Source organism: Lactuca serriola, chromosome 5 (genome assembly GCF_051521515.1).
Source record: "Lactuca serriola cultivar US96UC23 chromosome 5, Lser_US96UC23_V15, whole genome shotgun sequence".
Classification (NCBI taxonomy): Eukaryota; Viridiplantae; Streptophyta; class Magnoliopsida; order Asterales; family Asteraceae; genus Lactuca; species Lactuca serriola.
The window spans coordinates 144,758,987-144,903,165 of NC_136412.1; the positions used below are offsets into that span (position 1 = coordinate 144,758,987).

Genomic DNA, 144,179 nt, shown 5'->3' on the forward strand with positions numbered 1-144,179 from the left:
TTAATAAATGAACGAAGGTGAACACAAATTATCGTTCGTTTAGTTAAATGAACGAACATAAATAATGATCTTGTTCGTTCAATTATGTTCGTGAACGTCCGTTTATATTGTTCGTTTACAATTGTTTATCTTCGTTCATATATATTCTTTTATTGTTCATATATATGGTTAACTGTATTTGATTACATTACCATATTATATGTTTATCTATGTTCATATATGTTTGAATTATGTCGGTTTATCTTTGTTCATTTATGTTCGGTTAGCATGTTCACGAACATAAACGACCAAACATGAAAAATGAAAATTTTTAAACGAACGAACATGAACAACAAAACTTGTTCGTTTATCAGTTCCTGTTCGTCCATTTGTTCGGCTAACTTAAACGAACAAATATGAACAAGCATCATTTGTGTTCGTTCGGTTTGTTTACAGTCCTAATTAAACTACTTAGTTCCTTAGTTGTTATTTGTCCGACCAATAAAAAAAATCTGACTCTAATTAGATATGTTTGAAAACAAGCTTTTAGATTTATTTATTTTTTTCAAAAGCTCAAATAAAAAAAACGGTTTTGTTTGGATGTATCGCTTAAAACTTTTATTTTATAACAAAAACTTGATTAAAGTAATTTGATTAAAGTAATTTTCGAGACGTTGCATGAATTTTTAAGTTTTAAATTTTATGTTTTTATAGTGTATTATATGTAATATCCCAAAATATATGGTTGTTTAAAAGTAATAAAAATAGATAAAGTTTACGAGATACTGTACAACATAGTTAAAAAATACAATTTGATTAAAAGGGTATTTTCTTTGTATGAAAGATAATTATTTAATGCAAAATGTAATGCAAAAAGATTCAAGTTTACATGAAGGCCCTCTATGACACAATAACGTGTTAGCATATAATGTGCTAGCATATGCAGACAATATATTTGCACTATAATGGGTTAATGGATATGAAAGCACTATGTTTAATGGGATTGGTGCACATGAAGGCCTAAGTCATACATTAATAGTTAGTTCATTCATTACCTTATAACTCTAGATTTAGGCATGGTATGTAGTAGCTTTCTATAAGAAAGTTGTGGTAGACATGACAATGTATTCATAGATAAAAAAAAAAAATAACTAACCCGATCGAGTTCATATGAGCAACATCTGAACGTACAAAGTTGAAAAAAAAGCTATGCAAAGTTGTTAGGAAAAATTTAATATTTCCAGTGCTTCATGCTTGGAACCTTATGACTCAAGATTAGGAACAAATGAAATGCATCCCTATAAATAAATATAGTTATAGCCAACATGGAAAAAATAATTACTATAACTCAAGTAGTAACAACTCTCACTTAATTAGATGTGTGAGGACACGTGAATAGGCAATATGGCCTTAAACTTTTACACCACATAGATCTCTCTCTCCTCTATGTCTGGACATGTGGGTCGCAGTCATCTGAGTTTGTTTGACCATCAATTCAAGTTTATTTCGAATCAGTTTTGTGGTATCTTCACCTAGAAACTCTCTTTAGAGTTACGAATGTGAGTCTTGGTGTATTTAATATGCATGGATGATTTTAAGAGAAAACCAACGTGCTTTTGGCATATAACTCAATAACTCAAGGCAAGAAACAATTATCTTCCTTTTGTATGGATTTAATTTGGGAATCTTAGGGTGAGCCCATGCCCCATGAAGCCATGAGTATAACAAACATGTTATTACTTGTTATTAACGTCTTTTAGAGAATAATTACCATGATATGAATATCGTACAAGTACGTCAATGCATAACATGAAAAGCACAACTTGCTTAATCTTGAATTATGAAGTCTTCGGTATAAATATGGGAGAATTAACAAGTCACTAGCAATAATTAGCGTGTATATGGTTATGATTAAATGTAATAAGGAAAAGTACAAATATACATTCTTAGAAAATGGTTGATATTTCATAATTTAATCGAACTATTAATCTTGATATACCACCCCGTTTTACGATATGTTATTATTTCTGCCTTTTTAATTTTTTTAAATTTTATAAATATAGGAAACAATTTATAAACTTAGTAAGAGGGTTATATATACCAAAATGAGAGTTGGGGACTTAAATGTCAAAATTTAGCAAAAAGGGGTCAATAGGTTTTAGCTTCACAACTAGGGGCTTAAATGGAGAAGTTTTAGATTGATTTGAAAGGGGGATTAGGGCCGAAATTAAGTAGCCATATGAAGGGATCGACCCTTGTATTCTAGCCACACAACACAAATTCCAAAATCCTAGTTTCCGCCTTTCTTGTGTGGACTGTACCATTGAGATTGACAACAAGAAAGAGAGATACATAGTCGAAGGCTGTATGAGAGAGAAGAGGAAGTTTTTCAGGAACTTTGCTCAATTTCTTGGTAAGCCATTATCTTACTCACATTTCTAATAATTGGAATCTGTATAAGTTGAACCCAAATTTTATAGAGATTTGACTCTTACTTAACTATTGACCATAAAAGATAAAATGGTTATTAATGAGAATTTAGTGAGAAAATGAAGTTGAAACTTCATGAAAATGGTCAAGATGAGTTTAAGTCACATAAAGGATGTAAGACAAGTAATTTCAAGAGAAAAAATATATGAGAAGATGCGTGTTGACCAAAAGGGTAAAATGAGTATTTTATGTTTTTTTTGACCAAGTCAATGACTTAATAGATTAAGACCCATATTAAGTAAGTTGGAAATGACATCCGCCTATGGTTGCTATCTACATCCCCGATAGGCATAACTTTATAGTCTTTTTCACGATGTCCGATGAAGCGTCGTGGTGATAAAATTTCAAGTCATATTATTCGGTTATAAGGAATCATTGTAACGAACGAGTGTTTCCTTAGGAAATTATTGGCGATAGCCTATGACTTATATTCTGATAAGGTTTGTCCTCAAACCTATAAATAAAAATATTATTATTAACTACATTATTGATTAGCTACTTACGGGAGAGGTGATTAGTTTGAAATATCTCTGGAGTTGCTGGATTTCAAAACGACTATATGCTAAAATGGTCCTTCCTCCAACACTTATCACATGGCCGAGCCTTATTTGGTAGTCTAGAAGTACAGAACAAACATGATAGTCCCCAATCCAGAACATTTTAAGTACATGTTTCAACAACATCAAATAGAATAATCAATTATCTTGACTAAACCAGTGTACATATGTCAATCCACAACTAAACATAGACTGATTACATATGTTTAATTATGGTTGGACCAATGAACCAACTGAATTTAGATTCAGTAATTGATAAACTAAGGAGCATATATTGTAGGGTTTTGAGCATTATAACACTCCTATGGTGTACATGCAACCCTAGAAATCTTGGATCTATGTTTTCTCTATGATAACCTATCTAGCATATATGGGGAACTTTGAACATAAAAGTCAGTAAGAAATACATACCTTGTAGTAGTTAGGATTCCTTGAAAACCTTGTGAGTTGAGCACCTCAAGTGTGATGCCTCAAATGTCTCACACAACACCAAATGCACTTGGAATAACTTAGAGAGAAATGAAGAACACTTAGAAATCGGCTAGCCCTCACTTGTATATCTTAGTGGCCGATTTTGGTGAACAAAGTGTTACTTATATAGTGTATTACAATTAGGGTTAAACTATGTAAACCCTAATTGTCATGACTTTTCATTTCCATGATCCATGGGTTCTATAAATACCATGGATCATCCATGGAGCATCTTATGGGTTTTAGCCCAACTTGATAATCTATGAAGCATTAGCCCAATATATAAGTATCGATGATTAACACAATCAACCCATATATTTAATTAGTCTCCTTTTGATCAGTTAATTAATTCCAAATTCATTCTTGATCAATACTAATTAAATAATATTATTAGTATATTAGAACTTATAATATATTAATAAACCTTAAGTGTTATTTCTCTCATTTTAGTCTATTCAAATGCATGATGCCATGCAACCCAAATGGGTCATGTCAAACCGGGTCAAGTATATTCTAGAAATAGTTATGGACTTAGACACCTTATCCAATATATATATATATATATATATATATATATATATATATATATATATATATATATATATATCATCGAACCCAAGAGAAAAGTATAACATACATAAAGAGTATCAAAAGTAAATTCGTAGAACAAGTGAGACAACCCGATATTTCGACTCTATGTAATGACCTAAAAAGTCAAGTATTGTAACTACTTTTGAAATAATGAAATTAACTTCAAAAATAAAATGTGCAAAAGTCTCTATAGGGATATCTATTATGCTAGATAATGTGTCAAGGTTTATAGAAATCCTAAGAACACTAAAATCCGAGTTATAACGAAGAAGTTATGACCATTCTAAGATTTCCAACAAAACCAGCAACACCGATTAATCGAAAAACGCGAAGTTTCAATACAATGGTTTTTAGCCTTAAGTATTTAAATTAAAGTTGAAGATAACATTAAACCGTGAGCGTACATAAAAAGAACGTCCAAATCTGACTTCGTATGTGGAAGTAATGATTTTTCCAAGATCCGGTGTGGGCCAGACGTGTTATGGTCGTCGTGAGGCTAGACACTATAAGAGAGTCTGCCCTAAGGCAAGGAATGCTGGCGGCACGGGACGAGTGCTGGCAATAGGGTAGAACGAAGCGATAGCTGATCCCACGGTGGTTACGGGTACGTTTCTCCTCAATAACGTTTATGCATGCATACTCTTTGATTGTGGTGTGGAGAGGAGTTTCGTGAGTCATAAATTCAAGCACGTACTAAAACAGAACCCTAAAACACTCAATAAGATATTTACAGTAGAAATGGCAAACGGTAGAACAGAAAGCTCGAACAATATGTACATAGGCTGCACACTAACTCTAAACGAACACTCATTTTAAAACGATCTAATGCCGATCACTATAAAGATCTTTGATGTCATCATCGATATGGATTGGTTAAGCCTACACCATGCCGATATACTTTGTCACGAAAGGGCCGTTCGCCTAAATCTAACAAACGGCAAAACTCTTATCATTTATGGTGACAAACCTGGTACCAATTTACAAATCATCTCTTGCGTTAAAGCCCAAAAATACCTACGTAAAGATTACCATGCCTTCTTAGCCCACGTGGTAGATAAGGAAAAAGAAACAAAAGGCATCAGAGACATTCCAGTAGTCTGCGATTTTTCCCGATGTCTTCCCTGAAGATCTTCCCGGAGTTCCACCAGAACGTCAAGTCGAGTTCAGAATCGACTTAATTCCCGAAGCTACACTAGTAGCTAAGTTGCCATACCATCTAGCACCGTCAGAGATGCAGGAGTTATCCAGCCAACTAAACGAACTACTCAACAAAGGGTTCATCAGGGCGAGCTTCTCACCTTGGGGAGCACCAGTCTTATTTGTAAAGAAGAAGGATGAATCTTTTCGTATGTGCATCGACTGTCGAGAACTTAACAAGCGCACTATCAAGAACCGATACCCACTACCACGCATTGATGACTTGTTCGACCAACTCCAAGTAGCGAGTTATTTCTCAAAGATCGACTTAAGATCCGGGTACCACCAACTACGAGTCTTGGAAGGAGATGTTCCCAAAACAGATTTTCGAACTCGTTATGGTCACTACGAGTTTGTAGTGATGCCCTTTGGATTACCCAACACACCAGCGGTGTTCATGGACTTAATGAACCGGGTTTGTCATTCGTTCCTAGACAAGTTTGTGATCGTATTCATAGATGACATACTCATTTATTCGAAGACTAAAGAGGATCACGGTCAACACCTCCGACAAGTCTTGGAAACGTTTAGAAAAGAGAAGCTATACGCAAAATTCTCAAAGTGCGAATTTTGAATTCGGAAGGTAGATTTCCTAGGTCTCGTGGTTAGCAAAGACGGAATACACGTGGACTCTTCCAAAATCAAAGCAATCGAGAACTGGTCAGCTCCAAGAACCCCAACAGAAATTCGACAATTCTTGGGCCTTGCTGGCTACTACCGAAGGTTCATACAGAACTTCTCGAAGATTGCGAAACCACTTACCACCCTGACCCAAAAGGGTGTTACTTTCGATTGGAAAGAAAGACAAGGCGTTGCATTCCAAACACTGAAGCAAGCTCTATGCAGCGCACCTATATTGTCCTTGCCAGAAGGAACAGAAGACTTCGTGGTCTACTGTGATGCATCTAATCAAGGTCTTGGATGCGTACTAATGCAACGATGTAAGGTCATCGCTTACGCCTCAAGGAAACTCAAGACGCACGAGGTCAACTACACTACCCACGATATTGAAATAGGAGCAGTCGTTTTCGCGCTAAAGATCTAGAGACACTATCTTTATGGCACGAAATGCACGATCTTCACTGATCATAAGAGCCCTCAGCACATTCTCAACGAAAAAGAACTCAACATGAGGCAGAGACGATCGGTTGAAATACTTAATGACTACGAATGCGAGATTCGCTATCACTCGGGAAAAGTGAATGTAGTAGCTGATGCTCTTAGTCGAAAAGAATACTTAGGTCGCCGTGTGAATCCTTAAGCATGACGATCCATTCACATATGTCCACACAAATCAAGGAATCTCAGAGGGAGGCCTCAAAAATAGAGAACGTGGAAGGTGAAGCCCTAAGAGGAATGGACAAAAATCTTGAAGTCGAGGGTGACGGAGTTCGTTACTTCATGGATCGGATCTGGACACCGAAGTTTGGTGGATTTAGAGTCGTGGTCATGAACGAGGCTCATAAGATTCGATACTCCGTGCATCTAGGTTCGGATAAGATGTATCTGGACCTCAAGAAACTGTATTGGTGGCCGAACATGAAAGCAGAGATCGCTACCTATGTGGGCAAGTGTCTGACTTGCGCCAAAGTCAAGGTAGAATACCAGAAACCATCAGGATTACTACAACAACCCGAAATACCCGAGTGGAAGTGGAAACGGATAACCATGGATTTCATAACCAAATTACCCAAGACAACAGGTGGGCTAGACACCATCTGGGTAATTGTCGACAGGTTAACAAAATCCGCACACTTCCTACCCATTAAGGAAACCGATAAGATGGAGAAGCTAACTCGAACTTATATCCGAGAGATTGTACGACTGCATGGTGTACCAATATCCATTATCTCCGACCGAGATAGTAGGTTTACCTCGCGATTTTGGAAATCGTTACAAAAATCCCTAGGAACGAGGCTCGACATGAGTACTACTTACCAACCACAAACCGACGGTCAAAGTGAGAGGACCATGCAAACCCTAGAAGATATGCTAAGAGCTTGTGTAATCAATTTTGGTAAAGCATGGGATACCCATTTACCACTAATTGAATTTTCGTACAACAATAGCTATCACTCCAGCATTAAAGTTGCTCCATTTGAAGCCATCTACGGACGGAAGTGCAGATAGCCTCTATGCTAGACTGAAGTAGGTGACACACAACTAGCCAAGGGACAAGTACCCGACAACACTCTCACTGGCCCGGAAATCATAAGAGAGACAACCGAGAAGATTGTACAAATTCGGGAACGACTAAAAGCTTCATGAAACAGACAAAAGAGTTATGCAGACAAAAGACGGAAACCCTTGGAATTTCAGGTCGGGGACCGAGTGCTATTAAAGGTCTCGCCCTGGAAAGGGTTAATACGTTTCGAAAAACGTGGGAAACTAAACCCAAGGTATATCGGACCATTCGAGATCCTCGCAAGGATCGGCCCGGTAGCCTACAAGCTTCGCCTACCGTAGGAACTCGATAACGTATACCCTACCTTTCATATGTAAAACTTGAAGAAATGTTTGTCTGATGAGACCCTCGTCGTCCCTTTAGAAGAGATCAAAATCAATGAGAGTCTCCACTTTATAGAAGAATCGATTGAAATCATGGATATGGAAATTAAAAGAACATAACAAAGTCGCATCCCCATCGTGAAGGTCCGCTGGAATGCAAAGCGAGGACCTGAATACACCTGGGAACACGAATATCAGATGAAACACAAGTGCCCACATCTTTTTCCCTAATCCACAAGTGTTTTTCTTACATTAAATTTCGAAACGAAATTCCCTCTAATGGGGGGATGATGTGACAACCCGATATTTCGACTCTATGTAATGACCTAAAAAGTCAAGTATTGTAACTACTTTTGAAATAATGAAATTAACTTCGAAAATAAAATGTGCAAGTCTCAATAGGGATATCTATTATGCTATATAATGTGTCAAGGTTTATAGAAATCCTAAGAACACTAAAATCCGAGTTATAACGAAGAAGTTATGACCATTCTAAGATTTCTGACAAAACTGGCAACACCAATTAAACGAAAAACACAAAGTTTCAATACAATGGTTTTTAGCCTTAAGTATCTAAATGAAAGTTGCAGATAACATTAAACAGTGAGCGTACATAAAAAGAACGTCCAAATCTGACTTCATATGAGGAAGTAACGATTTTTCCAAGATCCGAATATAGCAGTAGACATCTAAAAACTTGAATTAGAGATAGAGTGACTTTTGGCCGAAACAACCTAAATGAGAATTGAAGGTCTCAACAATAGTAGCACAACGGTGAAAAGTCTGACGAAAATGGACATCAGATGAAGAAGTTATGGATTTTTAATGGACTTTTTGTGTCCCGGCCCGTTAAAAATAGATAATTAAAAATAAAGTGAAAATTTGCCAATGAAGTCTAAACGAGAGTTTAGAGCATATTTTTAGCTACGCGTGCATATAAAGAACGCCGAAAACGGAGCTCGTACGCGAAAGTTACGGATTTTACAACTTCGGGGTCCAAAACCTGAGGCTATCAGGTCTGCCACGACGTAGCACAGTTTGCCGTGACCCGGCAAGTGACTGAGGGCGTCCAATCAATGGAAGAGGATAAGACTTTCTCACCACGACGTGGCCAACCCCTTTCCACAACGTGGCACCAAAAAAAGAACCCTATAAATAGAACTCTTGGGGTGTCGGGTTTAGGTGCTCCATTCTTCCATCTCTCGTGCTGAAACTTTGCGGTTAAGCTCCCGAAGCCCTCCTGAAGCCCCAGTTTTCACACTCAAGTTCAAAAGGAAGGTTCTACACTCCCTAGGCTCCCGAGATTCCCGAGAATCCCGAGAAAATCGACTTTCACAAGCCGAAGTTTTTCTCGATTTTCATCTCACTTTCTCCAATCAATCAAGTGAGTTCATACCCCTATAAACTACACTTTCAAATGTTTATCAATGATTTTTATACACTTTTAAGGGGGGAGGGGGAATATAAGTAAACACATGGTTATTATCATTTGTAACATAAAGTTTCACTATATACCCTTTTTTATCAAGTGAATCATATGTGATTCATAACTACTACATGGGAACTTTTGTATGCAATATATATTCACGATAACATCTTGTCTTTTGGAAATAAAACATGTATATATATATATATATATATATATATATATATATATATATATATATATATGCGAATCAAACCCTTTATTTATACTTTAAGTATATGTGATCATTTATGCCACTTTAAATGTTATACTTTACATAACAAGTGAGCATTACACTAAGATTTACTATACGAACGAAACACACACTTTGAATAACTATAATAGGTATAGTTTACGAGGAAATCATGAACATTTACATACTAGAAACACTATATCAAAGAAATACTTTCATATACAAGAACAAATGGACATTTTCATACGTAAATATGTTTTTATTGAGTTTTGTGAGACATTTCACGTACTTTCGAGTATGCGTTTTAAGTCCTGTATTATATACCATAATCCCTTGTAGGGGGAGCGTGATACTTGTGTATAGATCTATACGGGATTGACAATCTCGCACCTAAGCTGTTAGCTACAGCTAGGCCGGCAGGCCTGGGGTGACAAACGTCATAACATTCCAACGCCTGAAGAACGTTGTTACAGGCAGTCTGGGTCATTAGTATTGTTATAAAACTCACATGGAGTATTAAGAACTCATTGATTTACAGGGTTATCAAATGCCTTAGTGATTTTATACTTACACAAATCTACTACTCTAGGCATGAAAAAAAACACGATTGCATTTCAGTTTTGGAACTTTTAAACTACCACACACTTATGAACGGATATTGGATTTCTAAAAGCAATCCTTCAAAACAGTCGAGTCTTTGTAGAAGACTACTTTTATACTAGTAGGAAATATTGGATTTTCTAGGAGTTTTTCGAACATCTACAAACAAATTTCATTTGATTTTATTCAAACAGTGACATTAAATACTTATGAACTCACCAGCCTAAATGCTGATCTACTCTTTCAAATCTACTTGAATTTCTCAGGGATTCAGTAATATAGGTAAACTTCAGCTTTTGCAGAAGGGATGCTTAGGCGTCTAAACAAATCTTTTGACAACATATTGTAATTGATATTTTGGAACATGTAATACCTACAAATGATGTAACCTTTTCAATTATATATATGTTGGTTGTGTTTACTTTCTTTACTATGTATTCAACTGTTTCGATACTACATGAAGTCATCCGCCCTTGAACGATTCTACCGTTCTGGTTTGGGGTGTGACAACAAGTATCAAGATACAATAAAACTATCAAATCAAACCCTCCTCATCACGCCCATCATCACCATCGTCGTCATCACCCGCATACTCATCCTCCTCATCCTTATTGTTGTCAACATCACCAACATCACACTATTGTATGCCTGACGGGAAGCACTAGGGTATGGTCATGAAAAATATGGAAAATTCATACCATGAAACTACATGATCCTGGTGAGAGATACCATGATCTACTTTGAGCTAGTATGATGGTCTGATACTCCTGCTAATGAATATCCATCCGCTGAGACAAGTTGTGGTAGCCTACCCCAGGCTCAGGATCCTGTCGAGCAGCCTCGCATGCGCGCCTAGGTCTCTATCACCTCATGAAAGTAGGCTCAGGAATAGGCTCTAAATCTACCTCTATCAAAGGCGAAACGATATGATCCTCAATACCTGATTGTCTCCCTATACTTCTTTTAGTATCTTCCCTAAATCAGTCACACCCAATTCCCTGATAGGACATTGAACTATCTTGCTGGTATCGATCACATAAGAATGAGCCAAATTGGTAACCCAATAACCCCCACAGATCCAGCTCTTCTCCATAGATCCTATAACCAAAGTAGACAAGTATAAATCAAGAGTATAAGGGAGGTTGAGGCGAACCTCAAGTCGAATCAAGCACTACATCAAGAAAAGGTCACCCGAGGGAACCTTTTTACACTCCTCGTGGTGATAGGTAGTGGAAGCAATGAGGCGATAGATCATCCTGAAGATATGATATCTAAAAGAACTCTCTTTGGCCGACCTAGAGACATAAATGCCCCTAGTGTGAGTCTAGACTTGCAGCTGATTATACTGCTGTTGTGGAGAAAGGATGCAACTGTCTAGATAGGAAATAAAATGAGGACTAACAACCTCCTGCTCAGTATAAATCCCTGGTCGCCATACCAACTATTCAGTGCTACAGAAGCGAGATACTCCACCCAAACGAAAGGTAAAAACAAACGGATCTATCCAGAACACCGGCCACCTAGCAATGCAAAACAATAGTAAAGAGCTCTCAGCAGAGCTCATTATATATGACCTCCTGGGTCCTGAAGATCCGACGCCACCCCTGGAAAGTAAAATGCCCAAGACCGTTATCATTACTACAGATCCGAGTAAGGTACGTCTCTAGACGTGCAGACAATCCAAGATTGTCAGCAGTCGGCCATACAAGGGCCAGAGGAATACATAACTGGTTGGACAGTAGTGCGGTCAATCGGTAAACGAAGAAGCTCCGGTCCTCGGCAGACATATCAACTGGAAACTGCAGAAATGGATGACATGGCCAGTTAGTCGGTAACTAACTGACCTTCTGATGATGTGATCGGGTCATAACCTCAGAAAAATAGGGAAACATAGTTAGAACTAGATAGGAAACCCCGCTTCGCGGGGGTTGGATTCGGCACTAATGAGAAGAAAACCGACGGGATCCTCAATATATCGTTGGTGACTTGATGACCATTGTTCATATTGGTATCAAAATGTAAGTATGTTGCTATTATGGATAAGAAATATAGTTACAAAAAGTTGAATTTGAATCAGTTGTATAAGAATTAAAAGTCTCATCATATGTTACAAAACCAATAATACACTCGGTGATCCCGAAATGACCAATTTAACCCTAATTACTTTCCTGCCATCATCACGTCCCATCCTAGTTACTGAAATGACCAAATTCTCTCTTAAACTCCATGTTAAAGCAACACAACCATCTGTCCATAGTACGTGTCAAAAAACTTGTACACCTCATCAAAAAAAGAAAAAAAAACTAAAGTACGTTGCCAATATCAACAAACCAAAATACGTTTATTTCATTCGCCTTTGTATAAAGGTTTTCTCTTCTCAGAAAACACATTCAACCCTTCTAACCTATCATCTGTGACCAATATTTCTTCATATCATTCTTCTTCCAATAAATCAGACCCGATCTCCATTTCTAAACCATGGCTAATTACTCTTTTAGCCATCCGTATAGCCACATGACCCTAATAACATCATCTTACATCTTACATCTTACATCTTACATCTTACATCTTACATCATAATATTATATTATAAAAAAAACATTTCATATAATATTAATAAACATACCTTTTGATTTATATCACGTGAAATTTCAAGCGCCTTTAAGTAAGCATCACCCGTAGGAGCACGGTAATTAATGAGACCTACATGAAATTATTCTATGATTTGTACTTTATTTTTTCTACCCATAATAACAATGTGCTTATATTTATTTGGTTATCAGTATGGGCATTTTAATTTATATGTTACATATTTTTCATATTAGTATATAAATATACAAATAAAATACCAAATGAAAATGCTTCTTTGGGTGTGATCTGTCGGCCTGTAAAAATAAGTTATTTGGCTATTGAGCTTCCAATTAACCTAGGAAGCCTCTGTGTCCCTCCAGCCTTGTAAAAAATATATAAAAATATGACAACCATTTTTTTTATAAAAAAGTATATATTTGTTCTTATATTACCGGTTTCTGGTAAGCCTAGTTTGGCATCTTCTCCTGATGACATCAAATTATTAGAAAATGAAACTTATGTAAAAAAAATCATAAATAATTATTGCGAGCCTTTGATCTAGAAAACACATATATGTATATCCGTCTCTGACCGTTGGATGGTCTCTAGCAGCTTATATCAGGTATGGAATGTAGTGACTTTGTTACAGAAATACATAACATTGTTCTGAAATACTTATGATCTCTTACAGAAGTGCTAGTATCAAATTTTGATGAAAAACTACTAAAACTAATTGAAACAAATGAGGCGCAATAAACTTTAAAGAGCGAAGATGAAAGTCATGAAATCAGATTCGTGACTACTAATCAACAAAGTCCCAAATGAAAGAGAGAAGTGATGAGTAAAAACTTCATGAATATTTATATTAGATTATTATCCATATAAAAAGATACATTAAGTTGACTTGAGATCAATCTAGTCCATACTTTAATTATCAATGATAATGTACATATCAATGATAGTTTCAGCAAAATTTAATCTCACTTAAATCTAACAATTGAAAGACTAAAATTAAGACAAATTTTATGAAATCAGAAGAGGAAACTAGCCTGGTCTATTGGTCATTATGTAAGGAAGCAGATAAAACCAGTCAATACCATTTCATAAATTGCAAAACAAAATAATGACATCAATATTGTATTTAAATGAAAACTTCATCAGACGAACGCAACTACTATGTTCGCTAGTCGTAAAAATGAGGTCATCCAAGCACAACATTGTAGATCAATGAAACGACCTGTAAATTGTAAACAATCACACTACAATCATATGAATTAGGTCTTCAAGGCGGCAAAATCAAATTTTTTCAGAACAAAAAATCAAAATAAAGTTTAAACACAAAAAGAAACAAAGAGATTCGTAGAAGCACTGATGATTTACCCTTTGAAGATGATGATGGTTCTGACTAAGCGGAGGTTAGGGTTCTGAGATCTGAAGGTCTAACATATATTTCTCTAGAAAGAATCAGCTCGAACTCGGGATCGGCTCGAACTCGAGCTCAAAGAATTATGTCCAAAAATCTCAAATACACACAAAATTAGACAGTTTGTTGTTCATCTACCTCAACATCATAAATCATAATCTGTGGAAATATAATGAAAATGTTTAAAAAAAAGTTCCTATGTTATTCGAGTATTTTTGTAATGACTGTAATATAAGTAACAACAGTCGGCCAAATCTGTGGACGGGCCGGTTCATTAGTCTTCAATGTCTTAAGCGAGATAATAAAATAATGCCCTTATATTTATGTCAAACGATAAGAAAACGCATATTATTTTTTCTATGACAAAAGTGAAAATAATTTTATTGTAAAATAACACATAGATATAAACAAAGACATACAAAGCCATGTAAAATGATGCTCGAATGCATTCTATAAATAAATTGTCCATCAAAATCATATTCCTAACCATTTGACACAGTGGAGGCATAATTTGTTTTTATTCATCATCAAGATAAAAAAAATCATGAAACGAAAATCCATAAACAGATTCATAATGTGATCTATTGATCTTGATGCCTCTAGATAAGCCTCTTTCCCCTTTAGTGGATTTTCTCTTTGGTGGATTCTTTCCGTTGGTCAATCTTTTTTCATTGTATAAAAGATGAAAGGAATGTTTTTTGTGGCACTCTAAAAATTCATTCGACGTAGGTTAAGTCATAATTTCCTTTTTACTCATTTAGTAGTCTCCACATGTGCCTTCTGGTGCATAGAAATAGAACCTTGAATATGGTGATGCTAATAAAAAATGAAAACAAAAGGTTATTTTAATATTTGTAATTGATATTATGAAGTGAGATCCTCTTATAGAAATGAGAATCATAATGGTGCAAGAAGCATTATAATCTTCATTAAATAGCAAAAAAAGAGTTCTGGAATTTAGTGAAATAAATTTTAAATAGACAAACCTCCTGATAGCCACAAAGTGGTAGCAACACTAAAAACAAATCACACACCTTCTATCTCGATGTGTGAAGATGAAAAGTCAAATGAGGCAACGAACAGGTTATAAAAGTCTACACAAAATGCATCAGATAATTACTTCTTTAACAATATCAACACCAAAGTTTTTCCACTTTTCAGTAATTGAAGCAAATTCATTGCTGTCGTAAAACATTTCTTACAGGTGAAGAAAAAAAAATTGAAATTATTTTGAAATTGTAATGAGTTCATACTGTGATAATTATGAACCAAAGAGAATACTAATGTTGGTGTTAGAACATACCATATTTGTATTTTACAATTAATAAATTTCTAAATTTTACAAACAAAATCCCTTACTCGTCTATTAGAAATCAAAATCAATGAAAGTAAGATAATGAATTATTAAAAAATTAAAACAACAGAAGCCCTAAATTCTCTAGAGCATCATTATCTCAATAGGAACATGAAATCTATCGGGAGACGATATTAGAAAACGAGACCTCGTCTTTTACATCTTAAACGTTCATTGTCGCTAAACTGGTAATTTCTCATATTGTATCATTAATCTTCCAAAAACCCAATCCATTATCAAAACCAACATGTAAGGAGATAATATTTTAGCAAGAAACAATAGAGAACAGAAAGATATCAAACGAATTAACTGCTATCAAATTTCAAAATCAAATCAAATACAAAGCTTCAACTAACCCAGATGTGCTGGATTTTAGTTCACATCTCAATAATAATTCATACAATGAAACTTTATAGGTTGAAGACAATAAAAATCGAATCGATTGCTCAAATTTATAGGGTGTATTTGAGATTTCGGTTCATACCTTAGCTTTAATTTTCTTCACAAATCATAAACATGAGCAAAAGGTCCTCTCCATTAGACTTGAAGATGGTCCGCTTCAATCGGTAGAGGTGAATGTCGATGTAGATGGGCAACAACGAAAGCAGACGAAATTTCATGATTTAATTAGCAACCTGTGTTATGAAGAAAGAGATTGGTAAAGGAAAGGCAGTGTAGCATGTGGCAAACTGCGGTGCAAATTCCATAAAAACCCACCTTTTAACGAATCATAAACTCAAAGTAAATCACGAAAGTTGAACGTATCAAACCTGATTGATGGAAGAAAAACGTTTGCTAAAAAAGGGGAGGAGGTGGAGGAAATCGAACGATCTGAACTGAATGGTGTGGTGACTGGATCCGACGATAGTGATGGTTCTGAGGGGCGTCACAATTGGAAGTGGGAGGAGTGAAATGGTAGATGCTAGATTTTTTCCATTCGAAGATAGACAGAGGAAAGATAGGTGGTGGGGGTAAAGATTACAGAAATTGGAATATCATTGGCTGAGAGAAACGGTGAAGCAAAGGCACAAAACACGTGTACATTAAAATATAGACAATGATATATATATATATATATATATATATATATATATATATATATATATATATATATATATATATATATATATATATATATAGAGGACCCAATTTGCCAAAACCTTAGGATGTTTGCTGTAGCTAAGGGAGGATAATTTTAATATATATAATTAAGATAAACAAGTAAAAGTATTGCAAAATAACAGAAAATTTGCTCAAGCACATCAAGAATTGTGCCACGCGTAGGATGAAGTTATCCAACGTGCATTGAAGATGTTTATCGTGTCTCAAGAACATGAAAAAAATTCGGTTCCAAAAATCCCAAATTCGTCCAAATTGCAATGTAGAATCTATTAGGGAATGTTAGGCGAAAAGTAGACAAGTAAAATACAACATCAATTTGGTAAAAAAACAACATGAATTGATGAATTGAACTAAACCCTAGGTTTTACCCCAAAACTGAAAAATCCTAAATTCAGGCTAACTAATTAAATAAGAAAAGAACTATCAAGGTTTAGTAATCGATGATTAAACTAGGTATATGATCAATCAATTTTGAATATATCAACAAAGATTCATAAGAGCTCAAAAACCCAAAAAACTGAGAACCTATGGATCAAGATACTCAAAATGGGTGTGAAGGTTTAGTGTAAATAGTATCTTAGAAGTAGAGAGATGAGAAACCGAAGAATCAAAGCTCGAAAATGACAAACGTGCGGCATGCTTATCGCGTATGGGACCAGGTGAGTGTGGGGACCAGTCAAAATTGTTGGAATAAAAGTCAAATAAAGCAAAACATTGTTATTATCATACATACTTATAAAGGTAGCATTTTTTCTTGAATCTCATGCATTTGAAACCTCCATTCTTTTTTCCTTTCACCATATTAATTTGAAACTCCCATGACTTTTCAATTTCTTTATAATAATAATTATAATTTGGTAATTAGGTTAAATAAATATCAAATCTAAAGTGTATTCATATATAAACTAAATTGCAATATTAAAATAATATCTTTAATTCTACTTAAAAAATTATGTTTTTTAACTTCTAACATATTATAGTTAATTTATTAATTTTAATATATTGTTGGATGTAAACCATTATCATTTTAAAGGTATAATTTTTGAACAATTTGTATAAAATACTTAAATTATTAATTAAAATATAACATTATAGGCTCAACATAAATATAAATTTTATTTAAGTTAAACAACACAAAGATTATTTTATAAATAGTTAAAAGTGATAAATTATAATGTCTTTCTAATAATGATTGTAAGTTGGTTAATAAGGCTAAATAAATATCAAACCTAAAGTGTAATCACAAATAGACTAAATTTCAGTTTTAAAATAATATCTTTACTTCTATTTATAAAGTTATGTCTTTAAATTTTAACATATTATACTTAATTTATTAGATTTAAAATGTTGTTGTTGTAAACCTTTATCAGTTTAAAACTATAATTTTTGAACAGTTTGGACAAAATACTTAAATTGTTAATTTAAATATAACATTACAGTGTCAACTTAAATATAAATTTCAGTTCCACTAAAAAAATCAAATAATATTTTGTAAATAATTAAAGGTGATAAATTATAGTGATAAATGAAAAAACTAAATTGTAATATCAGTTTAACTAAAATATTTCCTAAATATATTTATATAATCGTTAAATTTTTTAAATAAGTAGCTTAAAATAAATTATAATAACAATAGTTAAAAATAACTCTATATAAATGATTATATTGTTACCTTTAAAATGAAAAACTAATGTTTGATGTTTTAAATAATTATAATGATAGAAATTAAAACATTAAGCAAATAAATTTTAAAAAATAAGTTAAAAATAACAACTATAAATAATATTAAACCATATATAATATTTAATTTTATTGATGTGTAACTCACGAATAAAAGTCATTCAAACGATTGAGATTATGACGTTATACTAGATTTATATATTATCATATCAAAATAATCAATATATTTTTTCAAATTAATATACGAATTATATATCAAATTTAACAACAACGTTAGTGTTATATTTTAAAACATATATATTTCTAAAGACTTCAATTATATAGGTGTTTATGCGCATTACAATATCAACTCAAATATAAATTTCAGTTCCATTTAAAAAAACTAAAGAATATTTTGTAAACAGTTAAAAATGATAAATTATAGTGATAAAAGCAAAAACTAAATTGTAATCTCAATTTAACTAAAATATTTCTTCAATATATTTTTATAATCATTAAAAGTTTCCAAATAAGTAGCTTAAAATAACTTACAATAACAATAGTTAAAAACAACTCTATATAAATGATTATATTATTAGTTTTAAAATAAAAAAACAATTTTTGATGTTTTAAATAATTATAATGATAGAAATTAAAACATTAAGCAAATAAATTTTATAAAATTATTTAACAATAAAAACAACTATAAATAACATCAAATTGTATATTATATTTAATTTTATTCATGTGTAACTAGCGGGTAGAAGTTATTCAAACGATTGAGATTATGAAAGTATAATATATGTATATATTATCATATAATTCAAAATAATCAATATATTATATCAATTTAGTATATACAAATTATTATATCAAATTTAACAACGATGTTATTGTTATATTTAAAAAATCATATATTTGTAAAGACTTCAACTATATAGGTGTTTCTGCGCAACGCGCGGGCATTCGCCTAGTGTATTAATATGATGAAGGTACATGAGGCACATACGACATGCCTGGTGTATAGAAGCCAATTTTCAAAAATCAACACTTTTTACCCCAATTTTTATTTTACCTATCACTTTTGCACCATAAGATATTAAAAAGAGTATTAAGCTCAGAAGTCATGTGCGAAAGGAATAAAGTGATGTTATTCTCTTAAATGGTAAGTAATCTCATTTAATGACAATCACACTATCCAGGAAAAGCATAGGCCATTAAGAAGACAGGTTGCTATCAAATTAGGTAGTTAAAAACCATAACATGTGCTAACAACAAAAGTAGCAAGAATAATGCATTCCCAAAAACACATCAGAGATTTAAAATTTTAAATTATATCTATGAAATCTACATGGAAGAAATGACAAGTAATATTCCATTATAGGACGACAAAACAACTACATTAGCCTAAGTAGATCCAATCACCATCAAGTCAATGATTGAACGTAAAGTCTTAGATGCTCTACAAAATTTTAGAGATGCTAATTAGGAAAGGAATATCAACCAAAGGGATAAAGAAGGTACGTAGATAAAAAACACATATAAAGAGTTTGTCAATAGCCAACCAAGAACCATCTATGTAGACGAAGGAGTAAATGGATTGATCCACTAGAGAAAGGAAATGGAATGAAAATGGGCCAAGGACTGTAGAGTGAAGCTTACAACCAGGACATTTATGGGTATTACACTTATCTGGTGGAATGCTCAGGTCAAAAACATAGGTGTAGACGCAACCTATGCAATTTCATAGGAGGAATTGAAGAAACTGGTGATAAGGGAACTATGTTCTAGGGAAGACATGACCCACGTGGAATAGGAATTCCATTACCTAACTACAAGGAACCATATTTTTTTAACCTATAGCATACACTTTCACGACCTAGCCACAATATGTCCAGAATTAATCGGCTCAGAAAGCAAGAAGATCGAAACATATATCAAAGGGCTAGCTACATAGATTCAAAGGATGATAGAAATGGCACAACCCAACACTTACCAAGAGGATAAACGATTAACCTTTAATCTATAGGAACCATTGACCAGATTGAAATACTTTACAAAGAATAAGAAAAGAGTCAAGGATTTCAGAAAGAAGTGGAAAGAAGGTCCCAAAGGAAAATCCAGTCAATCTTCATAGAAGAAAGACAACAAGAAGTCTCGAGAAAGATCGTCGATTGTACCAAAAGAATATTTAGGGAGCCTTCCCAAGTGTGACAATTGGATCTATCACCATTAGGGTGAATGTAGAGAAATAGTTTATGACAGCTGCAGTAAAAAAGGGTAAACCACAAGGTCTTGCTATAACATGCCAATAATAACGAGTAAAAAATTTCATTTAGTTAAATGAAAACCATTCATTCATTTGTTCTAAAAGACAATCAGAGTAAAATTATTCCCTAAATATCAAAGAAAATCGTAAAAACTCAATGCAGAATAAATCTCCAGGGGATACAGTGCGATCAAGTCAGGTCCTTCCTTCGGAAACCAAAAGTACCTGAAAAACATAAAGCTTATTGAGTTCCCAAAAATACCACACACCAAACATAAAAGATCAAATCTATGTTGGGTCTATTTCACCCCTTTCGGTATCTTTTAACCGGTATTGGGTTTATTTTATCCCCATTCGATATATTTCAATCAGTATTATGTCTATCTCACCCCTTCGGTATCTCTCAACCGGTACTGGGTCTATTTCACCTCCTCAATATCTTTCAACTAGTATTGGGTCTATTTCACCCCTACAGCTGATCATATAATCATATTAACAGGACTCACAAATACAACAAGAACATCCATGCATAATAGTAAGTGTCACGAAGACCACTACTATCCTACAACATAATCTAGTGGGCCGATATTGGTGCGTTAGACCAAAAATACAGTGAGGAAACTCACATGAACTATTCAAAAGAAGTCATATAGCTATATCAACCACAAAATAGCCAATGCAAACTTCCTTACACCAAACTGAAACCAAACCATAGACAAATACCTAATTCTATCCAAGTTTGACCAAAAGTCAAACTGGTCGAAAAGCTAATGGTCAAAGGAAGGTAAAATTGTTAATCAGCAGCCTCTATGTCGTGGTCCTCATTGGCCCCGTCGTGGGCACTAAATGCCAAAACAGTCGAAGGTTCTCCAGTTGCCATGTTGTTACAGCATAAGGCCACATCGTGTAGACTAGTCTTAACAACTCGAACCAGCTTAATCCGTTTTCTTTCGATTTTAAGAGCTCCAAAGCTCAGATCTAGCAAATTTCAAGGTCTTAATGGATAAAATTTCCAGCTTTATCCCTTGAGCCATCCCAGTAAGCCAAAACTCCTAACCTTAAGTCCTTAATAACACCATGAGGTATGAGTTACCGCATTAAGTTCTTAATCGAACAAGACACCCCAACAAAGTTTCAAGAAGACCTTTATACCCAACATACACCATAAAAATATGTGTTTTATGGACATGCATGTCCAATGCATGTCTCACCCAAAAATAGGTCAAATCCAAGGAAGATAAATGCTAAAACCTAAACACGAGGTCAAAACACCATGGACCACATGATCTGAAACATATATCCAAAAATAGACCTCAAGGATCCATAAAGTTTCCAACTTTTAGGAATCCATTCCTTCATACTGTCACAAACATGAAGAAAATGGACAAGAGTCCTAAATCTAGAAGCAGAAACCAAAAAGCTAGAAACGTGAAAACTCACAAGGTTCCAGAATACGCACAAGATGATGATGATGATGATGTTGATGTTACTTGCTGAATTAATGAACCCAAACACCTTCTTCTCCTTCTTCAAGGCACCAAGAATGCTAAAATGGACCAAAACTATTTAAAGGAGGCTAGGGTTTTAAGTTAGAGGGTTGGAGGCTGAAGAGGATACCTTAATCCTCTAGAAATGTTGTTTAAATATGGGAAGGAACCCAAAATTTATGGGCTTGGGCTAAAATAATTGCCACACTATGGCCACCCATTGCTATGTTGTGACATTCATTAAAACATTCGATCTATTTCTTCTATGCCATGTCAAGTGCATCCTTGCGCCACGTCGTGATGTCATATTTTTTTCCCAATAACTCTATCTTTGGTCCATGATAAATATTAAGCTAAACCAACTTGGAACACATCTATTACAACTCTCCCCCACTTCAATTAGATTTCTCGTCGTCGAGATCATTCCTTATAACTTACTTTTCCATGCCATATGACCGCCTACCAACACTACTAATGAAACCCCAACTCAACAGAAACCCAAAATCATAACGAAGTACAGCCTTAGCATTCCGCCCTCAGACAAGAAAAGGAAATCCAATTGCTCGACCTGAAAATTGCAAAAACCTAAACCATTTTTGATTTTCAGATAAACAGAACCATATCTGCCCACAACCATAATGACTCCACACTGCAACCCGAACTGAAACAAACCCATTTGACCCAGAATCATCTCATTGTTACAAACAAAGCGGTACCCCTAACCACTTGTGATTGATGGCATCGTCACACTTGAATATGAAGAAAAATCTTAACACAAGACTCAACCCTTGTGGAAAACCAAAATAAAAGTCACATTCTGATAGCCAAACATCTGCATTTAGATCTAAACCAAGACCTTCCTTGTCCCGTACTAACCTACCCCATGACCGATGCACCAAATTTCCAGTTGCTTGCCGAAGTCGGTGACCTCACACAGGACCGACCACAAGACTCCAATCAAAAGTCTAACAAAAAAAGTTACTCATAACAAGAATTCGGGAGACCAGTCGGAACCCTATAAGCCAACAAACAACCTAGTTCTTGGAAACACTCAACTGCAACAACTACCTCTTTCTCCACAGCTACAAAATCCAAATCATAGTGATAACTACTCAAAGAAGGAAGCATTTCAAAAGCTAAAACTAAAAACCTAACTCCATAATTAAAATCCCTAAAACTAGGAACCCATCTGTCTAAACTCCAGAAACCATACCCTAAGTCTGATGGTCATCCATTTGACATACCTACCCTTAGTCTCTGACTAGGAACACCACCGAACAATAAAGGAAAAATACCCAACACATCTCGATCGTGAATTTATCCAATACAAATCCGAAAATTATGCCCAAGTACCTTAGATACACGCTTCACTTCCTTACAAGTTATCACCAACCTGCTACTCCCACGAGCATAAATATGGCCAATCCAAGAATCTCACATTGCATGCAAATCCCTCATCAGCTTAGTAATACATTCACTTGAAAAATCACTCGAGACATTTACAACGAACTTCATGACCCAAGATCTCAAAACTGATACCCAACATTGGTAACCAAATGCCTAATAAACCGCCCAGAAGCAAATAAGGTTCACTATGAAAACATTTAGCAAGAGACTTCTAATGCTCAATTAATGCTCTCATTAACCTTTTACTGTCCACATGATCTAAACTAGTTGGTTACTAAGTCTCTCGAATCCCAACAATGCACTAACAACCAAATATGACAAGTTGAATGACGATCTGAGACCTAAGCATCTCAATCGAATGAGTATCAGGTCCCACCCACAAGATTCATACAACCAATGGTCCATGATACATCGTGATACCCCCTAACCACTAGAATGGTTAGCTCATAATCCTATACCGATATTGTCGTCATTCCATTACAGTCCTGAAGATGCACGACCAGCACCCTAGGGCCTAAAGGTACTCAACCATCCATCCACCAACTTGCAAGAGCCCAATCAATATACTTCTCAAGACTAACCAAGAAGAACACAAGCCATACCTTTTTGTAACACACAATTCCTTTCGCTGTACATGCTTCTACCAACACAAAATATAATGAAAACATGGTCGCACACAACCAACAAATGAGACATGAGGTTGTACTCTTGCTCCAATTCAAAAGCTACTAACCAAATAAGAACCATACCAATAATTTTGGACCAAGTGTTCTTATACTATCTTACTCAGTCCACATATACCCCTAATTGAGAAACCTAACCGACCCTGGATCTACTACATTCTTCTTCCTCACAACCTTACCCAAAGGGTGAGGTACCAGTAGATCTAACCAAAATGATGAACCTTAACCGCTAACAGAACATCCTCATGAATGGATTGAACAACGTTTGTCACACCCCTAGCCAAGGCGGCAGAATATGTCTGGCTATGCGACTAAGTTCATGCATCATAGATAAACTTAATATATAGCACAAATACAACAAAATATCATTTATATTCCATCCTGATGTTTGAATACAAGGTTCTTACAGATAATAGTAAAATATATGAATTGCCTTAAACATGTAGGTAGACATAATAAAAAGTAATAAACTAACTTGCCTGAGATCCCTGATTATCCGTCGTCTGAATTTGCTTGATTACTGATTTCCTGAGAATACATGTATTTTAAAAGTAAACACAAGGTTGGTGAGAGTCATAGGTTTTCTTCTTAACCGCAGTATAATACTTTCAAAAAGTTCAAAAAATATTATTCTTTGTAAGTATTACCATACTCAAAAATAGTTTGAAAATAACCAAGTCCATGATTTATGAAAAGTGATTGTTTTTAGTTAATGTTTTTAGTGTGTCCTATAATCGAGCTACTTGACTAATTTACCCCTACAATGGTTCAGTGGACGTTGTAGTAACGATTGATAGACACTTATCACCTTCTTCGATTGATCAGTTGAGACTGTATCTAGAAGACGTAGGTGGGGATGTCAACCCTATATATATCTATACATATGTATCTCGCTCTGTAAATTAACGGTTATTGTAGTTGGGTATGCTGAGTGATTAAACTTTGCTAACGAATAATGTATAGTAAAAACCCGTTAACTAATGTAGTTGAAGAAGCTCTCAGCCTAAGACTATTTAGGCAATATGAATTTGTATAGAAGTTAAGCATGTATAGTAAAAACCCGTTAACTAATGGGGTTTGGGCAAGGCTTGCAGGCAAGGTAAGGAATCGGATTTCTTGTCCTCTTGGAGCATGGGTGGGCCTCACATAGGGTTATACCTCAATTAATTGCTTAAAACACACAATATAGGTTGTATCGGGATCCGTGCATCGAGAATTTTTTTCGAGAATATCGTTGGATAGAATTTAATTAAAGGATTCCGGAACATAAAAGGTATTAATTTTTGGAGTTACTGATCTTCGGGAAATTGCGTTCGAATTTTCATGTCGTAACAGCTCACGGTCTCCGCTTTCGCGAATTTTGTAAATATATTCGAAAAAATTATTTCATGTGTGGAATTAAATAATAGACTATATTATGAGTCCCAACGCTCTCAGAAATCCCATCAGCAAAGCGTAATTGCCTTAGTAGATTAAAACAATTCAGGCAGAACAGGTAAACTCGGTATTATGCTGGTTTATTTTCTTAAAACAGTCGTATCTTTTGCATACAAACTTCGTTTTGGAGGCTCTTTATATTTCGGAAATAGGGTAACCTATACTATAATATTTTAATATTTTCTTTGCTCAAAACTACTTAATACAAAATTTCAGTTTTCTGATGCATTAATCAATGTTGCAGTTTGAGCGGGTTGATTCAGTTGACACATTACACATTTGGAAGTAAGGTAACATTTAACATCAAATAAACTCATTTATTTTCATTTAGATGCACTAAAACTGAATGAGTTAAATTACAAACAGTTGTACGGTAGTTTCATCGTTCGTAGTCTGAGCCTTGAATTCCGGAATGTCACATTACCTCCCCATTAAGGGAATTTCATCCCGAAATTATTATGTTCTAGGCTACTTTGTGTTGTTATTAAGACATTCCGTTAGTGGAGGGAGCATCACTGAACATGTGTGGATACTCTGTTTCATTTAATCCTTGCATTCCCAAGTAAACTTCGGCCCTTTATTAGAGTTCCATCGGACTTTTCCTATAGGATGCGACTTTGCTTGAGGTAATTTGAGCTTAAAAGCCACCAGACCAAACCTTGCCATGGTTTCAAAAGGTCTAATGTAATGGAGGTTTAGCTTTCGTCATTTTCCAAATCTAATGATGCCCTTCTATGGAGCTGCCACTTTAATCTTTGTAGGATCGACATGAATTCCTTTAATGCTGACCACATGACCGAGGAAATTAACTTCGTTAATCCAAAACTCACATTTAAAAAACTTTGCATAAAGTTTCTCGTTTCTTATCAGCTCCAGAATTAAATGCAAGTGTTGGCCATGTTCTTCCTTGGTTCATGAGTATATTAATATATCGATGATGAATATCATCACAAATCTATCCAAGTTGGGTTTACACACCCGGCTCATAGGGTCCATGAATACAACTAGTGCGTCGGCCAATCCAAATGGCATAACTAGAAACTTGCAGTGACTATATCTAGTTTGGAATGCCGTCTTTGGAATATCTACTTCTCGAACTCCAAGTTGATAGTACTTTGTCCTTAGGTTGATCTTCGAGTAGTAGCAAAATTCTTGTAGTTGGTCGAACGGGCCATCAATCCTCGGGAGTGGATATCGGTCCTTCATGATGAGCTTGTTCAACTCTTAATAAACGATGCACATCTAGAACAATCGATTCTTCTTTTTGAAAAATAAAAGAGGAGCTCTCCATGGAGAGAAGCTTGGTCGGTTAAAGCCTTTTTCGATAAGTTCTTGAAGTTGACGGGATCGTTCTTGCATTTCTGATGGATCCAGACGGTAATGAAATCGGGACATTGGTGCTGTACTCGGCATTAGGTCGGTTCTGAATTCAACCTGTCTGACTGGAGGTACTCCAGGTATATCTTCTAAAAATATATCAGGGTAGTCGCACACTTGCGGTATGTCTTTGATTTCCTTACCCTTGTCTTGCATATTCACCATGTGGACCAAGAAGGCATAGCATCTCTTCTGCAAATACTTCCTTGCCTTCATGCAAGTGATGACTCTTCGCTTCTTTCCAGCCTTGTCTTTGTAACATAAAAGGGCTTCTTCGTTTTTTACAGGTAGTCGAACAACATTTTCGTATCGTTAAACCTCCGTTCGATGTGGTGATAACCAATCCATTTTGATGATCACATTGAGCTTCCAATATTCATAGGAATTAGGTCAGCGTAAGAGACGTGGTTATTCAGGGTGAGAAGACAATTGTTAGGTATATCTAAAGTGTTTTTTAATTGAGTTGATTGCGATTTCTATTCTGTAAGTTTTACTAAGTTTTTGGGATTTAGGTTTTATCGTGTTTATGGTCAATAAAGCTTATATAATTTATCAATATCAAATCATATGGAAACATAAATATTGTTGATTTGAAGCATACCAGTAACTACTTGGTTCCTGACGAGCATCTTCAGCATTGATCACAAGTTCTCTTCCATGGCCACCATGATTTTTTATTTTCGGGCAATCCTTCCTAAAATACCCTGGTTGATTGCATTAGAAGCTGTTACAGCTTCCTCCGGCCGCACTGGTTGGTGTTGTAATGGCTAGGGTCTTTCTGCAATACCTCGAGACATGACCTCTCCGGTTACAGATGTTGTAGATTATCTCCCTGCAATTTACAACGTGGTGTAAATTGCATTTGGTATAATGGGGTAAAGTCCATGAGTAGGACTTGGATGGAGTGAGAGTGTTTGAGTCATGGACAGTCACATGTTCTGATTTACGCTTAAGGATTTTGAAGTTCCCTTTGGACTCCTCGTAGTACTTCTGTTTCTTACCCTTTGCGTGGTTCTGCTCTGTCTGTTGGATTGTGGTACTCGGACGAAGATATTGTTCAGTCAAATGATAGGCCAATTTTTTAGCACTTTCAAAGGTAGTGGGTCTGAATGCAGCAACCAGAACATGAACTGGGGGAGTTAGCCCCCAAATATACCTTTCTGTCTTTTTGTATTTTGAGTATACTATACTGAGGCAGAGGTTGGCAAGGTAGTTAAATCAGGAGGTGTAAGCACTCACCTATGACTCTTCCATAGAAAGGTTCAACAATTCTTTTTCAATGGCCTGAATTTCTTGTTGAGTGTATACTCCTCAATCATCATGTATTTTAGGGCTTCCCAAGAAATGGGACAGGTTGCATCAATTTCTAAAGACTTGGTATACATATTTCACCAACTCAGGGTGGAGTCCATTGGCATACAAGAGGCATACTTAACATGCCAGTGATTAGCACAAGAGCTGGTACGGAACACTACCTCCATCAACTCTATCCAATAGGATAGACCAATGACTCCTTTCATACAGAAGAAGGATGGAGGCGAGTAGGCTAAGATATCCTTGTATGAACAGGATATGTGGATGTTTTTGTCAAAGACTGGAATACCGTCATTATTGCCACTGTTCACGGAAGATTCGTTATGGACAGCCTCATACGTAACTAAGGCTGTGGAAATCCCTTGTGCAATCATGGTTTGCATTAGTGTTGAGTCCATTCGAAATGTTGGGTGAACTCGCAAATTTCTTCGAACTCCTTTATCCTAAACGTTTAAGAAAAAGACATACTTAAATTATTTATACTACTTAATCATAAATAAGCATGTAGGAATTATATTGCATTAAAGAGTATTAATATACTTTGTTCTTAGAATCCCACAGATTTCCAAATTTTAGAGTGAGATTGATTCTTGAAATCCTACCAATTTCCAAGTGATGAGGGAAATGTGATTGATTCGGAATTCCTCCAGATTTCCAAATAATTGGGAGGGAATTAGAAGTCCGTATGATTTGAAAAAATAGAGAATTGAAATCTTTGTCATGTTTGGAAGAGAGGATTTTAGAAGCTATTGAACGATCGACTGAAAACCTACGGTTTTCTATGCTATGCGGGTAGCAGAGTTATCGGTTCTTCGGATTTTGGCGAACTAGGAAAATCCGAATGTTATCCCATATTTTAATTATTTTTATATTATTCGTACACATTTTTGGGTTGAAATAAGGTTTCTAAGGTACTAGTTATCTGCAGAAAATTTTGAGAACATTCTTTAATCTCTAAAACTTTAAACCGCTGTAGTCTGTCAAACTCCTTGCTTAAGGTTGGTTGTGCACTGGCCTGGTCATAAATAACATAGGCATGCGTTCGCGGTTTAATTGTGGTAGCGATTATGTACGATACCAAACTTTAATTGAGGCATCTAACCTTAAGGGTTGAGTTGGTAGTTTTAGTTGAAAGGATGTTTATGATGGGTTTTGAGCATTCTAACACTCCTGTGGTGTACATGCAACCCTAGAAACCTTGTATCTATGTTTTCTCTCAGATACATGCAAATAATAATTTTCCAAGGTATACTTCCTAGCTAGCATGTTATGGGGTACTTGAATCAAAAGCACTAGTAGAATTACATACCTTTTAGTAGTGGTTGATTGCTTGGAGTTTGAGCGCCTAGCACCAATAATGTGGATGCCTAAAATGGTAGTCACAAATCACCACAAACTATGGAAACTTGAGAGAGTAGTGGAACACTTCAAGAAATCGGCCACCCTTTTGTTCTCACACAAACTAGTTCCATTTCAAGTGCCAAGGACCCCTTTATATAGTGTGGTGAATTAGGGTTGCATTCATGTAAACCCTAATACCCATGACCTTTAATTTCCATGAGATCCATGGGTTAAATCTCCATGGAATATCCATGGACTTTCCATGCAAGCCTACCCCATTCTAAATAACCATTAGTTCACATTATATAAATACAAGAGCCCACATTTAATTAATCACCTTTTGATCACCAAATTAATTATATTAATTCTATGTCAATTCTAATTAAATATTATGATTCATATTAATATATTAGAACTTATAATATATTAATAAATCATAAACTTACTATTCTCAAAAGATTATCCATAAATTGTTCGGATGAAGTGCAACCCAAATGGACCATGTCGGGTCGGGTCAAGTATATCTCAAATATAGTTATGGACTGATACACCTTATCCAATAGTCTCCTACTTGGATAAGTCTAATAACTATAGTTGCAAGCATGACTTCAGGAACCAACCAAAAATCATAGCTCTTAAGACTTTGTTGAACTATGAAGCGCCATGTTAGATAAGAGATCATATAATCTTCTATTCTGGGTATCAGCCGAACAAATACATGGAACAATGTCGTAATTATTGTTTAGCAGTATGTTTCCCAATTTCCGATTTGCTTAACATAAAACTTAATCGAACACAACAATTTAGTTCTGACCGGCCCCGATACATAGGTCAAAATAGAATCATTGCGGGGCCCAGATATCGCTTCTAATCCAAGAAGGAATAGATAAACATCGACTCGTATGCTTGTTCTACTACTTGTTGAATTATACATAAAGGTACGTTTTATGACATCAAGTTACTGATGCGTTTTCATACTATCAATGCTTAAGCAACTCATAGGCAACAATTCATATCTCTAGGTTTGAAGACGTATATGATATTACCGTCTCACGAGCACACGAGATAAATTCCATGAAGTGATACAAGTGGGCGTGGGTTGAATCCAATACTCAGAACTTATGAGCACTCATGAGTGTTGTAGCAACTCTTGCTATGTCCAACATCTTAGACATCTACAAGCCAACTCATGACAGTCTTGATTCATATCTACTTCCAACATATGACTGACTGTGGAGAATTTGAATAATAAGGAATACCATAACATAATTATTTTTGAAGTCAAAATATGCAAAAATGAAATAATAGTAAACGATTGACAGAAGATAGCAACACTTTACTCATAAATAAACAACAACTTTTATTCATCATCAAATGTCAATTAAACTTTACAAATTTCAAAAAACTATCTACTCTGTAAAACTAATATCATCCTTTAGCCCAATGCATCTCGAATGCTGTAGATGCCTAACCCTAGTCAATCCGTTTGTGAGGGGATCTGCTGGGTTCTCCTCTGACGATATCCTCTTTGCTTCGAGGAGTCTTTCTTCTATCTTGTGTCTTTTGAAGTGATATTTTCTGTAAATATGTCTGGATCTACCATGATCTCTTGGTTCCTTGGCTAAAGCAACCGCACTATTACTGTCACATAAAATCTCCATAGGCTCCTTTATAGCTGGTACAACTCCAAGGTCTCCGATGAAGTTCCTCAACCATATCGCCTCCTTCGCCGCTTCACTCGCTGCTATATACTCTGATTCACAGGTGAAATCAGCTATTGTATCCTGTTTGGAACTTTTGCAAGTAACTGCTCCTCCATTCATGGTAAATACCCAGCCTGAGTGAGAGTGGAAATTTTCCTTATCAGTTTGAAAGCTATCATCACTATACCCCACAACTCTCAAGACATCACTCCCACCAAAAGTAAGAATCCAATCCTTAGTCTGTCGTAGGTACTTGAGAATGTTCTTTACTGCACTCGAGTGAGCCTTGCTAGGATTCCCGAGATATCGGCTGACCATGCTCAAAGCAAAAGCCACATCTAGGCGAGTACAAGTCATAGCATACATGGTCGAGCCAGCAGCGGAAGCATATGTTAATCAACTCATCTCAGCTATCTAATCCTCTGTACTCGGGCTCTGAGCCTTGCTCAGTTTTGCATTATGCTGGATCGGTAAGTCACCTTTATTGGAATTTTGCATGTTGAACCTTTTCAACACTTTGTCCACATAGGTGCTTTGACTAAGTCCAATTAGTCTTTTACTCCTTTCTCTCAATATCCTTATCCTTAGGATATATGCAGCTTCTCCACGATCCTTTATAGCGAAGCACTTCCTAATCGATGACTTAACCTATTGCAAAGTTGGGATGTCATTTCCCATGAGTAGTATGTCATCCACATACAGTACCAAAAAGCTAAATATACTCGCACTAGCTCTGACATACTCACAAGATTCATCTTCGCTTCTCGAAAATCCAAACTCTTTGACCTTCTCATCAAAACAAAGATTCAAGCTGCGAGATGCTTGTTTCAATCCATAAATGCATTTGTCAAGCTTGCACATTGTATCAGGATACTCTGTACTAAAAAAAACCCTCTGGCTGAATCATGTAAACATCCTCATCAAACATTCCATTAAGGAAAGTGGTTTTGGCATCCATTTGCCATATTTCATAATCATGAAATGCAACAATGACTAGCATAACCCTAATAGGCTTAAACTTTGCCACTGGTGAGAAGGTTTCATCATAATCAACTCCCTGAGTTTGAGTGAATCCTTTCGCAACCATTCGCGCCTTATAAGTGTACACTTTGCCATCCATGTCGGTCTTCTTCTTGAAGATCCATTTGCACCCCACCGTCTTACGACCCGATACATTGTCAACTAAGTTCCAAACTTGTTTATCATACATGGACTGAATCTTGTTTTCCATAGCCTCTTTCCATTTAGCAGACTCAGGGCCTGCCATGGCTTCCCTATAGCTGATAAATGTATCACCTTCCTCAGTAATATGGAAACCATAGTAATGCTCACGTGCATTCCTAACTCTCATGGAACGCATCAGAGGTACAGACTCGTTAGTTGGATCAACGGGAGTTTCCTCCTCAGGTTGATTGCTAGGAATTGAGGTTCCTTCACCAATTGACTCTTGAATTTCTTCAAGGTCAATTTGCCTCCCATTGTTTCCTTGGCTTATGAATTCTCTCTCGCGAAAGACCCCTCTCCTTGCTACATAGACCATATTATCACTGGGTCTGTAGAAGAGGTAACCAAAGGATTTTTGTGGGTAGCCGATGAAAATACACCTCTCACTTTGAGGTTTGAGCTTATCGTGAATCTCACGCCTCAAGAAAGCCTGGCAACCCAAAATCTTGATGTGTTCAAAATTGGGAACTTTCCCAGTCCACCTCTCGTGAGGTGTTTTGGAAACCTTTTTAATAGGGACTATATTAAGGATATGGGCAACAGTCTCTAAGGCATACCCCCATAATGAGATTGGTAACGAAGCTCGACTCATCATGGAACGACCCATGTCCAACAAGTTCCGATTGTGCCTCTCAGCCACACCATTCAGCTGTGGTGTTCTAGGAGGTGTCAATTGTGAAATAATTCCATATTCCTTAAGATAGTCAAGGAACTCGATACGAAGATACTCACCACCCCGATCGGATCGGAGCATCTTCATCGTCCTACCCAACTGATTCTCCACTTCTTGTTTAAACACTTTGAATTTCTCAAAGGTTTCTGACTTATGCTTGATTAAGTATACATAACCATATCTATTATAATCATCAGTAAAAGTCACATAGAAGTGGTTAGCATCCCTTGTGGTGGTTCTGAAGGCTCCACACACGTCAGTATGTATGAGGTCCAACAAACCCTTACCCCTGGCACAAGTACCAGTGAAGGGTGATTTTTTCATTTTCCAAAGCAAACAAGATTGACAACTATCATCCAACTTTAGGTCAAATGACTCCAAGATTCCATCCTTTTGGAGTTAGCCTATGCGTTTCTTGCTTACATGCCCAAGACAACAATGCCATAATGATGCTTTATACAAGTTAGTGGAAGAATCAATACACAACACATTATTTACTAGCTTATCTACAACCGACACAATTTCATATACACCATCAGAAGGTAATGCTTTAAAATAAAGAACATTATTAAAGAAAGCATTTATACCACCACATTCATTATCAAAAGAAAAGGTAAACCCTTGTTTGTACAAACCATAAAAGGAAATAATATTTCTCGCCATTTCAGACGAGTAACAACATTTATTCAAATCTAACACTAACTCACTACTCGACAACAAAGAATAAAATTCAATCATGGTGATAGGTGAAGCTTTCTTATTCCCCATGATCAAGTTTATCTTCCCATGCTCCACATTCTAACTTCTTCTTAGTCTTTGTAAATCAGAACATATATGAATACCACAACCGGTATCAAGGACCCAATAATTAGAATGGGGTGATTTATTAAACAATATAGTGTAAATACCTGCATGGTTGGGTTTCACTTTCCCATCCTTAACATCTTGCAGGTACTTTGGGCAGTTTCACTTCCAGTGTGACTTTTCGTGGCAATAGAAGCATTCAGCCTCTTTAGGGTTGGCAGAAGGAGTGGAAGAACCTTTATTGGTTCCACTTGAAGAGGAGTCATCAAGGAATTTTCCCTTGGTGCCCTTCGAAGGGCTCTTCCTCTTCTTTCCTTTGCCTTGCCTGATTGCCAAGACAGGGGCCCCAATAGGAGTAAGAGTTGTAACAACCGATTTACCACTAAGACCACTTTCGGCAGTCTTCAAGAGTCCTTCAAGTTTGTTGAGTGTAACTTCCTCCTTGTTGATGTGGTATGTCCTTCAGAATTTATTTAAACAAGAAGGTATGGAGTGCAAAATGATGTCAATTGCCAACTCCTCGGGGAAGTTCTCATTTTGCTTCAGCAAACGGTCCACATACCTTTGTATTGTTGGAAGACATCTAAAAAGGAAAGACAAGTTTAGATTAGATATAAAGATAGTCCTTAATAAGATACCCAAATGTAATATTAAGTCTAGGACCCAACACAATATTTTATAACTTAGAAGAGGCATGCCGTAATCCAAGCTATAAAATACTTGAAGGTAGGTGAATGACGATTCACCAATTTCCACCATGAAAAAACAAAATAAATTATTAGGTTTTAATTAGTTTTGAAATTCCTATATTCTTTGAGATTCATTGAACTTTTCAATGGCATGTTTTAATCTTGAGTGTGCCCTTCAAGTTTTGTGACTGGGGTGCCGAGGATCACAAGACAAGGTGTGAAGTAACCATGCAAATTACTTGGTACTCTTAATGTTTATCACCTAATCGATGTGCCGGTTAACTACACGTGCTCCACAGATCTATGATAAACCTTAAGCCAACCTTTTCCTACCTTGTTAAGTGCAGGTTAGTGTACAGGTTAATCATACACGCTCCACTAACGACTAAAGCAAAGTGCAAAGTGTAATTTCATGGGTTAGCACCTTATTCACGTTTTCCTAAAGTAACTAAGATTAGGAATTTATAAGAACGTTTAGTTACTTTACAATCACCATACTTTTAATGATAATTAAAGTTGCTGTCCTATCCGTTCGGCTAACGACCCTCCACCAGTGAAGGAAGCGGTGGGTGAGAGTGGACACCCATTAAGATGCCATTTTATAGACAACGACCTTATACCCCCTTATAGACCGGCTTCATGAATAAGGCCTACTAACGGTAAAACGACTTGTTCTTATACACATATATATTATTAACTTACAATTTTATAAAGTATAAGGGTTGAATTTTAACTTTTAAAATTCTAGGGGTTGGAACTAAAGTTTTTCTAAAATGTGTGAGACTTTACATGTTCCAAAACTTGAGGGCAAGTTTTGTAACTTTCAAAACTTTTCAACTTCATAACTTATGAGTTAATGATTTGTTAAAATGAAGACTCTTCGTTTTCATGTAACTTATGTTTTTGTTAATGAACTTTAAAAGAATGACTTTTTGGTAATCCATAACTTGAGGACAAATTATGGATTCCATTAAAACACATCAAGATCAAGAATTAAACTAACAAACTAATTGCAAATAATTCCTATGATCTTCTAAACTCATAAGTTGATGAACATTCATATCAACTATTTCAAGAATCATAAATAATACATACAAAACTTGAAATTTTGATAATAGCCAATGTAAATGGATTAGCATAACCATTACACCATCTAAAACAAGTTTTATTGACCAAAACAGTTTTAGGGTAAATTTTCTAGTCCATTTCCAACAGCAAAACTCGAAAATCTGCATTCAGGGCCTCCTACTCATCGAGTGCATGAACCTACTCGATGAATAGGATGAATTAACACATGGACTCGTCGAGTCCCCCATGGACTCGGCGAGTTCACTCAGCAAATAGCATATTGTTGATTTTTTGCAACAAGTTTGCATCAAGTATCAAGAAAACAAGCATAGACTCTGATACCACTGATGGGTTTTGAGCATTCTAACACTCCTATGGGTGTACATGCAACCCTAGAACCATTAGATCTATGTTTTTTTTAAGATACATGAAAATAATAATTTTCCAAGGTTTACTTCCTGAGTAGCATGTTATGGTGTACTTGAATCATAAAACACTAGTAGAATTACATACCTTTTAGTAGTGGTTGATTGCTTGGAGGTTGAGAGCCTAGCACCAATAATGTGGATGCCTTAAATGGAAGTCACAAATCACCACAAACTTTGGAAACTTGAGAGAGTAGTAGAACACTTCTAGAAATCGGCCACCCTTTTGTTCTCACACAAACTAGTTCCATTTCAAGTGTCAATGACTCCTTTATATATTTTGGTGGATTAGGGTTCCATTCATGTAAACCCTAATACCCATGACCTTTCATTTCCATGAGATCCATGGGTTAAAGCTTCATGGTCTATCCACAGACTTTCCATGCAAGCCTAACCCATTCTAAATAAGCAATAGCCCACACTATATAAATACAAGAGCCCATATTAAATTAGTCACCTTTTGATCACCAAATTAATTAAATTAATTCTAGATCAATACTAATTAAATATTATGATTTCATATTAATATAGTAGAACTTGAGATATATTAATAAATCCTAAACTTACTATTCTCAAAAGATTATCCATAAATTGTTCGGGTGTAGTGCAACCCAAATGGACCATGTCGGGTCGGGTCAAGTATAAAAACAAATATAGTTATGGACTTAGACACCTTATCCAACAATTTAGAATTTTTATTAAGTGTTCTCATCGTATAGAGGTCAGAGTATATATAAAATTTTATATATTTTGGTTGGTGGGGTTTGTATTATTATTCTTTTTTTTTTTGTACTTCTTAACTACCGATCACAGACAGGGGCTAGACATGAAGCACCAGAAGGATGACCATTTTGACAATTAAACACTTTTGAAATCCCACAATCCTATGCGGCCCTTCATACCAAATTTCCCATACCGTAAGTAGTCGAGAAGTAGTTTATGATTAATAATACTCTTATTAGAAGCTAGTTGCTATAGTTGTGTTCCTCTTTCGAGGATACAAGTTCTCTATAGCTAATTTAGCTCTGATACCAATCTGTTACACCCCCAATCGAGGCAGGAGATTATTATGGGCTGTGAGACTAAGTTCATGGATCACAGATAAACTGAATACATAGCACAAGTACAACAAAATAACATTTTATTCCATCATGATGTTTGAATACATGGTTCTTACAGATAATAATATAATATATGAATTATGTTAAATAGGTAGGCAGACATAATAAAAACTATTAAACTAAATTGCCTAACATCCCAGATTATCCATCGTCTGAATTTGCCTAGTTACTGATTTCCTGAGAATACATGTATTTTAAAAGTCTACACAAGGTTGCTGAGAGTCACAGGTTTTCTGCTTAACCATAGTATAATACTTTAAAAAAGTTCAAAAAGTATTTTTTTTTGTAAGTGTAACCATACTGAAATATAGTATGAAAATAACCAAATCCTTGATTTGTTAAAACTGAGTGTTTTTAGTTAATGTTTATAGTGAGTCCTATAACCAAACTACTTTGCTGGATTTACCCCCTACAATGCTTCATTGGACGTTGTAGTAATGATTGATGGAAACTTATCACCTGCTTCAATTGATTAGTCGAGACTATAGCTAGCAGCCGCAGGTGGGGATGTCAACTCCATATAGATATATACATATGTATCCCATTCTGAAGATTAACGGTTATAGTAGTTTGGGTATGATAAGTGATTAAACTTAGATAATGAATAATGTCTCAATAAAAAGCCCTTAACTAAGGTAGTTGAAAAAGCCCTCAACGAAAAACTATTTAGGAAATATGAATTTGTATAGAAGTTAAGCATGTATCGTGGTTGTCATATATACTTCGCTAGATGACTAGATCATCTTAAAACACCGAGGCCTCTCATCATTTTATCACACATCGTCTATTACATCTACCCATGTTTTACCCAACACATTTTGTAGATATAAAATACATATACAGTTTAAATCATTTAAAACATGTATAAAAACCGTTCATCCGGCATAGATAGCAAGTATATAGACAATATGCACACTTAACATGTAATTTATATAAAATACTTCATATCTATGTGTAAGATGAAAGTTATTATGCACTCACAACATGTAGTTTATATTAAATACTTGATATATATGTGTGTGTAAGATGAAAGTAACTATGCACTCACTTGTTAAAGTGACAAATCGAAATTCGAGCAACGCTTCGTTTGCTAACAATATGATTTCCTTCGACAAAACCTAGTATTATTACCACTAGATTTTAGTCTAATATTTATTGTGACTAATTGTTAGTTTAGATTCGTCATTAACTCATAGTCTACTTCATGATCTATTAAGTAAGGAAAAACTAGGTAGGATCATATCGGAGGTAGGGTCCGTTTGGTATACGAAGTACACTGTTTGGAAATCCCACTTTAAACACCTCACTAAATCACAGCCTAGACATCACTCCTGTAAGTAGATCGATCAGTATAACGAATTTGAATCACTAATAAATCTTATTTATAGGTTCATAATAACAATATTATATTTATATATAAGCTATACTTAAAGTATAATAGGCATATCTCAATTACAATGTGTTTTTATTAAAATGCTGACTTTGCTGGAGCAGCCTTTTCGAGCCGAAAAGCTCTTCTTCTCGGAGCCGTCGAGCGCTCTGGGGCTTTCTTCTAGCGCTAGGGGAGTTCCCTAGGGCTTGGGGGGGGGGGGAGGTTTAGAGAAAGAGTAGACACAAGAAATAATGGAAAATTTGTGAAGAATTAAGGCTGGAAGGGGTTGTATTTATAGGGTGAAATATGGCTCATGTAGATGCCACATGTCACCATCTGGTGGCAAGCCTTGGAGAGAAAGCAATGACCAGGATGGTGCCACGTCACCCATTTTCGCAAGCACACTTCCGACTTCTAAAATCATCAACTTTCGCATACGAGCTCCATTCTTGACGTTCTTTATATCCACGCGTAGGCAAATATAAAATCTACAATTTTCATTTTGACTCCATCAGCTAATTTTTGACCGATCTTAAATTTAACAATAGGATGAGATTATACTATTAAATGACCGTGTAAAATTCCTAATTTCTTCATACGAACTCCATTTTCATATGTATTTTTATCATTGACTTCCTATTAATGAGATCTTCAAATCTCATTTGGGTTGCATTGGCCAAAAACCACTCGATCTAAAATTCGAGTTTCGGGTTGTGCACAGCTAAGTCAAATCTTAGAAAAATCATAACTTCCTCACACGAAGTCAGATTTGGGTGTTCTTTTTGTGTACGCTCTCTGTTTAACGTATATTACAACTTTTGTTTATATTGACAAGGCTAAAAAGTCTTTTATCGTATATTCATTATTTATGTTTCTCGGTGCTATGCCGGTTTTGCCGTAAAACTTCGATAGATCATAACTTTTTCGTTATAACTCGGATTTTGGCGTTCTTTATATTCCTGGAATCTTTTTTTCGACAACTACAACTTTATGTATAGATATCTGGTATATCTCACACTTTAATTTTGACGCTTATTTTTATCTTTTATTTATTATAATTTTATAATTAATTATAAAGCACATAAATTCACATAATTTACATAATACTCAAATTATTCATCTTTATTATTTCAAAATGAGTTACATTGGTTGACGTAGACTATTACATCATCTACTAATACATAGCCCAGAAACACGGGTGTTACAATTATCTCCCCCTTAGGATGATCCCGTCCTAGAATCATGTGTCAATAAACAAATGTGGGTATCGAGTCATCATGTCACTTTCTGTTTCCCAGGTGAGATTCGGACCATTCGAATGTTTCCAATGAACTAGCACTAAATCGACCATGTTGCGTCATAACTTCTTTGTCTTACGGTTAACGATTGCCACGGCCTCTTCGATTAGTCTCTTATTCTCATCCATTCTTAATTCTGAGATTGGAATTATGTCGAGAACTTCTCTTATGAACTTCCTCAAATAACACACATGGAAGGTATTATGAATACCATCTAGTTCTTCGGGTAATTCGAGTTTGTAAGCTTGGTTCCAAATCTTTTGAAGAACTTTCAATGGGCCAATAAACCTTTGACTCAACTTTCCTTATTTCCCGAATTTTATAAGTCCCTTCCATGGTGAAACTTTAAGTAGAACAAAATCTCCAACTTCGAATGTCATCTGTCGTCTTTTCTTATCAGCATAACTCTTCTAACGATCCTGAGCTGCTAACATCCTTTCCCTGATCACCTTTATTTTCTCAGCAGTCTCATTGACTATCTCGGGTCCCATAAACTGCTTTTCACCAGCCTCAAGCCAACAAGACGGCGTTCGACACTTCTGTCTGTACAAAGCTTGATGAGGTGCTATCTTGATGCTCAGGTGGAAGCTATTGTTGTAGGAAAATTATATCAGAGGTAAGTGCTCATCCCAATTAACTTCGAAATCTAGGGTACATGCTCTCAGCATATCTTCCAGTGTTTGAACCGTTCTTTCGCTCTGGCCATCAGTCTGCAGATGGTAAGCTGTACTCAAACACAACTTTGTACCCAATTCCTCTTGTAGACTTCTCTAGAACCTTGACGTGAAACGACTATCATGATTTGATACAATTGTAAGAGGAACATCGTGAAGTCTTACTACCTCCTTCACGTAAGCATTTGTGAGCTAATGCATAGACCACCTCTCGTTGGCTGCTATAAATTATGCACTCTTAGTGAAACAATCCATGACCACCCAAATCATGTGGTGACCGTACTTCGTCCTGGGCAATTTAGTCACAAAGTCCATGGTGATGACTTCTCATTTACCCATGGGTACAGGTAAAGGTTCTAAACTCCCAAACGGTTTCTGATGTTGTGCCTTAACTCTCGCACATGTCACACACTGGGCCACATACTTCACTACATTGAGCTTCATCTTCGGCCACCATTATTAGGGTTTTAGGTCCCTATACATTTTTGTGCTGCTGGGATGAATCGAGTATATGGTCTTGTGAGCTTCTTCCATCAGAAGATCTCTTATTCCTCCCGGCTTAGGTACCTAAATTTTTTCTTGGAATACCTTTAATCCTTGACTGTTTGTAACGAACACTAACGTTTTGCCCAAAAGTTCTTCCTTTCGGTTATTCTTCTCTGAAGCTTCTTCTTGAGCTTTCCTGATACTTTCCACAATCATCGAGACAACTTCTATTCTCAACGCTCTTGGCCTTTTTCTTTCAAGATTGAGTTTTCGACTTAGAGCATCGACAATGATATTCGCTTTACCGTGGGCGTAAAGTATCTCGCAGTCGTAGTTCTTGAGTAATTCCAGACAAGGTCATTGCCTCATATTCAATTCCTTTTGATTAAAGAGATACTGGAGACTCTTATGAACAGTAAAAAGTTTGCACTTCGTGCGATAGAGATAATGCCTCCATATCTTTAGGGAAAATACTATCATTGCCAACTCCAAATAATGAGTGTGGTAGTTCTTCTCGTGCCCCTTCAATTGTTGAGACGCGTATGCTATCACCTTTTCTCTTTGAGTTAGAACACATCCTAAACCGACTCCTAACACATCGCTATACATTGTGAGGTCTTCAACTCCATCGGTAGAGAAAGAATCGGTGCTTCACACAACTTCTTCTTCAGCTTCTCGAATGCTTCTTTGTGCATCTCATTACATGTATAAGTAGCTCCTTTTTGGGTTAAAGTTGTTAATGCAGCAGTTATCAAGGAAAAGCCTTGGATAAACCATCAGCAGTATCCAGCTAATACCAGAAAGCTTCGAATCTCCGTGGGACTTTTTGGTCGTTCCCACTTCATCACAGCTTCGATCTTTTTTGGGTCAACCATTATTCCCTCTTGGTTAACCACATGACCCAAGAATTGGACTTCTTGGATCCAAAAATCACATTTGGACAACTTTGCATACAATTTCTCCTTTTTCAGGACTTCTAACACTTCTCGTAGATGCTTGTCATGCTCCTCCTGGCTTCTTGAGTAAACCAGAATGTCATCTATGAACACTATAACATATTTAATGAGGAATGGTTTACAAACCCTATTCATCAAATCCATGAACGCTGCTAGAGCATTGGTTAGTCCAAATGACATAACCAAGAACTCGTAGTGTCCATATTTTGTTCTGAATGTAGTCTTCTTGATATCCTGCTCTCTCACCTTCAGCTGATGATATCCTGACCTAAGATCAATCTTTTAGAGATAGATCGAACCTTGAAGCTGATCAAATAGGCCATCAATCCTTGGGAAAGGGTACTTGTTCTTTACCGTTACCTTGTTCAAATCTCTGTAATCTATGCACACTCTCATGCTTCCATCTTTCTTCTTCACGAATAACACCAGAGCTCCCCAGGGTGATGAACTAGGTCAAATGAAACCGTTGTCCAACAGCTCCTGAAGTTGCGTCATGAGTTCATTCATATGCGTTGGTGCTAATCGGTATGGTGCTTTTGCTATTGGTTTCGTTCCTGGTAACAAGTTTATCCAAAACTCCACTTCTCTATCAGGCGGTAATCCGGGAAGATTTTTGGGAAAGACTTCCGGATAATCACATACGACCGGTATATTCTTCATCTCATTCTTTTCCTTTTTAGCATTTATCACAAATGCCAAATATGATGCACATCCTTTGGACAATAATTTTATGGCTTTCATCAGGGACATGATTCCTGAATTTACTCTGCGTTTGTCCCCATACACCATAAATGACTCTTTTCCAGGTGGGTTTACTCTTACTATCTTCTTTCAGCATAATATCTCGGCATTGTTGGCGCTAAGCCAATCCAATACCAAAACGATGTCAAAACCGTTCAACTCTATGGGCAACAATTCTTTGTGGAATTCGTTTCGGTTTAAGTCGACGACGATGTTTTTAATATGATTACTAACAGGTACGAATTTGCCACTAGCAACTTCCACAATTAGGGCATTATTAAGTTTTTCTTTAGGTAATGCTAATTTCCCTCCAAATTTATGTGACACAAAGGAGTATTGCTCCCGAATCAAACAATATAGTTGCCTCCTTCGTAGCCTCAAGCGTCATCTAGAAGGCTCTCACCTTTGGCTTTGGTGGAATGTTGGGCCTTGCCGCCTCTTTCTTCTTCAGGCAATCCTTTGTAATGTGCCCTTCTTCATGACACTCGTAGGACACCCTTTTCCTGGTGGTACACTCCTTGGTGTAATGCCCCGTCATCCCACACTTGTAGCAGGTCACTTCCTCGCTACATTTCAATGAGTGTTTCTCTTTGCACTTCTCGCACAACTTCGCTTCGTTTAATCTTCCTCCAAACTTCTTTGAATTGAACTTTCTCTTCTTATTGGGCTTAGCATACCCCTCAAATTTCATCTTTTCTCCATCCTCAATCTTGCTAGCAACTCTTCCCTTGATCATCTCCTCCACAGACTTGGCAGCGTAGATAGCTGCCTCTAGAGTAAGTGCCTTACGTACCTGCACTGCATACTCCTATGGAAGTCCCTTCGCATACTTGTCAATTTTTTTAGTTCATCTGGGACAAGACGTAAGGCAAACTCCATCTTCTATGTGAAGTTGTTGGTGTACTCATCAATAGACATGCTTCATTTCTTCAGGGTTAGGAATGGGTTTTCTAGATCTAGCAGGTTTTGGGCCAAGCAATACTTACATTTGAACTGCACCAAAACTCTGCCCATGTCAGTTGCAGGGGCTCATTGGGGCTTAAAGTATTCCCCGGAGTGTTCCACCAACGAATCGGGCCTCCTCTGAACTGGCGCACTACAAATTTGGTCAGTAGTTTGTTTATGCAACCACACGTCATAAAAGCCAACTCCATCTCTAAGATCCAATCCATAAATCCAATTGAATCTTCCTTCCCGGTGAAGGTTTATGGCTTGCATGTTAGAAAATTTTTGTACTTTCATCCGTTCCTCTCGACTCCGTCATCTTGATTGTTACTTCTAATCACGCCGGATCAGCTTGACAACCTGTCCTGCTATAGTTACCCTCCTTAGACTGCCCTTCATTCAACTCGGGTGGTTCAACTGCCATAGTAGGTTCCTCTAAATTTTGTTGGAGCAATCGCCATGTCTCTTCCATCCGACGATCCAACATCATTTGGATCATCGCTTGTACTCCGGCCATTATGATTAGCTCTAGAGCATCTACTGTAACATTTTAAAAATTCAAACCAATTTAAAATTTTTAAAACATTTCAAACAATTAAAAATCATTACAACTTTTTTCTCAAAGTGTATAATATCAGAGTTTTCCTAGGGAAATAGGTAAAGCAAGAGGAGCTGTACGATCACGCCTTTGCCTTCCCGCGGTCATCAGAAGTACCTCAAAACAAAATCAACAACTGTAAGCCCGAAGCTTAGTGAGTTTCCCCAAAATACCAACGCCATACAAAATGAGCCATGAGTCTGACTGGACTGACTCCCGGTCCTCAGCCTATCTGGACTGCTCTCCGAGCCATCGGCACGTCTAGACCCCCCCTCGGGGCCTTCAGCCTATCTGGACCTCTCGTTGGGCCTTCGGCCTGACTAGATTTGCCCTGCCCGGGCCTACAGTCTACCCGGTCTGCCTGGGGTGTCTTGGCACTACAACACACAACAGGACCTACCACAACCCTTCCCCATACCAATAAACATGTGCACATAAATATCATATGCTAGTATGCAATAGCAAAGAGTCATACATATATAACTGATCTCTAGCATAGACACCATCCTACCACCAGGATCTAAATCAAACAAATTACTAGCATAACAACCATCCTAAAACAGGATTTAATATAACATAGCAACCATCCTAAACCAAGATGTAATCCGACATAGCAACCATACTAAACCAGGATGTAATCTAACATAGCAACCATCCTAAACTGGGATGTAATCTAACATAGTAACCATCCTAAAACAGGATGTAATCTAACATAGAAACCATCCTAACCAGGATATAATCTAACATAGCAGCAATCCTAAACCAGGATGTAAATCATAAAGGGTCGGCCATGGTGCCGTAGACCCTGTTGATATAGTGAGGAGAACTCACCGGTAATTGCCGACTGAAGAGATAAGACCAAGCTGCTCTGACCACTGATGTGACAACCCGAAATTTATACCGTCATTTTAACCTCTTTTTCCGTTAATAAAAAACTCGCTTTATTAAATTGTCCATTAAACTTTTGGACTAGGTTGATTAAATAGGGACTTTATTATGACTTCGTAAGGGTTGGAACAAAATAGAAACACCCTCAATATTCCCTTGAAAAATTTTAGTTACAACCAAGCCAAATTATGACCATTTAATCGGGTGCGACCAAAAGCCCCGTTTAACGTCAGTATCGGGTAGATTTACACCGAGCCACCAACTCAAACCCCTATATAAGGGTGAGTGGACTCCATTTGAGATTTTTCACTCTCTCTCTACAACTTGCTTTCGATCCAAAAACTTCCATTTCGAGCTCCAAAATCGTAGGTAATCTATCCTAACTTGTTGTGTAGCTTATTTAGCATGCAAATTCATGTTTAAGACATCCAAAAGTGACCAAATCATGTGTTTACGGCCCAAGAAAACTCTTGGACCGTGAACACCCATAAGTGGCGTTTTGAAGCCCCAAAACCCCTCTAAATTACTCCTAGGGATTAGATATGACTTGTGGACTTACACCTTCAAACTTGGAACACTAAAACCTTGCATTTTAGAGAGTAAACTTGAGTTTATGGCCCAAGAACACTCTTGGACTGTAAACCCCTCTTCAAGGGCCGTGAACACCTTTTAAGGTGTGAGAATTGCCCTCAAACACCTCCTATGACTTGGGTAAATGTCTAGAATCAACCACAAATGAATTAGGGGCTTTGAACATCATTTAAACCAAGGACTTAGGAGTTTACGAACGTAAACCCCCCTAGGATATGGTCCATGGGTCGTAAACTCCATAAAATGGTCATATGATGCCCTAACACCCCTTATGACTTGTATAATTGATTAGTAACAAGTATGAGCAATCAAAACACAAAAGGAAGGGGCTAGTAAGAGTTTACGGCCATAAACTCTATGTTTACTGCCGTAAACTCCCATGAATGGTCTATTTGAGGCTTTAAACCCTTCATAAGCCCTAGATTTGAGCCTAGCTTAATTCCACTAGTGAGATAAGACCTTAAATCATCCAAGAGCACACCACCGATGAGTTTACGGTCGTAAACTCATGGGGATATGGTCTTAGGGCCGTAAACTATATAAAGAGTTTACCCTTGAAGAATAAACTCGTTAACTAGAACATACACTCCCTTATTTGCAACCCAATAGCCTCCTAGCACTTGACCAAAGTGTTTTCCCCACATTAGGATGCTTATATGTGTTTAATTAGTATTATAATTACTAACTATATGTAAAGAAGTGTCATCATATGTTAATAGGTCACTAAGTGTGTTCAAGTCTTTACTTGACACCGAGCACCTAACCGGCACCTCCACCCGATCCACTTACAACAAGTGAGTTCATACCCCTGAATTAACCTTTTAAATGTTTTTACATGCTTTTATGTGTGGGGGGGGAATACATGTTAAAACATGCTAGGTTTCATATCAATTATATGTGATTAATAACCCGCATGCACAAGGATTTATCACACTTTCAGCTGTTTTACCAAGTATAATACTATAGATGGTTTTCCAAAACATCTTTACTTGTTTAAATCTTTTCTCAAATTATATCTCGTGTTGTATGTTTTACTTCTAAACCAGTTACAACAGTGTTTTAAACAAAGATTTTCTTTACTTATATGGTGTTATCAAATTATATTTAAAACGTGTTTATGAACGGTTTTCAAACCTTGTTTTACATAACGATATCAAGTCATAAATTCTTATTTTTAAAGGCTTTCCAAAGGTTTTATCAAAGTTTTCTTCTATACTTCTAGGCTTCTACTTTGTGAAATGCATGCCTGTACTTGTATAGTTATATAAATAATGTTTAAAAGACTTAGGAAGGCTAGTTCGCCCTATTTCATTTTCCTTGTTGGGATGTGGTCTGGTGGTTATCGGATATCCGTCCAAAGGTCGTTTAAACATTAGTTATATATCATGTATACACTTTCAGACAAAAACGTTTACATCGACCAGTTCATTTCCCTTGGGTAGCAAGGGCATACTTCCATTCATCATTCATAGATCAGGGACACTAGTAACTATTATAGGAATAGTTAGGAGGTTCTATATACTCTTTCTAGTACGAGAATTCCAAAGGATTCACTTCATTCGCGAGTCTATATCATTTCTCCAGCACCTCTAATAGAGTTCAGAATACGGGATGCATCTTTAGGACACGGATTTCCCCGTTGTCAAGTTGGTAACCAGAGTCTCCTGGAGGGAGAGCGGGCATTGTGTGTATAGATCTATACGGGACTGACTCTCCCTCACCCTGAATGCTAGCTATAGTCCACGGCGTACCAAGCCAAGGGATGACAAAGGTCACATTTATTCCGATGCTTACAGGGAGTCAACTACTCTAGTGTCAATCAATATGGTTACGAGTATCTCCATGTTTACCTTATAATTCATGGCCTTAAGGTAACGAGAATTAACACTGTATTTATGAAACAACACTCTTAGAATTACTCTTTGTTTTAGACCTTGCTAGCTGTATCGTTCATTTGATATTGTATGGGGTCTGTGTTTCTTTGTTTTAGACATTGCTAGTTGTATCTTCATTTGATATTGTTTGGGGTCTGTGTTTCTTTGTTTTAGACCTTGCTAGCTGTATCGTTCATTTCATACTATCTGGGGTCTGCGTTTCTTTGTTTTAGACCTTGCTAGCCGTATCATACATTTGATACCGTCTGGGGTATGTGTTTCCTTTTGTTAGACTAAGTCAGGCGTATCACTCATTCGATACTCTCCTGGAGTCTATGATTTCTTTTGCCATAGTCAGCATTATTTTCTATTGAGGCATATGTTATTTTCCCCTAGTATTTTTACTAGTGATATTCTTCTACTTTCTTTAATGTCAACTACCGTATTTTGGTAATGATAGTGTTTCAGGGAAAAATTCTCTTTAAATCATAACACTGTCGAGTGTTGGTAGAAGACTGCTTTTAATTAGAAAATATAGGATTTTCTGGAAAGGACGCTGATACACCGTAGATTCTAAACTACTACTTTTTATAAAGTTATTTTGTATAAAACGCTTACTTACACAAATGACACTAAATAGTTATGAACTCACCAGCATTTATAAAAAATGCTGATACTCGCTTTCAAAACAACTTGTATTCTCAGGTCAGCAATAGACAGGTACACCCGGGAGCTTTTGTGAAGTCAGCCTAGAACCAAGCTGCGTCTATACTAGTTTCTGTATTACTTTGAAGTCTTTATAAAATGTAACTTATGTAAAACTATTACTATTAACGCAATGGTTGTTGTACTTTGATTACTATACTGCATATGTTGTGATACTTGACATGACGTCATCCACCCCAGAACGTTTCCGCCGTTCCAGTTTTAGGGTGTGACAGATTGGTATCAGAGCATTGTTTATAGTGAGCTCAGTATATTAATTCATAAAAGATATACAGCCTATAAATATATAGGGACAAAACATTATGACCAATAATTTTACTTTATAATATAACCATATATTACCAAAGTATAAGAACATCCAAATCTAAACACTCGAACACAAGTATAACAAGAAGAACAAGAATAAAAGTCTCCGGATGTTGAGCATTACCATCAAACCCGGGTAGTTATGTAATCGTAAGCTGGAATAAATGTAAGATGATCAACTACATTTATTCGAGATGCGATGAATGTGTGCTTGGGAGTGATAGTGGTGTTGCAACAGGTCTGAAACATACCAAATAGGAATGATAAAGCCAAACATAAAGTTTAAAATACTACGGGAGTATTTTGGAATACTAAAAGACTCACATTAATCCCAAAATCATATTCAGAAGTTAAGAATCAAACATGAAATTAAAATACCATAGGGGTATTTTAGGATCCATGGATAACCTTGTGTGAAAAACTAAAAAGATCCCTTATTGATATACCTATGATTACGAAGGGTACACTTCCAAGGTTATATATAATAAGGATCCCATAGACTGAGAATGTGTGGTTTCGCTCTATTTCCTTTTCCTCGTTCGGATGTGGACATAGAGTAGTATCACATATTCGAAGGCCTATCGGATCTAGGTTATATATAATTTGTGTACCTTATGTAATTTTAGCAGGACTCGATATAGATCACTCAGTGAAATGTTAATAATCTCTTAGGATTCTTTAGACATTTCCATTCTCGCACGAACCTTATAGAAAAACCTAACCACTTCAGTGTTCGACAGAAGAGTTGATTCAGACCCAGAAGAGGTTCATTGAGAAGATTTCCAGTTCGGAAATAAATGAAGTAGGACGAGACTATTGAACCACCAAGTGCCTATACCTTTTTAGGGACATCGGTGGGAAATTCGCCTGAACTTCTGAGATTTCCAGTCATCCATCATGAAGTGATGACACTCAGAGTCAGGATCGGAAGTAAGGCGGAATAGAAATTCAATATGTCTTCACAAGAAAAGAACCCTAGGTAACTATCCGAAGAAAACCAACGCCGGTCCCAGTCAAGGATATGAGGTAGACAGAGGGAGCCAGTACATGGAACCCGAGAAGTGTCTTTTCTTCGTATTCGTCACACTAATACACCCATAAAATAATACAATTTAGTGAGTTAGTGATTACACTACTCACACCATGTGTTAGGTAAATCGCCTTTTCCCGTCGCAAGTATTACGATTAGATCGGATCTCAAAACCTTGATTGAGCCTTTTCTTCTACGATTTCGTTCCGAACTTCCCTCAAATCTTTCCAAAGCCGGAGAGCAAACCTTTCCAGCATAAAGATAACCTAGTAGGAACGACTTCCATCTCATGTCTTTCCGATACTTTTACTCATACCTTGAATACCCGGACTACATCATAGGGATGTAGGTCGACACTCAGACATCAGCAACCAACCTCTGTGTACCCAGCCACCCAAGAACCTCAACTAAATCCACTGATGAGAAAGTTCAAGAACGAGGAGGGAAGTACCTTGGCTCAAGGACCTTCCGAAGAGCAACGAGGTGAGACAGTCAATACCCCTGTCAGCCCTTCCATCCCGACTTCAAGAAGACCATACCTAGGAAACCTTCCCCACTCCAGCAAGTGTAGCTACCATCATCATTGTATCTGTCGAGAACTCTTTTGTGCTAGGTGCAACATGAAGGAGCATACCGCTCGCATCTGCAGAACCCCGGTTGAGTTTATTACATCAACCACCAATGTGACGACCAATCCAGTATGCCATCTATGTGGTGAGATTGGGCACCAAAAGCGAGATTGCCCAACTGAAAGAAACGACAAGGGAACAGGAGGAGTCTAACTCTAATGCCTAAGAAGAAACATCAAGAAAACCCAGTAGGATTTTTGGTACGTCTCTCAATCCTAGATAACTAACCGGAAACATTAAAAGACTAATTCTAAATGTAATTACTCCCCCGTTAAGGCGAAAGTCGCTGCACTGTTATAAAATTTAAAATTTCATCAGGTAAAGCTATTATGGCTCGATATATACGTTAAAGCCATGTATAATTAAGATGGATAGACCTAGAGTGAGTGATGCCGCCTCATTTCCTGTTCCTTGTTTGGTTGTGGATTTAGGGCGGAGTCGCTCAGTCAACAGTCCTCCCCACCTTAATTATAGATGACTAGTATATGTTAGGCGATTATAGAAAGGCCTTGTGAGAATCCATTCATGAAAGGTACACTATTCCGAAACACTCAGGACCCTCTATAGTTCCGCGTCCACTCTATCGGTCCCAGTATCCGCGATAGTGATACACGGGACGAAACCCGAGATGCCTAGAGCTAGTGTGCCCGTTTAGCACATGGCCCTATCGACCCTCATTCCATGTCATGTCGATGTATGCCAACTTCGACGCCCCTAACAATCATGGTTCGACTTAGTGCAACCATGTGTAAATCCCTAGTGCTGTGAAAAAAGAACTTTCACCGTAGCCGTTTCGGCAAATAAAGGTTCTTCCGAACCTAAAAATAATAAAAAATAATGCGCTCCGTCAGTCGTCACTCTTATTTCAAACCTTCCGATGTACCCAAGAGAAGGGTACCGCGCACTGTTAACCAACCCCTTCATAGACAGATAGAAACCAAAGCGAAGGACACTACAGGCATTCCAGAAGACGATAACCACCCGAAACCTACTCCGTAGAACCCCAGAAGGACCCCTCGCACCTCACAATCAGGTTCGTGAATAAAGAGGATAGAACTCATGGGAATGACTACTATAACAAAGTATATGCATAAGGGTGGTATATAATTGATATAAAAAAGATTTAAGATGTGTGCTTCCTCCCTACTCTCTGTTCCTTGTTGGGTTGTGGGTCTGGGGTGGAGTCGCACAACTGAACATCCTGCCGACCTCAATTATATACGGCTTGCATACACCAAGTATTAGTGGTTAAGACAAATATGAGCTCTACCACGAACCTCATAGAAAAACCCTTCATCCTATCCCATAAAATAGGAGCTAGAGTTAAGAGAAACACTGTGGGTTGAGCTACTATAACGACCACAAATCCGAAATTGCTGTCATCCCGGTTAAGCCAACATAGTAGCTAACACCCTCTGTTGGTAAGGAAATCTATGTCGTAAGAGTCAAGGACAATGAGTACGGCCATCCATTCACGCTTAATCCCCCGAATTAAGCATCTCAGCGGATATCCTGGAAATCCGGAAGCTGCGATAAGTTAAACTTTGAGAAGAGTGGATGAGGATATTAGAAGTTCCGAGTGACGAAACCCTATACTTCTAGACTTAACCTAAATCAAGAAAACTCAGAACCCCCGGAAGAGTAGTTGTAGAAGATGCTCGCACTACCCAGACACTTTGTCCACCCTGTTACCGACGAGTAGTGCCCAGGACACTCCGCCTCCTCACGTGGAAGAAGTCACCGTCGCCCTGTAGACGATAGACTACATTCTCCGAAGTGAATACTAGAATGCCAAGAACCACAGGATAGCCTCCGCAGCCAAGACTAATTGAATAAAGTACGACAATGGGTAGCGTTAAGCCTTATAACCTAGATCTCGAAGAGATTATAGACTTGACACTAGTCTAGGTGTTAGTCGATGGGTTATACTAGAACACACACTTTTCTGCAACTAAAAATAAACCGACACCTTGGATATTAGGGCATGTATTAGAGATTCATTAAGACTAGTAGGTGTTCCAAGAATGCTATCTCTCGCAGAGATGGTAGAACCACCTCCCAAGATGGTCCAACACTTCAGAAAATCTCTAAGGATTGAGTTAGCCCTCAGCAGAGCTTGCTGTCTATGAAACATCAAGGCAAGTAAGAGCATGATCCTTTCCCGTTAGGAATCATATTGTGAAAGCGCTAACTAGACGATAATGTAAAGTTTAAAAAATTTCTATGAACTCGTCTGGTGAAACCCTATCTCCCCGACCCTGAGAGTTTCTGTTAGAAACATCTCATGAATCAGAAGTGCAGGTTCATTTCGCACAAGATTGAGATAACCACCCTGCAGCAAACAGATACCCGTAGACATCCAATCCATCCAATGATCCAGAAAACCTCTGAAAGCCAATCGACAAGAAACACGAATCCAAGGATAACCCGAGCTTTCTAAGAACCAACCTGAAGGACTACACTCCCAGTAGGAGAGAATGTTTGGAACTTCAGAATGGCGATCACGCCAGTGCTGATCTCGCCATAGAAGTACACTATGTTCTAAGTACTGAAAAGCTCTACCCTTCCGAGAGCTTAGGACCATCCGAGATTCTTTACAAAATTGGTCCAACCCTTGTCAAACCACAACTACCTTCGGAAATTCCATCAGTTTCACCCCAAATCAAATCCACTTCTTAGACTTGAAAAGTGTTTGCTCGACATCACTCTTTGTACCCCACTCATCTTGATAGAAACCATTAGGAACCCTAACTTCGTAGACGCACCTGTAGGAATCGCTAACTGAACGAAACGAAATCTGCATCCCGTAAGTGAAGATTGTTAGAACGCCAAGCAAAGGCCAGAGCTCACTTGGGTGTGCGAGGACCAACCGAATAGGAAGTACCCTCATACATCTACCCGATTGTTGATGCCTACTTCTTTGTCTAAATGCTAATTTCGGGAAGAAATTCCCTTTAATGGGGGGATGATGTTACAACCCGAAATTTATTCTGTCATTTTAACCTCTTTTTCCGTTAATAAAAAACTAGCTTTATTAAATTGTCTGTTAACCTTTTGGACTAGGTTAATTAAGTAGGGACTTTATTATGACTTCGTAAGGGTTGGAACAAATTAGAAACACCCTCAATATTCCCTTGAAAAATTTTAGTTACAACCAAGTCAAATTACGACCATTTAATCGGGTGCGACCAAAAGCCCCGTTTAACGTCAGTATCGGGTAGATTTCCACCAAGCCACAAACTTAAACCCCTATATAAGGGTGAGTGGACTCCATTTGAGATTTTTCACTCTCTCTCTACAACTTGCTTTTGATCCAAAAACGTCCATTTCGAGCTCCAAAATCGTAGGTAATCTATCCTAATTTGTTGTGTAGCTTATTTAGCATGCAAATTCGTGTTTAAGACATATAAAAGTGACCAAATCGTGTGTTTATGGCCCAAGAACACTTTTGAACCATGAACACCCATAAGTGGGGTTTTGAAGCCCCAAAACCCCTCTAAATTACTCCTAGGGCTTAGATATGACTTGTAGACTTACACCTTCAAGCTTGGAACACTGAAACCTTGCATTTTGGAGAGTAAACTTGAGTTTACGGCCCAAGAACACTCTTGGACCGTAAACCCCTCTTAAAGGGCCGTGAACACATTTTAAGATGTTAGAATTGCCCTCAAACACCTCCTATGACTTGGGTAAAAGTCTAGAATCAACCACAAATGAAGTAGGGGATTTGAACATCATTTAAACCAAGGACTTTGGAGTTTACGGCCGTAAACCCCACTAGGATATGGTCCATGGGCCGTAAACTCCATAAAATGGTCATAAGATGCCCCTAACACCCTTATGACTTGTATAATTGATTAGAAACAAGTATGAACAATCCAAACACAAAAGGAAGCGGCTAGTAAGAGTTTATTGCCGTAAACTCTATGTTTACTGCCGTAAACTCCCATGAATGGTATATTTGAGGCCTTAAACCCTTCATAAGCCCTAGATTTGAGCCTAGCTTAGTTCCACTAGTGAGATGAGACCTTAAGTCATCCAAGAGCACACCACCCATGAGTTTACGGCCGTAAACTCATGGGTATATGGTCTTAGGGCCGTAAACTCTATAAAGAGTTTACTCTTGAAGAGTAAACTCCTTAACTAGGCCATACACTCCCTTATTTGCAAACCGATAGCCTCCTAGCACTTGAGCAAAGTGTTTTCCGCTCATTACGATGCTTATACGTGTTTAATTAGTATTATAATTACTAATTGTATGTAAACATATGTCATCATATGTTAATAGGTCACTAAGTGTGTTCAAGTCTTTACTTGACACCGAGCACCCAACCGACACCTCCACCCGATCCACTTAAAACAGGTGAGTTTATACCCCTGAATTAACCTTATAAATGTTTTTACATGCTTTTTTGTAGGGGGGGGAATACATGTTAAAACAAGCTAGTTATCATATCAATTATATGTGATTAATAACCCGCATGCACAAGGATTTCTCACACTTTCAGCTGTTTTACCAAGTATAATACTATAGATGGTTTTCCAAAACGTATTTACTTGTTTAAATCTTTTCTCAAATTATATCTCGTGTTGTATGCTTTACTTCTAAACCAGTTACCACAATGTTTTAAAGAAAGGTTTTCTTTACTTATATGGTGTTATCAAATTGTATTCAAAACGTGTTTATGAACGGTTTTCAAACCTTATTTTACATAACGATATCAAGTCATAAATTCTTATTTTTAAAGGTTTTCCAAAGGTTTTATCAATGTTTTCTTCTATACTTCTAGGCTTCTACTTTGTTAAATGCATGCCTGCATTTGTATAGTTATATAAATAATGTTTAAAAGACTTAGGAAGGCTAGTTCGCCTTATTTCCTTTTCCTTGTTGGGATGTGGTCTGGTGGTTATCGGATATCCGTCTGAAGGTCGTTTAAACATTAGTTATATATCATGTATACACTTATAGACAAAAATGTTTACATCGACCAGTTCATTTCCCTTGGGTAGCAAGGGCATACTTCCATTCATCATTCATAGATCAGAGACACTAGTAACTATTATTGGAATAGTTAGGAGGTTCTATTTACTCTTTCTAGTACGAGAATTCCAAAGGATTTAGTTCATTCGCGAGTCTATATCATTTCTCCAGCGCCTCTAATAGAGTTCAGAATACGAGATGCATCTTCAGGACACGGATTTCCCCGTTGTCAAGTTGGTAACCAGAGTCTCCTGGAGGGAGAGCGGGCATTGTGTGTATAGATCTATATGGGACTGACACTCCAGCACCCTGACTGCTAGCTACAGTCCACGGCCTACCAAGACATGGGGTGACAAATGTCACATTTATTCCGACGCTTACAGGGCGTCAAGTACTCTATTGTCAATCAGTGTGGTTACGAGTATCTCCATGTTTACCTTATAATTCATGGCCTTAAGGTAACGAGAATTAACACTGTATTTATGAAACAAAACTCTTAGGATTACTCTTTCTTTTAGACCTTGCTAGCTGTATCATTCATTTGATACTGTCTGGGGTCTGTGTTTCTTTGTTTTAGACCTTGCTAGTTGTATCGTTCATTTGATACTGTCTGGGGTCTGTGTTTCCTTGTTTTAGACCTTGCTAGTTCTATCGTTCATTTGGTAATGTCTAGGGTTTGTGTTTCTTTGTTTTATACCTTGCTAGCCTTATCATACATTTGATACCGTCTGGGGTCTGTGTTTCCTTTTGTTAGTCTGAGTCAGGTGTATCATTCATTTGATACTCTCCTGGAGTCTATGATTTCTTTTGCCTTAGTCAGCAGTATTTTCTGCTGAGGCATATGTTATTTTCCCCTAGTATTTTTACTAGTGATATTCTTCTACTTTCTTTAAAGTCAAATACCGTATTTTGGTAATGATAGTATTTCAGGGAAAATTTCTCTTTAAATCATAACAATGTCGTGTCTTGGTAGAAGACTGCTTTTAATTAGAAAATATAGGATTTTCTGGAAAGGTCGCTAATACACCGTAGATTCTAAACTACTACTTTTTATAAAGTTATTTTGAATAAAATGCTTACTTACACAGATGACACTAAATACTTATGAACTCACCAGCATTTATAAAAAATGCTAATACTCGCTTTCAAAATAACTTGTATTCTCAGGTCAGCAATAGACAGGTACACCCGTGAGCTTTTGTGAAGTCAGCCTAGAACAGAGGTGCATCTATACTAGTTTTTGTATTACTTTGATGTCTTTATAAAATGTAACTTATGTAAAACTATTACTACTAACGCAATGGTTGTTGTACTTTGATTACTATACTGCATATGTTGTGATACTTGACATGACGTCATCCACCCCAGAACGTTTTCGCCGTTCCAGTTTTGGGGTGTGACAACTAACACGAACTTCACCATAGAACACCACCAAAGAACCAATTCCAAAATTACCAAAATACCCTTGGAAGTCAAACTTGTCAACGCTTTTTCAAAGTCAAAGTCCTCAGTCGAAGCCAACCTTCCTGGTTGATTCTACTCGCCGAGTCAACCCATCGACTCGTCGAGTTCCCGTACTTAGAAACTCCTATAACACGACTCAACTCGCCGAGTCGCCCCAAGACTTGTTGATTCCAACGATCTACGAGTCTCATCCTGTTCAACTCAGAGAGTTGTCCCTCGACTCACCGATTCGTGGCTTAACCAAAGGAGGTTAGGGTTCCACGAACAGATTCGCCGAGTCGAAGAACAGACTCGCCGAGTCCAAGGCAATCTTCAACAGAGTCAACGAGTTGTTCTTCCAACTCGCCGAGTCCATGCACATGTTCATACAACTCGTCGAGTACACCCATGTGACGCGTCGAGTGTCTCCAGTTCTCAATCCATACAGTGGCTTTTTGAGCCATGCAGGGGCACAAATCCACAAATCCACTCTTCTATAGTCTGACCCTCACATAAAGTGGCAAACTTTACGTGAAACCAAGGAGATATAGGCCCAATGCACTCTAGGGCTTGGGTTTAAGACAAATGGGCTTCACCAATAATTCTTTGACATAATCTTTATGACATTTTGGACCATCACAAGCCTAGACCTGAAGTAGCAACCTCAGATGTATGCCTCTAACTCGAAACAGTTCTCAATCATACCAAAAATGCCCCAAATCTCAAATGACAATAGATCTAGATATAAAAGATCCCAAGCAACAGTTTATTACCTCCAATATATGCTCGAACTGAAGTAGATCCCGGATCTACACCACTCCTTTGCAACAAGCCTCTCGATCTTCAAGCCCCTTTCCAAGATTTTCACCTCCAAAGCTCTATTCTCTCTATTAATGGAGGCTCACTCGATTCTAGGGTTTCTGGATCTCAAATGGGTAGCAAATAGGCCGAGGGTGGGTTATAATATGCTTTCTATAGGGCACAACCCCTGGGATTAAGGTTTTCTCTCTTCAACACCAATTCGTCGAGTCCAAGCCGCTGAATCGGCGAGTTGGCCACTTAAACCTGCGATAAATCCCGCTCCGACTCGGCGAGTAAGCATGCCTACTCGTCAAGTCCCTTTCCTTAATTTACAGTTTAAGTCCGTCAATAGCACCTCTGGAATTTGGAGTGTTACATCTACTACAATCGGTATTTGCTCAATCACTGGGGGATAATTCCTATTTTCATTCGCGTTCCCGACTCAACTTCGGGTTCTTGCCATTTTGATCTATACACCGAATAGGGTGAATTTAGATCTTTCTTTTTGATGGATGTAAAAATCATCCTTATCACTCCAAAACTTTTACATGTTAGTTCTAATATCGTAGTCGTACGTTTAGAATCCTGAACACATAAGATTTCCAGATCCGGTCAGCAACGGACCATAGATCCAAACAAATAAAATCATATAGCACATAAAAGCATTTTAGGCATCTTTCCTAAAATAAACTAGTGCTTGTGTCTAAAATATACTAGACACTCATCTCACAATCATCGCTTAGCATTCTAAGTTTAAGTCTAGAAATCCTACAAATTCCTAATTCACTTAAACTAATGCTCTGATACCAATTGTGACATCCCCATTTTTATGGCTAGAAAAGACCGATTTTGTTTATGCTTGTTTAAAAACCAGAGTAACATTTTAAAGAAAAGTGCTGCAGAATTTGTTCCCAAAAGAAAATATGATAAAGATTTATCAAAGCTTTTCCGAGGACATGTATTTCATTAAAAGCCTCGGGATGTAATGTTTGATGCATATCAAAAGCATAAACAGTACAATATAAACCTTACTACATTATTTCATATTTACACGCCTATAATTCGTAATCCCTCATCCCAACATCATATCTATGCTCGTGTGCCACTACCTGTAATACAAGAAATTGAGTGAGTCTGGCTTGGGAGCATGGTGAGCACATAGGGTTTTCAACCCACAATAAATTAATTTATTAACTTTCTCAAATCAAGCAAACTCGATTACCCGTTCCCATTATCCTAAATTTACGTCCCTAAAACATCTAACACAAGGGACCTAGTCTAAGGTCTTTCATCGGGGTGACAGTGTTGCTTTGGGGGTTCTGTAGAAATTTATGTCAAATAAGGCAACCATGTGGGGGATGGAGTACTGCTGGTGACCACTAAGTTCAAATAAACACCTACAACTTGCGAGCCTGCTAGCGTTCCACTAGACAGTCTAGAATAGTCCGTAGTTATCATTTATACTCCACTAGATGACTGGATCATCTTAAAACATCAAGGCTCTCATCATTTTATCACACATCGTCTATTACGTCTACCCATGTTTTACCCAACACATTTTGTAAATATAAAATACATATACAGTTTAAATCATTTAAAAAATGTATATCAATCGTTCATCTAACATAGATAGAATGTATACAAACAATATGTACACTTAGCACGTAATTTATATAAACAACTTCATATCTACGGGTATGATGAAAGTAACTATGCACTCACAACATGTAATTTATATTAAATACTTCATATCTATGTGTAAGATGAAAGTAGCTATGCACTCACTTGTTAAAGTGACATATCAAAATTTGAGCAACGCTTACGAAACCTAGTATTATTACCACTACATTTTAGTCTAATATTTATTGCGACTAATTATTAGTCTAGATTTGTCATTAACTCAGAGTCTACTTCATTATCTATCAAGTAAGGAACAGCCAGGTAGGATCATATCGGAAGTAGGGTCCATTTGGTCTACGAAGTACACTGTTTGGAAATCCCACTTTAAACGCCTCATTAAATCACAATGTTGACATCATTCCCATAAGTGGATCAATCAGTATAACGACTTTGAATCACTGATAAATCTTATTTAAAGGTTCATAATAACGATATTATATTTATATATAAGCTATATTTAAAGTATGGTAGACGTATCTCACTTATGGCGGGTTTTTATTAAAAATCGAGCTTCGCTGGAGCAGCATTTCCGTGGCGAAAAACTCTTCTTCTCGGAGCCATCGAGCGCTCCGGGTCTTTCTTCTAGGGCTTGGGGGGGGGGGGGGGGGGGAGGTTTAGAGAAAGAGTAGAGAGAAGAAAGAATGGGAAATTTGTGAAGAAATAATGGTGGAAGGGTTTGTATTTATAGGGTGAAATATGGCTTATCTTGGTGCCACATGTCACCATCTTATGGCAAGCCTTGGGGAGAAAGCAATGGTCAGGATTGTGTCACGTCACCCATTTTTGCATAGCACGCTTCCGAATTCTAAAATTCACAACTTTCACATACGAGCTCCGTTTTTGACATTCTTTATATCCACGCGTAGGTAAAAATAAAATCTACAATTTTCATTTTGACTCCATCGGCTAATTCTCGACCGATCTTAAATTTAACAGTAGGATGAGATTATATTGTTAAAGGACCATGTAAAATTCGTAATTTCTTCATATGGACTCCGTTTTCGTATGTATTTTTATCTTCAAGTTCCTATTAATGAGACCTTAAACTCTTATTTAGGTCGTATTGGCCTAAAACCACTTGATCTAAAATTCAAGTTTCGGGTTGTGCACTGCTAAGCCAAATCTTAGAAAAATCATAACTTCCTCACACGAAGTCAGATTTGGGTGTTCTTTTGATGCATGCTCTCGGTTTAATGTATACTACAAATTTTTTTTAGATTTCTAAGGCTAAAAAGTCTTCGATTGTAAATTGACTATTTACGTTTCTCGGTGCCATACCGGTTTTGCCGTAAAACTTCGACAGATCATAACTTTTTCGTTATAACTCGGATTTTGGCGTTCTTTATATACCCAAAATCTTTTTTCTCGACCACTACAACTTTATGTATAAATATCGGGTTTATCTTACGCTTTATTTTTTATGGTTATTTTTATCCTTTATTTATTATACTTTTATAATTAAGTATAAAACACATAAATTCACATAATAGTCAAATAATTCATCTTTATTATTTCAAAATGAGTTACATTGGTTGACATAGACTATTACATCATCTACAAATGCTTAGCCTAGAAACACGAGCATTACAAGTGACATTTATGAAAATTGGTGGTTATATTTCTATTATAAGCAATGTTAAATATGTATTTGATTCTTAATTATATCGTTTGTTGAAATGTGATTATCAACCAAGTGAAAAGGAATTCTCATCACCCAAGTTTCGATTGGATAGTAACTTGGAGTCATACAATTTGAATTGTGTGATGTATAAGAATCTTGATCGTTGGAAGATTATGACTAATTCATTGATCACATGTTTATGTGAAGTCAAGTGAACGACTAAAGGATATAGTGCACATTGATCTGGACTATTTAGTTCCACCACAAAGAACGATAACTCTATTCATCATGGTTTACCGATGTTTCAGTGAACATGGTTGTTTTTATAATATTAAGTAGAATTCTAACGCTTTGAAAAGTTTTCAAAGTGTAATAGAATGAATAAGAAGAATTTATTAGGCAGAGAGATGAAGTTTTCTCCAATCTGAAAGAAAGGAGAGTACTTTAGTATCATATTTTATGATCATCTTATTGATTGTGGAACTATGTCACAATTGATCCTCAAAGGACATCTTAGTGCATTTTTATGACTAAGAAGAGGAATCAAATATTGTTGAAATGGTTTAATCGAGAGATGAGTCATACTTTGTTTCTAATCAAGTTTTAGAGTCATACTATATTAACTAGAAATCGTATCTTGAAGCTTATTTCAAACTAAGTAGGTTTGTAACACCTCATGAAATGTGGAGTAATATTGTTTTCTTACCCTGGCACATTTGGAATTGGTAGTTGTGATGTTTTGGTTAACACCTCATGAAGTGTTTTTCTTGTCGAAATCCACACTATCTTTTGATTATTTGTTTTTTCTTGTTGAGGAATGTTCCTTAACGGTAAAACTTATATGTCAAGAGGTTAGTGGGATTCTTATTTATCTTAAATAGTTTGAAGCATCAATTGAGAACAAACCTTTTAGTTATCACTAGCATACGACATAAGGTTGATAACCTATCGTGTTAAGTTGAGAAATTCTTGTTCATGTGCATTTTCCAGTTGAGTTGGGAATTCTTATGAGTTATATGGTACTCATTCGACTTCAAAAGCACATTGGTCAGTGATACAACATTTGTTAATATGGGTGAGCTGCTTAAGAACTTTGAAACATTGGTAGGCCCTTGTGCTACCAGAGGGAAAGAAATTAAGAACAACCAAGTCCAGTGCATGAAAGGAAAAACCTAGATTTGATTTTAGTTTTGTCCTGAACCTTATCATTTGATTGTAGGTTGGAAATGATAAATTCGTATGGAGAGGAACACATACACCATAAAATCTAAGTGGCAAAAGGTTTCACTCTAATTCATGAAAATTATTATGAGGAAACACTTTCGATAGTAGATTTTAAATCTGATTAATATCATTATTGTTTGCATTTGTAATAATCGGGTTCTCAAATTCGCAATATGATTACGACATCCCTGTTCATATTTCACATTGTGAGACATGGCAAGAAATAGTTTGAACTTTCATGACTTATAGCTATAAGTTCTAAAATGGTTTAAACATACACATATTTTATCTAATGAAATGTGTATAAGCTTGAGAAGTCTAAATGAAGACATATCAAAGCATAACGTATCAAAAATCTGCACTTTAGTAAGAAAGTCAGTAGTATTGATTTCTATAAGTCCAAGTGATTTTCAAATACATGTCAACGCTAGTGGGAGCATAATTGTTATACTAATGGGAGCATCTTTGTTATGTTGAGTGTTGCAGGTTGGCAATACTAGTTGTAGGAAGAAAAGATTTTAAATTTGCAAATTGCAAAGTTTGTGAATTGTTTTGCTATAAAAGGATTTAGGGGAGAAGACAATCGTACTTCACTTCAGATCTAAAAGTTTAGATTGAAGGATTTTAATGGAAATTAGTGATGAACATATATGAATACCGTATTGAAGTGATTCAACATAGGAAATCCGATATATGGAAATATTATAGCAAGAGACTGATCAAGTATCAAGTCTTTATGTAAGACATTAAGTATCAAATTCTATATGCTTCAAATATAGGATTGATTACATATGATATAATGTTCACTTGTTCTGATTTTTCCAAATGCCTAGGGCATTGTGAGGGAAAAGGGACTAGAACAGGATATGACTAAAGTTGTTAAACAACTATCAAGAATAGTCTGAGGTTTACCCGAAGATTCGTTGCTTGTAGACAGTTACAAGTATAAATTTGGAAGGACCATAGTGACATTTTTTAAATTGAGATAAATTTTTTTTTAACAATTGATAGTCATGTGGGAATATGGAAATGTTTCCATAATGGGAGTTGATAAATTTGAATCTACATGTGAGTTAGAAACCTTAATGCAAGGAAGGTGTTCAAGGAGTTACCTTTAATTTGATACTTAATTACCATGAAATTGTTTAAGTAACAAAGTACTAATGGAGAATTTTGTGACATCATTTGCTAAGTCTCGGTGACCTTGACGCGACGTCATCACAAAAGGATATTCCATGCAAGGTTAGACTCTAACACATTTATTCGTGACATGAATTTGGAATTCTTACACTTGTAATAAGGATTTGGAATTATGATATGGGCATCAATGGAATTATGTCTTATTGATCTGTTCACAAAGGAAGGACCATAGAGAAACATAGTATGCATGTTTAGAACATGGCATGACTAATGTTTAATTTAAGTATTTAGTTGATTAATCGAAACATTATATAATTAAGAAATTCTAATTAATATGGTGATTAAATAATAAGTGTTTTATTTATGTTCAATAGTTTTGAGACTATAGTTAAATAGGTTATTATTGTGTTTCACATTGCATGTTTTCATTCCCGAATAATTGAATTATTCAAACATGTATAGTCGATCACACTTTTAGAAGTAATTAGTGAATTAAGACTCTCATGAATTGAATTGTAGATTGTCTATGGGGATTAGATATAGCAATAGGTTTTGCTGCAATGTTCATGAGTACTTGGAAATGGGGATTTTGAGTATTAGATAAACCCATGCTTAGAGAATTACTTCATGGATTTTATCATGAGTAATTTTGAAAAGAAAATATATTATATTCCTGAAATGGAGATATATGGCTTATTGTTTACGAGTCATTTGTGCATTTATAATGCATAAATGCATAGTAACTTGATGTTATAAAACATATTGTTGTGCGTGATTTGATGAGTGAATCGTATAAACATATGAGTATAATTTTATTCGTTCCTTTTTCCCTAAACCAGAAAAAGGGATATATGTGGGCCCCTCGATGATTTGAGGGTAACATCTAAGGCACTTGGCCAGGGCTGGACTAAATTGATGTGTTCAATTGGTAGTCTGATTTCAGTCGTCATAAATCAGAAATCAGGAAACAAATCTTTGACAGAGAGTATGATTATAATCCATGTCTCATGTCAATACGATATCTTATAGAATGGAAGAATATTTGATCACTTATTTAAGGACATGTCACTGACTGGATCAGAGTTCGACAGCGGATTTTGGTAGCTACAATTTGCTAGTCAATTTAGTAGTGATACCGACAGTTATAGTTATTAGACTTATCTAAGTGGGAGACTATTGGATTAGATGTCTAAGTCTATAACTATAATCAGTATATACTTGAATTGATAATAGCATAGTCCTTTTGGGTTGCCTTCAAACCTGATAATTGAAAAGGATAACTTTTGGACAGAGAATAATGATTTATTAGTTTCTTGCTTGTTTAATAAATTAACTAGAAATCAAAATAAATGATTTATTAATGTATTATGGAAATAATATATTAATTATAAATCATATTGTTTAATTAATATTTAATAATAAATTAATTTGGAATTAATTTTTGGATTAAAGGAATTAATTAAAATGTATTGACTAAAGGTGACAACTATAACGCCCGTAGATCCGGGCTAGTCAATTTAGAGACAATAAGCGTCGAAAATGACTTTTCAGAAAAAGATTATTTATAATATATAGTCTTAACCAAGTTGTAGAATATGTCTCAAGGTTTCTGTACATATAAAGAACGCCGAAATCCGAGTTATAACGAAGAAGTTATGGCCCGTCGAAGTTTTACGGCAAAACCGGCACGACACCGGGAAACGTAAATAGTAAATTTATGATGGAGTGACTTCTAGCATTAGCAATATAATCAAAAGTTGTAGTATATGTTAAACCGAGAACATACAAAAAAAGAATGCCCAAATCTGACTTTGTATGAGGAAGTTATGAATTTTCTAAGATTTGGTCTAGTAGTGCACGACCTAAAACTCGAATTTTAGTTCGAGCGGTTTTTGGCTTATGCGACCTAAATGAGAGTTGAAGATATCATTAATAGGAACTCAATGGTAAAAAGATAGACGAAAACGGAGTCCGTATGAAGAAGATACGAATTCTTCACGGTCATTTAACAGTCTAAACGCCTCCTACTATTAAATTTGAGATCGGTCGAGAATTAGCCAATGGAGTCTAAATGAAAGTTGTAGATCTTGATTTTACCTACGTGTTGAAAAAAAGAACGTCGAAAACGGAGCTCGTATGCGAGAGTTACGATTTTTCTAAGTTTGAAGGCTGATACACGATATTGGGTGACGTGGCGCGATCACAGCCATTGCTTTCTCTCCATGGAAAGCCATCAGATGATGACATGTGCCACCAACTCGGAGAGTAGGTCCTCCTACTCGGCGAGTCGTTCAGGATTTCACACTATAAATAGATGTGTCGGGTTCCATTCATTTTCACACCTTTCCTCTTCCACTTTCTCTCTCTAAACTCTCTCTCTAGCTCCTCTTAAGCCCCCTAAAGCCTAGGTAAATCCCCTACCACCCGAAGGAAGCCCCAAGGCTCCCGGAGTCCCGAGAAAAGAGCCTCTCGGCTTGGGAACGCTGCTCCAGCGAAGCCCGGTTTTGCAAAAAACCGACTGTTTCGTCAAGGGATAATTGTTTTAAGACTAACGAAGTGTTGTCCGTGTGCCGAGTCACCACCTTCCCAGGTGAGTGCATAGTTACTTTCAGATTACACATAGATATGAAGTATTTTATATAAATTACGTGCTATGTGTGCATATTATCTGAATACTTGCTATCTATGCTGGATGAACGATTTTATACACGTTTTAAATGATTTAAACTGTATATGTATTTCATATCTACGAAAATGTTGGGGTAAGACTGTTGGATTAGTGTCTAAGGCTGTAACTATATTTGGTAAGTAGTTGACCCGGTTGTGCATGGTCCTTTTGGGTTGCCTTCACCATAGCAACTTCACAGGATGATTTGTTAAGAGAGAAGAGATATTATTGTTAATATATTATGAGAATAATATATTAAAGGAATAATAATATTATTTGATTAATATAAGTCATATATTAATTGAGAATTAATTTGGTGAATTAAAGAGATTAACTGAATAAAGGGGCATAAACTGTCAAATGTGTGATAGTTGTGTTTAGGGCTATGAATCCTTATGGATATGGGAAGCAACGATTTTAAGAATATGGATATCTTAAAAATCGTCCAAGGCCTTATCTAGAAGGATATTTGGATTGCTTTGAGGCTAAGTTATCCAATTAGGGTTTAAGGTGAAACCCTAGGAGCTCATAGTATAAATAGACCCTTAGGGTTGGAGAAATCGGCCACACTATCTTTGAAGAAACCCTAGAGCCGATTTCTCTCCTTTCTCTCTCTCAAATCATCTTCTTGCTAGTTGGTGTTTGTAAGCCATTAGAGGAGTGACAATTGTGAATCTAAGCTCCAAGAAGAAAAAGTATCAAGCAAGTAATCCAAGGTATTGTTCTAGATCCTAATTCATATGATTAGAATCAATTGCTTACATTAGATCTAGGATTGAAAGTCTTGGATACAATGCATGTTCAATTAGAGAAAGCTAGATCCAAGAAATTAGGGTTTGCATTTGCACATAGGAAAGTTGTTGTGGCTTAAACCCATCAGTGGTATCAGAGCTTTGATTGATTTCTATTGAATTGATGCATTGCTTGATAGCTTGTTACTTAAAAAATTCGATTTTGTGTTTATGTCTGATGAACTCGGCGAGTTCCACTGTGGACTCGGCGACTAGCTTCAACTCGGCGAGTTCAGGCGTCAGAAAGAGGGAGTTTCGGGATTTCTTGTTGTTTTACTTGAGGAAACTTACCTTTACTGCTTTGGGTCATTAAAATCCGATTTTAAACATATATATGAGTATATTCTTGACCAAACAAAAGATAATTACCAATTAGTTGAATAATAATTTCCTTATATGATAGTAATTGATTATTTGAATTGAATTGGTGGATTGTCTTGCAAGTAATACTAAATAAGATCAAACTGAGATAATCTAATTAGTTGATTCATATTATTTGCTATTTGAGACTTATGTTTTGAAAAGTTTAAAACTCGTCCTCAAGTTTTGAAATTTAAGTTTTGTAATTAAAAGTCTAATTTGAATAATTTAAATTTCAAACCCTAGAATTTTACAAGTATAAAATTCAACACTATACTAATATATTATTACAAGCTTAATATATATATATATATATATATATATATATATATATATGGATGATTAAAGATACTAGCCTTACCGTTAGTAGGCCTCATTCATGAAGTCAGTCTATAAGGTGGGTATAAGGTTGCTGCCTATAAAATGGCGCTTAATGGGTGTACACTCACACCCACCGCTTGCTTGACTGGTGGAAGGTCGTTAGTGGAGCAATCCTATAATGAATATATTTAAAGTAACTAAACTATTTTATAGAATTCCCAATCTTAGTTACTTTAGGAAAAGTGAATTGATGCAATCCCATGAAATTACACTTTGCACCCTTGTTTAGATGTTAGTGGAGCGTGTGTGGTTAACCGGCACACTAATTGGCTCTAAGCAAAGGTGGCAAAGGGTGATTCATTCTTTGTCATAGTTCGGTGGAGCGTGTGTGGTTTACCGGCACATCGAATAGGTGATTGTAACAATGAAGGCACCATGTAGATTTGCATGGTTATTCACACCCGCTTTGTGATCCTCGGTATCCCATTCACAAACTAGAGGGGCATATCGAGATTTAAACATGTCATTGAAAAGTTCAATGAATCTCAAAGAATCTAGGAATTCTCAATACATTTAAAACTTAAGCTTATGTTTTTCATGGTGAAGAATTAGTGAATCGTCATTCACTTACCTCCAAATTATTTGCATCTTGGATCACGGTATCCCTTTTCTAATGTGGAAATAATGTTGTTGGGTCCTAGCCCTAAATTTCTATTTTGGGTGTTAATTAAGGACTTAACTCTAATCAACTTTGTTGATTCCTATTTGTAGATGTCTAATGCAAACAACGCTGCTGCTAGCTCATTCATGCTAATGAGCCTTTGTCAAAAAGTGACTTTCGATGGATCGAACTTTAGCAAATGGATAAGATACATTCGCAAGATCGCGCGTTATGAGAACAACGAGTATGTTCTCGATGAGAAGCTCGAGAAGATCAATCCAGAAATAGCTACTCCCAAAGAAAAGGCTGTGTTTGAGACACATGAGCGTGATGCAGCGAAAGTCCATTGCATCATGATAGCCACAATGAACTCCGAATTCCAAAAGTCCTATGAGGACATGTATCCTTATGAGATGCATCTAGACTTGATGGAGAGATATCACCAAAGCGCAAGGCAAGAGCGCTATGAGATCATAACGAATATGATCACTGCTAAAATAGGAAGTGGAGAGTCTCTAACCGTGCACTTGCAAAAGATGCAAAGGTATGTCGATCGTCTTCGCAAGTTGAATGTCAACTTTGGGGAAGATTTGGCTATCGACATTGTTCTTCACTCCTTGCCCTAATTCTACAATCAATTTAGGATGACCTACCACATGAACAAGGAAGAGGTCACCCTAAGCAAACTCCAAGGGTTCCTAAGGACTGTTGAGAGCATCCTAAAGGACAAGTCTGTTGCACCAACTCCCAATCCATCCGCTGCTCCTGTTTTGGCTATTGGGCAGGGAAGGGGCAAGAAGAGGAAAGCTTCTTCGAAGAACCACCGCAAGGGAAAGTCCCAAGATGGTTCCTCTTCAAGTGGGACCAAGGTTGATCCTGCTAAGCCCTACCCTAACCTAAAAGAGGTAGAGTGCCATCATTGCCACAAAATAGGGCATTCGAAGAGAAGCTGCCTGGAATATCTGCAAGCCATCAAGGATGGGAAGATCAAGCCATCTTTTGCAGGTATATACATAATTAAATCAAATGATTCATCCAATGCTATTTCTTGGGTTTTTGATACAGGGTGTGGTTACCACATTTGTTCTGATTTGCAGGGACTAGGAAGAAATAGGGATGTGGAGCTTGGAAGAGTAAATCTAATCATGGGGAATAGAAGATCGTTGCCTGTTACCAAGATTGGAGTGTATTCTTTAGTACTTAGTAATGGATTGAATTTAGATTTAAATAATTGTTGCTACTCGCCAGATATGGCAAGAAACATCATTTCTTTTCATGGTTTATTTAAAGAAGGATTTAGATATTCGTTTAATAATGAGAATGGTTTGATTTATGCTTATCTAAATAGTGTTTTATATTTTGAAGCAATGCCTTGTAATGGAATTTATGAAACTGTTATGGTTGTAGATATCCTAGGAATTGATGTGTTGTGTATGGATTCTTCCAATAGTATAGATAGAGCATCCTTGTGGCATTGTCGTCTTGGACATGTCAACAAGAAGCGCATAGCCAAACTCTGAAAGGATGGAGTGTTGGAGTCATTTGACCTTAGGGAAGATGACACGTGCGAATCTTGTTTACTTGGAAAGATGAACAAGTCACCCTTCACTGACACTTGTGACAGGGGTGAGGGTTTATTGGATCTCATACACACCGACGTGTGTGGGCCCTTTAGATCCCCCACAAAGGATGGGAACCGCTTCTACGTGACTTTCACCGATGATTATAGTAGATATGGGTATATTTACTTAATCAAGCACAAGTCATAAACGTTTGAAAAGCTCATAGAATTCAAACATGAAGTGGAGAATCAATTGGGCAGGAAAATCAAGATGCTTCAATCTGATTGGGGAGGAGAGTACCTAAGTCTTGAATTCCACGGTTATCTCAAGGAATGCGGAATAGTTTCGCAATTGACGCCACCTAGGACACCGGAGTTGAATGGTGTAGCAGAAAGGCGTAATCGAACCCTGTTAGACGTGGTTCATTCAATGATGATTCGTGCTTCACTACCTATCTCATTCTGGTGGTATGCCTGTGACAACCCGAAGTTCGTTCCGCTATTTGTAACCCTTTCCGTTAATAAATTCGTCGTTTTCAAATTCGTTTCCGTTTACGTTATTAAATTAAGTCATTAACTTCAAGCTAGACTTTATGACTTAATGGATGTACAAACGCGTTTAGAACTCATAATAACACCCCATTTTAGTAATCGGAAAATTTTTAGAATCGACCATATCGAGTTATGAAAACTTTATCGGGTGTGACCAAAAGCATCGTATAACGTCAGTATCAGGTAGAATTCGACCGTGTCCCGAACTTAGATCATAGTTAAAGCCTAAAATACTTCTTTTGAAGCTTTTGCACTCTGTCACTACTCTCTCTCTCTTTAACCTCTCTCCTCAAATCCAATCTAAGAGTCCAAAATCATCAAATTAAGGCTCCAAATCATTAAGGTAACAACCCTAACTACTAGTATAACATGTTTAGCCTTCAATTTGGAGTTCAAATCATGATTTAGGACCAAAAACATGTGTTTATGGCCCTGGAACATTCTTGGGCCATGAGCACATAAAAGTGGGGTTTTTGAGCCTTAAAACCCTTTCAAACCATCATTAGAGCTTAGATATGGCTTATAGACTTATGGGATTGGACTTAGAACACCTTAAACTCATCATTAGAGGAGTAAACATGAGTTTACTGCCCAAGAACATGCTTGGGCCGTAAACACCCATTCATGGGTAGTAAACTCCTTCTAAGGTGTTTAATTGCCACTTACACAACTCCTAAGCTTTGAACTAAAATCTAGAAGCAACCACAAACGAATTAGAAGCCTTAAACTTGATAAAAACCCTTCCTTTAGGAGTTCATGGCCATAAACCCCCCAAGAATGGGTTCCTGGGCCGTAAACTCCTATAAATGGGATAAATGGTGCCCTAAATTCACCCTTTGTTATTGACTTAGCTCCACCAAAACACTTTGTGAATGGGTACATAAGAGTTTACGGCTGTAAACTCGTAGTTTAATGTTGTAAACTCCTCAAATGGTCCTTTAAATGCCCAAAAATATTTTCCCATGCCTTGAAACCAAACCTAGAATTACCCCTCAATTTATTCAAGGCCATTTAGCACTATAAAACACCCCACCATGAGTTTACGGCCGTAAACTCATGGGGAGTGGGTCTTTAGGGCCAAAAACTCTTGTATGAGTTTACTCTTGAAGAGTAACCTCCATATCCAAGCTATATGTGTCCATAGATATCACCCGGGTCCCTCCAAACACTTGTAATGAAGTGTTTTCGCGACTAGAAGTGTATATCCTCAACTAATTAATAATTCAAAGCCTACTTGGATACAAATATTTATCTTTTCATAATACATAGGAATCTTGTGCGTTGGCAAGCCCCGAACTGACGTTAAGGATACAAACCGACGCGGTCCTCAACCGGTGAGTTCATACCCCTACCATTTTTAAATGTTTTTCAATGTTTTCAAGGGGGGGGGGGGGGAATACAAGCAAAAGTACAAGAACATCTTGCACTTAAATTCTTTATTTCATTTGAATGGTTTCATAATCCGTACACTTTTAAGAATTGAAAACATATTAACAAACTGTTTGACTTGTAGAGTTGCTTTTCAAACCAGTTTCAATTCTTATTATATAGTGTTATACTTTATACTCCGCAATTGATTGTTTACACATTCATTGTTAGAAATCATAGAACTTTTGTGTTGTCCTTAATAAAACACCCCTAGATACGAGTGTGAAGGGCAGGTATCATTAGAACTTAGTCAGTCTTAGATAGTACTCCCCTTAGATATGAGAGTAAAGAGTAATCTTAAGATTGGAGACACGTCCTTTGTAACACTTCCCCTAGATACGAGAGTGGAGGACTATCGTTGTAACCAGAATCTCTGGAAGGGAGAGCGTGACTTGAGTGTATAGATTTATACGGGACTGACTATCCCGCACCTGGCTGCTAGGTATAGCCGAACTGAAAGGTTCAAGGGTGACAAAAGTCATAAAAAGATATTGGCTCTGATCCGAGTCATATCTAGTCTGGAGTATAGTTAAGAAACTCGCAATCAAGATTATGAAAGCTTTAAACTTATTTATTAGTGTTATATACCTGTTAAAACTAATGCACATTTAAAGGCAATCAAACTTTCAGGAAACCTCACACACACACTTTAAGTATGGTAGATACTTGTATGGTAGATACTTGTACGTTACTTTCAGATTCGATAATACTTCACAAACATTTGAGGAAAATATGGGATTTTCTTGGGATAACAGTTGTTCATAAACAGAATCGTGTAACAAAACAGATAACTAAACATTACTTTTAAGAAAATATGGGATTTTCTTGGATAACCACTTTTTCAGAAACAAAAGAAAATCTTGTTCATTTTTACAAAGCAAACCGCTTATGAACTCACCAGCTTTATGCTTATTTTCAAACTGCTTGTATTCTCAGGTCCATATTAGACTGGTACCCATTGATCATTTTGGCGAAGACGGAGTACGTAGAAGACACGTCTTTACTTTTGTTCATATGATATGTATATCTATAACTCACGTAAGTCTTGTTTTCAGACAATGTAAATGAATCTATGTAATGTAAAGTTTTGTGTTTACTATGCTTACTATGTACATTGGTTGCGATATTCATGACGTCCTCCGCCCCGGAACGTTTCCGCCTTGGGTTTCGGGGTGTGACAGATTGGTATCAGAACCCTTGTTTATAGTGAAGTAGTATACCAAACCTTACATGGTATAAGACTATAAATACTAAGGGGCCTAAGTGCTCTGAACTAAAAGTATACTTTAAAATATAAGTATTTTCAAAAAGTATATAAGTATACCTAACCGTCGAGATTCGTAACTACAAGTAGAACAAAACATAAGTAAATGGGTGTTGTACGCTGCGGTTAAACCTAGGCAGTTATGTAGTCATGTCTAGGATCAATATAGCCTAGCAAACTATATTCATTCGAGACATGGACAACATGTGCTTGGGAGTGACGGTGGTATGCAGCATGCCTAAAACTTACCCAATACCAAAACTATGAGCCGTCGCTGCAACGAATCATGAAATACTATGGGAGTACTTCTCAAGCCAAATCCGTTATAGAAATTCTCATTTCAGCGTTGTTCCTCAATCATTCACTTAGCAATAGTTAATCTGCTTTGATCACTCTTTCTTGCTTTATTGCTTAATAGAATACCATATATCTGTCTTAATGAGATATCCCCTGTTCCATATCTCTTGATTCAATTAAGAGGACTTATGATCCTCTCTTTCCTGATCTTTTTAGATCAAGATGCCTCCAAGAAAGAGACCCAGCTCAAAGAACAACAACAATCCTCCTCCGCCACCACCTCCTCCCCAATTTGATCCTGTAGTACTCCAGGCAGCTGTTATTGCCGCGGTGGCAGCTGCCATGTCCCAAAGGAACCCCGGTGGTTCAAAAGGTGGTCCCCAACCCCAAAACCAAGAAGGCAGTTAGAGACACCGAAAAGAGGGTTCCTATAAAGATTTCATGAATGCAAAACCCACGCCCTTTGATGGCACTGGAGGTGTCATTTCCTTCACCCAATGGTTCGAGAAAATTGAATCTATCTTTGAAATTTGTGTCTGTTCAGAATCTAATAAGGTGAAGTTCGCCACCTGCACCTTCATCGACAAAGCACTAACTTGGTGGAATGGCCGAGTCAAATCCCTAACTTTACGTGTAGCCAACACCATGGGTTGGGAAGCCATGAGGGAACTTCTGCTGGCTGAGTACTGCCCTCAGGGCGAAATGCAGAAATTAGAGCATGAACTCTGGAACCTGAAGATGAAGGGTTCCAATATTGCCGCTTACACTTCCAGGTTTGATGACTTGGCGCTACTCTGCCCGGGAATGGTTACCCCGGAGAGTAAGAAGATAGAGAGATTCATCTGGGAGCTGACCCAGCCAACAAAAGGAAACGTCTTAGCTACAAGGCCGGATACATACGACAGCGCTAAATGCTTAGCACAAATCTTAATCGACCATAGTGATGACCTTGAGGAAGCAGCTACCACTCTTGAGCCGACAGAGAGGAGTGGCGAGAAAAGAAAATTTGGGAAGAAGAAGAAAATTCAGACATCGCAGGAGTCTTCGAAGAGGCAGCAAACTGTGGCAGTTCACGCTGCTACTACCCCTGCAGTTGTTTCTGTTGTTGGATCCTCAGCTCGAAAACCTACCAGTAGGTATGCTGGAAACCTCCCTAGTTGTGACAAGGGCAACTATCATCACCTCACTTCCAGTCCATGTCTAGAGTTGTTTTGCAACAGTTGAGGCAAAAAGGGTCACACTGCGAAAAACTGCGAGACACCAACTTAATCAACCAATCAAGATTCCGGAGCGGGCATTGGTCAGGCCTGCTATGGTTGCGGAGAAGTCGGGAATTTTAAGCGAAATTTCCCCAAGGCAGCAACGACTGGCAACACTGGAAGAGTTCTAGCAATAGGACGAGAGGAGACATCCGTTGATCCCACCGTCGCCCCAGGTATATTCCTCCTCAACAACTCTTACGCCTGCAATGCTTTTCGATTCTAGTGATAAAAGAAAAATCTGTTAACTATTCATCCAGACATCTTCTTAATCTTAGCCCTCCAGTAGTAATTGAAACATTCACCATCGAGAAGAATAATAGTGGGAAAGAAAACTTTATCGATACATCCATAGGTTGTACCCTTACTCTGAACGACCATCCTTCATCCATTGATCTTATTTCAATTTCCATAAATAGTTTCGATGTTATCTGTGGCTTGGACTGGTTGAGTACCAATCGTGCTGATACCCTTGCATTGAAAAATCCATCCGTCCCAATCTCCTCTCTGATCAGACCCTCATAATCTATGGCGATAAATTCGATTCGAACCTTCGTATCATTTTGTGCATCAAAACTCAAGAGTTTTCCCCGAAAGGAGTGCCATGCATTCCTAGCCCATGTGATCCGTGGGAAAAAGGAAGTTAGAGACCTCGAGAACGTCCCCGAAGTCTGTGACTTTCCTGATGTATTTCCTGTATAGCTTCCGGGAATTCTTTCCGAACATCAGGTTGAATTTCGCATCGACCTAATTCCTGGAACTACCTCAGTAGCCAAATCTCTGTGCTCAGCTCCAGTTGAAATGCAGGAGTTATCCAGTCAACTTGATGAGTTGACCATCAAAACCGATATCCTCTTTCCACGAATAGATGACCTTTTCGATCCACTTCAAAGAATCAGCCACTTCTCAGAGATAAGATTTAGGTCAAGGTACCATCAGCTGCAATCCATGAGAGTGATGTTCCGTAGACAGTATGCCGGACTCGATATGATCACTATAAGTTCGTAGTGATACTCATCGGTCAAACCATTTTCCTTGGTCATGTAGTAGACGATGAAGACATACATGTGGGATCCTCCTAAGATCAAAGCAATAGAGAATTAGTCGGCACCGAAGGTACCCATAGAAACCCGTTAATTCTTCGGTCTCGCTGGCTACTATTGCAGGTTCATCCAGAATTTTTCCTGAATCGCCAAAAACCTAACCATTCTGACATAGAAAGATGTACCCTCTCGTTGAAGGTCTTACTCTGCAAAGACAAGGTCCGCCTTGGAAAGCGCGGAAAACTTAACTCGTGGTACATTAGACCCTTCGAAATCCTCGTTAGGATCGATTCCATAACCTTCAAACTCCGACGACCTTCAGAACTTAGCAGCATCCATCCGATATTTCATGTTTTTATTCATAAGAAGTGCCTACCTGACAAAACCCTAGTAATCCCATTGATGAGATCAAAATCATCAGAAGTCTGAACCCTATGGAAGAACCAATTGAAATCATAGATCGAGAGGTTAAATGTACAAACAAGCCGTATTCCCGATAAGTGAAGGATTCCCTGGATTGCCACGCAAGGACCCGAGTTCACTTAAGGGCTTGACGATCCGATGAAAAAGAAGTATACATATCTCTTCCAAAATCCATGAGTCGTATCTAAAGTTTGAATTTCGGGACGAAATTCCCTCTAACGGGGGATAATGTAACAACCCGAAGTTCGTTCCGCTATTTGTAACCCTTTCCGTTAACAAATTCGTCGTTTTCAAATTCGTTTCCGTTTACGTTATTAAATTTAGTCATTAACTTCGAGCTTGCTTTTATGACTTAATGGGTGTCCAAACGCGTTTAGAACTCATAATAACACCCCATTTTAGTAATCGGAAAAAGTTTAGAATCGACCATATCGAGTTATGACAACTTTATCCGGTGTGACCAAAAGCATCGTATAACGTCAGTATTGGGTAGAATTCCACCGTGTCCCAAACTTAGATCATATTTAAAGCCCAAAATACTTCATTTGAAGCTTTTGAACTCTCTCACTACTCTCTCTCTAACCTCTTTCCTCAAATCCAATCTAAGAGTCCAAAATCATCAAATTAAGGCTCCAAATCATTAAGGTAACTACCCTAACTCCTAGTATAACATCTTTATCCTTCAATTTCGAGTTCAAATCATGATTTATGACCAAAAACATGTGTTTACGGCCGTAGAACATTCTTGGGCCGTGAACACATAAAAGTGGGGTTTTTGAGCCTTAAAACCCTTCCAAACCATCATTGGAGCTTAGATATGGCTTATAGACTTATGGGATTGGACTTAGAACACCTTAAACTCATCATTAGAGGAGTAAACATGAGTTTACTGCCCAAGAACATGCTTGGGCCGTAAACACCCATTCATGGGTAGTTAACTCCTTCTAAGGTGTTAAATGGCCACTTACACACCTCCTAAGCTTTGAACTAAAATCTAGAAGCAACCACGAACAAATTAGAAGCCTTAAACTTGATGAAAACCCTTCCTTTAGGAGTTCACGGCTGTAAACCCACCAAGAATAGGTTCCTAGGCCGTAAACTCCAATAAATGGGTTAAATCGTGCCCTAAATTCACCCTTTGGCTTGTAAAATGACTTTGAATCATATGTGATTGACTTAGCTCCACCAAAACACTTTGTGAATGGATACATAATAGTTTACGGCTGTAAACTCATGTTTTACTGCCGTAAACTCCTTAAATGGTCATTTAAATGCCCAAAATATTTTCCCATGCCTTGAAACCAAAGCTAGAATAACCCCTCAATTTATTCAAGGCCATTTAGCACTCTAGAACACCCCACCATGAGTTTCCGGCCGTAAACTCATGGGGAGTGGGTCTTTAGGGCCAAAAACTCTTGTATGAGTTTACTCCATAGATATCACCCGGGTCCCTCCAAACACTTGTAATGAAGTGTTTTCGCGACTAGAAGTGTATATCCTCAACTAATTAATAATTCAAAGCCTAATTGGATACACATGTGTATCTTTTCATAATACATAGGAATCTTGTGCGTTTGCAAGCCCCGAACTGACGTTTAGGATACAAACCGACGTGTTCCTCAATCGGTGAGTTCATTCCCCTACCCTTTTTCAATGTTTTTCACTGTTTTCAGTGGGGAAATAGAAGCAAAAGTACAAGAACATCTTGTACTTAAATTCTTTATTTCATTTGAATGGTTTCATAATCCGTACACTTTTAAGAATTGAAAACACATTAACAAACTGTTTGACTTGTAGAGTTGCTTTTCAAACCAATTTCAATTCTTATTATATAGTGTTATACTTTATACTCCGCAATTGATTGTTTACACATTCATTGTTAGAAATCATAGAACTTTTGTGTTGTCCTTAATAAAACACCCCTAGATACGAGTGTGAAGGACAGGTATCATTAGAACTTAGTTAGTCTTAGATATTACTCCCCCTAGATACGAGAGTAAAGAGTAATCTTAACATTTGAGACACGTCCTTTGTAACACTTCCCCAAGATACGAGAGTGGAGGACTATCCCTGTAACCAGAATCTCCAGAAGGGAGAGCGTGACTTGAGTGTATAGACCTATACGGGACTGACTATCCCGCACCTGGCTGCTAGCTACAGCCGAACCGAAAGGTTCAAGAGTGACAAAAGTCATAAAAAGATACTGGCCCCGATATGAGTCATATCTAGTCTGAAGTATGGTTAAGGAACTCGCAATCAAGATTATGAAATGCGTTAAACTTATTTATTAGTTTTATATACATGTTAAAACTAATGTACATTTAAAGGCAATCAAACTTTCAGGAAACTTCACACACACACTTTAAGTATGGTAGATACTTGTACATACTTTCAGATTCGATAATACTTCACAAACATTTAGGAAAATATGGGATTTTCCTGGGATAACAGTTGTTCATAAACATAATCGTGTAACAAAACAGATAACTAAACATTAATTTTAAGAAAATATGGGATTTTCTTGGATAACCACTTTTTCAGAAAACAAAAGGAAATCTTGTTCATATTTACAAAACAAACCACTTATGAACTCACCAGCTTTATGCTGATTTTTAAACTGCTTGTATTCTCAGGGCCATATTAGACAGGTACCCAGCGATCATTTTAGCGAAGACGGAGTACGTAGAAGACACGTCTTTACTTTTGTTCATATGCTGTGTATATGTATAACTCACGTAACTCTTGTTTTCAGACAATGTAAATGAATCTATGTAATGTAAAGTTTTGTGTTTACTATGCTTACTATGTACATTGGTTGCGATATTCATGATGTCCTCCGCCCCGTAACGTTTTCGCCCTGGGTTTCGTGGTGTGACAATGCCTTAGAGACTCCCGCCCATATCCTTAACCGAGTCCCTATAAAGAAGGTTGCCAAAACACCTCACGAGATGTGGACTGGGAAAGCTCCCTCGTTAGCACATATCAAGGTTTGAGGTTGTGATTTTTTCGTAAGACGAAAGACTCACGACAAGCTCGAACCTCGTAGTGAGCGATGTATTTTCATCAGCTACCCGCTGAAATCCTTAGGATATATCTTCTATAGACCGAGTGGCAATGTTGTCTTCGTTGCGAGGAGAGGGGTTTTCCAAGAGTGAGAACTCATAAGCCAAGGAGACAGTGGGAGGCAAATCGATCTTGAAGAGATTCAAGAGTGGTGCGATGAAGGAACCTCTAACGCTGGCGCTCAACCCGAGGAGGAAACTTCGGTTGAACCGATTGACGAGTCCTTACCTCTTACACGTTCCGAAAGAGTTAGAGTTCAACCCCAGTTTTATGGTTTTCATAATACTACCGAAGGGGACACATATATTAGTGATGGTAAACTAATAAATCTAGATGAACCTAATAACTATAAGGAAGCCATGGCAGGCCCAGAGTCTGTAAAATGGAAAGTGGCAATGTTGTCTTCGTTGCGAGGAGAGGGGTTTTCCAAGAGTGAGAACTCATAAGCCAAGGAGACAGTGGGAGGCAAATCGATCTTGAAGAGATTCAAGAGTGGTACGATGAAGGAACCTCTAACGCTGGCGCTCAACCCGAGGAGGAAACTTCGGTTGAACCGATTGACGAGTCCTTACCTCTTACACGTTCCGAAAGAGTTAGAGTTCAACCCCAGTTTTATGGTTTTCATAATACTACCGAAGGGGACACATATATTAGTGATGGTAAACTAATAAATCTAGATGAACCTAATAGCTATAAGGAAGCCATGGCAGGCCCAGAGTCTGTAAAATGGAAAGCGGCAATGGACAGCGAGATTCAGTCCATGTATGACAACCAAGTTTGGAATTTGGTTGACAATGTGCCCGGACGTAAGACGGTTGGGTGCAAATAATTCTTCAAGAAGAAGACCGACATGGATGGGAATGTGCACACGTATAAGGCACGACTGGTGGCGAAGGGCTTTACTAAAACTCCCGGAGTTGACTATGATGAGACCTTCTCACCAGTTGCTAAGATAAAATCTATTAGGGTGATGCTAGCCATTGCTGCATTTCATGATTATGAGATATGGCAGATGGATGTCAAGACCGCTTTCCTTAATGGGAAGTTGGCTGAGGATGTTTACATAGCTCAGCCAGAGGGTTTCGTTGATCCGAAGCATCCCAATAGAGTGTGCAAGCTTGAGAAGTCCATTTATGGACTTAAGCAAGCGTCTCGCAGATGGAATCTTTGCTTCGATGAGAAAGTCAAAGAGTTTGGATTTGTACGAAGTGAAGATGAATCATGTGTATATGTCAAGGCCAGTGGGAGTATAGTTAGCTTCCTCGTTTTGTATGTCGATGACATACTACTCATAGGAAACGACGTCCCTACTTTCCAGGAGGTTAAATCCTGGCTCGGGAAGTGCTTCGCTATGAAGGACCTCGAAGAGGCTTCCTATATTTTGGGAATAAGGATAGTGAGAGAACGAAGTAAGAGACTAATAGGATTTAGTCAGAATACTTACTTAGATAAAGTACTAAAACGTGTTAGTATGGAAAACTCGAAGAAGGGAGAACTACCGATACAAAGTAATGACAAGTTGAGTAAGACTCAAAGTCCGAGTACTGAAGTCGAGATAGCTGAGATGAGCCGAGTACCTTACACTTCCGTAGTTGGCTCGATCATGTACGCTATGACTTGTACTCGCCCTGTTGTGGCCTTTGCTTTGAGCATGGTCAATAGATATCAAGGGAACCCGGGCAAAGCACATTAGATTGCGGTCAAGAATATACTTAAGTACCTTCGGAGGACCAATGAATGGTTCTTAGTTCTCGGAGGGAGTGATAACTTAAAGGTGCGAGGGTATAGTGACGCCAGTTTCCAGACCGACAGGGACAACTACCGTTCGCAGTTGGGCTGGGTCTTTACCCTTAATGGAGGAGTAGTGACCAGGAAAAGTTCCAAACAAGAAACCGTAGCTGATTCCACGTGCGAATCAGAGTACATTGCGGCGAGCGAAGCATCAAAGGAGGCGATGTGGTTGAAGAACTTCATTGGTGATATTAGAGTTGTACCTACCATAAAGGAGCCTATGTAAATTTTCTGTGATAACGAAGGAGCTTGCCTTGACCAAGGAACCGAGGGATCATGGTAGATCTCGACATATCGACATAAAATATCACTTTATTAGACATCGAGTAGAAGAAGGACACCTCGTAGTAAAGAGGGTATTGTAAGAGGATAACCCAGCAGATCCGCTTACGAAGGGACTGAGCAGGGTTAGGCATTTGCAGAACGCTAGGAGCATTGGGTTGAAAGATGATATTAGTTTAGATTAGATAGTTTTGGAAACATGTAATAGATAAATGTAATTGACATTTGATGATTAAATAAAGGAGTATTATTTATAAGTAAAGCTATTGTCGTATGTTAATTGTTTAACTATTGCTTCATTTTTCATGTTTTGACTTCCTGAATAATTGAGTTGTTAAGAATAATCGAATTATTCGGATGGTCCACAATCGTTCATATGTTGGAAGTAGGTATGAATGAAGATTGTCATGAATTGGTATGTAGATTGTATAAAAGGTATTAGACATAGAAAAGGTTTGCTGCAATGTTCATGAGTGCTTATGAACAAGTTTTGAGCATTGGAATAAACCCGTGCTTGTTGGAATCACTTTTTGGAATGAGACACAAGTGATTGCAAGACGATAACATCATATGGTCTTAAAACCAAGATATATGATTTATTGTTTATTAATTGGTTGTGCATTGATAATGCGAAACCGCATCAGTAAATTGATGACGTAAAACGCATTGTTGTGTATAATTGATTAGCAATAGTAAATGCATATAAGTCGAAGTTTATCTGTTACTTTTATCCTAAGAGGGTAAAAGCGATATCAATGCCCCTCGATGATTTGATTTGACTTATGTTCTGGGCCCGGTCAGGACTCAATTGATGTGTTCAATTAAGTTCTATGTCAAATGAATCGGAGATCAAGAAACCAATTGCTGGACAATAAGTTCCATAACATTTTCTGCATAATATCTACACAGAGGACTGTACGATCCCTTATCTAAAGGACATGATACTGATAAGATCAGATTTTGACAGCGTCTTTGAGAGCTATGATTGCTAATCGAATTGTGTTTTCATATATAGTTAGTAGACTTATCCAAGTGGGAGACTATTGGATTAGTGTCTAAGGCTGTAACTATATTTGGTAAGTACTTGACCCGATTGTGGATGGTCCTTTTGGGTTGCCTTCACCATAGCAACTTAACAAGATGATTTTTTAAGAGAGAAGAGATATTATTGTTAATACATTATGAGAATAATATATTAAAGGAATTTTATTAATATAAGTCATATATTAATTGAGAATTAATTTGGTGACTTAAAGTGATTAATTGAATAAAGGGGCATAAACTGTCAAATGTGTGATAGTTGTGTTTAGGGCTATGAATCCTTATGGATATGGGAAGGGACGATTTTAAGGATATAGATATCTTAAAAATCGTCCAAGGCCTTATCTAGAAGGATCTTTGGATTGCTTTGAGGCTAAGTTATCCAATTAGGGTTTAAGGTGAAACCCTAGCACCTCATAGTATAAATAGACCCTTAGGGTTGGAGAAATCGGCCACTCTATCTTTGAAGAAACCCTAGAGCTTATTTCTCTCCTCTCTCTCTCTCTCAAATCATCTTCTTGCTAGTTGGTGTTTGTAAGCCATTAGAGGAGTGACAATTGTGACTCTAAGCTCCAAGAAGAAAAAGTATCAAGCAAGTAATCCAAGCTATTGTTCTAGATCCTAATTCATATGATTAGAATCAATTGTTTACATTAGATCTAGTATTGAAAGTCTTGGATACAATGCATGTTCAATTAGAGAAACCTAGATCCAAGCAAGTAGGGTTTGTATGTGCACATAGGAAAGTTCTTGTGGCTCAAACCCATCAAAGACATGGGTAGATGTAATAGATGAAATATGAGTTGGATGATAAGTTGAGAGGTGAAATAGACCGTGAGGTGAGGGTGAGAGGTGGAAGATGTGAGAAGCCTTTTTCCCAAATGATGGCCCCATCATTCAGCAGAGTATGGATAACAACCACGAACTATTCTAGACAGTCCAGTGGAACACTAGCAGGCTCGCAACCTATAAGTGTTGTGAACGACGTGTTCACTGGTGTACTCTAAAACCCCATTGATATGTATTGCGAGTGGACTCTCGAAAACGATACTGTCAATAAAACTCGGTAGATGCGCCTAAAGGACTCTACCTGCAGAAGCGCCTAATAGAGAACCTCATAACCCCGGCAGATGTGCCTAAAAGGACTATTCCTGCAGTTGCGCCCCATAAAGAATTCCACAATTTTGGCAGATGCGCCTAAGCGATAGAACTAGCAGTTGTGCTTGACAGATGTGTCATTTACAACAATGGAATTTGTAAAAATTTCTTAGGATACTCCTTAGGAATGAATGAACAAGAAATAGCTAATTCTTAGGGTAGATCCTTATTAATAAAGTAGATAATGGGGATGGGTAATTGGGTTAACTGTTTGATGATTAAACTAACATGCTTTATGTGCTAAATGATTTATGATGCTAAATATGATCGGATCTATGGTCTGTTGCCGACCGGATCTGGAAATTTTATGTGCTAAGATTTCTAAACGTTTAATTATGATATTAGAAATAGCATGTAACTTTTTGGAGTAATAAGGAGGAATACGCATCTAATTCTTTCTATATATATATATTCTCATCTCGATACACCAAACGCCTGCTTTGGAGAATAGAATGTCATGATAAGGACTCATAGAGAATTGAGTAAATAGAGGAAATGAAAAGGCTTATGATAGTGAACGACACCTATCGGAAGATATCATAAGAGTGGTATCTTGCCTTTAGAATATGTAATGAAGTACGTTTGGAGCAGTACAGTACGTTCGAAGTACACCTTCGATTGGCAGGATGATGGAATGATATGCGTAATTCATGACGTTGACCCATCGTATGGCATTTCCACCGAGTTGTAGCAGAATTGATGATTGAAGATATGCATGGAAGAAGTCCTAGTAGAATCTAGGGAAAATTTTGTGATTGTTTGGACACATTTTTATGTGTTAAAAATGTTTTTGTGATAATAACTTGGAAAACTGCGAGACAATACTTGGGACGAGTATGAGTAGGTCTGAAAGGTAGTAGAGGCCTATACTACCGTAAGCACAGGACTCACACTTGGATCAGGGAAAGTCACAAGGTTACCAAGAAGCTAGTAATTGATTTTGTTTTACTCAAGTATGGTGTTACCATTGTTTCGGTAATGACTAAGAAAAATTGTTGTTATCCCGACCCTAGTGGTCATATCACATTAAGTCTGACTACGATGAGTAGGTTATGTGGTTCCGAGAACCAAGTTTGATATAGCGTCCGACTTAAACCAAACAATTGAAATCAAAGCGATCAATAGAAGTATCGCGCTCGTTGTTTAAGAAGTTGGTAGCTAGAAATGCTACATGTTAAAGTGTGATTATATCACATTAGAACATGAAGGAAGGCATAGTCTGTTTTAGAATTTAACTCTAAGAGACCTAAGTCTAAACGTGCATCACATTATGATAGGTCATAATTTGGAGTCTGGCCTAAGGTAGAGAGCAGGTGCACGATCAAGTACTGCTTACAATCAATAAGTCTAAGAGATAGCCATGAAGGAATATAGAAGTTATAATTATTACCTAGGATGAAGAGATGACATATGGAGTCATTATACGAGCCCTATTTCGTTGATGATTCTGGGACGTAATCATCCTAAGGGGGAGATAACTGTAACGCTCGTAGATCCGGGCTAGTCAATTTAGAGACAATAAGTGTTGAAAATAACTTTTCAGAAAAAGATTATTTATAATAAATAGTCTTAACCAAGTTGTAGAATATGGTTCAAGGTTTCCGTACATATAAAGAACGCCGAAATCTGAGTTATAACGAAGAAGTTATGACTCGTCGAAGTTTTATGGCAAAACAGGCACGACACCGGGAAGCATAAATAGTAAATTTACGATAGAGCGACTTTTAGCCATAGCAATATCAACAAAATTTGTAGTATATGTTAAACCGAGAACATACAAAAAAAGAACGCCCAAAGGACTCTACCGGCAGATACGCCTAAAGGACTCTACCGGCAGAAGTGCCTAATAGAGAACCTAGAAACCTATTGATATGTATTGCGAGTGGACTCTCGAAAACGATACTGTCAATAAAACCCGGCAGATACGCCTAAAGGACTCTACCGGCAGAAGTGCCTAATAGAGAACCTCATAACCCCAACAGTTGCGCCTAAAAGGATTATTCCGGCAGATGCGCCCCATAGAGAATATCACAATTTTGGCAGCTGCGCCTAAGCGACAGAACTAGCAGTTGTGATTGACAGATGTATCATTTACAACGATGGAATTTGTACCTATTCCTTAGGATACTCCTTAGGAATGAATGAACAAGAAATAACTGATTCTTAGGGTAGATCCTTATGAATAAAGAAGATAATGGGGATGGGTAATTGGGTTAACTGTTTGATGATTAAACATAATAATTGTATTATTGTGGGTTGAAAACCCTAGGTACTCACCAGGTTTCCCAACCTGACCCACTCAGTTTATTTATATCACAGGTGTCGATATGAAGTGACATTACACTGAGAGATTAAAGAGATGTAGATCACTAGTGTAAATAAATGTAAGTTCCGTTTATGCTTATGTTCCTGTATTGACAATGACATCCCAAACATTTTAAAATGAATAAAATACGTTTCTTCGAAAATGTTTTGATAACATATTTATTGTATTTTTCTTGGAACAAATTCCGCAACATTTTTATGAAAATAAGTACTCTGATTTTTATAAAGCATAAACAAAATTGGTCTTTTTTGGCCATGAAAATGGGGATGTCACAACAATGTTCATTAGTAATGCATTGGAAATTTCTAATATCTCCCTAAAGAGGGGGGAACGAAATCTAGATTATCTCTAGGGTTTCCATGGGCTCTAAGGGTGTAGTGGATGCCTTAAGGGGGAAGTTAATGGATTAGGATTATTATGGAAATACATTTCTTGTCCAATACCTTTGTAACTCCTATATAAACCCTCCTTAGGTTAAATTTCGGCTTAACCATTCATTCTAAGTGCCTTGGACGAAATTTTGATCTACTCCTCTCCATTTATAGTATTTCTTGGCTGCTTGAGTTTGCTTGTGAACCATTAGAGGCGCGAGACTTGTGGCGCTTGCTACCAAAGGTATTTCAAGAAAGGATTCAAGATTGTTTACAAAAACAATGTTAAAGGTATCAATCATAACCCTTCTTATGTGATTTTGATTATTATCCATAGATCTAAGGTTTATACTTTGTTGTTCATTATTTTATATCCAATTAGTGAAAACCTAGATCTTCAGTTAGGGTTCCATACATACATAGGATTGTATGTTTTGCTAAAAATCCATCATGTAGAACATAAGGCACTTAACTAAGTAAATTCCTTGAATAAATTTCAAAATAGAAGGCATATGTTATTTTAATGGTTGTATCATTATAAGTCATAACTTACTTGAAGTCTACGAGCAATATTGTTTTAATTGTATTAAATAAATATTAAACAATACTTTTCAACTACTATGTACAAACAGGGGTCAAACATGAAACACCGGAGGGTAGGACCAGTTTGACATTTAATCACTTGTAAAATCCATCAACCCATTACGGCCCTTCAAACCAAATTTTCTGTACCGTAAGCAGTTAAATGGTATTATAATAACATTTTTGTATAATTTATAATACGTAGTACATGTATTGTCCCCCAAAATAAGTAAAAACAAAAGAGGGGCCATAACACTCACTTTATCGAGTGGTTAACGAGTAGTTCTTAAAATCGCGATGTATCGGTGTGAGGTTGTGATCTCTGAGATTAATCTGATTTCCTAGAAATTTCGATATATATATATATATATATATATATATATATATATATATATATATATATATATATATATATATATATATATATATATATTTGGACGTGATTTGGGCATTTTGACTAAGTATAATGATTATAAATTTTCCAAGTTTTTATTATTTCAAATTTATTTAAATAATCAATTTAAATAAATTTTATTTTAAAAACATAAATTTTATTTATTATTTTTCCAAAATACTTTAAATAAATCCAAAATTATAAATTGAGGTTAAATGAATAAAATTAAAAAAAAAATTATTTATTCTAAAATTTATTTAATGAATCAATATTTATATATAAAATTATTTATTTAATTTTGTATTATAATTGGATTTGTTTTGAAAGTATTTTTCCAGCATAGGGTCAGTTTTGCTATTTTTCATTGAAGTTTAAATGGTTTAGGGCCATTTTTGTAAACATTTTAAAAGTTGGGTATATTGTGTTCAGTTTGCATGGAAGTTTGAATAGTACGGTTCATTTTGACGTACACTGGAGGGTATCCTCCCGTGTCTTTGTCTTTGCAAAACGATCACAAAGAATAAAAAAAACGATGGTCCTATGATTCTCGGCTAGTATGATCTACGAAAGCAATAAAAATGAAAAAGGGCGGTGATGGGAAGGCAGTGGGTTCCGATGGCCGGCTGTCTCCTTCTCTATCTTCCCGTTTTTGACCAAAGTTCGATAAGGATGTGGCTGAGGGATTTCACAACGTCAGTAAGATAGCGAAAGGAGGTGTTTAGCGGTTGCTTTTCAGAAATAAGGTTGTGCTAGTGGGTGGTTCGGTGGGTGATGAGTTGAGTTTCTTTCCTCCTTTTCTTGGCAGCAACAGTGAGAGGAGGTGAGGGAATGTGAGGGGGGAGTGTTAGTTGATCAGGTATCTCAAGAAAAGGATAGTTGGTGGTGTTTTGTGGTGGGGGTAGGGTGGTTTAGTAGTGCAGTATGAGATAAACGTGAGTGGAGGAAGAAGGTTTTAGACTGGGGTTTTGAGAGGATTTTAGAGCATAAGAAGATTGTTGGAGGTTTGTGAGTGATATTTGCTCCCTCAAGCTCTTTTTTATAGCAAATTAGGTATCAAACCCATATATTATACCGGTTTTTAAAAAATAAAATTTTAATATCTATATATAAATATGAAATATTTTCTAATGTAATACTTTACGTAACATAATCTAATCTTCTGTAAATTTGTAAAAGAAACTAAATCGTTTGAAGTATTTATGAGAATTTATTACCAAATTAATAGGATGATTTTATTTTCTAATAGAACCCATTACAATTTTATGGAATTTTATTTTAAAAAATGGAAATCCCTAAAAAAATGATAAGTGAAAAATAAAATTTCTAAAATTATCACAAAATGAAAAGTGTCAAAATGAAGGAGAAGACTACATGTGACAAAAAACATTCATTTATTAAAGCGGAAAATCAGCCTCACTCACAAACCATTTGAAGCCATACCCAAACCCTATCACTTGTATTTTTAGAAAGCCTTACACACCAAAACGAAGAGTCGTGGAGAGGAGAAGCATGTGGGCAAGGTATGAACCAGATTTCTTGGCCTCTTGGACCACGGGTGGGCCCCACATAGGGTTATACCCCAATTAATTACTCAAAACACACAAAACCGGGTGTATCGGGAGCTGTGCATCGAGAATTTTTTTCGAGAATATTGTTGGATAGAGTTTAATTCAAAGATTTCAGAACATCAAACAGATTAATTTTAGGAGTTACGGATATCCGGGAAATTGCGTTTGAAGTTTTACGTCTTAAAGGATCGTGTTCTCCGTTTTTAGCGACTTTTGTAAATATTTTTTTAAAAATGATTTCAAGTGTGAAGTTAAATAATAGACTATAACCTGAGTCCAAAAACGCTCCTGGAAATCCCGCCGGCAAAGCATAAGTGCCTCAATGGATTAAAACAGTTTATGCAGAACAAATAAAACTTGTGTTATACTGGTTTGTTTTCTCAAAACATCCATATCTTTTGCATACGAACTCTGTTTTTGACGTTCATTATATTTCAGAAATAAGGGAACATGTACTATAATATTTTAATATTGTCCTTGCTCAAAACTTCTTAATACAAAATTTCAGTTTTTCTTATGCATTACCGGTGTTGTAGTTTGAGCAGTTTGATTTGGTTGACAGTTTACACATTGGAGGTAAGGTAACATTTGACATCGTATATTATTTGAAATAAACTCATTTATTTTACTATAGATGCACTAAAACTGAATGAGTTAAATTTCAAACAGATTTACGGTAGTTTCGTCGTTTGTAGTCTATGCCCTAAATTCCGGGATGTCACAACGCTCCACACCTTGATTGAAACTGAACAAATCCTACCTTACATAATTTAGCTCTATGAAATTTCCAAATTTATTTAGAAATTTTATCAAAACCCTGGTCGAGTCAATCCAAATACCAACCTCGCCGATGCGACACGCCAAAATTGGATTTTACATAAATCTAAATCTATACCTGAAAAACTAAACAACACCTGTCCGATGTCCAAACTCCCAATAACCAAGGACAGCCGCCAATCTCGAGCCCACTATAAACAATACTTCCATAACCTACAATTGAGGGTACCCAAACCTAGAAATCAAAATGTACAATGTTCAATTTTTGATGATAGAGTAACGCATCCATTGATCTTCAATTGATAAAGCCCTAAACTTTTCGAAGAACCTCAACTATTGGTGATGAATGAAATGACCAACGATCGAGAATGCATTGAAAACTAATCCAATGACCCAATACACTACTAAACCAAAACCCATGTGGAACTAAACATACAAAACTCTAAAGTTGATGTACCGATCAACAAATGCCAGCCTAGACTATGAATAGAAATCTACACAATGAGCTGAAAAACCCTCAACAACCGATACTTAACATGAGCAACCCAAACACTTCTTAATCTATTCATCGAAATCCCAAAATGAGCCACTGGATATAACGAGCTCCATATCCAACAACTTCCTGTCTCAAAGACAACTCATGTATTATTGAGCACATACATCTGATGGAAACTTAGTTTGCACTCCGACTTAACCAAATCTTGAACCATAATCTCACATACCCCAACCGCAGATCCCTATGACCCATTCTTCCGAAACCATAAACTCGGACAAATCGATGATCCTCTAAGTAGAATGCCTTGTTCTCCCCCACTTATAGTTCGAACCACCACCAACTAACATTACAGACAGAAAAAAACTCAAACTGGCTCAATCAGATACATAGCATCCCTGACCCTTGGAATGTATAAAACAACGAAAGATGTTCTTCTAGGTAAAGACCAAGGAAACTCAAAGAGATTTTGAATCTCAGGTGGAGACATTAGAATTAACAATCATAACCACCTCCAATATCAATAATATCATGCAAATCACAAGCAACAATTTTGACAGTCCCTTCATAGCACCGATTCCAAATACAAAGGGACTTCCACACGCGTCCACCATAAATCCTGGACCATCATCTCACCGCGAGGATCATTCATAAATACAAGAGGCTTCATTCTCTTAGTCAGGGTACAATAGAGAAAAAAAAGTTGTCATTCCAGATCCACTTCCCTGATCTACTGAAAGAATCAACTTGCACTTGACCTGCCTATATTGTAAGAAAGCAGACCCTTGATTTCACTTCAAAGCAACCCTACCACAAGAATCCTCTTGTGCATTTCCACACTGCCAAACTTGCCGCCATAAACCATAACTATCTAGCCCCATGATGTGTCTACATTCCAACTTTGATAATCACACGTCTGCTCTCTCTTTCCTCCGAACGTGGAAAGCTAGAAGAACATTACCCCCATCATAGATAGTGACATCCCAATCCATCTTCCAATCACTCAACCACCGTCTGCAATCCTTGAGCTGATCATAATAATTGCTTCCTTCTTGAGACTCGTGACACAACTGGCACTACCTCAAGTAAGGCCGTCGATACCTCAAAATTAACTAACTCACCTAGGTTTGCACTATTCAAACCCAAACTAACATAGCCACTAAGGCACAAACAATCACCAGACCCATCCTTAACCTGAATAACCGTAACCGTTAAACGAAATAAAATGTAAGCACTTTGCAAGGAATCATAGTGCCAAACCATACAATCTACCCTCAGTCACGTGTTTAGAATCCTTGAAATTTTCGTTGATTCAAGTAAGGATCTTGTGCTTTTAGTAGTATGGGCCCTATACTACCTACCACACCTATCTGTATTGTTCTTAGGAATCGTTTCAGATCCTCTAAGTAACTACTCATGTCCACTGTCATCCGATCTAGTCACATATAGGCGCTCTCAACCGAGCTAACACTTCTAATCTTCCTAGATTCCCTTCTACGATCGCTCTTCCAAAAATGTTCACACAAGCACATTCTAACATTCTTCATAGGCTTCACTAGGGTTCCCTTGATACCACTCTCTGCCATCAGCTATAGAAGGTACTCCCTCTAACACCTTATAACTACTTCACAAATAAAATTACATGCCACATACACTAGATAATTCTTCAACTGCAAGGTCTCACACTACAATGGTTGGATTCAAATTAGAGCTAGGAAATAAAGTTAAACCTAACCTTATAAAATTATCTAATACCCGCAACATAGAACCTCATATATTTGCTTAATAGTTGGATGATATTATTGGAGGTGTCACACCCCCAAACCGGAGCAATGGAAACGTCCGGGGGTAGATGACTTCATGTTAACTATCACAACGCATGCATTACAATAATCAAAGTACAAAAATCATTGTATTATAAAGTAAACTTTTACATGTGTGTTCAATCATTGTATATTGACACCAAAAGAGATATATACAAAAGATAGAAAAACATGACTCAACACAGCTCCTGTCTTCTCAAAAATCCTGGGAAAGTACCTGTCTACTGATTCCCTGAGAATACAAGTATTTTGAAAAGAGAGTATCAACATTTAAGTTGGTGAGTTTATCTGTTTTCTATAAAATAGTAATCTTGTTTATTGTTCCAGAAAATCCAATATTTCTTAAAAGTAGTTTTAATACCATAAACTGTTATGTGTAGGTATTGTTGTACTATGAAATAGTGTAACATACTTTTAGTTCATAATAAAACTATAATAAGACTGTTTCTTTCAATTTTTGTAATTGTACTCTTTAAAGAAAGTTGTAAATGTGAGTGTGCCTGGCTCCACCAGTTGTAATTGTAAATTGTAATGTAACACCGTAAATCGTATTATTGTAAAACCAGTACTTTGTATTCATACTCCTTGGTTTAATTATTTATACACTAAACATATTGTTTAATATCTTTTTGTAAGTTATTATAACCATACTAAGACTAGATGGCCTGATATGAGGCTTTGAAGGCGTCAGAACTTTAAAGACATTTGTCACTCGTAGGCATACCAGCTGAACTGTAGAGAACAGTCTAAGTGCGGGATTGTCAATCCCGTATAGATCTATAAACATATATCTCGCTCTCTGTCCGGAGATTCTGGTTATAATATCAAGACTTTAATAATATTTCTTAAATGGCAATCAACGGAACAGTGTCTCACAAAAACCATATTGATGCTTACGTGTATAATAATGAAAAGTTACTTTGTAATAGATAATCTATAAGCTTTTCTCATAAACTATATATATTATAGTTTATATATTTGTTTTCTGTAATGTAATCTGAACATTGTAAAATAGTATGTTTGAACCATAAACTATATCTATTATAGTTTATATGTTTGTCTATGTATTGTAAGCTGAACTTTTAAAGTAGTATGCTTGAATCATAAACTATACCTATTATAGTTTATATGTTTGTTTCTATATTAAAATCATCAACAAAAAACTAATTGAAAACTATTGATTTTTAACACATGAATTTATACTTATATAAATATAATATTTATATAATTTTTGATTAAACAGATAGTCAAATAAATAATTCTACTCTAAGCCGACAACCAAATAAGGAACATAAAATGGTGTCAAATCTTCAATTCTAAGCCTGTTAAACCCAAATTATATAATTTATACATACATAATTAAATAGTTTTGTTGATAGTGATAATTAAATAAATAACGAAAACATTTATATTTTATCACACAAATATTTTGTGTTGTAAACTTGTATTTCTCCCCCTAAAACAATGAAAATTTATGAAAACGTTGGGGTATGAACTCACTTGATGAGTGGTGATTTGGGCACCGTTTCGTTTTTAGGAGGTATTTTTCTTGACGAAACTGAGAGATTTGGAAAAGTCGGGCATCACACAGGTAGAGTATCGACTGGAAAAGCTGATATTCTCAAGAGCTTCGAGACTCCTGGTTTTCTACGGGTGTTAGGGGGTATTCTAGGCTTCGAGGGATTAAAAGTGGCTTGAAAAGAGTGTTTAAGGTGAGAGAGAGGTTGAAAATTGTAAACAAAACCCGGAGGACTCGAATGTTATTTATAGGAGGCTGAGACCTCGCATTACGCTGGGCATATTTTTTTTGCTATGTTGGGTGTACTAATATAAACCTCAGTACGCTGGGCATTCTTCTTGTACGCGGGGTGTACTAATTTGAGTCTTATCCAAACATCGATCATGGCGAGTCTACGAGATACGCGTCAAGGGTAGTCCAAGTGCGCCGGTCATACTCTTGCGTACGCTGGGCATACTTCATGCGAGATACATGTTCTATAATCGAGTTCCGAGCTTCAGATCTTTCAAGGCTACTTACAAGCATCGAATCTAGTCCGAGTAGGTTGGGCGTACTCTTTTGTACGCTGGGCGTACTCCTTTGCGAAATGAATTTTTCAAACTTCAAAAGGTCATAACTTTTTCGTATGAGTTCCGTTTTTGACATTCTTTATATCCCCGCGTAGGTGAGATCGTGCTCTACAACTTTCGTTTAGACTCCATCGACAAATTTTGACTTTATTTTTAAAGTTATAATTTTAACAGGTCGAGACACGAAAAGTTAGTTAAATTTTATAACTTCTTTATCCGACATCCATTTTCGTTTTTCTTTACCATCGTACTACTATTGACGAGACCTTCAATTCTCCTTTAGGATGTGTTGATTAAAAATAGTCTGATCTTTATTTTGAATTTCGGGCTGTGTACTGCTATGTCGAATCTTACAAAAATCATAACTTCATCATACAAAGTCAGATTTGGGCGTTCTTTTTATGGACAGTCTCGATTTAACGTATACTACAACTTTCATTTAGAGATTTAAGGCTAAACAACATTTTATTGAAAACTTACTTTTTACACTAAACAGTGTTTTGCCGGTTTTGTCGCGAATCTTCGATTGGCCATAACTTCTTCGTTATAACTCGGATTTCGGTGTTCTTTATATTTCCTGAATCCTTGTCATGACCACTATGACTTTTCTCATAGTTATCATGTTTATTTAACAATTTGTTTTTGACGAAAGTAAGCAGAATTCAAGCATCAAGTAATCTAAACTAGGGCCTCAGTTAATCAATCCATTCTATCCAAAAACAATCTAAAATCCATACTAGCATGTAGTTTCGAAAGCTCAATCACCATGCATATAAAGGCATCTCTCCTAGAATCCTATCATGCAAATCTTGAGTAGATCCTTAGCCCTAATCTAGTATGAAATTCTCATATCCTCATACCAAATCAATAAACACAACAAATATATGGGTATTTTAGGAAATACTTGATGGGTTTTAGCCATAAGAACTTTCCTATGTGCGCATGCAAAACCCTAATGCTTGGATCTAGGCTTTCTAATTAAACATGCTTTGAATCCAAGACTTCTAATGACTAATTAGGAATAAGAACAATATAAAATCAGATCTAGAAGTTTACCTTTGAATCTCTTGTTTGATCTTGTTGTCTTGGAGCTCTAGAGTCACAATTGTCACTCCTCTAATGACTTACAAACACCAACTATCAAGGAGGATGATTTGAGAGAGAGAGAGAGAGGAGAGGGAAGATTCGGCCAGGATTTTCTTTCTCTAGAAGAGGTGCCGAATCCCCTTGCTCTAGGGGTCTATTTATACTTGTAGACTCCTTAGGGTTTCACCTTTAAACCCTAGTTGGATAATCTTTCCTTAAAGCAATCCAAATCCTTATCATAGATAAGCCTTGGATGATTTGAGGCTATCCCTAGCCCTAGAATCCGTCCATCCTCTGTCCAATAAGGATTTACAGTCTAAAGTGTAACTATCAAACAATTGACTGTTTATACCCTCTTATTTAATTAATCTATTTAAGTCACCAAATTAATTCTAATTAATTCTATTACTTATATTAATCAAATAACAATATTATTATTTCTTATATATTATTCTCATAATATATTAATAATATTTATTCTCTCATAATAAATCATCCTATCAAGTTGCTATGGTGAAGGCAACCCAAAAGGACCATGCACAATCGGGTCAAATACTTGCCTAATATAGTTGCAGCCTTACACACTATTCCAACAGTCTCCCACTTGGATAAGTCTAGTAACTATATGCACAAGTACAATACGATTTGCAATCATAGCTCTCAAAGACGCTGTCAAACTCTGATCTAATCAATCTTCTCCTTTAGATAAGGGATCGTACAGTCCTCTGTTAGATATCATGCTGACAATTCTATGGAATGATTAGTCAAACATTTAGGTTTCTCGATCTCCGATTTATTCGACATAGAACTTAATCGAACACATCAATTCAGTTCTGACCGGGCCCGACACATAAGTCAAATCAAATCATCGAGCGGCCGAGATATCGCTTTTACCCTCTTGGAATAAAAGTTACAGATAAACTTCGACTTATATGCATTTACTTATTCATTAATCAAGTATAGACAACAATGCGTTTTATAACACCAAGTTACTGATGCGTTTTCGCATTATCAATGTACAACCAATTAACAAATAATAAACCATATATCTAGGTTTTAAGACTATATGATATTATCGTCTTGTGATCACCCTTTTATATCATATTCCATAAGGTGATTCCAGCAAGCACGGGTCTGTTCCAATGCTCAAAACCAGTTCATAAGCACTCATGAACGATGCAACAATCTTTTTCTATGTCTAATACCATTTAGACAATCTACACACCAATTCATGACAATCTTCATTCATATCTACTTCCAACATATGAACGATTGTGGATAATTTGAATAATTCGATTATTCTTAATAAATTCAATTATTCTGGAAGTCAAAACCTTCAAAATGAAACAATGGTTAAACAATAAACATAAGACAGTGACATTACTCATAAATAAAACTCCGTTATTTAATCATCAAATGTTAATTACATTTATCTATTGCATGTTTCTATCTAATATATGCTAATATCATCCTTCAGCCCAATACTCCTAGCATGCTGCAAGTGCTTGACCCTACTTAGTCCCTTTGTAAGCGGATCTGCTGGGTTATCTGCTGATGATATCCTCTTTACTACGAGTTGTGCTTCTTCTACACGATGTCTAATAAAATGATATTTTCTGTTGATATGTCGTGATCTACCATGATCTCTCGGTTCCTTGGTCAAGGCAACCACTCCTTCATTATCACAGAAAATCCCCATGGGCTCCTTTATGGGAGGTACAACTCCAAGATCACCGATGAAGTTCTTCAGCCATATTGCCCCCTTCGACGCTTCGCTCACTGCAATGTACTCTGATTCGCACGTTGAATCAGCTATGGTTTCCTGCTTGGAACTTTTCCAAGTCGCTGCTCCTCCATTCAAGGTAAAGACCCAGCCCGACTGCGAACGGTAGTTGTCCCTGTCGGTCTGAAAGCTGGCGTCACTATACCCTCGCACCTTCAAGTCATCACTCCCTCCGAGAACTAAGAACTATTCCTTCGTCCTCCGAAGGTACTTAAGGATATTCTTCACCGCAATCCAATGGGCTCTGCCAGGATTCCCTTGATATCTACTAACCATGCTCAAAGCAAAGGCTACATCAGGGCGAGTACAAGTCATAGCGTACATGATTGAGCCAACTGCGGAAGCGTATGGTACTCGGCTCATTTCCACTATTTCAGCTTCGGTACTCGGACTTTGAGTCTTACTCAACTTGGCATTACTTTGTATCGGTAATTCTTCCTTCTTTGAGTTTTCCATACTAAAACATTTTAGTACCTTCTCTAAGTAAGTGTTCTGACTAAGTCCTATTAGTCTCTTACTTCTTTCTCTCACTATCCTTATTCCCAAAATATAGGAAGCCTCTCCGAGGTCCTCATAGCGAAGCACTTCCCGAGCCAGGACTTAATCTCCTGCAGAGTCGGGATGTCGTTTCCTATGAGTAATATGTCATCGACATACAGAACGAGGAAGCTTACTATACTCCCACTGGCTTTGACATATACACACGACTCATCTTCGCTTCGTACAAATCCAAACTCTTTGACTTTCTCATCGAAGCAAAGATTCCATCTACGAGATGCTTGCTTAAGTCCATAAATGGACTTCTCAAGTTTACACACTCTATTCGGATGCTTCGGATCCACAAACCCCTCTGGCTGAGCCATGTAAACATCCTCAGCCAACTTCCCAATAAGGAAATCGGTCTTGACATCCATTTGCCAAATCTCATAATCATGAAATGCGGCAATCGCTAGCATCACTCTAATAGATTTTATCTTCGCAACTGGTGAGAAGGTCTCATCATAGTCAACTCCGGGAGTTTGAGTAAAACCCTTCGCGACCAATCGCGCTTTATATGTGTGTACGTTTCCATCCACGTTGGTCTTCTTCTTGAAGATCCATTTGCACCCAACGGTCTTACGTCCGGGCACCCAACAGTCTTACGTCCGGGCACATTATCAACCAAATTCCAAACTTGGTTATCCTAGATGGATCGGATCTCGCTATCCATTGCCTCTTTCCATTTTGCAGACTTCGGGCCTGCCATGGCTTCCTTATAGCTATTAGGTTCATCAGGGTTTATTAGTGTACCATCACTAATATACGTGTCCCCTTCGGTAGTAATATGAAAACCATAAAACTGGGGTTGAACTCTAACTCTTTCGGAACGTTTAAGAGGTAAGGACTCGTCAATTGGTTCAACTGGAGTTTCCTCCTCAGGTTGAGTGCCAGCGGTAGAGGTTCCTTCATCTATCGACTCTTGAATCTCTTCAAGCTCGATTTGCATCCCACTGTCTCCTTGGCTTATTAGTTCTCGCTCTCGGAAAACTCCTTTCCTCAGAACGAAGACAACATTGTCCTTCGGTCTATAGAAGATATATCCAAAGGATTTCTGCGGGTAGCCGATGAAAATACATCGCTCACTACGGGGTTCGAGCTTGTCATGAGTATCTTGTCTTATGAAAGCCTCGCAACCCCAAACCTTGATATGTGCCAACGAGGGAGCTTTACCCGTCCACATCTCGTGAGGTGTTTTGGCAACCTTCTTAGTAGGGACTCGGTTAAGGATATGGGCGGCAGTCTCTAAGGCATACCCCCAAAAAGAGATAGGTAGTGAAGCACGACTCATCATAGAGCGAACCATATCCAATAAGGTTCGATTACGCCTTTCTGCCACACCATTCAACTGCGGTGTCCTAGGAGGCGTCAATTGTGAAACTATTCCACACTCCTTGAGATAATCGTGGTATTCAAGACTTAGGTACTCTCCTCCTCGATCGGATCGAAGCATCTTGATTTTCCTGCCCAATTGATTCTCCACTTCATTCTTGAACTCTTTGAACTTTTCAAAAGTTTCTGACTTTTGCTTGATTAAGTAGATATACCCATATCTACTATAGTCATCGGTAAAAGTCACGTAGAAGCGGTTCCCATCCTTCGTGGTTGATCTAAACGGTCCACATACATCGGTATGTATTAGGTCCAATAGACCCTCACCCCTTTCGCAAGTACTTGTAAAGGGTGACTTAGTCATCTTTCCAAGCAAACAAGACTCGCATGTGTCATCTTCCCTAAGGTCGAATGACTCCAACACTCCATCCTTTTGTAGTTGGGCTATGCGTTTCTTGTTGACATGTCCAAGGCGACAATGCCACAAGGATGCCTTATCCATACTATTGGAAGAATCTATGTTCAAAACATCATTTCCTAAGTTATCAACCATCATAACAGTTTCATAAATTCCATTACATGGTATAGCTTCAAAATAAAAGACACCAATTAGATAAGCTAAAATAGAACCATTCTCATTATTAAAAGTAAATCTAAAACCTTGTCTAAACAAACCATGAAATGAAATGATGTTTCTAGCCATTTATGGCGAATAGCAACAATTGTTCAAATCTAAACTTAAACCATTCCTAAGAGCTAAAGAATACACTCCAATCTTGGTCACAGGCGACGATCTTCTGTTCCCCATGATTAGATTTATTCTTCCAGCCGCCACATCCCTATTTCTTTTTAGTCCCTGCACATTAGAACAAATGTGGTAACCACAACCGGTATCAAGAACCCAAGAAATAGCATGATATGAATCGTTAGATTTAATTGTGTATATACCTGCGAAAGATGGCTTGATCTTTCCTTCCTTGATGGCTTGCAGGTACTCTGGGCAGCTTCTCTTCCAATGTCCTATCTTGTGGTAGTGGTGGCACTCTACCTCCTCTGGGTTAGGGTAGGGCTTAGAAGGATCAACTTTGGTCCCACTAGAAGAGGCACCATCTCGGGCTTTAACCTTACGATAGTTCTTAGACGAAGCCTTCCTCTTCTTTCCCTTTCCTTGTCCAATAGCCAAGACAGGAGCAGTGGGTGGATTAGGAGTTGGTGCAGCAGACTTGTCCTTGAGGTTGCTCTCAGCGACCTTTAAGAGACCTTGGAGTTTGCTTAGGTTGACCTCTTCTTTGTTCATGTGGTAGGTCATCCTAAATTGATTATAGCTTGGAGGCAAAGAGTGAAGCACCATCTCGATCGCCAAGTCTTCCCCAAAGTCAACATTCAACTTGCGAAGACGGTCGACATACCTTTGCATCTTTTGCAGGTGCACGGTAAGAGACTCTCCATGACCCATCTTAGCGGATATGATGTTAGTGAAAATCTCATAACGCTATGGTCTCGCGTTTTGGTGGTATCTCTTCAATAAGTCTTGATGCATCTCGTACGGGTACATGTCCTCATAGGACTTTTGGAATTCGGAGTTCATAGTGGCTATCATGATGCAATGTACCTTCGTTGCATCGCGCTCATGAGTTTCAAAAGCGGTCATTTCAGCCGGAGTAGCGATTTCAGGGTTAATCTTCTCGAGCTTCTCATCGAGGACATACTCCTTATCCTCATAGCGAGCAATGGTGCGAATGTATCTTATCCATTCGCTAAAGTTCGTCCCATCGAAAGTGACCTTTTGACAAAGGCTCATCAATGTGAAAGAACTAGCAGCAGCGTTGTTTGCGTTCGACATCTACAAATAGAAAGGACAAAGATAGATTAGAATATGAATCCCTAATTATCACCCAATAACAAAAATTATGGCTAGGATCCAACAACGATATTTACATATTAGAAAAGGGATGCCGTAATCCAACATGCAAATAATATGAAGGTAAGTGAATGACGATTCACTAATTCTCCACCATAAAACACAACTCTAAGTCCTAAATGTATTGAGAATTCCTAGGTTTGGATGAGATTCATTGAAACTATTCAATGGCATGTTTAAATCTCGATATGCCCCTCTTGTTTGTGACTGGGATATCGAGGATCACAATGCGGGTGTGAATTACCATGCAAGTTCACATGGTGCCTTCATTGTAACGATCACCTATTCGATGTGCCGATAAACCACACACGCTCCATCGAACTATGATAAACAATGAATCACCCTTTGCCACCTTTGCTTAGAACCAATTAGTGTGCCAGTAAACTAAACACGCTCCACTAACATCTTAGCAAGGGTGTAAAGTGTAATTTCATGTGATTGCATCAATTCACTTTTCCTAAAGTAACGAAGATTGGGAAAATTTAACAAAAAATGTATTTACTTTATATTTCTTATTATACTTTTAATGAGAGGATGTGGTTGCCCTATCCTACCCGTTCGGCTAATGACCTTCCACCGATCAAGCAAGCGGTGGGTGTGAGTGTACACCCATTAAGCGTCATTTTATAGGCCGCAACCTTATACCCACCTTATAGATCGGCTTCGTGAATGAGGCCTACTAACGGTAAGACTAGCATTTTAGTTATACATATATATATATATATATATATATATATATATATATATATATATATATATATATATATATTAATCCTGTAATATTATATTAGTATAGGGTTGTATTTTAAACTCTTAAAAATCTAGGGTTTGAAATTTAAATTGTCTAAACGTTTAATCACAAAACATAAATTTCAAAACTTGAGGACAAGTTTTTAAACATTTAAAACATGGAGGATCAAATAACAAATAATTTTAATTAACAATTCATTCCATAATTATCCATATTTGATTTATTCAAGATTTCTTGCAAGATAATTACCAATTTAATCAAAATAATTAATTAATTCTCATATAAGGAAATTAAATATTTTATTAGTTGATAAATATCTTTAATTAGATCAAGATTATAGTCATATATATGAAAAAATCGGATTAAGGTTGATCTAATATGATAAAGGCAAGTTTCCATAAGATAATCATAAAAAAAAAAACCGAATCTGGCCTTTTTTGACTCTTGGACTCGCCGAGTACACCAAGGGACTCGCCGAGTCAAGCCAACTCGCCGAGTCCATGATTCAGAAACATAAAAATCGAATTTTTTCAAGAAAGATTCAAACAAACAACAACAATTTAATAGAAACCAATCTAGGCTCTGATACCACTGATGGGTTTTAGCCATAAGAACTTTCCTATGTGCGCATGCAAAACCCTAATGCTTGGATCTAGGCTTTCTAATTAAACATGCTTTGACTCCAAGACTTCTAATGACTAATTAGGAATAAGAAGAATACAAAATCAGATCTACAAGTTTACCTTTGAATCTCTTGTTTAATCTTGTTGTCTTGGAGCTCTAGAGTAACAATTGTCACTCCTCTAATGGCTTACAAACACCAACTAGCAAGGAGAATGATTTGAGAGAGAGAGGATAGGGAAGATTCGGCCAGGCTTTTCTTTCTTTTGAAGAGGTGCCGAATCCCCTTGCTCTAGGGGTCTATTTATACTTGTAGACTCCTTAGGGTTTCACCTTTAAACCCTAGTTGGATAATCTTTCCTTAAAGCAATCCAAATCCTTACCATAGATAAGCCTTGGATGATTTGAGGCTATCCCTAGCTCTAGAATCCGTCCATCCTCTATCCAATAAGGATTTACAGTCTAAAGTGTAACTATCAAACAATTGACAGTTTATACCCTCTTATTTAATTAATCTCTTTATGTCACCAAATTAATTCTAATTAATTCTATGACTTATATTAATCAAATAACAATATTATTATTTCTTATATATTATTCTCATAATATATTAATAATATTTATTCTCTCATAATAAATCATCCTATCAAGTTGCTATAGTGAAGGCAACCCAAAAGGACCATGCACAATCGGGTCAAATACTTGGCTAATATAGTTGCAGCCTTAGACACTATTCCAACAATACTTACTTGAACTCGACTGATTGCATGCATTACACCCCTTGTCTTAAAAATATTTTTAAAAAACTCATTTTCTTTTAGAAGATTCTTTTAACACCTCAGTTTGACTTTAGACACACCTCGAAGTGTGCCCAATTCCCTTAAACCAAGGCTATAATGCGAACTTATAACATTGGAATAATACGAAGTAAAAAATTAATTTAATTAAATGATAACCATTCATTCATTTATTCCAAAAGACAATTAGAGTAAAAGTGCTCCCAAATGATCATAGTAAATCGTAAACAGTCAAAGTAGAATAATCTCCAGGGGATGCAGTGCGAGCAAGATGGGCCCTTCCATTTGAAACCGAAAATAATAGAAAACATTTAAACACAAAACCGTAAGCAAAAATCTTAGTGAGTTCCCTACAACACCACACACCAAACATAAAAGTAAGAACCTAAACTAGGTCTACTTCACCCCTTCGGTATATTTAAACCGGTACTGGGTGTATTTCACCCCCTTCGGTATCTTTCAACCGATACTGGGTCTATTTTACTATATTGAGTATCTTTTAATAGGTACTGGGTTTATTTCATCCCTACAGCTAAGCATATAATCATACTAGCAAGAATCACAAAGACAACAAACACATACATGCATAACAATAAGTTTCACGAAGGCCAATACTATCCTAAAACATAATCCAGTGGGTCAGTATTGGTGCCTTCGACCCACATGTCTAGTGAGCAGACTCACCTGAAATATTCAACAGAATCCCTACAGCTACCTCAACAACAAAACAGCCAATCCAAGCTTCCTAAAAGTAAACCTTAGACAAATACCAAATTTGACCAAAAGTTAAACTACTCAAAAAAACAATGGTTAAAGCAAGGTCAAATTATCAATCAACAACTTCCACATCAGTTGCCATATCTTTGCAGGCTAAGGCCAAAACAATCGAAGGCACCCCAGTTGCCATATCTTTGCAGGCTAAGGCCACATCGTGTAGACTAGTTTGAACAGCTCAAACAAGCTTAATCCATTTTCTTCTTATTTTAAGAGCTCCAAAGCTTAGATCTGGTCTATTCCAAAGTCTTAAATGGTAATGTTTCGAACTTTATCCCTTGAGTCATCCTAATGGGCCAAAACTCCTAACCCTTAGTCCATAATATCATCATGAAGCATGAGTTACTCCATTAAGTTCTTAATCGCCCAAGACACCCTACCAAAGTTTCAAGAAGACCTTCATACCCAAGATACACCATAAAAATATGTGCTTTATGGATATGAATGTCCAATGCATTTCTCACCCCAAAATAGGTCAAATCCAAGGAAGATAAAGGGATCAAACATACACATGAGGTCAAAACACCAAGGAACACGATATCTGAAATATATAACCCAAAATGGACCTCAAGGATCCATAAAGTTCACAAATTTATCAAATACATTCCTTCAAACTCTCAAAAACATGAAGAAAAGTCCTAGATCTAGAAGCCCAAACAAAAAAGCTAGAGACTTGAAAACTCATAAGTTCCAGAATATGCACAAGATGACGATGAAGATCTTGCTTGCAGAATTAATGGACCAAAACACCTTATTCTCCTTCTTCAAGGAACCAAGAATGATAAAATGGACAAAAAAAATATTTAAAGGAGGATAGGGTTTTGAGGTAGAGGGTTGGCGGCTGAAGAGGTTGACCTAATCCTCTAGAACTTTTGTTTAAATATGGGAGGTAACGCTAAATTTATGGGCTTGGGCCAGAATAGCTACCACACCGTGGCCACCTATTGCCACAGCGTGACATTCATTAAAATATGCGGCCATTTCTTATATGCCATGTAATGGGCATCTTTGGTCCATGATAAATATTAAGCTAAACCAACCAGGAACATGAGTGTTACACTTGAAAAAAGAACAAGGCTAATAGAAAGATGCTTGAAGAAAAGTATTTAGATACAATGTAATAATGTAATAAGTATATTTTAGGAGTATCCTATAAAGGCATATATGTCATGCGCTGGATATAAAAGGACTGGAAATCCTTGAAATATTTAAATTTTAGAAGAAATATAATATGTATGGACCTATTTACGTATGAGAGCTTTCTATTAATATCATAGATCAGTACTTACACATAGAGATTAGAACATAGAATCCCTACAGAAATCAATAACAAAACAACGAAGAAATAAAACTTCAACCTAGGTTTCGTCTTGTTATAAAAGAAGAAAAAATAAACACCAAAGAGATGAAATTGAAAAATTAGAAGTAGAAACAACATAAACCAAAAGATGAGGTGATAAAAGGGGGAATACGTTATCACAACATAAAGCATGGATCAAACAAGGATTAAGAAACCGGTGTTCTGTAATAAGAAAAAATCCACGGTCGTAATTTCAGGACGATATTCTTTAAACGGGGGGAGAATGTGAGAATTACGATAATTGTCACCAATCACCGATTGTAATAGGACTAAAAAATGATGAGATTGTAAACACAAGGCTTAGAACCTTGGTATAGAAGAGAAAATAGTCCAAAATATACGCAAATCGCATATTTAAGTGCATAAAAATTGCATTAACTAGAATAAATGGGTAACGTATTAAGAAAGTACGTTCTGAGGAAAATTCAAGGATATAAACTTCGTAAAAATCTAACTTCGATTAGATGATTTATGATTTTTGTAGGAAGTAAAATCATGCGTGTCAATAAATTTCACAATTTTAAAGTAATACTAATTAATTGGTTGTGTTTCGAATATAGTCATTAAAAGGAAAGCCGTAGTACTCCTCGAGATAAGATCTTAGAACCAAATAAGGTAAAAAACAGAGTAAGTAGGAAGAAGATATGATTTTTGGAAAAACATAAAATACCAGTTGAAAATGGAAGTTGGAATTAGCTAGAACAACCTAAAGGAAGGTTGTTGTATTCAACAATAGCTACACAAATATATAAAGAATGTCAAAAACAAGATTCATATGAGGTTTATAAAAAGATTATCATTTGTAAATGGAAACAGTTTTGAAACTACATGCAAATGTTAGGATATTAATATGCATAGTAGTTACCCTTCCTAGGCTTTAAGAATAATATTATGCCTAGTTGTTATAATGCCTACGATTATACCAAAGAATTTTACTTAATTTTTATGCTAGCCTATTCCCTAGAATAACAAAATTTCTAGTTATTATGATAGGCAAATTTCAGGATAAGCATTGTACACAGTTGTTATTCCGCTCTAACATCCTAAAAGTACCAAGAACCTAATAATTATTTTATAGATATGGAATAATATATATGTACCAGAATAATTTTGGAATAAACTATATCAAAAGGAAACATAAGGTTAGGTAATGTACTTAACTGTACGATGGCTAATATCCTACAAAAGATATCAAAGAAGAGATTGCTATTATATATATGAGGTTAAATGTGTGTGTGTGTTGTATATATATATATATATATATATATATATATATATATATATATATATATATATGAATAATTCTGTAAGGAAAAGTATATTAAAGGAGCAACTAAAGAAAGAATAACAAATATAAATAATCATACTTCAAAAGGTTTATCAAAGTATGTGTTAAATGAGACGTATTATTCAACCATAGCTGACTGATATTTGACTACCCCAAACCTATAGTCGTTAACCTTAAGTGGGTGTTAAAGGTATGTATAAATTAATACTATATTAGCACTCCCACATGCGGTTGCTAGCTACAATTCCAACAGTCATAACTTTATAGTCTTTTTCACGAAGTCCGATGAAGTGTTGTTGCAGGGGAATTTCATGTCATATAGCTCAGTTATAGGGACTAATTGTAACACTACCCACCAATGTTTTTAAATTAAACTACCTGTAGGAGAATGCCTAGGAAGTAATTAAAGTATGAAAAGAAAAGATAAACAAACTTATCTGTATGAAAGGAGTAGATACAAGACACTACTAGAAAAACAGCCATTTACGACGCTCATTGCGCGTTGTAAAAGGCTCAGACGACGCACAAATGCGCGTCAAGGAAGGCCCTGTCATAAAGAGAGACGACGCGATTTTGCGCGTCGTCTATAGACGACGCACATTTACGACGCTCATTTACGACGCGCAATTACGACGCGCGTTTACGACACGCAATGCGTATTAAGGAAGGCCCTGTCATAAAGGAAGACGACTCGCATTCGCGTGTCGTAACCTTACGACGCGCGTGTTAATGACACGCAATGCGTATCAAGAAAGCCCCTGTCAAGAAAGGCCATGTCATAAATGAAGATGACACTCATTTTTGCGTATCGTAAATTTAAATGTTTAAAAAAATTATATATTTATTAATTTTTAAATTAAATTTGCATTTAATTTCTCATAATATAAATAAAATACTTTTTTGATAGATTTAATAATTTTCAAATTAAATAACACATTAAAAGTCTCATAATATAAAATAAAATGCCATAAACAATAAAGATAATTCATTGCACTAAGGACATTGTTAACAAAAGAATATAACATTATATACCATAAGTACCCTCAAGTAATCAATCTCTTACAATGTTACTAAAAATACCCTCAAGTAATCAATGTCTTACAAAGTTAAGAGACTAAGTTGGTATGTAATATGGCACTAAGAAGCCCAAGAATTGTTTGTGTTTTTCCTGTTCCTGGTGGATCCTACATAGACAAAAGGTAAGAATTAACATTTTCAAAGTACAATGCCTCAATAAGGAAATCAATGGTAAAATGCAAATCTGAATAAGAACAAACTTTATACATATATACATGGAAGTATTGTAATACACAATAACAGCAACAAATACCAAATTACCCTTTGCTTACCTTTTCTTATGGCCACCTCCAAAAGTGAGAATTTGATAAAAGATTTAGGTCACGCATTCTCTCATCAAGCTCTGTATCCAAAAGTGAGAATTTGATAAAAGATTTAAAAAGTGGGAAAATATCAAGAATATAGAGGATAAGTTCGCGTGTCTAGTCATCACAAGTTTCTAGAACCTTCTGGACAACGTAATTTCCAAAAGGATCTTTCATCATTGCCTATAGTTTTGTTTTGCATTACAACAAACTCAGTTACCAAAAAGACAATTAATGCGTTTTTTATTTTTACAAAAAAAAAAAAGAGAGAGAGAGTTGCTGTCCTGTAATGGCTCATTTTCATCAGTGGAACCAAGCATTTCGTTTACAAGAAGTTGGCGTTCATCTGGGCTTCCATAAGTTAAGCATTTCTCAACAACATTTGAAGCAAACTTTTGCAGACTCATCTTCACTATTTCTCCTGCAATCTTGTTGATGATAGCTGATCGCTCATGGGGTTTACCATGTTGTAGGACATGCTAATTATAATCAAACAATAACATTATATCAATTAATTCAATCTCAAATCACAAATAAAAACATATATATATATATATATATATATATATATATATATATATATATATATATATATATATATATATATATATTCAAAAGGTGAGTGAGTGAGTACCTGAATAATATAATTTCCATATTGGTCTTGTGCTAGAGTGCAAATCGAGTTCATGATTTCATCCATTACAGCTTGTGTATTTCGATCATCACAGTGCTCCAATACCCTCTGTTCATTTCACATATAAGAAGAAGAAGAAAAAAACAGATAATGAAAGTTATTATTTTTTTTTAAATATATGTTTTACCTGAATGACTCGACATCCATAAGGATGTGATGAAAGAGAAACAACTTATCCAAAGAAAGAAGAAACTATAAACTGAACACGATCTTAAGGCACACATTCAATACATTTCTGGATTACATGATTACCATTCTGAGCACGAACACATTTCATGATTGAACCATCAAGCTCAGCCACCATTTCTGTCTGTTGATCAACTTCAACAACCTCCAATGCCTGAGTATAAATCCATGTTATGAATTATTCATCTATATGGGATGACTGATCTTTAAGAAAGATTATGTGCTTTTTGACAAATAAAAAAAATCTACCTTCTGAATAACTCTACAACCATACATTTGAAGGCTAAGAGGCAAAACATGACCGATGAGTTGACCAGCTAACTCCCTTCTTTGACTTTTGGTCCCATGCTCAAAGAACTGAAAGTGTATGTACAAAATGTTTAAGTATACAACACTGTGAAAGAATTAGACATGAAAGGATGATGAATGTACCTTTTGTATGACATAATTTCCAAACACATCAGTCATCAAACTACGTGCATGAGGGACAATTTCAGGAAATATTATATTCTTTTCTTCAACTGTGGCCGATTCAAGCTTCTGCTGAATAAACCTGCTTCCATATTGATCAGTACTATAACATAAAAGGGAAAAAAAGAAAAAGAACTGAGTCAATGATGCATAAGTCATAACTGAATATGAATGAATAAGAGTAAGGCTGAGTTTGCATACCTAAACTCAATCACATGATCAACAACATCAGAGAGTTCAAAAGACTTGTTTTTGTTGTTCTTGAGCTCATCCAACAATGAAGAAACATATCTTCTATCTAAGCTCATATCACCTTCCGGATTCCAAGATCCAGAAACTCCACCCACTGAATTTCTAAAAGCAGGAGCAAATTGTTGTGACAACTGTCTGGATCCAACTGATGAACGTGTAGAATTTTCAAGTAAGTTTCCTTGATATGGAATGCCATGATTATATGTGGGATTCCCATATAGATGATTTAAGCTTCCAGATCTTCCAAAAAGTGGTGAACTGTATTGTTGGTTATGGAATTATAAAGTCTAACAAATTACCTAAAGCAAGGTGATTAATCGGAGCAGAGTATCTAGCAGGAATCTGACTAGAACAAAGAGTATAGTGTTTTTTTTAAATACCTGCAATGGAACTATGTTGACAACAGGCTGTAAGCAGTCAACAACAAGAGGAACTTGAATTAATTTGCAATATAAAACACCTTCAATGCACCAAAGGTAAACAATAATAGGTTCACCATCATCCACACATCTATTAATTCTAAAATCTTTATCCCAGAAATTTCCTTTATAAAAAAATCTTTTCTTTTACTAAAACAAAGGTGAAGAAGTCAACAATGGCATGACATTCCATTTTGGAATCTACGACAACAAAGTAAACAACTGAGTACACCACATTACATGTTTAATCAATTAGAAAACTAGAAAAATAGATAGTAACAAAGTGAGCGGGCACCACACGTAAGTGTTATCAGCCTTGAATCTCAGTCCAAAACCAATAAAATTAGTTTTTTTAAACAGACATGAAAATGATAACCATAAACAATATACTGCTACTTATCATAACCCATATCATATATTCTAGATAGAAGATATGAAGTAATAGTAAGGCGTAAGCATCTGACTAAAAAATATTTAAAAATGAAAAGCTCATAAAAGAAATAAATGAATTTTGGATTTAAGCCCTTTACCTGGATAGATTCCAAATTAGCATTCAGACAAGAAACAAATAATAGAGTTGTAATTTGGACATAAAATTTACTGTTTTAGCTATTCTATGTCAATTCTTTCATTTATGTTACAATTAGAAAATCACAGGCTAGCTTATATGAAAGTTTCAGGGATATGTATTATGCCTAATGTCTCTCCATACATACATACACTTCATGTCACATGAGTTATCTGAAAGATTCATGTTTTTTTTTATAAAACATTGAAATATTATCTTTATGTTGTTGAGCCTCCTTGTACCCCTGTATCATTCAATCACAAATAAGGTGGTTATGATGGATTCTTAGCTAACTCGGTCATATTTTCAACAAACCCTTAACCAAATCCTTCATTACATATATTTTACTTTCCTTTTTCTCTATCTTGTTCACCTATATCTCCAATACCCTTTTTCACCCTAATGTGTCGATCTCAATGGAACATTTTTAGCTAAAAAGTAAGAAAAATGTATTCACAACTCATACCATTTTGCAAGAAAGGCACATACATGAAGACAGGGGCCATGATTCGATAATCAAATATTGCAAAACTCAGTGAAGCAAATAATCAAACACTTAGTGGGCAATAAAAATCCAACACATTAAAATAAAAAAAATAATAAAAAAAAACTTGCACCAGACATGGAAATAAAAAATAAAAAGAAGCTTGAACACAATAAAAAGGAAGTAAGTAGTTGGGGATGATGATGAACAGTTAGTGATGATGGATTTATTTTCAACATATGATTTACCTTGAGATCCAAAATTAGCATGAAGAATAGGAATCACTCTGATAACCATGTTGCAAAGACTTTCCCACATCATTATGCTTGTCAAAATAAGAAATTACATCAATGAAACTGTAAAATAACATGCAATTTAAGAAGCAATTAGCGTTAATTTTGAATTGGGGAAACAAACCTTAGTTCTTTTTTCTTCGCCATGGAAAAGCACACAAACAGAAGGATGTGTATGATGTTTTCCTTCAAGATCTTCGCCTTCAAAGGTACACGATTCATCTCCATTTTATCATGCTTCCCTACCGATTCCTAATCGAAAACCATGATTTCTAGAGCTTGAACTTTAGGAGGGGGAAGGAAGGAAGCATCGTAACTAGAGCAAGAGGGAAACAAAAATGGAGGATAAAAAAAAGCGGGTTTTCAAAATGCTTGGGGATTTCATTTTCCCCAGTATCTACTAAAACCCTGGCCTAGCATGTGCTAGAGAGAAGGGAGGTGGCGATGGCTTAGTGATTACAGAGAGACGGGAGGTAGAGAATGAAGGGAGATCTAGAGGAGAGAGTATCAGAGAGAGGAGAGTGGATTGCAAGGATGAAAGATAGATAGAAGATTTCAAAACAAGGCGGGTTTTCAAAATTTTGGGGATTTCGTTTCCCCCTTGTCTAGTAAAAGCGCATTTCATTAAAATTATAAAGCGACAGGTAAAGACGATGCGCGTTTAAGATAAAGCGCCCTGCGTGTTTTTAATTTTTTTTTCTTGAGACACAAAATTAAGGGCACGCAGTAATGCGTGACGCAAATCCTAAATTTTTTTGAAGAGATGACACTATTTTAAGGGCACGTCCTTTTGCGTATCATTAATCAGCGCGTGTCGTAAAAAGCGCGTCATTAAAGGTCTATTTTCTAGTAGTGAGATAAGTACGGATTAACAAATTTATCCTAGGAAAAAGGAGATATAAAACATATAATAAAAAGATAGATACTTTCGTAAGTATACTATCTAATAAATCCTCAAAATTAATCGAGTGGGTAAACCAAATTGCTTTAGGTAAGATGGAAGAAGCAAACCAAGCACTAAAAGAAAATATAGTAAGGTTCGAATTAAAATAGAGAAACGAAGTACTCCCTAGAAACTTGTAGTGTAGGATAAGATTCAAAAGCATATATATATATATATATATATATATATATATATATATATATATATATATATATATATATATATATATATATATATACACACTTAAATAAAGATCCTATAACAAAGAATAATTTTAAAGCTTCAAAACCTGTGAACTCGCCAACATTATTTTGACCGTTTTCAAAACCCATGTATTCCTAAGAAGTTGAAAGAAGAGAATATATTTGCAAATAAGGACTAGAAGCATGAGATTAGTTTAATTATATCATGTAAGAATCAATGTGCTTGTAGGTTATAAATAAAAGACTTAGTTGTTTCTTTTATACTCTGTGATTTGGATAATTAAACATACCCTGTCATGAATCGACGTTTCCACCACCAGTCGAGGGTGTGACATTATCCCTAAATGGAAGGAGTTAAACTAGTTTTTCAATCAACTCATTCATTGAATCAAATTTTATTAAAACTTTGCAAGTACCATTGTATTCTTATTTTGTAGTAAAAAGATATTGGGTACTTATAAGTTTAATTTTTATTTTATAGCAACATAAATAAATTTTCATGGAGTAAGGTTGAATCCGAGCAAAGCTAGAACTTGGAGATTAGATTTTGCATGAAGAAGGAAAGAAAGGAGAATATCGTATATTTTGAGAAATCCATGATGTGGTTAAATCTGATCCACTTTGTGGCTATCAGAAAGCTTCTCGACTAATTTGAAGACTTGCTACTTATGTGACTTAAGTTGTATCCATGGGTGGCGACCATATTGCCACGGTATGGAAGACATAATTAGGCAAGTATAAATAATATTTTTAGGTCATAATTAGGGGGGATACATTGAGAGATGCAGATATTTTCAAAGAAAAGAAACCAAGGAACCCATGGAGATAAGATTTCGTTTGGAGAAAGATATTTAAAGAGATTGGAGTAAAGATCTACAATAATCATTCAATTTGCATAGTGATAATCATGTTTAATCTATCTTACATCGTGGTTATGTGTTCTTTTGTTGTACTTATGGGCTAATAACCCTTTTATTTCATTTAGATTAGATAAATCCTACTACTATGTGTTGATTTCTACTTTTATGGATTATTGAAGTTCAATTTAGATTATGTTTGATAAATCATACTAGCATGTTAAAGTTCCTATCTTGACTACTTTGTCCTGAAGTTTTGTGTAGTTAAGTGGTCATTGATTGCATGAACTTGTTTACCTTGTTTTTTATGATCATTAAATTACTAGAGCTAGAGGTTTATCATATCCTAGTATAGCTGGTAAAGTTAGTTGCTAAAGTGTCTTAAAGGGAATTATTTAATCATAATAAATGCTTTGTTATCTAATATTGATCGTGGATCGATAATTCTAGATCAAATCATTCACATCCGCAATATATCTTTAAAATTAGTTTTGTTTTCTTAAATTGCATGACCATTGCAGTTAACGTTCATGAACTTATTCATGCTAGTTAGTCTGATTATGATAATTAGTAATCTTTAATTTGGTATCCAAATGAAGATAATCCATTACTTGAAATCAATCATAGGAAAAAGGTAGTTTTCAAGCTAAACGAAAGTATCTTTTGACTCTTGATCAAATCTCGTTTTCTAGTTGTTTGATTTAGTAGACTGTTTTTAATTAAGTTTTTCTTCCGAGGCAAGAACAATTCAGGGATGGGTGACCCCATTGGAAGTTTTCGTGTCAGGAGCCCAAAGCAGACAATATTGGGATACATACCATAATAGGGATGTTACAAATAGTATCAAAGCTAGGGCACATGTCGATATGTTTGACAGGGACGTCAAACCCTATAATGGGGGGTGTGAGGGTGGGGCAGACCTGATCCAACATCAACTTGGATGGAGATTGAAACATTTCCTTATAAGGGTGTGGATACCCTCCTTGTTACAACACTTTTTAAAGCTATGAGGGAAGCAGATCCCATAAGAATTCTTTAGTTAAGCATACCCAGACAAGAGCAATTCAGAGATGGGTGAACCCTACGAAGTTTTCATGCTAGGAGCCTAAAGCCGAAAATATTGTGATACATTCCAAAAGGGTATGTTACATCTTGGGAAGCCACTATCTTCCTCACACTTCTAGTGATTGAAATTCACATAAACCCCTAAAATTTATGTGAGCTGAAATACATAATTCTTTCACCATAGTGTGAAAATCATAACCAATTCTAGGAATAGTATATTGAGGTGAGACTAGTGCCCTGAGTTTATAATTTGATTATACTACATTTCGTAAAAAGCTACCAAAGAATAGAAAGGGCTTTAAGCATGGTGAAAAGTGCAATCCTCTATGACTGGTTCGGAATGGACTTTTTGGACATGTTTTTATCAAAAATTCATAGTGAATGGTAAAACAATCCTAATATCATGTGTAATATGTCCTTGGAAATGTAAAGGATAAAATTTTATGATATGCAATAATAGTTTAGAAAGGATGAGTATGAGGGGGGATGCAATGGTCTTGAACAGACTGATGTTTTCGAACATATTTTGAAAAATGGACCAAATAATTAAGTATGTATAAGAATGGTTAAGGAAAAGCTAATAATATCTTATAATGTTGTTACAATGGTATAAGAGACGTGTTTTGGTCCTTTTTGGATTCTTAGAGTTGCTATGTGGAATTTACTATGTCGTTTGAGGTGAGTTTCTCCCTAGATAGTATTGATGTTGTAGATCTTTTGCTTTAGCTCATTTGTTCTTGTAAGATGTTTGTAGGTAGTAGTAGACTATTTTGGTGTCTAGTAGGTGTATGATATTGGATTAACATACTAAGGAATATATACATGATATTGGCTAAAACTATTGAGGAATATATCCATGATATTGAGTCGAAGCACTGAGCAATATAGGAGGGTTTGACGCATTGACCAAAAGAGGATTCGCGTTAGACGATATGTCCCTCATTAGTGTATTCTTGTTTAGTGATTATTCTTAACTTTCATGTATGGTTATGTATTGGTCGTATCCTTTATGTTAGTTGTAGAATGTGTATAACTGATATGGAATTCACTAAGTTCCGTGCTTACCCTTTCCCTTAAAGCCACTATTACAAGTTGCCGCTACGAATGATGGCAAGGCTTGATGGTACATACTGTCGTGGCTTGGTTTCATTGGATATTTCCATTTGTGACAATTTATATTTATGTTTTTTTGTGAATTCTAAGTTTTGAATTACGACATTGTTTAATGTTTTTAAATTACGAAACTTGTTTTAAGACCCAAAGGTTTTGGAATAAATGGTGATTTTAATTAATGAAAGATGTTTTAAAAAAGTTCAAATTTATTGTAACTTTTGGGACATTGCACCTAATGCTTTAATAGTGAATAACTTCAAGCTAACAATATATTATGTGACTAGTTCATGGAATTAGAAATATAAGAGTCTTGATTTTACCTTGAATAAAAGATATAATTGCATTCAAGTAGTTAATGAAAGTTAGAAAAAATGGTTATTTTTACTAGTTCAAGTGTACTAGCTTGTAAAGGATATAATTTGTCACACCCCAAAACCGAGAACGGCGGAATACGTTCTAGGGTGGAGGAAGTCATGTATAGTATCATAACAATGCATAATAGTAAAGACAAGCAATAACATCCATTGCATTAATATAATAATTGTAATACAAGCGTGTTCTGTACTGTTTGTTAGACACCAAAAGTATAATCAAAATAAAAGATGATTCTTGTATGTGCTCCATCTTCCCAAAAGCTGCATCTATACCTGTCTACTAATGACCTGAGAATACAAGTTATTTTGAAAACGAGTAAGAGCATAAAGCTGGTGAGTTCATAAGTATTTAGTGTCATTGCTTGTATAAAAGTGTTTACAATCATGTAATATAATAACTGTCATCAATGTTTGAAAATAGTAAAATCCCTAGAAAATCCTATATTTTCCAGTAAAAGTAGTCTTCTACCAAGACCCGGTTATATGTATGTTTGATCCTTTGAAAATGTAAAAGTTTTCCCAGTAAAACATGAAGAGTTAAGAAACTCTTTGATCGTTTAGATCTTTGAACAGGTTAATCACAGAAACGTTAAACAACAATATCAAGCACAAGAAAGAATCAAAATATGTCGAATGATTCAATAGATTCAAGCCTCAGCAGAGCTCGATAAAGAACTTCCGCTGTAGAGGCTATTAGGGTTACAAACGATAAAGATAATATCTTTAAAACAATCGACTTCCAAATCTTACATACTAAGATGCATGCAAGCATCTATAAATACTAAACCATAGAAATAACTCATAGATGGACAGGCCCAATCCGGAGACAAAATGGACTAAAGAGAGAGCCCAAGATGCAACACCTTTCATACCCTACAATCTCCCCCTTTGCGTCAATTGGAGCGAGACTACTACTTCGGCTTGCTGGGTCCAGCTGCAGGAACTTTCTTTGTGGTTTCAAACAAACGTGGAATGAGAGCAAGGATGGTCTGTTTGATGCGAATGTACCACTGGATCATGTCATCAAAATACTTCTAGTCATCTGCTGAATTCTGCTTGCATCGATGAATGATTCCCAGAACATGTTCCAAGCATGCAGTGGTGAATAGGTGCTTATCTAACAAGGCAAACAGGCATTTTTGGCCTTCGTTCCTTGTGAACATGACAGAATTCCGCTTCGGGTCGATTCTTCCCATCTGCATGATATTCAAATCACTAGCGGAGCCAAGAGGAAAGATAGTAGGCTTTTTCTTGAAGATACTTGCGATCTCCTGATCCATCTTGGCAACCTCCATAATGTAGCATACAAGCATTCTTTTGAAGTGATCGATGATTGGTCCATACTCAGCATCGTTGGTGAGGAGGATGTTATGCAAAATAATCCAATCATGTGGATTCACGTTGGGAAGATCAGCAAGTGATATATCATGTTCAGTTTTAGCAGAACCCCTCAACACTTTGAACCGAACGTTCGTGAAGTTCCCCTCACGAAACGGGTTGAGGACCCGAACGTTGATGATCTTCTGAGCACTCCATGTCTGATACTGAGGTTGAGCAGACCTCAGATAGAATTCAAAAAGCTCCCTATCAACCTTTGGGTGAGGATGAGGGACATCAGCAACATTATCAAAAGCATGGAAGATGAAGGCCTTTCGGGTCAGTGGCATATCGAACTGAGAGTCGACAGAATTGATCTGATCCAAGGAAATCACTGGTTCGAGCCACAAGATGCTGGGAGTTTCAATTGCTTCTTTTATAAGCTTCTCGAGAGTCCACGGAGGAAAAAGAGTTTTTCTACTCTCAAGAAGATCATGAGCCTCCTTCATTTTTTGTTCGTTCGCCTCGAACTCTCTGACAACGCGAGCGCTCATGTCAGCATCTTTTTCCCGGCCTTGTTTCTTCAAGAGATCAACGATGGTCTCTTTATCATCATCATCACTGTCTTCAACAATCTTCTTTCCTTTGTCTTTGACACCCGAACCTGAGGCTTGACCTGCTGGAGGAGGTTCGGTTGCTTTAGTTGCTGTGGAAGTGGGAGGCGGTTGAGACACATCTTCTCCCCCTTGTTTTGGATGGGCCACGAACTCAAGAAACCCTTCAAGTTTACTTAGTAGGGAAAGGGCAGGAGCAAGCTTCTCTGTTAAAGTACGCCTCACTGAGGAGTTCAGGATAGGATCATGTTCTTCGATGATGTTGGAAAGGGCAGCATGGACATCCGAAACACATGATAAAATAACCGCACGCTCAGATCGAAGAGATGCAACTTCCTTTTCATATTGGAAAATATGAAGACTCTTGACCTTGAGAGTAGTGGTCTTGCGAGCAAGAGCATCCATCATTGAGTTCTCTGAAGCAAGATCTTCTTGCAGCTTTGTCAGGCGCTCCTCAACAATCGCCTGGAATGATTTGTTGTCAATCTTTGAGAGACTGAAGAAGACTGGTAAAGGATTGTAGTTCTGAGGCAACTGAAGTGGCCAGCTTGTTGATAAGAGAGTCAAGCTTCTCTGCATTGGAATCAGCGGTTCCCTGTAAAGACTGCAAAAGAGAAGTAGCGTCAACAAATAGTTTTTCGACTTTTTCGGTCGCAGCAGCACACGCCTTGGTAGAGGCGTCGATAGCGGCAGTGGCAGAGTTGATGGAGGCTTCATGAGCCTTGGTGAACGTATCAACGAGCCCCTGAATAGTAGCCTCTGAGATAGTGGACCGAGAGGAAGAGGAGGAGGAAGTAATAAGACTATCAATTTTCTGATAAAGTTCCTTGAGATGCTTCTTGGTGACTGGAGCATCATCGTCATCATCACTTTGTACTTGATACAAACTGTAGTAGACCGAATCAAACGTCATATCCTCTCCTCCAAGAAAAGTTTCATCATCTTCTGCTGAGTGATCGGGAGATGAAGGCGAGGTTGGAGGTTCGGTTGTGGTAGTGGGTTCGGGTGTGGATGTATGTTTGGTAGTGGGAGTGGGTTCGGGTGCTGAAGTAGGAGCCCCCGTATCAGATACGTTGGTTCGAATGCCATCGGTGGTTGTTGTGGTAGCTTATGTGAAAATAGGAGATGGTACAGGGATAGAGGTGGGTGGTATTTGAGTAGTGGAGGTTATGGGGGGGAATGGAAATAAAGATGGAGATTGGTGGAGGAGAGATGGGTTTAGAGGAAATAGGTACCTCAGGGGAAGGCGAACGTGGAGGAGTATTACCTCGAAGTGACTCTTCTGAGTCTTCATATGAGAAAACTCTTATCTCATATGAGAAGAGAGTAAGGTAGCTCATGATTAGAATAAATATAATAGCCTAATTAGGAAGACAAGGTTTGTATATACCGAGTTAGTAAGGCTTTATTCTGAATCAGTTGAGGCTTTGAACAACATGCAGCAGCATGATTCTAGGGACACTAACTATTAAAAAGGTGTGAGAACGATACCTGCCCCATTGATCATCCACAAATGGTAAAAACGAACAGAAGTAAAAAAATATTTTTTTGGAGTTTATGAAATTTTGATTCAAAGAAAAACAAAAATAAAACAAACAAAAATTTTTTTTTGGAACCGAACCCGAAATACACATGAGTTTACAACCAAAGAAACTACCTTTTAGTCATAAGCGAAGACAAGTGCAATAGGACCGAACCCGAGCGCTCAGTTCATTTCAGTACACCTGTGAACCGAACCCGAAATAGACCGAACGTTCGGTTCATTTCGCTTCAAACTTTTAGTTTTGAAAAGGAGTTTTTGGTACTAACTCCGATTCCATCATACCTAGTCCTTGTAGAATTTTATTAAAACTTGCTTCAGGAAGAGCTTTAGTGAAGATGACAGCCAGTTGTTCAGTAGTTCGAAGAAAGTGAATCTCTACGTTTCCGTCTTCCACGTGATCTTTAATGAAGTGATACCTCAATGCAACGTGTTTGGTTTTGGAATGTTGCACGGGGTTATGATAGATCCTAATTGCACTTTCTGAGTCACAATATAGAGGGATCCTTTTCATATTGAGTCCATAGTCCCGGAGTTGGCTTTGGATCCAAATCACTTGAGATGTGCAAGAAGCGGCTGCAATGTACTCTGCTTCGGCTATAGACAGAGAAACACATGTTTGTTTCTTAGATTGCCAGCTCACCAACTTTCCGTCGAGGAATTGACAACCTCCTATAGTGCTTCTCTTGTCTAAACCACATCCTCCAAGGTCTGCATCTGAGTAGGCTTGAACAAAGAAACCTGCGTTTGAGGGATACCAGAGACCGAGAGAGGTGGTTCGCTTCAGATATCGGAGTATGTTTTTCACTGCTAGCATGTGTGGTTCACGAGGATTCGCTTGAAACCTAGCACAATAGCACACAGAAAACATTATATCAGGCCTGCTAGCTGTAAGGTACATCAGGGAACCAATCATTTGGCGGTATAGCGTTATGTCGACTGCCGGTTTTTCTAAGGATGGTGTGAGCTTGGTGCCAAACGCCATAGGGACTTTGACCTTTGAATCTCCCATCATGCCGAATTTAGCAAGAAGAGTCTTGGTATATGCTTCCTGGTTGATAAAGATGCGTTCGGGTCCCTGTCTAATGTTTAAACCAAGGAAAAAGTTAATCGGACCCATTGAGCTCATTTCAAATTTTGTCTCCATCAGCTTTTTGAATTCAGCTGTTAAGCTAGGGTTCGTTGAGCCAAAGATGATATCATCGACATAGATCTGAACTATCATAAGGTGGTTACCTTCCTTTTTACGAAAGAAGGTTGGGTCAACCGAACCTTGTTTGAATTTAGACATCTTTAAGAACTTAGTTAGTGTTTCATACCATGCCCTAGGTGCTTGTTTCAGACCATAAACTACCTTATCTAGAATGTAGCAGTGATTTGGATGTTTTTCATTCACGAAAATAGGAGGTTGCTCCACGTAAACCGTTTCTTCAAGTTCCCCATTCAGAAAAGCGCACTTCACATCCATTTTGTAGACCTCGAAGTTCTTGTGTGCAACATTGGCAAGAAATATTCGAACATATTCTAGCCTTGCTACCGGAGCAAAAGTTTCTTCGTAATGAATTCCTTCTTCCTGGCAGTATCCTTTTACCACAAGACGAGCTTTATTTCGAATCACATTACCCTCCTTATCCATTTTGTTTCTGAATACCCATTTGAGACCAACGACTGAGGCATCTTTCGGTGTTGGAATGACTCGCCAGACCTTATTTCTTTCAAACTCATTGAGTTCATCTTGCATTGCCTAGATCCAATCAGAATGATCAAGAGCAATATTGACTGTCTTTGGCTCAACTTTGGACATGAAAGAATTAAACATGCAGAACTCTACTTTGGAAAATAGGGAAGTTTGCTTTGCCTTCACTTGAGATACAGGATGATCTCTGATCCATTTGGTGAGTGGAGGATAGTTTGTATCATAGGATGGATCCAATTCTGCATTGACCATTTCTTCCAACTCTAATTGAATATCATCATCATAGAACATATCGGAATTCTCCCCCTCCACAGATGATGAATCATTTGGATCTTCAGGTTGATTTGGACCTTCGGGTGCTACTGAACTTTCAGGTGTAGTAGGGCTTTCGGGTGCTACAGGACTTTCGGGTGCAGTTGGGCTTTCGGGTGCTGCAAACATTAGATTCTCCCCCTAAATATGTAAGTCCTGTTGATTTGAAGAGAATTGATTCTCCCCCTCAACCGAAGTGCCATGCTGAGGAGGTTCGTTTCGAACTGGTTCTTCTTCTCCTATTTGTTTAGCTGCATCTTCGACAGTCTGCTTCAGACGATCAATTGCTTCATCGGTAGTCTTTAGTTTCTTGACATAATTGTCAACGAACTTCACATAATAGGTTTCTTAAATTCTTCTAGAACGTTTATTTAAAACCCTGTATGCCTTTGAAGTAAGAGAATACCCAGAAAGATTCCTTCGTCAGCTTTAACATCAAACTTGTTGTGATGTTCTTTGGAGTTGAAGATGAAGCACCTCGAACCGAACACGTGGAAGAATTTGACATTCGGCTTCCTGTTGTTGATGATCTCATCAGGAGTGAGAGAGAAACGCTTGTTGAGATAAGACCTATTATGCGTAAAACATGACAAGGATCGGTTTCGCCTTTCGACAATTCCATTCTGTTGAGGTGTATAAGGGGCTGAGAAGTTGTGACTGGTCCCTTTTTCTGCCAAGAAGTCTTCGAATTCTTTATTCTTGAATTCCAGTCCATTTTCGCTCCTAATGTTTCGAACGACTTTCCTCAGTTGTACTTCGACCTGCTTGATAAAAATCTCCAGCTTATGACTTGTCTCAGATTTGTGCTTCAGAAAGAATACCCAAGTAAAGCGTGAGAAATCATCAACAATAACAAGAATATACTTGTTACCGCCAATGCTCTCGATTGATGATGGACCACAAAAGTCGATGTGAAGCAACTCAAGTGGTTCAACAAATTTTGTGTTTATAATTGATGGGTGACTTTGACGACTCTGTTTCCCCATTTCGCATGCAGCGCACAAGTGTTCACGATCAAACTTGAGAAATGGAAGACCCCGAACATGACCACCGGTGACAAGCTTGTTGATGTCTTTGAAGTTGAGATGTGAAAGCATTCGGTGCCACAACCAACTTTCTTCTGAATGAGCTTTGGACAAAAGACATATGGCTGGATTCCCTTTGATTTGTCTGAGATTCAGAGGAAAAATTTCACCTTTTCAATCTGATTTGAGAATGACCTTGTTGGATTTCTTCTCTATAATTTATGAACCTTTGTCGTCGAATGAAACTTTAAGACCGGTACCTCCCACCAGTTGAGATACACTGATGAGATTATGCTGCAACCCTTCTACATACGCCACCTTCCTTATTATCAAGTCTCCATTGGTTATCATCCCATAACCCTTTATTGTTCCATAGGAGTTGTTACCGAACTTGACATTGCCACCATTTTGAAGTGATCGAAACTCCCTTAGCTCTTCCTTCCTTCCTGTCATGTGACGTGAGCAGCCACTGTCAATGTACCATTCTTCGTCAAACTGCTCGTCACTGATAACCTGCAAAAATTAAGCAGATTTAGGAACCCAAAGTTTCTTGGGTCCACATGAGCCATTCACAGAAACAGGAATAGTAAGAGAAACATCAACGAGATATGTTCATTTTATTAAGGTTGTTTCATCTTTTCTTTTAATAGTAAACACTTTGATTTTATTACAATTAGTTGCAGGCGTTTTGGATTCAGATTCCGGTGTTTGGACTTTAGCCTGCTTTCGGTCTTCCTTAGCTGGGGAAATCTTCCTTTTTCCTTTCAAATCCTTTGACGATCTTGAATTTTGTGTAGGAACAGAATTGGGCATACAAGAAGATTGAGAACGAGAAGAATTATAGGAAAAGAAATTAGAATGAGAATCTTTCCTGACTTGAGATTCGAAATGACCCTTTCGGTTGTGGTCATTTGAAGGACCGAACCTGGACCTTCGGTAGCTTTTTGATGATGAACCGAAGTTGGATTTTTGGGTGTTGTTGGATAGTGGTCCGAAACTGGGTCTTTTATTGTAAAAGCTTGATGGACTAAAATCAGGTCTTTGCCTGTTGTTATTTGGCAGACCGAAACTAGCATTTCGGTTGCTGTTGCTTTCGGGACCGAACCTATCCTTTCGGTTCTGTTCTTTGTGTGGCCCGAAAGTCTTTCTTTCTGACTTATAATCTTTATCAAGGTAAGTGTAGTGAGGATTTTGAGAGCGCCAAAACTACTTACGCTCTGAGAGATTTTTCTTGTATCTCAGGTTTCTCTATTGTTTTTGATTTCTCTTCTATTTCGGTTGTCTGTGGATATTTGCCTTTTGTTTCAGCTTCTTAGCAACCGGTTCACTATTCATGGATGAGGTTTCGCTTGTGGAGGTGACTTCATCCACTGAAATCTCTTTTGTGCCTTTGGCCTTCCAGGATGTTCGCTCCGACAGACCAACTGTTTCGTCTGCGTTGTCTATCGGTGCTGACCAGAAAAACTCATCACAGCCATCTGCATTATCTTTGTTCACTATGGCAGTGAGTTCGGCTGTTTGATGTTCGGTTACTCCTGTGAGCTTATACACCTAATTGGGAGTTGTTCTAGCCTTCTGAAACAGGATGGCCTTTTCTTTAAGGACTGGGGACTTAGTTTTGGACAAACGAGCGAATTCCAAAGAATTTTCAGAAATTAGGTTTTCATAAGACTTGCTTCTTCATCTTTTTCTTCATCTTTCTCTGCCATCTTCTTCAGCACGCAATCTTTTGCGTAGTGATTCTTCCCACCACAGTAGAAGCAACTAACACCAGAGTCAGCTTCACCCTTTGCTTCCTTTTTCGATTCCTCAACCTTCGATTCATCTTTCACCTTTTCAAAACTATAGCTTCCCTGCCAATTATGATTTTTGTTGGAAGGGAACTTTTTCTTGATAAACCTTCTAGGATTTCACACCATCATAGCATAGTCTTTGGCTGTCAGATCGTGATCTCCCAGATTTCGATCCTCTTCGTCTTCTTCTACACTTTTACCCTTGGACAGAGGTGCCAGAGACCCCAGATTTGAAACCACACTTTTCTCTTGCAGCACTGTCTATTCTTGGGATTTCAGAATCCCCACCAGTTTCACCAGCGAGTACGATTCGAACTGCTCGTGTGCTTTAACCGTTGACACAACAGCTCTCCATTCGGATCTTAGACCATTCAGAAAAGTGACCTTCTGTTTGATGAGCTTCCTTTCAATATCATGTTTGATCATCTTGCTGAGAAGATGATTGAAGCGATCAAATGTCTGTGTAACAGACTCATCAGGATTCTGCTTGAACTCTCCAAATTCAGATAGAAGTAAGGTCTGAATTGAGTGCTCCAGATCTTCATCTGTGGAATACAGCTCGCGCAGCCGATCCCAAATTTCCTTTGCTGTACTCCAAGAACTCACCAATCTAAATGTGTCAGATTGAAGAGAGAATCAAATTAGTCTCAATGCCTTAATGTTTCACTGAAAGTTCTCCTTTTCGTCTTGAGCAACATCTTTCACATCTTTTAACAAATCATTATACTCCTTTTCAGTTTTAATGATTCTGGATGTTCCTGAATGAGCAAATGGGCCAGATATAATAGCTTCCCATATCAGATACCGATTATCTTCAAATCCAATGACATAGTCTTCAAAGTGGTGCGTCCAAACCTCGTAATCTTGAGTGTAGAGAATTGGAATATTGGTTGTAGATCCTATACTATTTGAGATGTTAATAGGATTGGATTGAGAATCGCCCATGCTTGATCGTTTAACCTGTTATAAGATTAGACTTTGTATTACATAATATTAGGGCAAGATGAATAAATAATGAGATACGTCAATTATGGAGTGACGATTCAATAAATATCAATAAATGTGGAATAAACCCTAATCACTTCCTTCATAGAAGAGATGTGTATGAATTACACAGTCTCCTGCTCTGATACCAATTGAAGAGTTAAGAAGCTCTTTTATCGTTTAGATCTTTGAACAGGTTAATCACAGAAACGTTAAACGGTAATATCAATCACAAGAAAGAATCAAAATATGTCGAATGATTCAATAGATTCAAGCCTCAGCAGAGCTCGATAAAGAACTTCCACTATAGAGGCTATTAGGGTTACAAACGATAAAGATAATATCTTTAAAACAATCGACTTCCAAATCTTACGTACTAAGATGCATGCAAGCATCTATAAATACTAAACCTTAGAAATAACTCACGGATGGACAGGCCCAATCCGAAGACAAAATGGACTAAAGAGTGAGCCCAAAACGAAACACCTTTCAGACCCTACAAAACTATCAGTATGGAAATATAGTTTAAGACCTCATTCATGTAAAGTAATTGGGAAAATAATGATTTACCCCAGCAGTGTCACTGCCTACTAAATGTAATAAACTTGCAGACTCCAGGAAGTATTAAATGTAGAATACACCTCGGGGAGTCTGTTTCGCCTTTGATTCTTAATGTATTAATTAAAGGTCCGAATGTGAACTCGTATGTAACCATGCTGATTGACGATTGAATAACCGATGGCCCTCTAGGTCACACGTAGTATGGTGACATTTATCACCCCTGGGCCTAGTCAGCTCGGACTGTAGCTAGCAGTCGAGATGTGGGAGTGTATGTCCAGTATACATCTATACACATAATGCGCGCTCTCCCTCCAGGAGACTCTGGTTACACGGTGATAGCACAGTGAAGTGTCATATCGAGAAGTAGTATCTCACATTCTGGTTTAGTATATTCACTTGTATTAGTGTATAATGTACTTTCTGGTATAATGTATAGAATGTTCTCTTGTATAGTATATAGTATTCTCTTTGCATAGTATTTAGTATGTATTGACGTATTGACTCGTAATTGTACTAACTATAGTAAGTGTCATGGTAATAGTAGTGATGAGTGGTAATCCCTAACTATACCTATTATAGTTAAATAGAAATGTTGGTTGCTTGCCTTTGATACATAAAGGTATTGAACTTAAGTGAAAACTTTTATATCCAACACAAATATATAGTATATAACTAAGAATTTAATGACAGTCGGACATATATCAATATACCCTAAGTCCACATCAAACAAGAACAGGAAGTAAGGTGAGCTATCAGTCCTAAGTCCTTCAAATCTTACTTATATAAATATATTGGTGTAGATATGGTTTGGGAACAAAAGCAGTTTAAAAGAGTTTGGAAATATTTTTATAACAATTTAACCTGAAAAATGAGTTTGATAAACATTCAAAGCGGTTTTGTTGGCAAAGCAGTTAAAAGGTATAGAAAATCCTCTTGGCTGCAAGTCATAAATCACATGTGATTGATACTATAACTTGTTTGATTCAACTTGTATCGCCCCCCATAAAAGTATTTAAACACACTTAAAAGGCTTATTAAGGGGTATGAACTCACCTGCAGTGAGTAGATTTGATGGAAGTGTCGGGTAGGATGCTAGGTGTCAAGTGAGGACTTGAACACACACACAGATCCTATGTAACATGTAGTGATACATAAATGTATCTAATTAGTTATTTAATCATTAATTTAGTAAGTAAAGACACTCTAAGGCATGAAAACACTTTACTTCAAGTGTTAAGAGTGTAAAGGGATGTAACTAAGGAGTGTATGGCCTCACTATGGAGTTTACAATTCAATGGTCACCCTTATACATGTTTACGGTTTCTGGACCATTCTTCCATGAGTTTATGGCCGTAAACTCATGGGAATGGCGTGTTTGTGTGTTTTAAGGTCTCATGCTTCACAAAGAAGTGTTCGAGGTTGATTCAAAGGCTTATGAAGTGGTTAGGGCTCGAAATGGCACACTTTTTCGAGTTTACGGTCCTTAGACCACCTTTGGGAGTTTATGGTCGTAAACCCATGAGTTTACCGTCGTACACTCATGGTTACTCCAACCATTTCGTGCTTTGGTGCTTCTAGTTAATGCATGCAAGGTTCTAGTGTAACGCCCCATTTCTGGTATGTTGCTTTCGTGGTATTAATCTTGAAGTTTTCGAGAGGGACTCGGCGAGTCTATGTCCCGACTCGTTGAGTAGGGGCGAGTTTTTGAGCACGTGTTAGTAGGCGACTCGGCGAGTCCATATTCGGGACTCGGCGAGTCTGTCTGCCAGGTAGAAAACCTAAATCCCCGGGTTTGCACCCTATTTAAACCACCTTATGAGCCCCCAAACTCGTCCCCTTCACGCTCAGAGCATCATTTAGCAAACCCTAATCGTTTCCTTGAGTAATTGAGTAATTCTTGTGTGAATCTTGAAGTTTTGAAGAGAAGAAGGAGGCTAGATCCAAAGGAGAAGAAGAAGATCCAAGCTCTTGCACCCATTTCAGAGTTTATTGAGGTATTAACCGAATTCCTTCTGCTTCTATGATTGATTTCTCTTTAACCAGCATATTTAGCCTCTTTTAGCCATTTTTGCTTGTTCTTGGTAGAGAGATCACATTAGATTGATTAGCCTTCGGATCTAGCCATGTTTCAGTTCCAAAATCGTAGATCTATCACCTTTATGGAGCCATTTTGCATGATAACCCTAGATCTACTCTTCTAAGTGCCTTTTTAGCCTTTATCTCCTTTTTCATGTGTATGTACACGTAAAGTTGGAAACTTTATGTGGTAAATCAGCCTTAGGAACTCAGATCTATAATTTGTATGGGGTGGTGTTGAGTAGAATCGAGTTTTTAGGATCTGCATGCATGTGACTCAGCGAGTCGTTCTTCGGACTTGGCGAGTCCGGTCGCGAGTCCCCGATCTTTACCCTTTGAGTGATTCCGAGTGGAGGCCAGAGAGCAGTAGGATGGACTCAGTGAGTCGGAGGGTAGACTCAGTAATGGTGGGACTCAACGAGTTGTTAATACAACTCGACGAGTCCAAGGCAATCTTCTTAGATCGAAGAACAACTCGTCGAGTTGTTCATATGACTCGGCGAGTCGGATGCAGATTGTATGAGTTCTTGAATCGAGAGGGTACTCGTCGAGTTGATGCCATACTCGACGAGTAGCCATGAGTAGGGTTGAGAAGTGAGACTAGAGACTCGGCGAGTTGGCGGCCCAACTCGGCGAGTTAGGTCAATTGTGGGTTGACTTTGACCAAGAGAGTTGACTTTGACCAAGGGTAAAAGAGTCATTTTACCCCAGTGCAGTGATTAGCATTTGATTGAGTGTGTTTATGGAATTGTAGCCGGGGAGATATCTGAGCAGCAGCAGTTAGCTTCCAGAGCCATACACACAGCAGCCAGTTCACAAGGTGAGTTTTCTTCCAGTAGGAACGGGTCTAAGGCCACAATGCCAGCCCGTTCAGTTAGCAGTAGTTTTTGGACTTCGGTCCATCGCAGTATTTAGTATGTTTGACGCCTCCGTGGCTCAGACAGGATTTATGTGTTTATGCTAGATGATATGTTATGCTATGCCGTGTGCAGTCAGTTTCGGGCTTCGGTCTGAAGTAGGGGATGGGGGTCCCAGTCAGTTTCGAAATTCAGTCCAATGTAGGGGACGGGGGTCCCAGTCAGTTTCGGACTTCGATCCGATGTAGGGGACGGGGGTCCCAGTCAGTTTCGGACTTTGGTCCGATGTAGGGGACGGGGGTCCCAGCCAGTTTCGGACTTCGGTCCGATGTAGGGGACGGGGGTCCCAGTCAGTTTCGGACATCGGTCTGATGTTGGGGACGGGGGTCCCAGTCAGCGGGCAAGGCCCAGTATGTGTTTTTTTATGTATTGTATGGTATGTGGTAGTTTGGGGGAGCTCACTAAGCTTCGTGCTTACAGTTTTAGTTTTGGTTTCAGGTACTTCCGCAAGCAAAAGGAAGAGCTCGGGATGATGGCATTGCACACACCACAACTTCAGTTTGTCCTGGGAGTTGATTTAGTTTTCTCTATATGTTTGGATACAGTTGTGTTACAGTTTTTCTCACAGTATTTTATTATGGTTTTTGAAACACACAACGTATGGTTTTATTATGAGATACTCGGTTTCATAATTTTTTTATGATAAAAATTGAAATTTTTGGGTCGTTTCAAGTTGGTATCAGAGCTCTGGTTTGAGGGATTCGGATACACCTCCGGGTGCATCTGAACTCAAACTAAGGGAAAGATAAAAAGATTTTCAAAAAGAAAAAAAATGTTTTCGAATGAAATTTTGAAAAAGCACTTAGAAAGAAAAAGAATTTTTAAACAAGATAAGGGTGTGGTGCATGCGATCAGCCGAGCTCAAGTAAGTACTCCCAAATTACCCATACAAGTTTTATTATTATGATTAATTGTTCCAGTTTCAGTAGAACAGCATGCTAGTATAGGACTAAGGATCTAGGAGGATACCTTATGTGCCTGCTATATGTGTTACAGCTTTATGAAAATTGCATGCTAGTATTGAGTAGACACCAGTAGGATAGCCTGTTTAGGTTATGCCTGGTAGCGCGAGCTTAGCATTATATGCTAGTATAGTTTCTCGTTATGAGAGTAGATTTGCTTGAGTAGTTTCCGGTGTCCGAACGCTACTTGCTTCATGCTTTGTAGAACTCTTGGTGATGAGAGTTAGCCGTTAGATGAATACGCCACGTCACATGTGATCAGGGTTGAATAATCTTAGAGTATTGGATTTGGCCCTATTCCGCAGCTCTTGTTTGAGTCTAACTGTGGTAAGGACGAGCCTTTTACTCGAAGGATTATCCGAGCCTCATCACATGTGATGGTATTCAGGTGATGGCTAATTAGCATTACAAGGAGGCCTTCAGCAGCTGAGGACTGGTTTGAGTGGAGTCAGAGATTTCCCTAGGGCAAGCCTAGGATGAGAGTAGCAGGGATTAGTAGTAGTAGAAGTAACTTGGTGGAGTCAAGGCAGTTGTTGAGGAAAGTACGGATAGATGTGGAAGGTAGTATGGGCCCGTACTACTGAAAGCAGAGGATCCGTACTCGAATCAAGGAAGGCCGAGACAAGACCAGGAAGCTAGTAGTAGTATTAATGATCCCTAGAGATATTTCAGTTTTCTGATGTTGCTATGATGTGTTTCAGAATGGTGGTTTTGCGTTCGAGGCCAGCAGCTGGCAGTGGAGGTGCCGGGGAGGGATCAGGATCAGGCTCGGGGAACGAGCGCCTGGATGAGCAGACCAGAGAGTTTCTTTCTTCAGAGATTACTCGTATCATTTTAGAGCAGACTCCTGTGATCTTCGGTTCGATCAAGGAGGGTATCCTAGAGCTGATGGATGAGAGATTGGGCACCTTCCGTGCCGAGGTGGCAGCCATGATGGGGTCGCGTACACTTACATTTAGGGAGTTCAGGGCATGTGGAGCTCCATACTATCACGGGGCGCGGGACCCCATAGCGAGTACTAGATGGTTGGCGGATGTGGCCAACGCGTTCCGCACGAGCAGGTGTCCCAGGGGGACAAGGTTAGATTGGCGGCGTGTGTTCTGAAGGACAGGGCACGGGATTGGTGGGAGGAGGTCGGACATACCATTAGAGATGATGCAGCGTTGGAGGCAATGACCTGGGCTGATTTCTCTACCAGGTTCAGGGCGGAGTTTGCACCAGTTATTGAGGTGCAGCAGTTAGCCAGAGACTTTCAGGACCTCACCCAGACTACAGAGACCGTGGCGGAGATCACCGCCAAGTTCAGGGAGAGGGCTCTTCTTGTTCCTCAGTATGCAGCCGAAGAGGAGATGAAGAAGGCCCGTTATCATGAGATGCTGCGGAGCGATATCCGCCAGTTTATGAGCCGGTCCAGCTATAAAACGCTGGACGACATGATTGCTAGGGCTCGAGAGAGGGAGATTGATCTCGAAATGGAGAAGAAGAGGAAACCGGAGGCGGTTTCGGGTTTAGGAGGTTCGGGCAAAAAGCCCAAGGTTTCAGATCACAAATCTAGGATTCAGCCGAGCCACGGTCGATGTGGCATGTGTGGGAGGATGCATGATGGGGTGTGCAAGGCAGGAAATTCAGGCTGCTTCAAGTGCGGTCGGACTGGGCATTTGAGCAGGGATTGTACGAGCCCTATTGCCATTGCAGCATCAGATCTGATTTGCTTTCAGTGCAATCAGAGGGGACATAAAAATCCTAGTGTCCGAGTTCAGCTGCAGTAAGGAAGGTGGCTGCACCTGCCCGTGCTACTTTGAGGATTACAGATGGCCGGCAGGGCCGAGCCGTGGCGCCAGTGGCGAAGAGTAGGGCGTTTCAGATGACAGCAGAGGAGGCGCGAGCGACTCCTGATGTGGTGACGGGTATGTATCTTCCCTTCATCTCTATATTATTATTGATTGATTGTTGCTGATGATTATATGTTTTATATAGGGTCGTTCTCTGTGAACGACATTTCTGCTATGGTATTATTCGATTCGGGAGCTACCCGATCATTTGTATCGCTTGCACTTAGCAAGAGATTTAGTAGAGCTCCAGGGGAGATGAATTGTCCACTAGAGGTTGACATAGCAAATGACAGGACCGTGAGGGTCGCCAGAGTGCATAGAGGGTGTTCTCTTTAGTTGTTTGACGAGCAGTTTTCGGTGGACCTGGTTCCTATTCCCCTGCGAGGGAATAAGGTTATTGTAGGCATGGATTGGCTGAGCCCCAATGGGGCGGTGATTGATTTTGAACTGCAGCTAGTGAGGGTTCGCACTCCCAGTGGGGGAGAGTTAGTGATTCAGGGCGAGAGGCCACAGTGCAGACCGACCTTTTGTTCCGCCGCAAGGGCGAGGCGCTATTTTCAGCAGGGTTGCGTTGGTTATGTAGCTTATGTCTTGGATGCCCGGGAGAAGGGCAAGACAACAGTTGATGATGTTCCGATAGTGTGAGACTTCCCGGATGTATTTCCCGAGGATTTACCGGGAATACCTCCTGAGAGGCAGGTTGAGTTTAAGATCGACCTGATTCCTGGTGCGGCTCCGATAGCCAAGGCACCGTACCGTCTAGCTCCCCCTGAGATGCAGGAGTTGTCTACGCAGCTGCAGGAGTTCCAGACAAGGGTTTCATTCGGCCGAGCAGTTCGCCTTGGGGAGCGCCGATCCTGTTTGTGAGGAAGAAGGATGGGTCGCATCGTATGTGTATAGATTACCGGGAGTTGAATAAGGTAACGGTGAAGAACCGTTACCCACTTCCGAGGATAGATGATTTGTTTGATCAGCTTCAGGGAGCGTCTTGGTTCTCCAAGATCGATCTACGCTCCGGGTATCATCAGATGCGGGTTAGGGATAAGGATGTGCAGAAGACTGCTTTCAAGACCAGGTATGGTCATTATGAGTTTGTGGTGATGCCATTTGGGCTCACCAATGCTCCAGCCGCGTTCATGGATCTCATGAATCGCGTGTGCAGGCCAATGCTAGATCGGTCAGTGATAGTATTCATAGATCATATCTTGGTGTATTCCAAGACGCAGGAGCAGCATGAGGAGCACCTGAGGGAGGTGCTGGAAGTTTTGAGGAGGGAGAGACTTTTCGCAAAGTTCTCCAAGTGTGAGTTCTGGTTGCGCGAGGTGCAGTTCCTTGGTCACCTCGTCAACCAGAAGGGTATTTTGGTGGATCCATCCAAGATAGAGGTCGTGATGTAGTGGGAGGTCTCGAAGTCTCCATCTAAGATTCGGAGCTTCCTAGGGTTGGCAGGGTATTACCGGAGGTTCATTCAGGATTTCTCCATGATAGCAGTGCCACTCACCCCACTGACCAAGAAATCGGTGGTATTTCGTTGGGGGCCTGAGCAGCAGGAAACGTTCAAGACCCTCAGACAGAGATTGTGCGAGGCTCCGATCCTTACCTTGCTAGAGGGAGTAGAGGACTTCGTAGTCTACTGTGATGCCTCAATCACAAGTATGGGAGCAGTGTTGATGCAGCGAGGCCATGTGATAGCTTACGCCTCGAGGCAGTTGAAGCCTCACGAGGCTAATTATCCTACCCATGATTTAAAGCTGGGGGCGGTTGTGTTTGCCCTCAAGATTTGGAGACATTATCTTTATGGGGTCCGTTGTACTATCTACACGGATCACAAGAGTTTGAGGTACCTTATGGATCAGCCGAGTCTGAACATGAGGCAGAGGAGGTGGTTGGATGTGCTAAAGGATTATGATTGTGAGATCCTTTACTATCCAGGGAAGGCCAACGTGGTGGCCGACGCCCTAAGTCGCAAAGTGTCGGTAGCCCCTATCAGAGATTTGTGTTTGAGGATGATAGTGATTACTCCGTTGTTGGAACGGATCAGGGAGGCTCAGGTTGAGGGCCTCAAGGAGGAGAGGCAAAAGTGTGAGAGGATAGTGGGCCGAGTAGCTTCATTTGATTATGAAATTCGGGGATTGCTGACACTTCATGGGAGAGTGTGGGTACCGTACTGGGGTGGGGTACGGCAGGTGTTGATGGATGAGGCTCATAAGTCTCTATTTTCTATCCACCCAGGGGCGACGAATATGTATAGAGATGTTCGACCCGATTATTGGTGGCCCTGCATGAAGCGGGATGTCTCTTGGTATGTTGAGAGATGCCTGACCTGCAGGAAGGTCAAGGCGGAGCACCAGAGGCCTCACGGAAAGATGAAGCCGTTAGATATTCCCGTGTGGAAATGGGAGGACATCACCATGGATTTTATCACCAAGCTTCCCAGGACCGCGCGAGGAGTAGATTCGATATGGGTATTAGTGGATCGGTTGATGAAGAGTTCTAATTTTATCCCGATCCAGGAGAGTATATCAGCAGAAAAGTTAGCTGATATCTATGTGCGTGAGATCGTGGCACGTCATGGAGTGTCGGTATCGGTGGTGTCAGACCGAGACGTCCGTTTTACATCCAGATTCTGGAAGTGGTTTCACGACGAGATGGGTACTCGTCTCCATTTCAGCACTGCTTTCCACCCTCAGACGGACGGGCAGAGTGAGAGGACGATTCAGACTCTCGAGGACATGCTCAGGGCATCTATTCTAGACTTCGGTGGCAGTTGGGATACGTATCTTCCATTAGCGGAATTTTCGTATAACAATAGTTATCATGCGAGCATTGATCGACCTCCCTTTGAGATGCTTTACGGGAGGAAGTGTAGGACCCCGATTTGTTGGGGTGAGGTCGGTCAACGAGTCGTTGGGAGCACAGAGGTGGTGCTCAAGACGACCGAGTTGATTCAGCAGGTCCGTAGTAGACTGCAGACTGCGCAGAGTCGGCAGAAGAGCTACGCCGACAGGAGGCGTTCAGACTTGGAGTTTCGGGTGGGCGATATGGTCCTTCTGAAGGTCTCACCCTGGAAGGGTGTCATCAGGTTTCGGAAGAGGGGCAAGCTGGGCCCCAGGTTCATTGGTCCTTTCAGGGTTTTGGCCCGAATGGGTCGGGTTGCTTATCGGTTGGATCTTCCTGTAGAGCTTAGCCAGATCCACAACACTTTCCATGTGTCTTAGTTGAGGAAGTGTTTGGTGGATGAGTCGGCAGTTGTTCCCTTAGAGGATATTCAGGTTGATACCAGCCTGAATTATATTGAGAGGCCGGTCGCGATTCTGGACCGGAAGACAAAGACCTTCAGGAACCTGGCAATTCAGTTAGTGAAGGTGCAGTGGCAGCACCGGAAGGGGTCTGAGTGGACGTGGGAGGCTGAGGAAGAAATGAGAGAGCACTACCCGGAGTTATTTGTAGATTCAGCCGTAGCAGACATCGAGGACGAAGTCTGAGACAAGTGTGGGAGAATTGTAACGCCCCATTTCTGGTATGTTGCTTCCGTGGTATTTATCTTGAAGTTTTCGAGAGGGACTCGGCGAGTCTATGTCCCGACTCATCGAGTAGGGGTGAGTTTTTGAGCACGTGTTAGTAGGTGACTCGGCGAGTCCATATTCGGGACTCGGCGAGTCTTCCTGCCAGGTAGAAACCCTAAATCCCCGGGTTTGCACCCTATTTAAACCACCTTATGAGCCCCCAATCTCGTCCCCTTCACCCTCAGAGCATCATTTAGGAAACCCTAATCGTTTCCTTGAGTAATTGAGTAATTCTAGTGTGAATCTTGAAGTTTTGAAGAGAAGAAGGAGGCTAGATCCAAAGGAGAAGAAGAAGATCCAAGCTCTTGCACCCATTTCAGAGTTTATTGAGGTATTAACCGAATTCCTTCTGTTTCTATGATTGATTTCTCTTTAACAAGCATATTTAGCCTCTTTTAGCCATTTCTTAGCTTGTTCTTGGTAGAGAGATCACATTAGATTGATTAGCCTTCGGATCTAGCCATGTTTCAGTTCCAAAATCGTAGATCTATCACCTTTATGGAGCCATTTTGCATGATAACCCTAGATCTACTCTTCTAAGTGCCTATTTAGCCTTTATCTCCTTTTTCATGTGTATGTACACGTAAAGTTGGAAACTTTATGTGGTAAATCAGCCTTAGGAACTCAAATCTATAATTTGTATGGGGTGGTGTTGAGCAGAATCGAGTTTTTAGGATTTGCATGCATGTGACTCGGCGAGTCGTTCTTCGGACTTGGCGAGTCCGGTCGCGAGTCCCCGATCTTTACCCTTTGAGTGATTCCGAGTGGAGGCTAGAGAGCAGTAGGATGGACTCAGTGAGTCGGAGGGTAAACTCAGTAATGGTGGGACTCAACGAGTTGTTCATACAACTCGGCGAGTCCAAGGCAATCTTCTTAGATCGAAGAACAACTCGTCGAGTTGTTCATATGACTCGGCGAGTCGGATGCAGATTGTCTGAGTTCTTGAATCGAGAGGGTACTCGTCGAGTTGATTCCATACTCGACGAGTAGCCACGAGTAGGGTTGAGAAGTGAGACTAGAGACTCGACGAGTTAGCGGCCCAACTCGGCGAGTCAGGTCAACTGTGGGTTGACTTTGACCGAGAGAGTTGACTTTGACCAAGGGTAAAAGAGTCATTTTACCCCAGTGCAGTGATTAGCATTTGATTGAGTGTGTTTATGGAATTATAGCCGGGGTGATATCTGAGCAGCAGCAGTTAGCTTCCAGAGCCATACACACAACAGCCAATTCACGAGGTGAGTTTTCTTCCAGTAGGAACGGGTCTAAGGCCACAATGCCGGCCCGTACAGTTAGCAGTAGTTTTTGGACTTCGCTCCATTGCAGAAGTTAGTATGTTTGACGCCTCTGTGGCTCAGACAGGATTTATGTGTTTATGCTAGATGATATGTTATGCTATGTCGTGTTCAGTCCGTTTCGGACTTCGGTCCAAAGCAGGGGATGGGGGTCCCAGTCAGTTTCGGACTTCGGTCCGATGTAGGGGACGGGGGTCCCAGTCAGTTTCGGACTTCGGTCCGATGTAGGGGACGGGGGTCCCAGTCAGTTTTGGACTTCGGTCCGATGTAGGGGACGGGGGGTCCCAATCAGTTTCGGACTTCGGTCCGATGTAGGGGACGGGGGTCCCAGCCAGTTTCGGACTTCGGTCCGATGTAGGGGACGGGGTCCCAGTCAGTTTCGAACTTCGGTCCGATGTTGGGGACGGGGGTCCCAGTCAGCGGGCAAGGCCCGGTATGTGTTTTTTTATGTATTGTATGGTATGTGGTAGTTTGGGGGAGCTCACTAAGCTTCGTGCTTACAGTTTCAGTTTTGGTTTCAGGTACTTCCGCAAGCAAAGGGAAGAGCTTGGGATGATGGCATCGCACACACCACAGCTTTAGTTTTTCCTGGGAGTTGATTCAGTTTTCTTGATATGTTTGGATACAGTTGTGTTACAGTTTTTCTCACAGTATTTTATTATGGTTTTTGAAACACGCAACATATGGTTTTATTATGAGATACTCAGTTTCATAATTTTGTTATGATAAAAATTGAAATTTTTGGGTCGTATTTTTGGGTCGTTTCATCTAGCCTCTTATCCAAGCTATAGAAGGTGTTAGGGCATCAAAACACCCTTTGGGGGTGTTTACGGTTTTGGGAGATCCCCAAACCATAAACTCATGTTCTTGAGGCTTTTTGGTGTTTAGTCCATGGATTATCAAGTATACTAAGCAAACAACTAGCTATGAGGAGTATACTTACTTATATGAAGCTTGTAAGAGTGTTTAGGACCCAAGAACACTAGTGTGTTCTTGGTGTTTTGAAGATCACTTGAAGATCTATGTAAAAATCGAAAATCCATGGATAAAATGATGTAAAAACACTAGATTAAGTGTTGTAGGAAAGAATCTAGGAAGGAAACACTTACATTTTGGCGGATTTGAAGATATGGACTTATGATACTTGAGAGAAAAAGTGGTGGGTGTTCTTGAACTTGAAGGTGGGGAAGTGTAAAGTGAGGAATTGTGGGTAAACTCATGGTATACGCATGAGTTCTTGGAAAAATGGTGTTTACGGCCCAAACACCTCTTGTATGACCATGAACACCTAGCTAAGGTGTTGGATTGTTTTGCTCGATGCAGAATCGGTTGTGCCGGGAACTTACAGAATCGGACGGTGTGTCCTCTCCTGTTGCAGTTAGAGCACTGCATTTCACGGCAGGGGCCGTTGTGGTAGTAGTTGCATTTGTTGCACTTGGGCAAACTTCCAGCATACTGACCTACCGGAGCAGTAGTAGCCACAGCAGCAGGGGTTATTGAGGCATGCAATGCCACAATTTGCTGCTTTTTGGCAGCCCGTTGCTTCTTCTTTTCATCCCATAATTTCCGCTTAGTGTCAACGGGTTTGGAGGGTTTCGGGATGGCTAGGGTGGTTGTTGTTGCAGGGATTTTGACACCATGGTTAATGAGCCGTTGTGCCAATCGCTTGGCACTGTCGAAGGTAGCGGGGTTTGATGCTAGAACATTCCCCTAATACGGAGGCACTAGCCCCCATATGTACCTCTCGATCTTTTTCCCTTCAGTGGGAACCATATTGGGGCAGAGGGCCACCAGCTCGTTGAATCGGGCAGTGTAAGCGATTACGTTGGTGCCCTTCATCGTCAGGTTCCAAAGTTCCTGTTCCAGTTTCTGGACTTCGCCCCTCGGGCATGTATTCCTCAGTCATGAGGTCCTTCATTGTTTCCCAGCCTATGTCGTTGGCTACGACTAGGGTTAGAGCTTTAACGTGGCCGTTCCACCACGTCAGGGCTTTTCCCTCGAAGGTGCATGCGACATATTTGACTTTGCTCGCCGCAGGGCATGAAAAGATTTCGAAGACTGATTCAGTCTTCTCGAACCATTGCGAGAGGGCAATGACTCCGCCGGTGCCATAGAAAGCCTTCGGCTTGCAATTGGTGAAATCCTTGTAGGAGCACTCTCTCGAGCGCACAAGGGTTTCAACCGGGGCTGATTCCACAGTGGTTCCACCTCTGCTGGCATCAGTTGAGTGATACTGAGCCATGGCAGTCGCCACTGCTGCAGCTACGACAGTATTCAGGGCTGCAGTATCGATGACCGAAGGCGGAGGAGGCGGTGGAGGTGCAGGGTTATTCTTGGGAGATTTGCGAGGAGGCATCTTTCAGCTATAAGTTTATAAAGATAAGAAAGATGGTAAGAATCAATTTGTAAGCAACGTGAGGGTGACACATGGACTAACTAACCATAGTCCAACAGTTGAATGAGTGTTTGAAATCACGACAAGGAATATTAGTAGGAAAACACAAGTGTACAGATTTTTCCCACAGATTAGATAGATTTCAATAATATTGGTATTACTGATGTAATAAGTTCAGACAAAATTGACCTAACAGTAGGTCTTACATCATACCATACAGAAAAGTTTGACAGTTCTTAGATTCCTAATTAGAGTACTGAAAGTTAGGAATATTTTACAGATAAGTGCTACTTAGAGCACAGATGTTAAAGGCTATTCCTTAACCAAAAGACAGAGATGTACTAGACATCATCTAACAGCGATCGGAATTCCTCGGGCGAGCCCTGAGGTCGGACACTTGACGAAACACCTCCTGAAGGTGTCGCTCCTGAGCCCTATGACGGGCTCGAAGTTCCAAGACTTCAGCTCGTGAGGCAGCCAGCTGTTGCTGCAGGGTTTCATTGGTTCTCCGGGTCCGTTCCATTTCTACTTCAACACGACGGATGCGGACTGTGTTGACACCAGAGTTGGCATCAATCTCCATGACCCGGTCGATGGCCGCTCGACCCTGCTCAACATTACGAGCTATCCTGCGGATAAAGACAGGCAGAGCTTCGGTCCCCAAAGTATGGTAAGGGTTGACCCTGTTCATCACTCCAGCAATTCAAGTTGGTTGCCCACAAGGGAGTAGGACCTGGAAAAGCTGGTCGGGGGTTGTTGTTCGGGGCTTGACCTACTAGCGGTAGGTTGTTGACTTCAGGCTCGGAGTCGGATCCGTCAGAAAAGCCTTCTGCGAAGTGATCATCCAAAGGGATTGGATGCTCATCTTCGGGCTCTTCTTCGATCCACCTGACATTGCCTTCATTTGGAAAGTACGGGTCGCCGTGATGTCCAGCCATTTAAATCTACGCGAGAAGAGAGGTATAAGAATATAGTATACATGTAACTAGTAGTACAAAATACACCTATAGTATTTTAAGTTTAAGTTCTACTGATCATCTTGTGGTATTGTTGGTAAGTTTTTAGACTTGTTAACACATCACAACCATTATAGGGCACATGCTAATCACTCCTAGGACCAGCATAGTTGATCAGGCTATGCCATTTCCAGGACTGACCATACATCCCCGAGCTCACTTGTGATATTTAACAATCGTAATACTTTTGTTCTTATCATTGTGACACTGATTTTAGTATGAATGCAGACTAGTATACTTAATTAAATATTTTAATATTTAAAGTATAGACTCTTGGTCAGAGTGCTTTAATCCCTAATGGGTTTATAGTTTAGTATATCTGTTATGGGTTGATATACTTGATTCACTATAAACAATGCTCTGATACCAATCTGTCAGACCCCAAAACCAAGAACGGCGGAAACGTTCTGGGGCGGAGGACGCCATGTAAAGTATCACAACACAGTAAATGTAAATTAGCAAACAAGATCATCCATTGCATTAAATATATAATTTTAATACAAGCGTGTTCTGTATAGTTTTAGACACCAAAAATATAATGTAAGTCAAAATAATATGATGAGTCTTGAATGCGCTCCATCTTCTCAACAGCTGGCATCGGTACCTGTCTACTGATGACCTGAGAATACAAGTTATTTTGAAAGAGTTTATCAGCATTAAGCTGGTGAGTTCATAAGTATTTTAGTGTCGATGTTTGTCGCCAAAACGTTTGAACGGGTTTCAAGTATAAGTTGTAAAATGTATGTAAGTGTTTGTAAAAGTTTGAATCTCTCAGAAAATCCTATATTTTCTATTAAAGTAGCCTTCTACCAAGGATTTACTATTTTGTATGTTCGTTTGTTGTAAAAGTGTGTAATTTCCCAATTGTAACTATCATTTAACAAAATATAGTTTGTACATTAATGTTTAAGTGAGGTTATCACTGAAAATATGTAATGGGTAAATCATTGTAGTACTGTAGTTTTGTATTATAGGAACTACTATTGTACTAACTACCTTAAACCGGATTTATATCAAGGTATAATGTGATACTTGCACCATACTATCGACTGGTAACAACGACATACGAATGGTCGTAATAACGGAATGATGTTTGGCACCCGCAGACCTGCAGGTCCGGCTGTAGCTAGCAGCAAGGTGTAGGATAGTCAATCCAGTATAGATCTATATGCAAACTCACGCTCTCCCTCCAAGAGAATTCTGGCTACAACTCGGGCCATGACATTTAAGGCATGCTCCGATATAATGGATCACAATTGTTAACGTATTCTCGTATATGTAATGTAATGTTTCTCGTTCTAGTATAGTTGTATATGTTCTCCTCCTAGTATAGTTGTATATGTTATAGTAGTAATGTAATGTATAGACTCATGAATGAACTTACTCATTGATCTAACAGTTGTAGTAGTATGATCCTGTGTTACCCCGATGGTAACTTACTGGTAATGTGTATAGTACGCATGAATATGGAAGTACTTTTATGTCTATATATGTATAATTGATATATAACTAATATTGAAACGACCTTCGGATGGTCACCCGAAATCCCACCAGACCACATCCAAATCGAGAAAAAGGAAATAGGGCGGATGGCCTTCCTAAGCCCTTTAAACATTGCTTATATATCTATACATATATGGTCATGCAATTTATAAGAAGTATAACAAAGTTTAAATAAAAGTATTTGGTAAGTAAAAGAGTTTGTTAAACATTTCAAAGTAAAGCAGTTTGATATACAGTTTGAACAATGATAAAATCATTGGTTTTCTAGTTATTAATCACATGTGATTAATGCAATCACATATGATTGAAGCAATAACTATAAGTAATTAACTTTTATTCCCACCCATAAAGTATTTAAAACATTTAAAATCATTTCAAAGGTTAATTAAAGGGGTATGAACTAGTGGTTTGGATTGTAGTGTCGGATACCGTGCTAGGTGGCAAACGGAGACTTGTTCACACGCACGAGCGTAGTTATCATATAATAAGCATATATATAACTAATTAGCCAATTAATAACTTAATGAAATAAGTTAGGACACTTAGGAACATGTAAACACTTTGTATAAGTGTTATAGGTCCTAATGGTTGCATCTAAGTTGCTACAGGAGAAGGCTAAAGGGGTTTAATGTACCAAATGACCTTGTATTTGAGTTTACCACCCAACAAACCTCACCTTTGGATTTTACGGTCGTAAACCCTTGAGTTTACGTCTGTGAACTCTTGACTAGGTGGTTTTGGGTGTTTTGAAGTGTTAAATGAATTCTAGAATAAGCCTAGCATTGGTGCTTTAATCCCTTAGGTAGTTTAGGGCCTTAGAATGCTCCTTTGAGGAGTTTACGGCCTAAAGGCCATATCCCCGAGAGTTTACGGCCGTAAACTCCTATGGGGTTGGTGTTTTTAAATCTTTTAAGCCTCTTGCACTCAAAGAATAAATCCTAGACTTTTGTTTAAGGCTATAAGGGACTTTAGGCACACTTTGGTGCCTTTACTTGGAGTTTACGGCCCAAGAGTATTTCTTGGCCGTAAACTCCCCTTTAGGGATGATTTTGATGCGTTTTCCTCCCCATTCAAGCTACAAGTAATAGAGGATAAATGTATAAAGCCTTAAGGGGGGTGTTTAGGGCACTTTAAGCCCTTGAAAAAGGGGTTTACGGTCCAAGAAACTCTTGGGCCGTAAACTCCTAAAACTATATGATTTTGATTGGTTTCTAGTCTTAAAAGATCATACATAATGTCCTTAACTAGCTACCTAACAAGGAAATGGGACTAGGTGGCTCTTAGGCTTCGTTTTGGAGTTTACTCCCCAAGAACGTTCATGAGCGGTAAACTCCCGGATCTTACATATTTGACATGTACACAATGTTATTAAGCATATAACAATCATTAAAACACATCCAGGAAAGTAGACTAACGATTTGGGATGAAAACCCGAAGATCCTTGAGAGAGAAATTGGCTTTTCTCTAGTTGGAAATGTGAATAATGAATAATTTAGTTCAGAATTCTATTTATAGTCCTGAAATATTTTGGCAGACAATATTTTATTCTGGAATCGGACTCTAACATGATGAAGTGTTGAAATGCTCAGTCTTCACAAACCCATGAGCATCCACTCTCCTGATATCTCCTTAAATGTAAACCCTAATGTACACAACTTATTCGGAAAAGTCTGAAAATCACTGAAACTGGACTAGCTTCTATTGAATAGTTAATGTTCATACAGAATGGAAATTTCGGGCTGTCACATATCCTCCACCCGATCCAGTCTAGGTACTTTTGCCTCGCCCCAAACATTGAAGACAATGCTTATTTCTAAGCTTCGGATGGGGTATTTCTTTTTCTTTTTGCCTTCTCATTCATTTTAACTTAGGTTGCATAACATTTTATCCTTAATTTGCATTCATTTTTTTACTTTATATGTCACACCCCGAAACCGTGATGGCGGAATCATTCCGTGGTTGAGGACGTCATGCGTAGTATCACAACAATTCTATCATAGCAAGCATAGTAAACACAACCAGACATTGAATACATATATGAAAAGGTTTACATTGTTTAATACATAGTTTTGTACATATCAAAAGTAAAATAGTAAAGACGCGACTCTAATGCTCCAACTTCTCCGAACTTCTGGAAGTACCTGTCTACTAGTTCCCTAAGAATACAAGCAGTTTTGAAGAATATCAACATAAGGTTGGTGAGTTCATAAGCATTTAGTTTTAGTGAGAAAATGTTCTTTGATTCCATTTGAAAAGTGTTCTTCAAGAAAATCCTGTATTTTCTTATGAAAAGTGGTCTTGAAAGAGTGTCTATTAGTAGAAAATAAACCATCAGTTTTAGAAAAACATGTTATTTGTCCTAGAGGTAGAGATTCAAGTTTAGAAGTCCTTGATTTCTAACAGCATATATAAAAGTAGTTTTATTACTTAAAATAAAACAAATGAAGAAGCGAGTCCGTAAACAAAGTTAGTTTATACTTATTTGCGAGTCTTATAACCATACTTGATATGACCGAGAGACCTTTATAACGTTCTTCAGGCGTTAAGCTAAATAACATTTGTTCACCCCAAGCATGCCCGCCTAACTGTAGCTAGCAGTTCAGGTGTGGGATTGGCAGTCCCGAATAGATCTATTCACAAATCTCACGCTCTCCCTCCAAAAGACTCTGGTTATACTAAAAGGATTTATCACTATACACCTAAGGGTACAGTATTGAAGTAGCCCCTCAAAATTCTGTATAATCTAGTTTACTAGCGAGAAATCAGTATAAAACAATAATTATCCTTGAATAATTGTACTTTATACTTCTGAGAAAACATATAACATAAACTAAATCTGCCATAGTTTATATATATTCCTTTATGAAATTTGATTAAGTAGAGATGCCTAGAGGGTTATCTCAAACTATACTCGTTATAGTTTATTAGAGTTGATATAGAGTTCCTTTCTAAAACCTTTCTGAAAGCTATGAAGTTAGATTTCCAAAATAGTAGTTTCCCTTATGCTCAACATATTACAAAAAGAGATAAAATATCTAAATATGTTATTAAATGTGGGAAGCGTTGGACTGCATTAATAAGTTTAAAACTTAATAAAATACTTTGAATTTGGCTTGTATTCCCCCTGAAAACATTAAAAACACGGAAAATGTAGGGGTATGAACTCACTGTTTGACGGATGATTCGAGCGAATGAGCGGTTATGAGTGTTGAGTGTCAATTGAGGTTTCTCACTGAAGTGGATCCTAGTAACATATAATAGCACATATATGTATTAGATTTAGGTATTCCATGACAAAAATGATGGGAAACCGCCCTAAAGACTTTGAAATGCTTGTCGGGACCTTATGTGATCAACAAAGGATGTGTATGGTCATTAGGGTGTGTGTGCGGACAGGGTGTGCGACCAGGCTGTGTGTGCAATTGCACATAGGAGTGTGTGGCCAGGGTGTGTGTGCGGTTGCACACAGGAGTGTGTGGCCGTACACTCTTCGTTTATGCTCCAAACGTCGATTTTCAAGTGTTTTCAAGGCTCAAACCAAGTCCAACTAAGATATATAGGGTCAAAACTCTCACTTTGGAGGGTTTTTGAGGTGTGTACGACCACCTCATGAAGGTGTGCGGCCGTACACCT

At 37.8% G+C, this 144,179-nt stretch overlaps 1 pseudogene; it reads right to left on the bottom strand.

Annotated features, from left to right (window-relative positions):
• Window positions 1–44,011: 44,011 nt before the first annotated feature.
• LOC145049852 (uncharacterized) lies at window positions 44,012–110,818 on the bottom strand (annotated as a pseudogene).
• Between the last annotated feature and the right edge of the window lie 33,361 nt (window positions 110,819–144,179).